The sequence below is a fragment of the Pseudorasbora parva genome, chromosome 20, assembly GCF_024679245.1.
Source record: "Pseudorasbora parva isolate DD20220531a chromosome 20, ASM2467924v1, whole genome shotgun sequence".
NCBI lineage: Eukaryota > Metazoa > Chordata > Actinopteri > Cypriniformes > Gobionidae > Pseudorasbora > Pseudorasbora parva.
Window position 1 is genome coordinate 13,637,466 of NC_090191.1, and position 144,179 is coordinate 13,781,644.

The 144,179-nt window shown below is 38.1% G+C and overlaps 5 protein-coding genes, 1 long non-coding RNA gene and 1 pseudogene across 9 annotated transcripts; 3 read left to right on the forward strand and 4 right to left on the reverse strand.

Annotated features, from left to right (window-relative positions):
- Positions 1–3,173: 3,173 nt before the first annotated feature.
- On the reverse strand, positions 3,174–39,951 carry LOC137049706 (zinc finger protein 501-like). Of its 2 annotated transcripts, XM_067428327.1 has the most exons (4): positions 39,704–39,951; positions 38,986–39,310; positions 27,672–28,833; positions 3,174–6,072 (listed from the first exon to the last, which is right to left on the reverse strand). In XM_067428327.1, exons 2-4 carry the CDS (start codon positions 39,242–39,244, stop codon positions 5,328–5,330), a joined length of 2,166 nt encoding a protein of 721 aa, XP_067284428.1. In that variant the 5' UTR covers positions 39,245–39,310; positions 39,704–39,951; the 3' UTR covers positions 3,174–5,327. The 2 variants fall into 2 exon arrangements, with proteins under 2 accessions (XP_067284428.1, XP_067284427.1); XM_067428326.1 differs by lacking the exons at positions 27,672–28,833; positions 38,986–39,310; positions 39,704–39,951 and adding exons at positions 9,871–10,098; positions 10,796–10,856 and having other exon boundaries at positions 3,174–6,214.
- A 173-nt stretch (positions 39,952–40,124) lies between these two features.
- Positions 40,125–53,232, forward strand: LOC137049681 (uncharacterized). The gene is made up of 9 exons (XM_067428287.1): positions 40,125–40,245; positions 44,285–45,086; positions 47,422–48,078; positions 48,155–48,625; positions 48,705–48,874; positions 48,965–49,219; positions 49,312–49,587; positions 49,674–49,741; positions 53,010–53,232. Exons 2-9 carry the CDS (start codon positions 44,333–44,335, stop codon positions 53,098–53,100), a joined length of 2,742 nt encoding a protein of 913 aa, XP_067284388.1. The 5' UTR covers positions 40,125–40,245; positions 44,285–44,332; the 3' UTR covers positions 53,101–53,232.
- Positions 53,233–53,310: 78 nt separating this feature from the next.
- On the forward strand, positions 53,311–64,481 carry LOC137049699 (uncharacterized). Of its 2 annotated transcripts, XM_067428313.1 has the most exons (6): positions 53,311–54,488; positions 57,828–58,016; positions 59,824–60,129; positions 60,246–60,566; positions 61,109–61,396; positions 61,487–64,481. In XM_067428313.1, the coding sequence occupies exons 2-6, from the start codon at positions 57,914–57,916 to the stop codon at positions 61,633–61,635; spliced, it is 1,167 nt and encodes a 388-aa protein (XP_067284414.1). In that variant the 5' UTR covers positions 53,311–54,488; positions 57,828–57,913; the 3' UTR covers positions 61,636–64,481. The 2 variants fall into 2 exon arrangements, with proteins under 2 accessions (XP_067284414.1, XP_067284415.1); XM_067428314.1 differs by lacking the exon at positions 53,311–54,488 and having other exon boundaries at positions 57,884–59,230.
- Positions 64,482–68,963: 4,482 nt separating this feature from the next.
- Positions 68,964–94,247, reverse strand: LOC137049079 (zinc finger protein 585A-like). Its single transcript, XM_067427467.1, is given in 6 exon segments — positions 68,964–70,840; positions 76,839–76,950; positions 77,182–77,204; positions 86,810–88,150; positions 92,734–92,889; positions 94,197–94,247. Coding segments are annotated over 5 exon segments (2,652 nt in total). The 5' UTR covers positions 92,825–92,889; positions 94,197–94,247; the 3' UTR covers positions 68,964–69,755.
- An 11,230-nt stretch (positions 94,248–105,477) lies between these two features.
- Positions 105,478–106,539, reverse strand: LOC137049722 (uncharacterized). The gene is made up of 3 exons (XR_010899687.1): positions 106,404–106,539; positions 105,868–105,943; positions 105,478–105,651 (listed from the first exon to the last, which is right to left on the reverse strand). It is a non-coding gene; the product is annotated as an uncharacterized lncRNA (long non-coding RNA).
- A 17,347-nt stretch (positions 106,540–123,886) lies between these two features.
- Positions 123,887–127,990, forward strand: LOC137049701 (gastrula zinc finger protein XlCGF57.1-like). Of its 2 annotated transcripts, XM_067428319.1 has the most exons (3): positions 123,887–123,927; positions 125,004–125,156; positions 126,804–127,990. In XM_067428319.1, the coding sequence occupies exons 2-3, from the start codon at positions 125,075–125,077 to the stop codon at positions 127,724–127,726; spliced, it is 1,005 nt and encodes a 334-aa protein (XP_067284420.1). In that variant the 5' UTR covers positions 123,887–123,927; positions 125,004–125,074; the 3' UTR covers positions 127,727–127,990. The 2 variants fall into 2 exon arrangements, with proteins under 2 accessions (XP_067284420.1, XP_067284419.1); XM_067428318.1 differs by lacking the exon at positions 123,887–123,927 and having other exon boundaries at positions 124,469–125,156.
- A 3,107-nt stretch (positions 127,991–131,097) lies between these two features.
- The window catches only part of LOC137049685 (zinc finger protein 569-like), a 13,808-nt pseudogene continuing 726 nt past the window's right edge, over positions 131,098–144,179 (reverse strand).

A 144,179-nucleotide genomic window follows, 5' to 3' on the forward strand; every position in this document is an offset into this window, starting at 1 on the left:
CTGAGTACAGTAATATGACGTATGTACACAAACTGGCTATTATCTTTGCCTCAGTCAGCCAGGTTCCAACAGAAAAGGTCTCTGCCAATCCCAGTCGGCAGCGGAGCAGGTCATTTGTCTAGAAGCTGCAGGATACCCACAAGACCCCGCAGCAGGTGTGCAAGCTATTCTATCTTTCCTTACTAGGCCATCATCCCACCATTAATAGTCTAGTTCTCTCAGTCATGGGCAAAGCAATAACAACTGCTCTAGCTCCACCCAACGACATGAGAGGGAGATACGAGCCTGCCAACAAGCTGGACTTGCAACCATTGATTGACCACATTGAATCCTTCCACCCGTCAGTCAGCCACTACCAGAGGGAGCATGCACCATTCCGGCGCTATCTCCCAAGTGACATCACGGTCAAACTCATGTTTGCCGACTTCATTGAAAAAGGTAACCGCCACACCTTTTTTCCCACGCTTTGAACCTCACAGCTTAAACAATGACGCAGCTAATATATGGATTTTTCCCACTTTCAATTTTTTCTCCCCCCAAAAATTAAAAAAAATATTGTGACGTGCTCACTTTTTTTTGGTGGCATGAAGCTTTTATTAGACCAATGAAATTGCAGAACGGGGTCAAACAACTTTTTTATTTTTTACTGTTTAGATTATATTGAGCGCGCTCAAACTTCCCATCATTCTGATTACGGTAGTCATTTTGTCACCCTCATAATGGCAGAAAAGCATATGATGCATCGTTGAAGTTGAAGGCGATTGATCTGGCTGTTGAAAAAGGAAATGAGCTGCTGCACAGGAGCTTGGTCTTAATGAGTCAATGATAAGACTTTGGAAACAGTAGCGTGATGGCCAACAGCAGATGGCCCGAACTAGAAAATGAGCTGGAAAACTGGGTCAACACAGTGGTTTTTGGATATTTTAGTCTTACATATTGTGCCTTAAATGTACCAGAATGATATGTTTGCTGATAAGTAAGATAGTTAGTATCATTGAGCTTACGTATCAAACACAGGTAATAAAAAGAACGTGTATAATTAAGCCTGTTAGAATGTCTTTATGTTTGTTTTTCAGATCACCAAAAAGCTGGATGGTGGCAATGGGGACAGCTGCATGGATGACCAACTTTGGAAATGAGCTCGGCCAGGTTCTGAGCAGTGTTCTGACAACAGTTGAAGGCGCTTGACTGGAGAAGCTCTGCCAGGGCGAAACTTCTGAATGTTAAATTGGAGTATGTCCTCTAGATTTTTATATTGTGTCAACAGCATAGTAGTAGAATCCTGGGTACTAATGGGATTTGGCTTGCTTTCATGGAATTTACTACCAGCTACTTGTCATAATATTTTATTTTACTGTTCTATAAGTAATTAAATGTGTATGTTCTCAGTTTAAAATAATTGCTGACTTAATCTCTGCCTTTTCATTCTTAGGATGGAGATGCAATGCCATGCACACATAAATGTACATGTTAGAGGGGGCCTCGAGGTGGAACATGAACTGGTCAAACGCAGCTTTATCTGTGGAGGGGAGCCAAAGGGATCTTGACTGTGCTTTAGTGCCAGAATTCACCCCTCCAGGAAAACCCACTGGTAAGATATCTCTCAAGGAAATGCTGAGCATTGGATTATTCCTTTCTCTGTCTTGTGTTTGTGTGTCCTCTCCCTATTAACAATGTGTTAAAAAATTATTGCAGCGGAGCGGATTGCAGTGAAATACTTGTTGGCCCATACCAATAAAGGTGACCACACCACAGTGACATGACTGAAGTCCCCTCGGAGAAGCCCAAAGATGACAATGATTTTGACCCTCCAGTAGTTGTTGTGGAAGCATTGTTGTTGTGTCATGTGGGGGATACTGGACCCAAATCCCCTGATGAGGAGGTCAGTGAGGAATTGGAGGATGCAAGTCCTAGCACATCCGGCCAGGTAATGTTGCTATCCTGTGCTATCTTTTACTTTAAAAATATATATATATATCTGCTGAAGTGCAAAAAACTCACTGTCAACCATATGTAAAGCTAAAATATATATATCTACAATGTAAAATATTTACTATAACACTATACAGTATAATCATTGGACTGTGGTTGGCTTTTTTTCTTTAATTTTCAGAGTATACGGTGTGATTCTAGAGGTGTCTTGGGCTGGGAGGCAGTTGATGCCCTGGCAGCGTACCTGGTTGGCCTAAACTGAACAATCACTGCCTTGTCATCATAAGATGAGGCCAACATAGTCCAGATGTACAAGGATCTGCATGCCATGGACAAGGTGCCCTCAAAATATAGTCAGAGTAGACTGGGTAAACCCAGCTTGATCTGCCGGCAATTTGATTTTGCCCTGCAACTCAGTCTGGAAACCTGTACATTAATACATTAAACCTGGCAGAGTACCTCGTCAGTGCATTCTTATTGACAGATTATACATTTTATTTCTAGCTAAGTATTTGGTTTCAACTAACTTGTATAATCTTATGACACATGAAAAAACAAAATACACATAAAGCAGTTTGAATGTTGACTTATATGTTGCCAAGATGCTATTTGATAGGCTAGTTTATTCTCTTGACCATGGTTAATGTATTTAAACAGGTTTTTAACCCAGTTTTGTTTGAACTATTGCTATTTGCAATTGAACCATAAAAACAAGAAACAATAAATATATTTTGTTAGTTTCATTTTAAAATGACCAGTGGTGAAGGAACTAAATTTGTTAAATATACTTTACATTTGTACATGTAGACCTACTTTAGTAAAAAGTAAAATGCAATAAAACTAAAATGCAACATAAAACATAGTGCAGCAGTAATATTAATGCCAAACCTCAATTTATTCTCAATTTCTCTTTTCCTTCTTTCCCTAAATTAGACCAGACACCTGTACTGCGATTAACCTGAATGTCCCACTGCTCGACAGTGTACAGAGAATATCCCATCCAGCAGTACCATCAGGGTCTCCCCAATCAGCTGAATGAGTGTGCACACCCCCCCACCCCCACCCATTTTATGTATCATTATTTAAATTTTTCTGTTGTTGTAAATAGTTAAAAATATATATATATATATATATATATATATATATATATATATATATGTATAAATGGAAATTTGCACGCCAAAAGTGTTTATAAATTACTACCATAAAAAAGTAAAGTTTCCATGTTTTCCAAATTTTCAGTTTCCATGTTTGTTTATTTCCAAATGAACCAACTTATATATAAAAAAAACACTGTACAGAAATTGCTTCGCTTCATTTACAACAAACTTAAATTCCAAATATAAATAAATATCACTTAATTTGCATTTAAAAAATAAAATTTGCACACAAATAACTGAAAACAAATATATCCAAAAATGTACATTTTTCATTCATTTTCTCAAAAAGAGAAAAGAGTCTGTCCATTCTCTCCCTGCTGCCTTGTGCCCTCCTTGCCTCAGTTTCCCTTTGAAACATCATATCCCCCCTCATTAGCTCAATGAGCTCATCCTCATTGCTTTTTTTTCAGGCTGGGGCCTCATCTCGGATAGCCACTGCTGAACTTGGCCCTGGATGGTCATCAGGGATGGAGGCAATTAGGACAGGGGGATTGTTGGAAGGCCTCTGTCCCAGTAACTCATCCAGGAGGACAAACCACGGCCAAGTTGTAGCAGTGGATTTCCCGCTCACCCCCTCACCTGTCCCAGGACACTTGCAATCCTAAGGCAGAGCATAGACCATGTCTGTTGTTAACAACAACAATACATTTCAGCAAATGTGTCAATTGACTTGCTTACTTTTTTTTTTTTTTTTGGCCTGCAAGTGAGTGTCCTTCCCCGACTGGTCCATTTTCTCCAAATTCTCCGAAACTCCTAAAATCTCCTTTTGCTTGTCTATAGGCCTAAATGTTTTCTAATGAAATGGATGCTGATTTGGTTGTATGTGTGAGTGCGATTGCCCCTGTAGTTGTTGTCAGTGCACTGCACAGGTGCACGAAGCTGTTAAGTACATTAAATCCTGAAAAAGCGCCGACAGCAAGAAGAATATCACGTAGTGATCCGGGAGCTGCGTCTGGATGGTTCACGGAGCAGTAATGAACGCAATTAGCTAGCGTCTGCAGTAGGATATTTGCATACGGCGATCTGATTGGATGACGCCTGCGCTGCCGCTTGAAAAGTTGAGATTTCTGCCGCTTGCAACGCGAGTGAAGCGCCGCAACGGAACCCACAATTCAATTCGGCAACGGATGATGTCAACCATTCAAAGTAAATGGGCAGCGTTAACGCCTACGCCCCGTGTGAATGCGGCGTCACACAAACACACACACGCACAAGCCTCACTGCAGATTCGGACAAATGAGCATGATCAAAACTTCTGCGATTGCGCAATGTCTTCCCCGCTTGAGTTGAATCTTCATGAAAAATCTTCATGAAAAAGTTCAACCATGCATTCATAATAGAATCCGAAGGATGCTTTTGTAGCTACTGTGTTCTCCCACAACCAGGCACAGCGCAATATCTTGCTATCTACTGCATGTTTATTTTCAGTAGCGCGATCTGTTTAGCTCCACGAGTTGGTGGGCGGGGCTACAGAATCAGGCATACTACTTCTGTTGAGGCATCGCTTCACACGCTGACGTCACGACTTGACACATTCTGAGATCGAGTGTTTGCTGGGCCTGGTGTCAAGTAAGGAGATGGAGTCAGAGGACTCCCATCACAGTATAGGGATAAGAATTGACAAAAAATGTGTACCTTAACAATGCAATGTAAGTCGCTTTGGATAAAAGCGTCTGCCAAATATGTAAATGTAGCTCACTCATGCTGCCAAAATTTGATCATTTCACATATCACAGAGTCCAATCCTGAGCTCATTCCACAAAGTGAAGTTCTTAAATCTGTTCCAGAGACTTAAATCCCTGAGTCTGTTCCAGTGATTGAAATCTCAAAGTCCGTTTCGGTGAAAGAAATAAAAGAGTCCGTTCAGGTGAGAGACATTCCCAAGTCCATTCCAGAGAGTGAAGTTCCCAGAGTCCGTTTCGGTAAGAGGTTTCTGAGTCCGTTCCAGTAAGAGAAATTTCAGAGTCTGTCACAGTGGAACCAGGGCTCCATCCACCCAGAGAGTGTTGCACTGTCCCTAATGGGTCTGGCATTGTGTCTGGACCCCATACACATTGGCTCCAGCCCCTAGCTCCGCTCCGCTCCTGCTCATTAGTCCACTTCAGTTCACATGCCCATAGCTCCTCCTAAGAACCTCCAAACCTCCCTGAACTGCCGGCGTCTCCCTGGATCCTGTATTGCCGGGGTCGCTGGAGGCTTCCTAGCGATTCGATTCCACACTGATGTCACACATTTCTATCTTGAGTGAATCTTCATGTGGCAAATAAGGCTGACTTTTTGTCTGAAGCTTTTTCCACACTGATCACATGTGTACGGCTTCTCACCAGTGTGAGTTCTTATGTGGGAATTAAGGGTTATTTTTTGTCTGAAACTCCTTCCACATTGAGGACATATGAAAGGCTTTTCTCTGGTGTGAACTCTCATGTGGACTTTAAGGGTGTATTTTTGATTGAAACTCTTTCCACACTGTTGGCAGGTGAAAAGGTTCTCTCCAGTGTGAATTCTCATGTGGGCTTGAAGGCTGAATTTTTGATTGAAACGTTTTTCACACTGTTGGCAGGTGAAAGGGTTCTTTGCAGCATGACCTCTCATATGTCTTTTAAGGTTTTCTTTTTGAGTGAAACTCTTTTCACACTGTTGGCAGGTAAAAGGCTTCTCTCCAGTGTGAACTCTCATGTGGACTGTAAGGTTTCCTTTCTGAATGAAAGATTTTCCACACTCTTGGCAGGTGAAAAGATTCTCTCCAGTGTGAATTCTCATGTGGACTTTGAGGCTGTATTTTTGAATGAAACTTTTCCCACACTGTTGGCAGGTGAAAGGGTCCTCTACAGTATGAAGTCTCATATGTCTTGTAAGGTTACTTTTTTCAGTGAAACTCTTTCCACACTGTTGACAGGTGAAAGGCTTTTCTCCAGTGTGAACTCTCATGTGGGATTTAAGGTGACTATGTTGACTGAAACTCTTTCCACACTCTTGGCAGGTGAAATTACTCCTAGCTTCTGTCTTTTGTGATGAAGTATTTTCAGTCTGTGAGCAACTAAAAGATTCATCTTTTTTCTCATAATGATCTTTCTCTTCCTTTTCATTCAGTTCTTGACTCTCCCCTTTTAGCACCATCAAGTCTAAGGTGAAAAAACAAACAAAAACAAATTATTTTAAGTTTAATAGCACAAAACAACAGGCATCAAAACATTTAGACACGTAAAGCATTAACAACAACATATTTGTGTCATTTTACAGGAAACCCTTTGAAGTTACATAAAACACTGCTAAAAGTTATATACATTTTGTTTATACAATAAACAAAATTTAAAAGTGCCCATTTTGTTTTTTATATTTTATGTTCATTATAGCACAAACAACATATACTATAAAATGTATACATTTCAGGAGGTTTTTATGAAATTTTAGCGTTTTCAGTAAAATGACACTGGGGTATTGCATTTATATGGGAAGACTTTAGATTTTGCTAGGCGGAAATTATATTAAAAAAAGGTAATATTCCTCCCTTCAGAACTATTTGCATAAATCTTAGATACATGATAGACAGAAAAAATCTCCAGTATTTTCTGCCATATATTGGAAACAGCCCAAACTGTCTGCAGGGTGCTAGAGCACACAGGGCCTGAGTTATACACTTTTAAAAATTAATTTATAACCAAAAAAATGAAAAGCTACTTTTTTGGGGGGAGATTATTACAGCTCACATAGGGGTAAATTGTGGGGGTCAGGACCCCAGGATTCCTCCATCTGAGGATTAAACATCAGATAAAGTGATTTGATTTTTCTTTAATACAGGTGATATTAGCAATATATTGGCAATGACAAAAACATTTTGATACCGATGTATTTTTCCATAAATCCGTTATTTTAGTGATTATTTACCTACTACAATTAACACGGCGATAAGCCCATGTGTGAACTGATTTTAGGCGAATGTAGATTTACCACTGGGTTTTTCTCAATGCTATGTGGAAGAAGAAATATAATTTAATAATAATATTACCGCGTGGTGAACCTATGATAACTCATATTTAGACAACTATTGCTTTCTGTTTTTGGCCTGATAAAATAATAGAGATTCATGATTATTGTTCAGAAAAATGCCACACATATTCTTACAAGTATAATTTTGGCTGAATTATTGGTGTCCCTTTTAAAAAGGTATTTTTTGTTTACTGTCCTCAACAACTGTTAGATGAAATTTACAGCCTTGAGGTCAGACAACATATACTTGAATTTGAATCACTTTTAACAGTGTTTTATGTAACTTCAAAGGATTTCCTGTAAAATAACACCAAAAATAAATAAACTCAATAAACCCGACCCAACATACTCTTGTGTAATCGACGTCCTTAATAAACTTGTCTCTTGCGTGATACCCAGAAATTTAGAATATTCCTATCTAATATGATTTCTGACCTGTAAGGTTGCCAGAATAATAATCATACACTGTTTGATAATAGGCCAGAGGAGAACTGGCACCCCGACTGAGTCTGGTTTCTCCCAAGGTTTATTTTTCTCCATAATGCCCTGATGGAGTTTTGGTTCCTTGCCACTGTCGCCTTTGGCTTGGCTTGCTCAGTTTGGGACACTAAAATTATTATCTAAGTTATTCAACTAAATATACAAATAAAATTAATATATTAGGTCTTATTTAATTCTATAAACTATAATATTGATCTGCAAACATTGCCGCTCGCTATATGATAAGTTAAAATAAGCTGATAACATCACTGTTTTCTCCAGAACGACTGTACAGCCAAATCTAATTGAGTTGCAATATTGTCCTGTTTAACACTGTGAAGCTGCTTTGAAACGATCGTCATTTTAAACATTTAAAACATTTCTGTGTAAAACAGATGCCAAAAGGATGCATATCTCCAGAAAGCAGACAGTCTAAGCTTTCAAATCGTACTACATATGAGGACTGAGCTCCTCATGTCACAGACATTTAAAATGTAAAGTATATACTTGATGACGTCATTCCGGACCCTGATCAGGGTCCTTGGAGTTTAAGAGGTTAATAAGGAAAAATCAATATTTAAAATAATTATTTATGCAGTAAAGACTGTGAAGTGTTTGATAATTGAATTTCTGTATATTTCCTAACTGTTAGATGAAATGTCTTTGTTGTTTATTTATGTTGTCTCTACATTAATTCGGAGATTAACTGTAAATTATCACAATATAAAAATACCTGGACACTCTTCACAGACTGCAATGATGCATTTCCATAATATACATTAGTTTACATTAACATTTTAATTTAGCAAAGAATTTCATATACCTGGAATAATGTTTTTTTTTTTGTTTAAATAAAAAATATCACTAACTTGCACTCATCTGACTGCCATTAATCTCTCTCTCTCTCTCTCTCTGTATATATATATATATATATAGGGACAGGCTCCAGAAATGAGCAGAATCTCATTGAGTCCCATGTTAAAATGGCCATCTTTACAGCAGAAAAAAAAACATGTTTACAGCCTGGTACAAATTGTGGTTTTGATCTATATGGCTAATTTTGCCCTTTGTGAAAACTATGAGGGGGTGAATTGTTTTTTTAGAACTCATTCGTTTACATTATATAAAGCCTTATATTTTTTGCATAATTGAGGGCATGGTCACTTTATGTGACAGGTAGATTGTCTTTTGTCTGCTAGTCATCACGTCACCTCTTTGCCCATTGTCAATTATAAGGGAGTGACGCGCAATGGTCAGCTCGACCCTTCTTTATGCTTCAAAACTGCTTTTCAGAATCCTATGGGTTGTGTCACGGACACTACATCCATATTTTTTTTACAGTCTATGGGGTAAAAATTGTGTTGCGTATTTATGTTTACAAAGTGAAAATTATTATAATTAGCTTTCTGTTGTTTTTTTTTAGCAGCCTGTCAAATTAACTAACAATATTTGATGGTGGTTTATCTGAAGGTAAAGTCATAATTCATGAGCTCCATTTATTAGATATTTAATATTTATTTACTATACTAGTATACTTGTTCATGTTTTATTGTGGCACATTAACACTACCATGATTTTTGACTGTGCTATTAGTGTTCTTTTATTTATTTAAACGTACAGCTCTGACCTATAGACAACAAATGTAAAGTTTATTACTCACATATCATGATTTGTAAATGTTTTAGTTAAATGCTGTTGCATAATTAAGTGACAGAAATTGATTTTTCATTATATGTAATTAAAAAGTAGTTGTTTAATGTTACACAAATAATCATTTTGTTTAGGCTGCTTCCATATTTTTCAGCCTTGAATACGTGGCTTGTCTTAATAACTTTGAAAGAGCAGCTGGAATGCTGGAAGTTAGTTATTTTAGTCTACAAAGTTGTAAAAATTGATTTTTTATTTTATTTTTTACAAAAAAGCACCACTTCACTTTAAAAGGCCTTTGTATTAACCCCCCAGAGCCATGTGGATCAGTTATATGATGGATATACACACTTTTATTCACTTTTATTCACTTCATAAACAAGGCAACAATTGACCCCCAAGCCCCATTATAAAAGCTTGGATTAGCCAGGACTTTTTAATATAACTCTGATATTCATCTGAATATAAGATATAACTCTTTATTCATCTGAAAGAAGAATGTCATATACACCTAGGATGACTTGAGGCTGAGTAAATCATGAGCTAATTTTCATTTTTGGGTGAACTAACCCCTTAATATCTTCCAAAAATCATTAATTTCTGTGGAGATGGACATTTTAATAAGGATCAAATGACGGAGTTCAACTTTGAGAATGAAACCAACCTGTTTGTGTCTCAGGATCTTCTTGTTTTACACTGACTGGTTTTTCAATCTTCATGTCTTCACTCTCCTCTTTGATAATCTTTATTTGCGTCTCAGTCTCTTCTTGTTTCACTCTGAATGTTTTATCAAACTTCATTACTTCACTCTCGTCTTTAATCAATGCCATCTTTATAATCGCGTGTCATGTCTCAGTCACTTCATCAGGAGTTTTTTCAGTGTTTGGACAATCTGTCATGTAAAAGAAAATAATAATTAACAGAAAGAAAAATAAATCCAAAATAAATCTCTGGGTGCGTCTCAATTAGTTTTAGTTTAGCATCAGTGCACTGGTAAGAGTAAGTCAGAATTATTGACCTAATAGTAAAAAAAAATAGAAGCAATAGAGCAATAGAAGTTAATAAAAGAACGCAAATTCTACATAGACTTCATGTTTATTATTTAAATTTGCCACTATTTGGATTCTAGATTACGTTTAATATATTACACTTTAATCAGAAAGTTTACTGGTTGGTAAAAGGTTTATGTTTTTGTGTTCTCGTTGTAACTTACATTGTTTTGACCAGCATGTGTCGTCAGCGCGCGGTGATTCGACACTGATTTAAAACACTTTTTTAAAAACAGTCTATGGATTTGACACAGTGAATAATTTTGCGTAATAATTGACTCCCATTGAATTTCAAAAAGCTCAGTTTCTTTTATCACCACTTGTCAGTGAGAATTAAATAATAAACTGAATCATATGCCGAGTGAAATGAGACGCACCTTTTGTTTCTCACATATGAATGCGCTTTTATCACGAAAAATTAAGTTCATAAATGTTTTACAAATCATAACAATGTTTCATTCAATATTTACAATAATTGTTAACCCGTTCTTGTTAAACTATGAACTAGATGAACGGGTTGCAGTTAGTTTAAATACAAACCCTTCTCCAGCCGAATCACAGACGCAAGAGCGCGGCGCAGCTTTATGACGTCGCACCAGTCCTGCAAAATAAAAGCCCCGTTCGTTAAAATCGGGTATGCGCATTGAAATTCACATACAAGTGATAAAAGAAATCAAGCAGCATTCAGAGTTGATTTATGGGTTGACAATCAAATTAACTCTATATTAGGGCAAAAGCCACACACACACACACACACACACACACACACACACACACAATGCAACAATCAAGATGTAACATTTTGCAAATAGTCTCGACTACTTATTTATAATGAAGATAAATTAAGTAGATAATTAATGAAGAGTAATGATATGTGGTCTTATGTTTGTCGCTGGTGATTCATTGTGTCACTGTTTCAAAGTTTTAAGTCTATATAATTCTATTAATTCTGCTAAACTCAAGAGTTCAGAATTAAATGATTGCATCATTACTTGTTATTACTTGTAGGTATGTTATGTATTTTCCATTCAATTTGTTTATTATATTTGGTTAATGAAATGGCTTAAATGTTTTGTATTTTACGAATTGCAAGATTGGCTCAGAAAAGTTTGCCTATGATTAGCTAAGCTGTCACAATTCAGTCAGCTGGATAGATCAGGTAATGCTAACTGTTAAATTGATGTGTAAATTTACAGTCATTTTGCCAAACGGGTGCAATTTCCACTTTGCAATTTTCAAAATGTTCATTAAGAACAAACAGTGGCCTCCTTGTTTGTCCTGAAAAAACAACTTCATTTAAAAAATACACATTTTACACATTTATTAGTCCACAGAAAAAGAACATAATTCAACATTAATTCAAAATGACCCTGTGACGGGGTGGTTCATTGTGACAGGGTGGTATGGACAAAAGTTTCTCTGATCTGCTGGTTTTAAACTTTTAAAACTGGGGGAGCGGAGACATGGGCATTGAAGGTCTAATCGAAAACTTAAGTCATGCTCCGAAAAACAAACTGAAAAAGAGCATGATGACAGTGACCGGGAGAGTCGCATCCACATACCCCTTTGGATTTCCATGTGCCGTAATGTCACAGGCTGTGGTGCTTGAATGATTTCGAACACATCATCAAAGAGATACCACAGGAAGTCATCTCTTGGATGCCAGAAGAACCTGTTGACACCAACATGGTGCATGCATTTTTTCAGGGCATGCGTTTCATCTGTATCCATGATGATCCCAGGATAAAGGTCATTGTCATATTTAAGCACACACCACTTTCCAATGAGATCTCCACTTTGGCAAAAAAGGCAGGTCCAAGGCACTCACACTGTTAACAATTTTCTTGTATTTTTACAGTACATTGCTGGCAGCACGGTTGCCAGCAAGTTACTGTATTTTGATTTACAGTAACTGTACTTATCAGAGATTTTAACTGTCCACCGTCCAAACAGAGCCCTCCGGTCGGCTGACCAGATGAGGCTAGTTGTTCCGAGGTCCCGGTGCAAGCAGTGGGGCGATCGTTCATTTGCTTTTGCTGCTCCTAAACTTTGGAACACTTTACCAGTAGACCTGCGTGTTCTTACAGACCTGGCCCTATTCAAGTCCAGGTTAAAAACGCATTTATTTAAACTGGCTTTTAACACACAGTAGCACTGTGGCACTTTGAATTTTATTTTTGAATTTTATTTTTGTATTTTGTGTAACTGTTCCTTTGGTTATTGCTTCATGTATTAATATGTTATTTATTGTAGATGTTTTTCTGTTCTAAATGTAAAGCACCTTGGTCCTCCTTTTGGTTGTTGGAAGGTGCTATACAAATAAAGTTTGATTTGATTTGATTTGATTTGTACTGTAATTCAATTTACAATATGCAGAAATATTACTGTAAATTTACAAAACAGTATTTTACTGTATTTTGCCTTGCTTATGCTGTAATTATATGGTATTGTACTGTAATATCTATATTGATACATTACTGCTAAATATTACTTTATTTTTCAAAATAAAGACTACTACTAAAATTATATTAGAATTATATAATAAATGTAGTTATTACAGTATATACATCTATGAAGCAATATAACAATATGCTACTTCAGAATACCTGCTAATCAAAAGACAATCTAAACAATGTTCTTGTCAAAAAAATATTGTTTTTATTCAGTCAAACTATTAAAACCATTTTTTTTTTTAAAACCATTGCATGTTAAGTTCATCAGCAATTGACAGGTATGGCTGTTAAAGGGATAGTTAACCTAAAAAAAATTAAATTCTGTCATCATTTACTTTTTCTTCAAGTTGTTTCAAACCTGTGTAAGTTTCTTTGATCCGTTGAACACAAAATAAGATATTTTGTAGACTGTTGGTAACCAGACAGTTGAAGTAGCAATTGATTTCCATAGTAGGAAAAAAAAACTATGGAAGTCAATGGGTGCCGCCAACTGTCTGGTTACCAACAGTCTACAAAATATCTTATTTTGTGTTCAACAGATCAAAGAAACTTACACAGGTTTGAAACAACTTGAAGAAAAAGTAAATGATGACAGAATTTTAATTTTTGGGTCAGCTATCCCTTTAAGTGTGCACAAATGTAAATTAAACAAAAACATACAAGAAAAGAGAACTTGAGGATTGGGTTGGGTAAAAGAATGACAGGTGAGCAACAACAACTAAAAACCCAACAAAAACAACAAACGTCCCACTAACAGTGGTTGGTGGGTGTAGGCTTCAATTTGAAGTTTTCCATTCAAACTATTGACATGTGGGTTGATGGCCGTCACCTTCCTCTGCACCATCCTCTTGGTCCTCTTGCTGACTCCGTGGCAGTAGAATTCATCTGTCTGGCATTTCCATCTTCAGGGTTGATTCAGGAACCTGTTAGCAACAATATACCAGTCAATAAATATGATTTACAAAATTACTCCCATCCTCCAACTTTAAATTCTTACTAAACTGTTGCACACCTGATTTAATTACAATACATAAGTGAAATGCAGAAAGAAATGAACTTGCCTCTGAACAACCTCTAGTCAAGAGAGCATTTCCCTCAATGGATGCTGTCATGATTGAATGTCCTGAAAATGAAAGAATGCAATGTTAATTAACTACAATCTTTTATTCTGAAAATAACCTTATCTTAACAAAGTCCATAAATGTCATCACTCCATTCTTAAATGGTACAATTTACATATTACTATTTGTACACATTCATTGAGTGTATGTATGTGCAGTGAATAAAATGTTGTCTGTGAATGAAAATACGTATGTTAATACAGCTGTGTGTGTGTGTGTATGTGTGTGTGTGTGGCTGTAAAACCATCTTTGAGTGTGTATGAGTATGTTTGTCTGAGGATGTACATTACATTACATTTATGTGTAATGATGTACGAGTGTGTGTGTATGTTTGAATGAGACTGTTTGCGTGTATGTGAGTGTGTAGCAGTACAAACATCTGTAAGTGAGTATGTACAGTATATGTGTATGTGTGAGTGAGTGGGTGTATGAGTGTGTATGTGTGAGTGTATATGAGTGTGTAGCTGTACACATATCTGTGTCTTTCCACCGTTTTAACAATCACCGGCTCTGGTTTGGGCGAAATAAACCAGGCAATCCACCGAGTTATATTTGAAAACACTGGGACAACAACCAGTGGAGAAATACACATCTAAGTTAACTCTGTAACAGTGTTTTTGCACTAAAGCGTAAAATCCTGAAACCTAATTATAAAATTAAAAATTAACTTACCAAACGTTCTGATATCCACCCGACTGAGACATCCGTGAGTGAGCTGCTGCCAGAAGTTGTGTTCTGACGTCAGTCAAGGGGCGCACTTTCGCTGTTTACAGCAGTCCTGTATTATTGCCTGGCATATTACAGCCAAGTTACAGCTAAGTTACAGCAACACTAAAATATACTGTAAAATGTTCCCGCTCAAACAAAATTACCCAGAATGCAATACAAATTACAGTATTTGACTGTATTATAAAAATGCAGTATTGTACTGTTTTACAGTAATGTGCTGCTAAATCTACAGCGACATTTAACAGTGGATCCTGAATGGATGTTATCTAATCCGTTTAGAGCTATCTGGGTGTCTCTCTGAAATGAAGTGATCTCCTGGTAGTGACGTCAAAAATAATAATGTCCGTATCTGACTCAGAGTTTTTCAAATGCTACGTCAGTTGTGATTTTAAATAAAGTGTGCACCGTATCAGCGGGAGATTTACGGCTCATATTATCGCTCATCAGTTCCAGATGCAGTGTTTTGACTGAACCTCTTCTACTTCTGCTGCATGAGAAGAGAACACATCTTTACAATTTTCTGGGTCTTAAAAGAGTCTGCGTTTGTGATAAATGTCCTTATTTCATGCAAAACGCTAGCTTGCTCTGTCTGGATGCGTTTAAATTTGCTCTAAGTTTGCATTTTTTGTCAACTATCACATATGCACACTTCAATAAAAAACTACCTGTCCTGATCGGTTTATGCTTACGACGTTTATGACCTTACTCCGATAAAAGAAAACGGGTTACCGTGTTTACATGACCATGTTCATTGTCGGCTTATTAGGCATAATCGGCTTAAGAACGTGCATGTAAACACACTCAGTGACTAACGCACACATTCACACTATCACACAGAGCCATTGAAAGCACTAAAACACTTACCTCTGCCTCAAAATAACTGGGTAACTTTACTTTTGCTGTGAATAAACTAAAAGAGAAGCTCAAAAAAAGATGGATTAAAATGGACATCCCAATCGAATTTGGCACAAACTTTTCAAATCAATCATTGAACAAATTGAGCTCACACCAGCAGAGATCAGCCAGCCTCAGGACACACACTCACTTGCACACTCTGCCCACACTAATTATGAACACAGAAAAAGGACAAGTACATCATCCATTGGACAAACACCATTCAAAACCAACACTAAACTCTAATGTTATTTAGCACAAAATCTATTTTACACTGTAGCAAACTACCTGAGCTCAGTGAGTGATGTGAGACAACGTACAGACTCAGCGAGCACAGTCTGGCCAGTGCAGACAGACGCAAAAGCGGCACTTTCTCACAGAATGCCTAAAATACCAAGATATTAGAGACGACTACTACTCCAAAATGAATTACATATTTCCCAATTTAACACCTGTAATCCAACCCAAAAACTCAGTTTCATTCTTGGGGAAAAAGCCAAATGCACAAATCTAGCTGCAAGATTAGTAGCCTCTTGCCTTCTTCTGAGGGACGACCAGATTTATATAATGTTCGATCTCTAGATCAGCAGTTGTTAAATGATTTCTATATTTATAATCTTTTTTATTATTATATTTATTCATTATTTATTTTATTATTGTTGTTGTTTTTAGTTGCTATATTTAGCCATATAAATTGTGCATGTATAATAGTAATATAATTAGTTATTTTTATATAGTTCAACTTGCAGTTGAGCTCTAGATAAATGACAGAAAAATGAGAAGGAAAAGTGAAGAAAAGACCGGAAACACCGTTTGCTGAACAAGATTACAGTTTCGTGACCAACCTGCTCTTCTACACTGAACACAGCCGTTTATGCCACACTGCTTTCTGTAAACATTTCACCTTTACCAAGAAAACAGGCATCTGTAAAGGCAGACAGATCTTAGCATTTGAAGATGCTGTAAAAAAATAACACGATTTTGAACACTGAACTTATATCAAAATGACACTGTCATGGTCCAGGGATCAGAGTCTGCTCTCAAAGTCTTCATTGAGGATTTTGATCAAATGCAGGCACTGTCTGATGAAGATTACAATGAGGATATGAACACAGATGCCTCTCCTGGAAGATCAGTCCAAAAGATGAAATTACTTCAGCAACTGTAATTCCATCTCCAATGTCAAGAATGAAATACATTTTTCCACTCCTGGAGGTAGAAGTAGTGGAGCTAAAATAATTTACACTGTCCCACTTGAAAGACAACAACATGAAACACAGACACTTTTACGTTTGAGGATACCTAACTAAAGCTAATGCAAGATGGATACATGTAATCCATCCTGCAATAAAAGGTTACAATGTTGTTTTTGATTAAATAGATAGTGAAATCATGTTGAGGTGATTCAGTAATATGATAATTTTGGAGGATGTAGTTTGTGCTGCTCCTATTATGTACTGACAGTTTTCTTTAGTGTCTTTTATTAAGCTAAATAACAGAAACACCTCTGTAATATACAATCAAGTTCAGCATCACTACAAAGTACATTCTTCAAAATATTAATAATAGTGAATCACCTCTTCCATAAAACAGTTCATGAAGGCAAGTGTATACTCAAATTGTATGACTAACTTTATGTCATTCTTATTTAGAGGGACTTCTTGCCATAATGGACCAGATTCCTCGTTCAAAAATTGGCACAGACATGGAACTTAAGTCTACTTGTGTAAAAAATGAATTTGTTTTTCATGTTTATTTTTTTATGTATATTATTTTGCACCAAAGTTTCAGCATTCTTCAGTGATTGTGTTATCACTCATGTTTACAGAGGAGCTTACAAAGACTTCCACCATCAGCTCTGTTTCTGTTCAGTTTTCTGTGTTGGTTGATTGTTTGTAGTATTCTATATTTTTAATTGTTATTCTTTTTTTTTCTTTTTTCCCCCTTTGTTGCACTTTGTGATTCGGAATGAAAACTTCGTTAAAAATAAAGTCTATTATTATTATTATTATAATTATTATTATTATTATGTTTAAATGTAAGCAATTGCAATGTTTTAAATAAAGAGTTTCATATTTAATAATATGTGTGTCTGTTTGGATTAAATGTAAGAATTGTGTCAGATACAAAAAATAAATAAAAAATATTCTAATTCAGTAAGAATTAATAATTGAATAGGATTAGGATTAATGTACTATTAACCAAGGTTTACAGTAATGGTACTGTATTACACAATTACAGTAACATGTAGTTACTGTAAACTGAAATGTGGTTATTGTACTGTAAATCTCAAATACAGTAACTTACTGGCAACAGTGTTGCCAGTAAGTTACTGTAAAATCTCTCTTAAATGTCTAACAGTGCACAAAAACTCCCAACACCCCTCAGCAACAAAGATTGTCCATCCTTTTAAATTTCAAACTAATTTGTGATACCCTTAACGAAATATTGATAATCATGATCATTTACTCACCTCTATGCCATTCTTTTGTCTGAGGAACATAAAATAAGGCATTCTGGAGAGTCTTTGAATGATTTTGTTTTCATTCATTTAAAGCTCTTTTATTATCTGTCTTTAAGATCCACGTAGGAGACAACATTTGGATCAGAAAAGAGGTGTGGAAGAAAATTAATTCTACTACAAAGGATTCTCTCTATATCAAGGAGATGGCTGTGGCACTGTGGGGTACAAAAACATTAAAAAGAAGAAGTGTGTCAGGAAAGGAATGTCCCACAAATAAACATTCTGCAAAGCCTCCCCTAACACCCCCCGAACTTCAAATTTTGAGAAGTAATCTTATTTTTTCTATTTATTCATTCATGTACTGTAAGATGGTTTTACATCAGTTGAAAGTTTTAATGTTTGCAAAACTGTTAATGTTCAGATATCCTTATTCATTTATTAATTTTTACTTGCTCATTGGTCAATAAAATATATAGAACATAATTAAACCTTCTAATGTATATTTAATTTAAATGGGGAAAAATAAAAAAATCACTTTACATCAACTTTTTAGCTTTATATTAGCAGCAAGGAACAAATGTCAGGCATGTTTCTAAATGACTGCAGGCTACTAAAAGAAAAATATGCAACAAAGATGCTATCATTTGTTTTACTAGTTGAAAAGTGACAAATTAATAATCTAAACGATTTTTCTTTTAAGTCTGCTTCAGTGACTGGCTCAAACAAAGGGTACCTGAAAAAGGAGAAGGAGAAGCAAGTAGGGTATTGCATATCAAAAAATACAGGACATCATAAAAAAAGAAAGGAAACATGAAAATGTATAATATGTACAATTCTGTTGTTGTTCACATCTATAATTACAATTGTTGATATACATGTGTTTTAAGGGGCTGCAAGATCAAATAAAAAACATTAGTTTGAATGGTTGCATGTGCTCCTGACGATTATTTAAAGTATACATACTTGCAATATTTGTCTCAACACCCAGTGGCAAGAAAAACAGAGAAGACACCATGTTAATAATCAATCAGTCATACAGACAGACAGACTGTCAATTAGATTAAACAGTGATGCTTGCCTACTGCCTACTTTCTGTACCATTTTTTTAAAGGACTATTCTTGATTTTGCCAACACTAACCAGCTAAAACAAATGTTCAAAATCCCCTCTAAAAACGTCCTGAAAAACCGGCTATGACCAAGCTGGGAGACCAGCTAAAACCAGCTATGACCAGGCTGTAAGACCAGCTAAAACCAGCTATGACCAGGCTGGGAGACCAGCTAAAAACAGCTATGACCAGGCTGGGAGACTAGCTATGACCATCTTAGAATGGTTTTAGCTGGATTTATCAACAGGGTATCGCGTAATGATTTAATTTCTATAGGCCATATAAAAAAATAAATAATAAAAAAACAGAGTAGGCAAGAGAAGCCTATATGACCCGTTCATGTTCAAATTCAGAGGAACAGTTCATGTTCAGAAGAAACATTTATGTTGAAGAACTGTTGATAATAAAGATTGAGAAGATTGGATCAGTTGTGCTCTTGTTTTTTTTCTTTTTTGTGGAATACCCAGCCTGACCCAGAATCTACCTCCAGCGGCCCCCATGTAATTTGAGTTTGAGACCCCTGCTATAAAGCCTGGTCAAGTCCGTCACTTATGGCTAATGCTGCCTTCATGTGCTATTGGAATTTTTGTACATACAAGTTTCCTAGGTAAAAATTGCACATGAACGACCTCCATTATACCTCCATATAATGAATGTGATAAGCTCGCAATCACAAATTCAGAAATGGAATTTATCAAATTTCTGATAGCATGTGAAGGTGGCATTAGTCATGTTTTGTTGCATTTCTGAGCGTTCTCCCCGGTTTCATGTCTCTTCCTTCTTTGGATATCTTGCAGATCACAGACTGTAAAAAAATATGGACAATGCGACTTCATCCGTTTCCACTGACCAAAGTCGAAGCTTCCAGACTTTGACCGCACGGTGCTGACATCTTGGGACCTGCGCAGTAGTGATTTCAGGACCGGAGTCTGCACAGTAGAGAGCAGGAAGTACAGTCGCAATATCAAAAGTCTGCCCACACTCTCACAGATGCAGAACAATTATGTTGGTGTGAAATGAACAGTTATAGAAATGTAGAAATTAAAGCTAAAGCTCCAATCTGCTCCCAAAATTTCAGAAAAAGTAATTTAGTGTCTCAGTGACAACTTCACTCAGGAAACCCGTCGATCTCTATCCTGACAAGCCAGACCCACATCAAGATGTTTGGTCTGGAAACTCACCATTGACGGCTAAATCCGAGGGGCGGGATAAACGGTTGTCTTTCAAACTCCCTCTGCACGCGATAGGATAGCGCTACAACCAAACAGAGCAACGAAGGTTAAGCAGAGCTTGTTGATTAAACATTCGCTGTATCCGGTCGGCAAAACTCCGAACACATCTTTCCTTTTATAAGAATGACTTCAGTGCAGTTCTTTGTTCTTTTCTCAGAGAAAAGCTTAACTCCAAATCTTCCAGAGTCACGGTCAAAGCTGATTCGAAAGACCGCGGTTCGCCAGTTTCTGCGTTTCCTAGAAGCACGCAAACGCAACTCGGCCGTCGTCATTATGGCCCCGCCCACCGACTCTTTACACAATGTGATTGGCCCGGCAAGAGTTAGGCGATTACAGCTCAGAAGGGTATTGAGAGTTGCTAGACGACACTCGCGGGCAGATTAGATTTGCTGCCGCTAGGGTGCGTCTAGATTTCTAGGCTAGTCGATCTCAGCTGCAGGCCTGATTTGGATCCTCAACCTTTGCGTCTCGGAGCGTCCGGGAGCAGTACGTAATACTAGCCAAATCATTAAATCTTGGTTTTATGGTCCGGTAACTTCACTGAGATCTGGTCTGAAGCACTGATCACTCCCATATTAAAAAAGGTGATTGATTCGACCCCAATAATTACCATGGCATCTGTGTGAGCAGTGCTTTAGGGAAACTGTTCTGCAGTCTCATAAACAGCCGCATTGTCTCCCACATCACCACACGCAACATATTTAAAAAAAAAAACACTAATTCGTTTTCTACAAAAACACTGCATATCTGACCACATTTATTCTCCTCACACTCTAATTAACAAAAACATCAAGAACAAAGGAAGATATTTGCATGTTTTGTAGACTTTAAAAAAGCTTTCGACTCAATTTGGTATGATGGTTTACTGTACAAACTCCTACAAATTGGCACCGGCGGAAAAAACGTTTGATATTGTACAATCCATTTACACCAACAGTAAATATGGAGCCAGATCAGCCTCAATAATAATACATTTACAAAACAAAATTCATAAATGCACAGCACAATTCACATTATCTCTTCGAACAATTAAAAAAATGTTTACTCTAATACTTAAATGTATTCCAAACTTGTGTGACTTTGCTAGAACTTCGCTAGAGTTAATGCTCCTTATTCACCATTCATTTTCTTTGGTTCAAAAAAGTAAATGGTGAATAAGGATTCAAAATATTATTATGCTTAAAGGGGTGGTTACATGCAATTTCACTTTTTAAACTTTAGTTAGTGTGTAATGTTGCTGCTTGAGCATAAAAAGTATCTGCAAAGTTACAGCGCTAAAAGTTCAATGCAAACGGAGATATTGTCTTTTAAAGTTATGGCAGTTTGTTGCCTACAAAAAGTCTGGTTTGGACTACAACGAGCTTCTTCCTGGGTTGGTGACATCATAAACCCTTCCTAGTCTCCGCAGATGTGACTTCTGTCCGTAATGGTAAGGGGTGTGGCGTTTCCGGACAACCTGTGCTTGGCATGAAACTACATTTGGCCATCTAACCAATCTAAGACCATTGCTTTTTCGGAGGCATGAGGCAAAGGACAGTGGAGACAGCGGTGTGGAATAAAGGTCAAATATAAGAAAAATATGGTTTTTAAATTTTAAAAAAAGTATTAAGACGTGTTATACTGTGCCCCATAAACACAACCAAGCCTAGAAAAAAACACGGAACCACCCCTTTAATATCTCTATCTGAGGTTAACATTAAAGGTCCCATGGCATGACATTTTTATTTTATGAGGTTTTCAACATTAATATGAGTCCCATAGCCTGAATTTTGTCCCCAAGTGGCTAAAATTTTTGATAGGTGTCAACCGAGTGCTGGCCGTCTTGATGCATCACTGAATCAAGCCAGTGACTAAAACCATCAACTTCATGTCATTTCTGTTAGTATCATGAAACAAATGTGTTATTTAAATTATTAAACTACAGAGAGCGATCAAAGAACACTCTTTATAATGTTCGGATCGGTCAATGACACGTATATCTGCAGTGCACACTTGCCCAAACTGCCGTTTGAATGACGCTGCTCTAGTAATTATGCTCAACAGAAGCTCTTTTTGTATTCATGTCGTGTGTTTGCTGTTAGCTGCGGTGAAAGCATTTAAGAAATAACGTTGCAAAGTTCACTGGTGTTTATTCAGAGCTCTCAGATACAAACAAAATAAACTCGCACTCTCAACAACTCCGTACAATAACACTTTCTCAGCAATCTTTCCCCAGCTCCGTCTCTCGACTGACAGTGCTGCTGCTGCTCGCGCCTCACTAAACCACGCCCCCTCCGCATGTAATCTAATTTCAAATGAAAAGTGGTCAGCCAATCATAACAGTGGGTGTTTTCACTGAAGACTCACAGCAGACACGCCCCTTGAAACAGAGCATTCCAGCCAGAGGGCTAATATCCAAGGGGGTAATCTAGCACTCGGAAAGCGTTCCACCCATATGGTCGGCCATTGCTAACCAAGCCATCACCTGCTGTTAGCATCCCATTGACTCCCATTCATTTTTGAGTCACTTTGACAGTGAACAACTTTACATTTGAGGCGTTTAAAGACTCCATTTGTCCATTGTTTATTTATAAAGAAACACGACAATGCACAAAAGGCTTCATTACCTTGTATCTTACACTATCGCCCCATAGAAGCTGTTTTTGTAAAAATAGGCTAACGATTGCGTCATAACCAACTGTCTCTGTCGCACAGTTGAGAAATTACCCTTTAGACAGGAGGAGACACTCAGAAACAATCTTTTACTGTCTATGAGGCAGTCGGGGGGACGTGGAGACATAAAGTCTGATAAAGTCAAGGGAGAAGAACGGGGAGAAGCCGATAGTGAACCAAAAGCAATGGGAGAAAATATTTAAACTGAAATAGCTGAACATGAAGGATCAGAGAGCCTGAATACTGCACCAGAATTACGCCAGAATCCAGGAGTCACTGCAAAAGATCAGTAATGACACAAAAACAATGTCTTACTACACCGGATGAAGCCAGGATTCTGTATATGAAGATGGACAAGCAATGTATAGACAATGCTATTTTAATGTTTTAAAGTGATGTGTTAACTGATGTTCATTCAATCCTAATCATGTGTGTGTCTGTGTGTGTAGAGAGAGAGAGAGAGAGAAAGAGATGAAGATTATATATTAAATTAACTAATAATATCTTACACATTTGTCAACAGAAAAAAAGGGTGATGGGGAGGGTTACAATTTATCTTGCATCTTCTCCTTATTGAACTGACTACTCAATAAAAATAATTGTTCACAAAAAGAAAAAAAGTGTGAAAGACCCTCAAATTGACCGTGCTGTTGCCTAAGCAAGAAGATTGTGAGTGCCTTTTCACATTCTTGGAAAATAAAAGAGTTGAAAAAAGAGTATAAACTTTTTTTGCAAAGTTTTGTTTTATATGCATGAAACATGAAATAGACAATGTTAGAAGTTAAAATGGCCTGTAAAATGTCAATGCAGGACTCAATTAATTTTGATATTCCAAGTCAGTCAAAAGCAATTAAAATAATTCATGCATAAAGAAAAAAAACATCTCAGTTAAACCACAATGAAACTCTGGAAATGTACTACGTGTAGCACCCATCTCGACTGCTTCTCTTTTTTTTACATTGTGAATGATTGACTGCCTTTTAAGAGTGTCTATCTTTTAAGCACTAAACTTTTACAAAGATTTGTTAATGCCCTGCACACTATCACCATATCATCCAGCATGGCTACTTTGCAGATGTTAGAATTTTGAAATTCTTCCACCTACCAATGACTCTTTCCATGAGTAGGCTCACATTTGACAGTCTTCTTGATGTGCCAACTTCAAGTAGCAGAGAGTGGTTTCATCTTTTGGCTCAAGTAGGCTTTAAAGAATACTGATTTTGATGTTATTTCTTTCAGAAACGCGGCTACTCCGAACTGGTGCTAAAAATTAAATTGTTCCTGCTGGTGTTACCCCAACTAGCTATTTAACTGTATTGTGATGCCTATAACTTGACTATGTCTATGCTCAAGCAGTAAGATTATTAGTCTGTGACTAGAATTCTTATAGTACACCGACATTGCCTACATTTCCTTTTAAAACATTTCAGCATTTATTTGAGAACAACCTTCCTAGTTGGCCATTTGATGATTGATTTTAAAGGGATACTCCACCGCTTTTTCATATTGAACTATGTTATTCCCTTAAATAAGACGAGTTGATACGTACCTCTCTTGTCTCAGTGCATGCACTTAATCGCTCTGGCGAGCGGTGACATTTTGATAGCCCTTAGCTTAGCCTACTAAGCCCAGTTCATTCATTAGGTACCAAACATATACAGTTACACTAGCCTAAATACAGTTACACTAGCCTAGAAATCTAGACGCACCCTAGCGGCAGCAAATCTAATCTGCCCGCGAGTGTCGTCTAGCAACTCTCAATACCCTTCTGAGCTGTATTCGCCAAACTCTTGCCGGGCCAATCACATCGTGTATAGTCGGTGGGCGGGGCCATAATGACGACGGCCGAGTTGCGTTTGCGTGCTTATTGCGTCCCCCTATTGACAGAAAAGAGAGGGGGAGGGGGATATTTGAGGTTTTTTATAATATTTGAAAGTCAGGAGTGACTTTTTACTGCGCCGAGTCGAAGTACTCTCAAAAGTACTATTCCGCCATACATTATAGATCTCCTTTTTAACACGTTTAGAAAAGCGCAACATTTTATTTTGTTTCACCATACTTGGTGTAACTGTATTTAAATAGGGGAGAGGAGAGAGGTATGTATCAGCTCGTCTTAGTTAAGGCAATAACAGTTTAATATGAAAAAGTGGTAGAGTATCCCTTTAATGTCTGAGCCATTAGGGAAACAGTTTCTTAAAATATTGGTGATAACAGTATCTGTTACATTAGCCATAAAGGCAATGTCCTTATTGCTGATAGGGGTCAGAACAGTAAAGAGAAAATGAACTGTTGAGATTTGTTTCTGATGAAGCTGAAAGAAAACCTCCTGCTTCCCAGTGCCTCCTTCAGTTGCTCATTTTCCCCTTCGAGTGCATTGCATTTAGCTGGTCAATCTGGACTTTGAGTTCACTGTAGATGGCTTGAGGGATCATGGCATCTTCTTTATCTGAAAGAGAGAATATAGCACGTATGATGAGAAATTGTAATACATTTACTAAAAAAGGATTCACCATACTACAAGCCCAGAGCAAAATTGATCAATTAAATATACAGAAGTGGATAAATATTAGACCAGTGGACTTGCACCTACAGGAATAATAATTAGCAGAGTATGATTCCCATGTTATTGAAAGCATCAGATTACACACATCCTATTTAGAAGATTTTGTGATTAGGAGGAATATCTCTCTCTCTCTCTCTCTCTCTCTCTCTCTCTCACTCTCTCTCTCTCTCTCACACACACACTCTCTCACTCTCTCACACACACACACACACACACACACACACACACACACACACACACACACACACACACACACACACACACACACACACACACACACACACACACACACACACACACACGTCACTATCAAATAAGATAAACCTGATCTATATGTGACCCTGCATTAACACAATGTGAGCATTCCTAGGCTAACAAGCATGTGTGAAACGCTTACTAGTACAAAGCTACTCTTGACAGTCTGGAGGTTTGGAGTCTGTTGTTGGCTCCACAGGTGAGAGAGCTTGATGTGTCAGCCAGAGAAAACTTGCTGATAGATTCAGCCCCCTTTCTCTTCTTATTGAACCTATAACCAAAACAAATAACGACCAAGAAATATTACTTAAGATATACAACCACCATTGGTAAGGTAAAATGAAGCAAATCAAGGGAGGATGTTACCTGTCCAATTTTTTTGGAGCTTCTTTAAACTGACTCTGGCTTGAATAAGTGAACAATGAGAGAACAAAGTCTGGACTTTCTGTATCCCTGGATGCCTCCCGTTAGACATTCTCTTTTGTTATGTTGAAATGCCAAGGACATTATTGTTGTCCCAAGGTTAATGACATTGTGACATTGACTCCGAATTGGTCCATAATGTCACAAGAGTTAATTAATGAAGTTGTGTGAACAAAACAGGGTATCCATGTAGAACCGAGCACATGGGCGCTTTTGGTCAGACCTGCAATAATTTGACTACGGCAGTTATGGCTTGACGGTTAGAGTCGGGCTTGCAACCCAAAGGTTGCAGGTTGAAGTCTCAATGCCGGCAGGAAATTACTGAGGTGCCCATGAGCAAAGCAGCTGACCCCAATTGCTTCCCTGGCCCCACAGAAAATTTGGTTACCCAGTGCTTCGGTTATGTGTGTACTTGGATGGGTGAAATGCAGAGCACAAATTCTGAGTATTAGACACCATACTTGGCTACACATCATACATGCCTGTTCATTGCTATTAAAATCAACATATGCCACATTATTTTATGTGAATATGGTTACTATGATTATGAGCTTAATTACATTAGTTTGATTGAAGTATTGCATTTACACGAGGTAAGGCAATATTGCCAAATTCCCTGTATAATTGCATTACGAGGGTGCATGTAAACATACTCACTAACAATGAGCAATACATTTGTTACAGTATTTACCAATTTTTAACACTGGTCAATACTAATAAAAGGTAACACTTTATTGTACCGTGCCCTCACTACACGTGATACATATAGTGACTATAGTAAATTATAAAACTATAAATGTATAATTACATGCAACTAACCCTAAACCAAACACTCATCCTAACCCTATAGTAAGAACACGTAATTATTATTACTCAGTACTTAAATATATAATAATTACATTGTAACACAGACAACTTAAAATAAAGTGTAACCAAATACTATTCTAAGCTATTCAATGTCATTTTAGGTGTATTAGTAAATGTTTAAATTACTGAAAATAATTGACAAGTTCAGATTCTATGTGGTTTGAGCATGTGTTTTTTTACTAATTTAAAAAAAAGAGCTCAGTCACATGAGCAAAACATTTGGGTCACATTTACCTGCAGTCTTAACGTTGCCTGTGATGGCAAAATATTTTTATATTATACCGACTGCAATTAAATCGCCTGTGAAGGTGATTTTTGAAATTGCTCTTTTTTTTCTGCAATTTCTTCCCAAAATGACATTGCAAATTATATTTGAGGTCTACTCGATTTGAGAAACCCTTCTCACACTGAAGACACATGTAAGACCTCTCTCCAGTGCAAGCTCTTAAGTGCATATTAAGGCTTCCTTTAACCATGAAACTCTTTCCATACTGATGACACATAAAAGGTTTTTCTCCAGCGTGAATTTTTACATGATACTTTGGGTGATTCCTATCTGTGAAATTCCTTCCACACTGATTCACTCTTTTGAGTGAATCATCATATGCGAATTAAGGGTTGCTTTTTGTCTGAAACTCTTTCCACATTGAGGGCATATGAAAGGCTTCTCTCCAGTGTGAACTCTCATGTGGACTTTAAGGTTTTCTTTTTGAATGAAAATTTTTCCACACTGTTGGCAGGTGAAAAGGTTCTCTCCATTGTGAATTCTCATGTGGACTTTAAGGCTGTATTTTTGAGTGAAACGTTTTCCACACTGTTGGCAGGTGAAAGGGTCTTCTACAGTGTGAACTCTCATATGTCTTTTAAGGTTTTCTTTTTCAGTGAAACTTTTTCCACACTGTTGGCAGGTGAAAGGCTTCTCTCCAGTGTGAATTCTCATGTGGACTTTAAGGGTGTATTTTTGAAAGAAACTTTTTCCACACTGTTGGCAGGTGAAAGGTTTCTCTCCAGTGTGAACTCTCATGTGGGCTTTGAGGCTGTATTTCAGAGTGAAACGTTTTCCACACTGTTGGCAGGTGAAAGGGTCCTCTGCAGTGTGAACTCGCATATGTCTTCTAAGGTTTCCTTTTTCAGTGAAACTTTTTCCACATTGAGGGCATGTGAAAGACTTCTCTCCAGTGTGAATTCTCATGTGGACTTTAAGGTTTTCTTTTTGAATGAATTTTTTTCCACACTGTTGGCAGGTGAAAAGGTTCTCTCCAGTGTGAATTTTCATGTGGGCTTTAAGGCTGTTTTTTTGAGTGAAATTTTTTCCACACTGACCGCAGGTGAAACGGTCCTTTACAGCGTGAACTCTCATATGTCTTTTAAGATTTTCATTTTTAGTGAAACTTTTCCCACAATTTTGGCAGGTGAAAGGCTTTTCTCCAGTGTGAATTCTCATGTGGACGCCAAGACTGTATTTTTGAAAGAAACTCTTTCCACACTTTTGGCAGCTGAAAGGCTTTTCTCCAGTGTGAATTCTCATGTGGGCTTTAAGGCTGTATTTTTGAGTGAACGTTTTTTCACACTGTTGGCAGGTGAAAGGGTCCTCTACAATGTGAATTTTCATGTGGACCTTAAGGAGTCCGTGTTGATTGAAACTCCTTCCACATTCCTGGCAGGTGAAAGGTTTTCCATCTGGCTTTTTTGATTTAGTATTTTCAGTCAACTCAGAGCAACTAAAAGATTTTTCTCCAGTTATGAATTTATGGTGATTCTCATTCTGATCTTTCTCTTCATTCAGTTTTTGATCCCCCTCTTTCAGCAGCATCAGGTCTAAGGTGAGAAAAAAACAAAGAAAAAAACATACAAATTAACATCTGTTTAATAGCACAGAGAAACAGGCATAAAAAAAAACATTTAGACATGTAAAGCATTAACACCAACATAAAGCATTCAAACTAAGATGTATGCTAAATCCTATGCCAACTAAGATACAGAAAGAGGTGTTACCTGAAATCTTAGAACTTCTCGATATTTTCAACTCTTTAGAACATCCCAAAACCTTTCAAGCAGTTAAAAAACCCTTCTCTCTCTCTCTCTCTCTCAAAAGCGGTGTATTGTGTGCCCTGTGTATTCTGTAGTTAACCAACATTAACTTCTTGAGCAATTTGAGCAACCTTGTTTTGATCAGCCCACACGGGTCAGCCTTTACTCCCTATGTGCATCAATGAGCCATGGCCCACTTTTGATAGATACTGACCACCGCAGACCAAGAACACCCCACAAACATGGCAGTTTTGGAGATGCTCTGACTCAGTCGTCTAGCCATCACAATTTGGCCCTTGTCGAACTCACTCATATTTTTTCTCACAGCTCCAACTCAAACTACTAATCATCTGCCTCAGCCTTAAAGGTCCCGTTCTTCGCGATTCCATCTTTCAAACTTTAGTTAGTGTGTAATGTTGCTGTTAGAGCATAAATAATACCTGTAAAATTATAAAGCTCAAAGTTCAATGCCAAGCAAGATATTTTTATTTAACAGAAGTTCCCTTTCAAAGCCTACAGCAAACGGCCGGTTTGGACTCACCCCTGCACTTCCTTCAGGAATGACGTCACTAGAACAGTTTGTTGACTAACCCTCCGCCCACAAGAACGTGTAAAATAGGGGGCGTGGTCTTGTTGCTCTCCCACGTGGAGATGAGCGCGCATTCAGCGCTTGCATCTCCCCGTTATGGTAAGAGGCCGAACCTTTCCGGGCAAAGTGTGCTAAGCTGCGGTCCAATCACAACACGGGAAACGCTAGCCCAATCAGAACTCGCTACGTATTTCTGAAGGAGGGACTTCATAGAACAAGGAAATCATCAGGCCGTTTTTAGGACAGAGAAAACAGAGCTGTACAGATAAGTAAATTGTGTAAAAAACAGGGCCGGCGTTTGCTATAGGCGAGCTAGGCGGTTGCCTAGGGCGACAATTGTGTTAGGGGCGCGAGCGCGCTCTAGTGCCGCCCATTACTACCCATTAAGCATAGAATCGGAACAAGCAAAATACAACATAATGTTCATTAAACATGATCATCATAGGGCGCCCCCTCAGCCACACGTTTAATTACTTATCAACCTGATTATTAGATTGAATTGATGGTGATTATTGATTATTAGTTCAGGCGTTAGGTCAGGCAAGTGCTCATCTTGCGCGTTCATCAAAAATGAGGCGTCTAAACCCCGCGGATGCACAGGGACGGAAAAAGAGAAAAAAAGAAAGGAATTTTGAAAGAAAGCCCAGTATAGAGGTTAGTCTTTTCATCTCAGCCAATAAGTTGTCAAACAAAATAAAATTACTTAGTATCAATCTTATCAACTAATATTTATTTTATAAATATTATTAATATTGTCACTAAGCTATCACTTGCTAGTTTTCTACATAATTACTATAAGTATTGCAAACATAACTTCACTGACAATAATCTACAATAACCTACATGGATGTCATTTAAATATCAAAAGTCCAGTTCGTTATGAATATGGATAACGTATGCATGTTATTTATGAAAAGTACAAACGCTCTCTACGTGGGCGTCGGAAGGAAATAAATACGGCCCCTCGTTTTTTTTTTTTTTTTTTACTGGAGCAGCCTAATGAAAGATGCCATATTATTTACATTAAACACAAATATGCTGTGTTCACCTAATTCTTTACAGTGGCTGTAGTGTAGTGGTAAGACGCACGGCATCAAGATTTGATGCAGATCGATCAGTGGTTCGATCCTGCCTTTTGCCACACTCGCTCTATTCCCTTTCCCATCACATATCAAAATGGAAAGGCATATATTTTTAATAAAAAGTGAGAAAATGTTTGAAAAGTGGAAATAAAGCGTCGAACGTGTTTAATAATAAGTGCTTCTCGGTTAGGGGTAGGCCTAGGAAAACAGACGAATTAGAGACGATAAAAGTGAGTGGAGTGGGGTGGGGAGGGGTGGGGGGCGCAAAACTCCATCTCGCCTAGGGCAACCAAAGAGCTAGAGCCGGCCCTGGTAAAAAATACTGTGGTTTTTTTTACACATGAAACATGAACTCATGTTATATTGCACACGGGACCTTTAAACGAAGGTTACATTCATTATAAAATATAAAGTCTTTAGTTAGTATTACTAGTAGTCTTTGGGGACACCACATCAGTTTTAAAATGTACATCTAAATATGAATAATAACCCCACAGGAAAATCTGGGCTAGAAATGGTATTTAATATATAGTGAGGAATGAGACAGAGACACATAGCGATGTGTGGGAAGATGACCCCTGGAAAAAAAATAGTGGAATGACACAGGGCTGTCACTAAATTTATAGTGAAAGATTTATTGCCCTTCACTACGGTGGTCAAGTAGGTTCAGGTAGGCAATAGAGAAGTTAGCATACCATTACCATTAACTGTGTAGGCAATTGAAAAGTTAACATACTATTTAAAGCTACACTGTGTTATTTTTTCCCCCATCTAGCGGTGAAAAGGTATATGACCATCCAGTGAATATTAGTTTCTGTTCCTCTCAATTCTGATTTAGTTTTAACTCCTACAGTGGCCGATTTAGTCCAAGATTAACATGGCAATCCCCCTCTTCACATTCGACACGGTGCCATCGAGTGTTAAAACGCGAAAGGCGAAGCTTGAATTTATAGGTATGTCCCTCTTTGGCTAATGTACTTTCAAGATGGAGGGGCAACATGGCGACCAGCATTCGAACCCCTCACCCGTATGTATTTTTAATGGCATAATATAAACTTACGAGAATACTTTTTTGCTTGAAAGAAGTAAATACACATTAATGAGCACATATATTTTTGAAAGAACTAAGTGTTTTTAGCCAAGAATAAACTAAAGAAGTTACACGGTGTAGCTTTAACTCTTTCACCTGCCAGTGTTGTTGATCATTTTCACAAGTGTCATGGCCCCATAATATTTGATTGTATGAATATCTGAACATATTCATTCATCAATATATCAAAATAAGTAAACTCATTTTTTGCCTCATGCATTATTTTTTATATCAAGACTTGAATGTGGGTAAGTATAATAAAAAAAGCGACATTGAAAAAAAAATCTGAAAAAAAAATCACGTTTTTGTCAAAGACTATGTCTGGATGGGATTCAGAACGATGATCAAAACAAAAAAGGAGTAACATTAGATCGAGTCCACCAACACCAAAGCTTTACAGTCCTATAGCTCGTCCTAGGTGGACATTTCATTCAGTAACATTAGACAGTTTTGATTGTATGCTGTTTATTAAAGATGATCGTCTTATTTTTCATATATCTGGTTACATATGAGATCGCTTGTTTCTGCTGCTGCTTCTCCTGTAGTTTGATCTGTACTCTTTCAGAAGATGTATAGTAACTAGGGATGTAAAAAATTTAAATCAGTGTGACTGTTTTATTTCAGTCGAATCAAATCGTTACACCCCTAATAATAACTGTCCACATACTTTATCCTGGAGATAGTTGATTGTTGCACTACCAAGGACTGAACTGCTTTAAGCCTAGTTCAGACTGCACGATTTTCGAACTTGTCATGTCACTGCTCTATTCACACCGCATGACTATCAGGGGTACCATTCAGTCACTGCTGTGTTCACACTGCACGATGGATCGACGACAGATGAGTTCACACTGCATAACTATACAGGAGGAACAATCGCCGACAACTCTCTCTCTCTCCAATGTGCAAACTAAGTTTTCCAACAACACGTGCGTCAGACCAGAGTTCTTACGCGACACTTGGAATTGTTATTAAAAATGATTAACTGCACAAAGTTAGTTTCAAATTGTCTGTACGCTGATTTGTGGAGAAAAAGAACAAAGATTATGGTAGAGGAAATTGTTGGAGAGACAGAGGGAGCAAGCATTGTGTTCTGCAAAGAGAGTTTGAGGTAAATAAATAATTTTGCAATGTGCTGCTGCTTCGGCTGGAAGTGCAAATGTTTGGGCTTTGTTTCTGTTTAAAAGAATTGTAAATGTATCTATTAAAATTAGGGATGCACCGAATCCAGATTTTTGAGGTTCGGCAGAATACCGAATCCACTGGTTAAGATTCTGCCGAATCCGAAACCGAATACCGAATCCAACTCCCATCCTAAGTCCATTATCACAGTAAACACATTAATGACACAAACAACGTCCACAGCAGTGTATTTTTAATTTAATTTAATTTAATTTAAAAAAAGGCAACATTATGCCAGGATGACTGTCCCGTATTGCTGTCTATAGATTCCTTCATGAAAAAAACGGATCACCGCTTCTTTTACGTCCTTACGTAATGACGTCATTTCTATCGTACCAGCGGATGAAAATACATTCAAACACATTCATGTAAAGTATTTGTAATTAAAACTTAGTAAAGTAATAATTATTATTGTAATCATCGTCATCTTGGATACGTTTGTTAATTCATGTTTTGCAAAAGCACTCAATACAGCCACTGTCGTGCAAACACTTTTTTTGTACAATCTGTTTTACACAGATTAAATAAACTTACATTGACATAACATAAACTTACACAAATCCTTGGTTCACCCGTGCTCATATATTATCAGCATCCGTTTTCCGAGAGAAACAGCAGCCGTCCCACTCCGAGAGAAACAGTTCTGTTCAAGACGACGCTATCACGCATGCAGTATCTCAGCTCACCGGTTCTCACAGCAAAACATGTCTCAGTTCAGTGAACGGTTGGAGTTACAACATATACTTCAAGATATTAGTTTATTTCTAGTCTGAGGGACTGTCACTCATGTCAGAAAGTGAGTAACTATAGTAACTTGTGAGATCAGCGCTGATTTGAGACGCAAACAGTTTAGAACGATTCAGTCCGATTTGGTGAACTGGTTCGACCGGATCACTAAAAAGATCCGGTTAAAAAGAATGATTCGTTCGCGAACCGGACATACTGTTTAGGGTTTCATGCCACCACGAGATAAATCGGCATTGCAAATGAAACATATAGCTCGCATTGAATTGCCTTCTTGTGACTGAAAGTACTGCCAAACAACATTTTCTGTTCACAAGTTCCATTTTCACTCTCTCACAGCCTACTGCATTCGAACGGTCCACCTAAACACGTTGCTATAATCAATCGCGGCATCATGTTCGACCAGTATCGCGTAGTGCAAGCGGGTTCGGTTCGGTGGAAAAAAATTCTAAGATTCGGCAGAAACCGAACCCAGTCAAAAAGCCCAATATTCGGCCGAATCCGAATCCGAACCCAGATCTTGGATTCGGTGCATCCCTAATTAAAATAATGATATTCTGCTCTATAACCCCTCCCTAAACTTCCCGCTGCTGTGTATCTCACTCTCTCATCAGTCGGTCATTGCCGATGTAATTTTCAGTCAGAACTCATTTCACACAGCAGGAGTTATAATCGCAAACAGGTCCAGATATTTAGCATGCCAAATATCTCACAGGCGTCGGCGACTCTCTCTGATTGCGTCTTTGATCATTCAAACTGTGTGATTGTCACTCGCGTGCACGAGCACCGATTTGCCTATGATTTCAGGCATTTGTCCGTGACTTCGTAAAACCTGTCAGCGAGTCAAAATCTGGGCTAAAATCGGGCAGTGTGAACTAGGCTTTAGGAAAAGCTTGTTTAATGCTGAGCTAATCAAAATGGCCACAGCTGATCACAGTTGAAAGTCAATTGGCTTTGTGTGCTATTGAGAAGGTGATTAACTACACATGATTGAGTTCACAAGTCATTTTTAGGAGGGGGGGGGGGGAATTCTTTTTCCAACTTAGTGATTCTATTTTTTTATTTGTAATTTTTTTTTCTGACAAGTTGGTATTATATATTTGGAACTCATAGTTCCTCCTGGTTTGAAGATTTGTTGAACAATACCCTGCCTTACAAGCTGCCTTCTTGGATGCAATTTCAGCTTTGCATTCAGCTTTCAGAAACAAAGAGTCTTTGCACAAGAGGAACTCTTTGCACAAAAGGACATTAGAATGTTAATCTTGAGTACCTATATAGTAGTACTGTCTCCTTCATATCTCAGGAGTCTTTGGTTTTAACATATTTATAAAAGACAGATACAGCATCCAGTGGCCAGAGATATACAGAATTGCGAAAGTATTAGTATAAAGTATAAAGTAAAGTATCTTTTTCACCGCATGTTCTACCAGATGATGGGGCGCTAAAAAATAAAAAAATAGAAAAGGTGCTGAAGCAAATCCCAGCCAGAAGACAAGTCCTAGTTGAAGAACAAGAACATGGCCACCTCACCGTAACCTAGCAGGATGTTTCAGCTCAGAAAGAATGTTTAGCACAGCTGGTAATGGCTTGTTACCCAAGATAGAAACTCCTGCCTTAAGCCCCACAAGGTAAACATGTTGGTGTTCCTTTCTCGGAATCTGCCTGAAAATTAAAAATGTATCCGATTTGTCTTGTTCTATATCTTGAACTCTACACCTTTTCTGTTAACAAAGGTATATTTGTTTTATTTAGGCTATATTTTTGATATTCCGATTCCAATGTCTAAATAGTCTTAAGTATTAAATGTTCTTTAAAATTGTGTGCTTTCAATATTATGCTATTATATGGTCATATTCTCATTATATAGTAAATGGAATAAAACGACAGAAATTAATTTTAGACTGAACATTGTGTTCTTGTGTATTTGTGAAACAGGCATGGGCGTAGATTACGCGGGGGACGCGGGGGACGTGTCCCCCTCACTTTTAATAAAATGTATTTTCGTCCCCCGCACTTTTACTGGGTCTCACCGATCCTAGTCGACCCGCTCCGAGCGGGATTCGATCCGGCGTTACCCTGCGCGGCGACGGCCAAATTAACAGGGACACTAAAAACAGCCTTCTCTAACCTCGGTTGATAGCGCGCTTCTTGAGGTCACGGGCAAGTGTATTTACATAGAAACCAATGTGAATACATCAAGATTTAAACTCAGAGACAAAAAATAATCTATGCATGACCTGTAATTTTTTTCGAATCCTAATATGAGGAGGGCGCTCACATAGAAAGTCCAATAGTGGATTCGTAATACCCAGTCACGCTGCTGAAGGAAAACAATCGTTATGAGAGATGAAACGTGACGACGACAATCAGACGATTGCGACAATATGTTTTATGTGTGTTTTTCAAGTCATCTCGATGTAGGCTATTTATTGACAATAAAGTAGGCTATCATGTGATTAATGTTTAGTATATTCTGCTCACCAAGGCTGCATTTATGTAATGAAAAATAGTTTAAAAAGTAATATTATTACAAATTAAAACAGCTTTTTTCCTATGTGAAAATATAGTAATTTATTCCTGTGATCAAAGCTGTATTTATCATCATTACTCCAGTCTTCAGTGTCACATGATCCTTCACTAATCATTCTCATATGAGGATTTCATAATCAAGAAACATTTATGATTATTATCTGTGTTGAAAACAGTTGTGCAGCTTAAAAATGTTGTGGAAACCATGATAGCCTACATGTTATTTTTCAGGATTCTATAGAATTTTTGAATATAATTTTTTGAATAGAAAGTTCAATGGACAGCATTTATTTGCATTTATTAAATCAATTATTATCTAATTTGTAATATTAAAAATATCACTTGTGATCAATTTAATGCATGTCTGATCAATAAAAGTATTAATTTCGCTCTTTTTTTAATTTTACCACAAATGTTTAGATGGTTTCCACAAAAATTAAGCATCACCATGAGCAGCACAACTGATAATAATCATAAATGTGTGTTGATCATCAGATCCTCATATGGGAATGATTAGTGAAGGATCATGTCACACTGAAGACTGGAGTAATGATGATAAATTCAGCTTTGATCACAGGAATAAATTACACTTTACTATATCTTCACATAGAGAACAGCATGGTTTACATTAGAATACTTTTTTTTTTTTTTTACATTGCATAAAATCTGTAGAGTCTTAATGCAGAAGTGTTTGTAGTATATAAACCAATCATAAAATTGGCATAAAAAATAGGAGAATAATATTATAGATATTAATTAATGGTTATTGTTCAGCAGTGTATTTGATATCTTGCCCAATTAAAAGCAAGAGATGCGATAAATTATATTGGTCCAAAAAAAAAATGTCATTACGACATTTCTGTCCCCCTCACTTCTGAAAAGATGGCTACGCCCCTGGAAACAGGTTAACACCAAGCGGCAACCTCCCACGATCTCTCTTGAAGCCAATACGGAAGTAATGTAAACTGCAATTCCTCAACTGGCCACTAGAGCTCCAGAAGGGAGCAGAATCTTATTGAGCCTCATGTTAAAATGCCCAACTTAACAGCAGAAAAAAAAAACATGTTTACAGCCTGGTACAAATTGTGGTTTTAGGTAATACGGCTAATTTTGACCTTTATGAAAACTGTGAGGGGGGGTGATTTTTTTTATTATAAATCATTCGTTTACGTTATATAAAGCCTTAAAGTTCTGCATAATTAAGGGCGTGGTTATTTTGGGTGACAGGCAGATAGCCATTTATCTGCTGTCTTTCCGCTTGTTAAGTAGTGACGTAAGGAATGCCGTTTCTGGGTCCAACCTCAACTCGTTTCACTTGAGAATGCCATTGACGCCTGTTTATGAGCGCTATTTTTCATATTAAACATCAAACATTTAAAAAAGTTAAACATTTTAAATACTTACAGTCTAGTCTACACAACATTCTCTATGGTCACAGCGTTACAGATATTAATATTTTAACAATTTATAACAGATGAATCACTGTCTGACCATCTGGAATTTTGGTATGGAGAAAAAGGTTATTATTATAACTTTTTGTAGTATTACAACACATTGTGTGTGTATATTAGCACCGTTTGTAGTTTTTCTTGAGTTTTAAGATGGAACGTTTGGACCCGGAAGCGCTGCCGCATGACGTCAGCCTTAACAACCGGATAGTCATTGCGTTACCTAAGCTCCGCCCACATCCCGCCTTGTTGCCCAAATTTTCTGCTATCCGGGAGTGACACGCGATGACTCGCTCGCAAAATGGCAATGCCAGCTCGCCCCTACTTTAAGCTTCGGAACGGCTTATTGGAATCCCATGGATGACGTCATGGACACTACATCCATATTTTTTTAGTCTATGGTTAACACAAGCAGATTTTTGCATCATGTTAAATTAACAATATTGAATGTGGTTATCTGAAGGTAAAGATATAAGTGATAATGAAAAAGTAGCCAAGAATAAATGGAGTTCATGTTTTATTTGTGGCACATTAATGCTACATTTAAAAAAATAAATAATGTGTCAAATTTGACTGCTAGTAGTGCTACAAAATGTATATGTTTTTCAAATTAACAGTACAGCTCTGACTTATAGACAGCCAATCTAAAGTTAATCACTTGCATATGGTTTGTAATTTTTTTTGTTAGATACTGATGTATAATTAACTGAGAGAAAATAATGTTTTCATTACATTGAAGTCAAAGTAGCTGTTTGTTACTCAAATAATCATTTGTTAAGGCTGCTTCATTTTTTCAGACTTGAATGTGTGGCATACATAATTGCCAAGTCCGCATAAAACATGCGACTTTAGGCTTCTTTTTTTGGCAAGTCACGTTAAAAAAAAACTTGAGGTATTGTTGGTTGTGGTTTTTTGAGCTCTTTTTAAAAAATGTGGTTGTTAGGAAAATATGATAAGCAACTTTGTTTCTTTACATTTATGGTTGCTGGTTTGCACAATACATTGACTGACAGTCTTCTCACAGCTAATAGCCATTCAATATAATGATAAAAGTGCTGTAGCAATTCGTCCTCATACATCCCGCCTAATATGTGTGCAAAAACTCAGACTATGGCGTACCTTAATTGGGCTTCACTTCAATGAAGAGGTGCGAAGGTCTTACGGGTTAAGAACGACATGAGGGTCAGTAATTATAGACAGAATTTTCATTTTTGGGGGAACTAACCCTATAATAAAGATCAAATGACTGAGTTCAGCTTTAAGAATGAAACAAACCTGTTTGTTCCTCAACTTCTTCATGTTTCAGACTGAATACTTCTTCAATTTTAAGGTCTCCACTCTCCTCTTTATTAAAATCCATCTTTGTTTGTTCCTCAGTTTCTTCAGGTTTCAGACTGAATACTTCTTCGATTCTAAGGTCTCCACTCTCCTCTTTATTAAAATCCATCTTTGTTTGTTCCTCAGATTCTTCATGCTTCACTCTGAATGTTCCTTCAATCTTCATGTCTTCACTCTCCTCTTTAATAAATGCCATCTTTATAATACTGTCACGTGGATCTCAGGCTTCACCAGGAGTTTTTCTGTGTTTGGACACTCTGTCCTGTTTAAGATGAGAATAATTAACAGAAAGAAAGAAATCCACATTAACCTGTCTGTGAGACTGTGTGTGTGTGTGTGTGTATGTGAGAGAGAGAGAGAGAGAGAGAGAGAGAGAGAGAGAGAGAGAGAGAGAGAGAGAGAGAGAGAGAGAGAGAGAGAGAGAGAGAGAGAGAGAGAGAGAGAGAGAGAGAGAATTACTGACTAACAATAGTGCTACTGAACATAAATCACCCAATTAGCCAAAAACAAAAGCATTAATAAAATAACATACATAATACAGCCACTTATTCGGACATTTGAATGATTTGTAAATTACACTGTTTTTGAGCGCTTTGAACAACTACCATTTTTTCAGAAACAACTGGTTTAATAATAATCACAATTTACTACTTACCAGTAACCAAAATCATGTTTACTATAAACTGATTCACGTTATAGAGAGCGATAAGAGACGCAACTTTTCTGTTACTCGTGTGTGGATGCGCTTTACTCACATGAAATAAAGTTATTCATGTTAGATAAAGTATCACAATATTACATGCAATATTAATACGCCACTTTACATCGTGTAAAAACTATAGAATTACCAGAACGGGTTACACTGACTGAAACACTTTAAATGCAACAACAACAAAAACAACACACAGACCTTTCTTCAGCCGACGCAAGAGGTGCGGCGCAGCATTATGACGTTAAATCAACAGACCAAAATAACAGTACTGATCACACGCTGCTGTCTGAAATCACACAAGTTAAGAAAGCGCAATAATAAAATAGTCTACGTCAGAGACATTTTCCGTTTGCACTTGTATGATTTTAGACAGTGTGTGAAATTTACTTTTATTTTGGTCTGGATATGACGTCATAAGGCTGCCCGCACTCATGTGTCTGTTGTGATTCTGCTGAAGAATGGACAACTCTACAGCTGTTTAATAGGTAACGTTATACGTTTTTATGTAAAATGCCGTTCTATTCTTTTTTCTGTATTTATCAATGACATGAATGGTTAGTTGTGCTTGTAATGTACAATATGTTTTCTTAAAAACATATGTTATACTTCGTATATATAGGCAATTCTACAGTTTTTTTTACACACGATGTAAAATGGCTTAATTATTATTGAATTTAACATTGTAATACTAGTGATGGGCAGACCGAGGCTTCATGAAACACTGAAACATTTGAAGCAAATGTGCCGTATTGCGTCGTAGTTTATTAGAAACAACCTCTCTCCATGGTGACCACTGCTTGTCAGAACAACAAACCCAGGACAAACATGTATAACACACCTTTTACAAATCTACTGCAAAACACACCTTTTACAAATCTACTGCAAATGTTTTATTGAAAGTAAAAAAAATTCAAATGCAATGAACTAAACATCTAACAAAATGTGTCTGTATATTCTTTTTTCAATTGTCAGGGTTTTTGTTATTGGTCCATGAACGTCAGATAAACTGGCCAATACAAGACTAAAGTATTACTTTTAATTATAATAATGTCTACACATGTATAAAACTGATCAGAAATCAGGTCAAACCCACAGACACTTGTTTTATGGTTCTCAGTCCTCTTGATTAATGGTTCACAGAGATCATTGCCCCTAATGGTGACATTCGAAACGTTTGGAAACAGTGATGACACAACGAATACTCATTTACTGAGACCACATGATTTTGAAAGTTTTATAAATGCTCTGAATCAATTGATTCGAAACAGAAGATTCGTAAAGCTTCATGAAGCACAGTTTTAAAATGGCTATCACTATGTAATACTTTATCTAACGGTAATAACTTTATTTTGTGTGAGTTAAGCGCGTCCACACACGAGTAATAGAAAAGGTGTCTCGTTTCGCTCTCTATTACGTGAATCAGTTTATTGTGAAACAGTTTAAACTTGAAAATTTGCGTTAATTATTCAAATGGTTGTTTCTAAAAATTATTTAGTGATCAAAGCACTCGTTTCAGCGCATGTGCTGGTCAAACTGTGAATCTACAAACAACTAATTATGAAGTGTCTGTATAGTTTGGGTTCTTTTATTAAGTTGTAGTGCTAGATTTGAGTGTTTTTGTCTTATCATTTAAGTCCATTAACTCTCACTCTGACTGACTCCCTTACCAGTGACCGATACCGAACTAGAGCTGATTGAGACACAGATATTTAGGCCACATCCACACGAAGCCAGAGCTTTCCCTATCCGATCGCAAGGAATATCTGCGAAAACCACTGAAACCGACTCAAAACGATGTAGTATACATGCCAGGCCAGTATGTGGCACTGTAATTCTGACACAGAAAAACATTAAAAACAGAGAATAAAAGTTGTTGCTAGAAGGGGTACAGCAACGGTCGGAAGTGAGGCAAAGGGTGCTTCCCAATTCTTATTTGTGCATCCTCGTTTCCTTTCCTCGCGCCTTAGCTCCACCCCTTCAGGATGCGAGGGAAGGACCCAAGGAAAAGACGTAAGGACGGAGGAATTGAATCAAGTGAAATTATATATATCCTTGCTCCCTTTAACGTCACTTCAAAGCGGCGTCAATTAATGCTGACTACACCGCTGTATTTAATCGGGATACTTGAACATTAGAGAGAACTATATTGTGAGCTTCAGCCTCCACCAAATACCACATTTCTTCATATTTTAATCAATATTACCAAAAACAAATTCCAGTTATTAACTGCTTTTTATTCCTTGTATAGTATTAGTTTCTATTTGTTTCTATATTTGTTTCTTTAATTTTCTTGTGCTTTGATATAATTCTGCAACTGTCTGTTGTTGTTATTTGACAAACAGTTGTGTCTTGTACATGTAAACATAATAGTTATAATAAAGAATAAACTGTGGCACCATATGAAGGGGGAGGATAATTAATGCTTGCGTCACGTTCAGTCGATAAAACACTTCCGCATAGGATCCACCTGTGTATCCTCGCTCATGACTCATGACATAGGAAGCCTCCTCACTCCTCCATCCTTGCCTCCTTGCTGTGCAATTAGAGAATTGAGATGTCCTACAAGATGGCTGAGCTCCATTGGTTTCTGGGTCATAGGATGGAGGAATGAGGATGGATATTGAGATGCACCCATTATCTCACGATAAAATAACAATAAATTAATTTGCTACTAACCAGATTGTGTTTTATTAAAGGGTTAGTTCACCCAAAAATGACATTGATGTCATTAATGATTCACCCTTATGTCGTTCCACACCCGCAAGACCTCCGTTCATCTTTGGATCACAGTTTAAGATATTTTATATTTAGTCTGAGGAAAATATCCAAGTGTATGCACACTTTACTGTCCATGTCCAGAAAGGGAATAAAAACATCATCAAAGTAGTCCATATGTGATATCAGTTAGTTAATTAGAATCTCTTGAAGCATCGAAAATATATTTTTGGTCCAAAAATGACAAAAACTACGACATTATTCAGCATCGTCTTCTCTTCCTTGTTTGTGTTCAATCCTCAAATAAAGATTAAAACCGTTTGAATCTTTATTTGAGGATTCCACATATAGGGCCCTATCTTGCACCCAGCGCAATTGACTTTGTACACCGACGCATGTGTCATTCCTATTGTGCACCCGCGCAAAGCGCGCTTTTCCCTCCACAGAAGCACGTTGCTAAACTAGTGAATGAACTTGTGCTCCCTGGGCGGTTCATATAATATATATATATATATATATATTAAGGACATCTGACAAATTGGTTTGTCCGTCAAGAACCAGGGAAAAAAATCGACTGAAAAAATAAAAAACTGTTTAACCGACGCTATTTTGGGTGGGTTTCTCCCATCCCCATACAACACAACTTCTCTGTCTTTCACTCCCTTACGAAAGGAAAATATATTTACCAATATATTAGTTGAAATATATTTTAATATATTGTAAATATATGGAATAATATATTGATGGTATTATAAAATATATTATATATTCATGTAATATATTGCAAAATATACAAATGATTGCCGCTTTCAATATATTGCAATATATTGAAAGATATAAATATTAATTCCCATATATGTTAATATATTTCCTAATGTATTGCATGAAATTTTCCAATATACTGCAATATATTTTTGTTTCATAAGGGCTGCTCTTACAAGAACATCAGTCACGTCGGCTGTGAACCGCTCCTGGCGTGCGCCTGGTAAATACGCCATAATAATAGCAATCCATAATGGAACTTGCGCACCTGCTTTTAAAGGGAATTTTGGATGCCGCTCTGATTGGTTTATTCACGTTACGCCCAAACCACACCTATGAATAATGAAGCTACTTCAGACCAACCCATTTTAGATTTGCGCCGGGCGCAAGAGCCATTTATCCCGCTGGGAAAATAGCAACAGCGCCGAGACCCGCCCACAAAGATACTTGCGCTCCGCGCTTTGACACTTGCGTTTCAGATCATTAAAATAGGGCCCATAGTGGGGACTATAGGTACTATAGGTACTATAGGACCGTATAGTGTGTTTACACTTAGATACGCTCTTGGACTAAATATAAAATATCTTAAACTGTGTTCTGAAGATGAATGGGCGGGTGTGGAACGAAATTAGGGTGAATCATTAATGACATCAATTTAATGTTTGGGTGAACTAACCCTTTAACGCCTACACCTACCCCAACCCTAAAGCTACCCTTACAATAATGCATATACGGTAATTAAATTATGCAATATATTGTTCTGCGCATGCCCAGTGGCTGAAGCTCTATCCCTTCTATTCTTTAATATGCGGGACATGGTGTGATGACCATTTCGCAAAATATATGGATTGGCTGTACATGAAACCGCAAGTATGTCAGTTTCAGATTTAAAACACCAGATTCATCTGGATGAAACGCTGATACGATAAAAATGTTTCATGTATACAGCTGAACGCATCTCCTTGAGGACAGAGCCTTAGTCTGGGTTTATTTTTCTTTCTGTTAATTATTCTTATCTTAAACATGTTAAACTGTTTAACCACACAGAAAAACTCCTGATGAAGCAACAGAGATCCACGTGACACTATTATAAAGATGGCGATTATTAAAGACGAGAGTGAAGACATGATGATTGAAGAAACATTCAGTGTGAAACAAGTAGATACTGAGACACAAATAAAAATGGTGTTTATTGAAGAGACTGAAGATGTGAGGATTGAAGAAACATTAAGAGTGAAAGATGAAGACACCGAGACACAAATAAAGATGGTGTTTATTAAAGAAGGGATTGAAGAAACATTCAGTGTGAAACAAGAAGATCCTGAGGAACAAACAAAGATGGCGTTTATTGAAGAGACTGAAGATGTGAGGATTGAAGAAACATTCCGAGTGAAACATGAAGACCCTGAGACACAAACAAAGATGGTGTTGATTAAAGTGGGGAGTGAAGACTTGAGGATTGAAGAAACATTCAGTGTGAAACAAGAAGATCCTGAGGAACAGACAGCGGTGGCGTTTATTGAAGAGACTGAAGATGTGAGGATTGAAGAAACATTCAGAGTGAAACATGAAGACCCTGAGACACAAACAAAGATGGTGTTGATTAAAGTGGGGAGTGAAGACTTGAGGATTGAAGAAACATTCAGTGTGAAACAAGAAGATCCTGAGGAACAGACAAAGGTGGCGTTTATTAAAGAGAGTGAAGACATGAGGATTAAAGAAACATTCAGTGTGATGCAAGAAAATACTGAGACACAAATAAATATGGTGTGTATTAAAGAAACGAGTGAAGACATGAGGATACAAGAAAAATCCAGAGTGAAACAAGATGATACTGGGATACAAACAGGTTGGTTTCATTCTCACAGCTGATTACACATCTTCTGAAAGATTACCCCATTAGTCCCATTATCACGACTGAATGGTTTAATAGCTCTTGAATGAATGATAGAGTGATCAGATACTAGGCCCTATGACCTTGTTCAGTTTCAGTTTCTCTGGCCAGCCAGTTAAATTTCAGTTTATTTTGCACCAATCCTGGGTTTTAGGTACCATGAAAGTGGCTTGGCTTTTAGCAGTGTTCATCTCCATAGTAACTTACACTCAAAGGCAAACCTGCTCTGGGGTAGGTTATTGCAGGTAAGAGATCTCAAACTGAACTTAAACCAATCAGCTGTGAGCAAAGGGTCACATCTATATGCAATAAAGTCACTCCCCCTGTATCTGCACCAAAATTAAAGTTCACTACATAGCAAATGTTTTTTAAAGACTAAAGCATCTGGCTTTTATCAATTGTTATTTATAATAATATTTTTTAATGATTTAGATATACTTTATGTAATTATACACATGCATTATTTTAGTTAATAATCATTAATAGGCACTATGCTAAAATTAATATAAATAGCCTATGTAAGTCATACAAATAAGCGTTAAAATCAATAAATAAAGCTATAAAAATGACTACATGGAGCTTAAATGTTCAATTCTCTCTATCTATATTAAAGGTGCACTGTGGTATTTTTTCAGTATTTTTTTCAGTAGATTTCTTACAATATCCCAAATGTTTCCAACTATTTGTAAATTGTGAGAAAATTGCTATTTTAACCAAGGAGCAGAGACCTCTGAGGGAGTTGCCTGTCAATTCTGTCATATCTGTGTTACCCTTGGTTTCCGGTTTTATTCTGCAGAATTGTTTTACTCTTAGCTTTGTGAACAATGTCACAGCAGCCGCTGAGCGAATGCACAGTAACGTCATAACATAATTTTAAACACACTTAAATGTATCTAATATGCTAAACAGAGCTGCGTTACCTCCTACTCATAACTGGAAAAGCAGAAATGGCTCTGGCAATTATGTTCCTTCATAATAAAAGTCCCGCTCCTCGCGAGCCGTGTATTTGCGTAACAATCGCTCCAGCGGCCTTGCTCAGCTCCTTCAACAGTCAGTCCTGCTCTGCTTTATACTACAGTAATGTTAATAATTGCATCCATGAACATGATTTCTGCCTCGATTCTTTTCCACTGGCTGTGAGGTGAAAACCACAAGTCCCAAGATTCTGCACTCAAACTTGCCGTCATCAAACTACACCTTTGTTTTAAATAGGCGCCCTCTGGCGGATGGAAAAGTTACATAGTGTGGTATGTAACCAACCACAGTTTAAACTAACTTCATAACTTTTACTTACACTGACGCAAGGTTTTTCTTTAAGTTGTGCTTTTTCATAGATCGCTCTTTTCTTCTTGCTGTCAATTTGTTCAAATTATTCATATTTTTCAGTCATGTAATATTCTGCAGAAGAGGGACGTGAATCTCGCTGCTTCTGTGAGTTCCACTGATCCACAGCGTGTGATTGCCTGAGTTGACAGAGAAAGTTTATGATCAGCATCATGGGACAAACAAAGCCTGAATAGATTGGTTTGGTTTTGTCAACTTGAAACTAATTCTGTAACCCTGAGTTTGTTAAACTACCATCATGGTATAGGCCCCAGGTTTCAAAGGGGACAAGCACATGTTTGTATTTTTTACTGAATATTTGTTTGGATTGTTTGTAAAGCCCTTCACGAACGCTGAGGAATTTGGCTCTTTAGTATGTTGTTTTCGAGGGCCCCACAAACAAGCATTCGAGGCGACTAGGTCAAAAGCTCCCTCGAGTCCAAATTAGGACCCGTACACGGGCACATTATTTAAAGGGAAAGTGGGATATCTAGAAAAATGGGGTCAAAAGTCAGGTCGATTAGAGGGCACAATTGGTCTCTCGTCAGGGGACCCTGTAGCAGGCAGGAAGGTTTTGGTGCCCATGCTACCTTGTTTATGGGTCAGAGGGTAAAGGGACTGTGTCCTCTCGAAACTGCCATGCCATTAAATGGCGCATGGGACGTCCCCTTATACGGAGATGGAAGTTCCTGAAGAAAGTGCCCCTCTTGTACCCAAAAATCACTCAAAGGTTCTGAGAATATAAGAGTCAAAGAGGGCTGATGGAGACATTTGGGGTAGAGACTCAAAAATTGAAATGACTGGAAAAAAAGGTGGTTAACTTTTTGATCTATTATACTTCTGGATCAAAAAGATTGCACATTGTTCCTATAAAGGGCATAAATGATTCCCTGACACACATTTTGTCTTTATCATTTTTATTTGATTTTTGTGTTGTTCCTCTATTCTGTTGTCATGGGTCCTGAAGACTGCCCACTGTGCCTTCGTGGGTACCATCAGCTTAGCCAGCATTTGAGATTGACCCACAAGGTCATCAACAGACAGGAGCGCAAGCTGCTGCTTGCTATTTCCTCGGGGAGGGTCGACGTCCGCAAGAGCACCTGCCCTGTGCCTGCCTGCGGCAAGTCCAGCTCCCGTATAGACCGCCACCTAAAGGACCATACGGAATTAACGAGGGCAGCCCAGCAAGAGACCATGAAAGCCTTGAAGAGAAAGAAGATTATTGATAACCTTGCAGATCTGCGTGCAAGCAACCCGGCCGTGCCTATGGCCTCGACCCTGGATCTGGAGGAGGCTCAAGATCTGATGGATGAACCCCGACCTCTGGAGGAGAAGGAGGAAGAGGGGACCTGCGACAATCCCCGCTGCCAGCAGGCCCACAAACAGCTCCAGGATCAGGTGGTGAACCTCAACAGGCAGGTGGACATGCTGAGCCGTTCTCTCAGATATGTTACCCGCCGCTACCAACTGTTGAGGAGGAGATCACGGTCCAAGAAACTGGAAGAGGAGGATGGCAAGCTCCATGTCGGGCCTTCAGGGGAACTAGCCAGCCAGGGCCCCCAGGACCAGCCCCCCACCCACCAGCTGGAGGAACACCCTTTCCCAGACCATGTTACAGCTTTAAGTAAGTACCACGCTCTGTCCTTTATTACTCTGTGCCCTCGCCCTGATTGACCCAATTGTGTGTTTTCTTTTGACAGATGTCCTCCTGGAGGAGTACAGGGGCCAACAGGAGGGTGCCAACCCCACTCCAAAGCTCAAAAACAAAATTGGCTTGAAGGTTTTACGTATCCGCCATTTCATTGCGTACATGGCGGTGGGGAGGTCAGACCTGGCTAGTCTGACCTTCCTCAACCAACCCATCCGGATGCGGTCCTGGTTCAACTCGTTGACACAGGCTATAATCAGCAAGCCAACCATCCACCACTACCTAAAAAACGTCGCCCAGTTCCTTGATTACATGGCCGAGACCCCACCACCCACTTGTCACCTCTCAAAAGTGGTTCTGGTGGGCATCAGGAGGCAGGCCAAGATTATGTTAAAATTACTTCAGAGGAAGGTAGTGGTGCAAAAGGTGGCTTTCAACCCGGCCAAGGAAGGCCGCCTCATTCCAAAGGCAGTGTTAAAAGAGTGCCGCTCCACTGCCAAGCAGAGGATTCCAGAGATTCTGGGTAAGTTTTCACTTCACCTCACCTTTCAAACTGGCATTCCAAAGCTCCCCCCCTAATGCTTGTCCCTTTCTTTGTGCAGCTCGCCTCAGGAATTCAGGGGACAAGAAGGACCAGTGGTCATTTTACGGACACCTCACCGCATACCTGGCCTGCATCTATGGTCATCGCAGTGGGGTGTTCCAGAACATGACCATAAAGGAGGTGGAGGAAGCCCAGCACACCACAACGGAGGGCAACTATGTTATCAACGCGAGTGATTTTATTCCTCTTTCTATCTCTGCACAGTTCTCTTTTAGAACTCTCACCAAATTCTTATGCTACATGTCACTGTTTGCACAGATTTCATCTCATATGACCAACCAGGCATTCGGGGCAGCCCAGCTTTTCTTGGATGCTGAGGAGTATGAGTGGCTGCAGGATTTTTTATCCATGAGGTCCACCTTGGTGGGTGGGAACAATGCCTACTACTTTTTTTTTACATCCAAGCCAAGCTCCAGCAAAAATTTGAACCAATATTTCCAAGAGGCATGGGCTGGCATGGGCTTGCCTGGGACGCCCACGTTCACTGATGTCAGGACCTCCATTGCCACCCATGTAAGCATTCCTGTGCATGTTTCTGCTGTGAGTTTCTGAACTATAGGTGTTTGTTTCTAACTCTTCGCCTATGCTTTCTTCAATCCATACAGGCAAAGAACACCCACAGTCCCGAAAACTGGTATAAAGTGGTACAATTCATGTGTCAGGATACCTCCACAGCTGACCGATTTTATGTGTTGAACTTAAATGCAAAGCAGGCAGCAGAACACCGCCACCTGTTTGAGTCAGCTGTAGAGGGTGAGAAAACCACAGTATTAAAAAAAGTGGAGACTTGGAGGCCCCCCACCAAGCGGGCAGCCAGTCCATCACCCTCTGCAACCCCCCCACAAACGAAAGAAGGCCTGCTGTCAAAGGAGTCTGCTTCAGTAAGTCCATCTTCTCATGGGTTGGTTTAACCGTTTGTGATGAGGAGGTGTTTTTTCTGACTACTTGCTTTTCTCGTTCTTTCCAGGAGGAACCAAGCCCAGCGAAGCGCCAACTCTTCAGCCTCAAAAAGATAAACCTCACACCGATAAACAGGTAAAAGTTGTGTTGTGTGTAACTTTACCCATAAGCAACAGTAATAGATCAGGGGCCATATTCACAAAACATCTTAAGGCTAAAATTAGCTCCTAACTTGCCGATTTAGGAGAAACTCTTAAAAATAATGGGCGTGTCAGTCCTAATTTTAGGACTCAGACTAAGAGGACTTGTCAGGACTGCAACCACAACTGCAAGGATATCACTTAATTGCCGGGGCATTGTCTGATTTAAGGTCATTAACTTAAAATGCAATCAATAACTTCTTTGTGATGTGATTTCTTTTGTTACTGTGCTGCCGGGTTCAAAATCAATGCAGCATCGTCTCTAAAATGCCCCAATTTAGAAATTTAGTTTATATAACATAGAATTAAATTATAATATAATTTAAGCAATATCACAAGAGCAAGAGAGCTGTTTTCATTAATATAAGCATGATGGCAAATTATAATGATTCATACAAACGTTCATTAAACAAGAAGTTAATATACATTTTTAATATTACATTTTAAACTTTCTTTGCTAATTCAGCAATGTTTCGTTTTTAAATGAATCAGCAGCTTTGAACATATCCGTTGAATAAAGGATTATGTGACTGTTAAATAATGTTAATGTTTTAATGTTAACCTCTTAACTGTCACCGCCCCACTGGCTGGACGCATGGCGTTCTTTTTTTGATCGTCTTTTTGTATCATATATTTGAGTAATTATTATGAATTGGGTATCATTCGAAAGCTTACAAACTCAAAACTCATCCTGTGAAAACAGTTTTGCAATCAGATGTTGCGTTACCATGGAAACGGTACTCTAAATTCTTCTAGCAAGCTCCTCCCCTAGTGGGCGGTGTGAAGTCAATTTAAACTACCATAACTTTTTCATTATTTTATATTTTTAAATGCTTTCATATGCTGATTGTCGTCTTTAAATCAAGAACAAATTAAATCTATATTCCAAAGCATTCTTGAATTACAGCCCTGTGTTTGGATAGTGCATTTTCATGACTATTCTCAAATGGGGGGGTGACAGTAATCTGAACATTATTTATGCAGGTGTAATTATACCAATTCAGATGCAAGTTCTGTGCCATTAATTTTATTTTCAGTGATTTGATCGGAAACTGTGCTATTGTGTCTTACTATTCTAATTGTATTTATTCATTAAATATAAACAATTTCTCTTAAAATAAGAGACCAGTAGGTATGGATCTTTTAGATAAATTTAAGGAGTGCTGGTCTGGTCTTGGTCTTGACTCGGTCTCGCCCTGTCTTGGTCTGAACCCCACAAAGTCTTTGTCTCGGTGCATGCTGGTCTTGGTCTCGGTTTAGGTGGTCTTGACTAAAGAAACACTAGAATCCGCTATCAGAGAAAATATTTAGGCTACAAAATAACATGTAAAATAAATAGATTAGTTTGTTAGGCCCATCTGTAAGATTATGCAGCAGCTATGTCAAGTTTACAGATGCTTACATTATCACACTACAATACAAGATTACTTGAAATTACAGATGGTCATCAAAGATTACCCTAAGATCTCTGTATGATCTCTACCGTGGGATGGTCTGGTTAAAATGAAAAGTAAGGTGGTAGCATCAGCATAGACATTATAGGAAGAAATAAAGGGGTTATATGTAGAATAAAAATAACTTGTTATCAGCGACAAGTGGCCATTTAGTTAACTGCAGCCGAAACGTATTGCTCATGTACACACTCCTTAGTGGCGCGAGTGATCTTCGGCCAAAACAGTGACTGAAAGTTAAGTCCTGCGTGATTGTGGTGTTTTATTTTTTAAATGTTTTACAAGCTAAATATAATCTCCGCAGTCTCTGCACCAATTATATGCAATATGTTTATGCATATTAATTTAAAGGTGCAGTATGTAAGTTTTTGATTGTACTAAAGCATAAAAATACCGTAATATGGCTGCAGATATTTAGGAAATATGCTGAGTTCACATCCTCTTTTCTCAGAAAAACAATGCTACAGCCAGTTAATCTACTTTGAAATGTGTGTTCCGGAATGTCTGTTTTTGTTTTGGTCTGTGTGATTACACGTTGCCAGTTTACCCAATAGTATTTCAACACCTTGGGTTGCCATTTGGCGAAAAACAAGCCTGCAGCACACCTCTCAGAAACTGAAGCCTCCACACCTCGATCGCCCCCCGGTGACCGGTCCCAGTATAGCCGCACCTCTGTGTTTTTTAATGGACGCGAGGCAAACTAAACAATGAAATTGCACTTAAAATATTTTTCCCCAAAGTTAGTTTATGTCCCTGTAGGCAGTTATCATCACAATGATTTAATTTCAAGTGTTCATTTTTTAAATAAGTGAACTTTTATTTAACTTTTATTATTGCTTTAGCTTTAATTTCTACATTTCCATAACTGTTGATAGTGTGGGCAGGCTTTTGATATCGTCGTTGTACTTCCTGCTCTCTACTGCACAACTCCGCTCCCGAAATCACTAGTGCGCAGACTCCGGTCTAAAGATTTCAGCGCCTTGCAGGCCGTCTGAAAGCTTTCGGGATATGCTTGGACTCGAAGCGGTATTAGAAATTATGTGGATTTAGTGTGGGTTGTCCTTTGCTGTTTTGCACACTTCCTGTCACATGAACATGCTTTCAGGTGGCCAAGAGCGCAAGTGTGGGTGTTGGACAGGCCCAATATTTGACCCTTCAGTGCTGGAATGTTGGCTTTAGCTAGATAGCCAGCTTTATCAATAGCTAGTTCAATTTAGTGGAAGATAACAGTAACCGTTAGAAAAATAGATGGCACGTTATAATTAAGATACTGTTGTCACACTCAGGGGCAAGGCCAGAAATTTTATGACGGGTGGAGCTTTATATAACAGGGTGGGCAAATAATATAGAGTAAGAAAACAGAACGCAGCACAGTTTCAAGTTCAAAGTTACAAAAGAGCAAATAAGAAATAACCTACATGAATTAATTAAGGTCAATTTTCAACTATATTACCGATCTTGACACTATATGATAATTGAACTGAGCTGGATAACGTCACCTTTTTCTCCAGAGTGGCTGTACAGCCAAATCAAATTCTGTTGTATTATTTTCCTGTTAACACTCTGAAGCTGCTTTGAAAAATCGTCATTGTAAAAAGTGCTATATAAATAAAGGGGACTTAACTACATATGGCCTGACATTGCACGTGTCACCCCGGCGGTGCAGGCAGAGTGTGAGAGCAAGGTGTCAAGACAGTGGAATCAAAATGTAAATCTAGCTATTCTAAATATGTTCTTGCTCAATTTCTACAGCGAATTGCCGCAGGAGGAGCGGGACAAAGTCCTGAAAATTGTAGTCACACGTCTGCCAGGGGTTTTTCGGGATATTATGGATTACCGGTGACTGACAACAGGAGCGCATGTACAAAACAGAGGAGAGCCTGCATGGTGCAAATGCCTGAACTGCCGACTTGTACCAACAGGGGCCAGTTGCATAAACAGCCATTATGTTAAGATATATATATATATATATATATATATATATATATATATATATATATATATATATATATATATGTGTGTAACTCTTAGTCAAGGGACTCTTTCTTTTTTTGTATCAAATTAGGCAAATGTATGATTTTTGGTGGTATAAATAAATTCATTCTGAGTCATTGAGTCATTCATTCAAATGATTAATTCAAAACGCTGAATCATTCAGTAAAAAACACCGCGCTGAGTGTTGCTTTCCTTTGGAACTATTTTCGTTGATGAAATCATTGGTGAAATGGAACAAAAAAAGTAGTTTGAGTTTAAAATTTAAGTAACTTAATATTAAATTAGGCTACACAATTCACTATTGCAATGTATTTGCAATTATAATAATGTTCTGCAAAACAGCTCCCTAACTAACACGACTTGTTATTAACAATATCATAAAATATAATTAAATAATAATTAAAAACAACAACTCAGTTTTACCCCAGTATGTTTCTTCTGTGAGTTTATATTGTTGCTAATTTGATTTCTCCACGAATGTCCCTGACAAAGAGACAGCTAGGCATCGCAAACCTCAACGTGACTTTGTTAGAAAAGATACACTCCATTATGTCAATCGCTGCTTACACTGAATGTAATAATTAAAATTATTCTGAATCATTCTCTCGTTTCGTCCGGTCGAGAAAGTAAATCCCTCTTTCATTTGTGTCATTGTCAATAAAAAAATTACAAAAGCAAAAAATAAACAAGCAGTCAAGTCTTCAAGTCTTACTGTGTTTTACATTTATTCAAAATAACAATTTTAAACAACGTTATACAATCACCTAAAGGATTATTAGGAACACGTGGAATTTAAACAACACCCAATTGGCACTAAGGGGCCTAAAGTGTGCCAAGAAAACATCCCCCACACCATTACACCAACAAGGCATGATGGATCCATGTTCTCATTCTGTTTACGTCAAATTCTGACTCTACCATCTGAAAGTATCAACAGAAATTGAGACTCATCAGACCAGGCAACATTTTTGGGCGGTTTTTGAAACCCTGGAGTATATTTGAATGATCGTGCTTCCCTCCCTCATATCCCCCTGAGACAAGAGAATTATGCTTTTTATTTCTGGAAAAAAATATTTTGAGGATTTTTTGGCCAGAGGCTAAAGAATACAGCCAGCAGAGGGAGCTATTTCCACATGTTTTCAACCCGCACATGGGCGGTGGGAGATGGGAGATCGCACTCACAGCTCAGCTCGCAGCTGCAGGCATTCATGTAAACGGAGCGGCCGGCGGAGCAAAGTGAGTGTTTCAACTTCTCAAATTAATTTCTATGAAAGTTAAGCTTCCAAAGGCATGGATTAAAAACGTGCCAGACTGAACACGTGCAGTGAATGTATGTCACAGTCATGCTTACCTCAGCTCTCATCAAGGTTAAAGTAATCGGACTCCTGAAGCATTTGTGCCGTGACTCGCTCAGCGGCTCAATCACTTTATATAAAACAGACAAGTTCAGTTTCTAATTGTAGTGCCTGTTCTCTAACTGAATTGATTTTATGAAAATGAACAGAATGGCCTTGTAGGGAAGCGAAGCAGTGCATTCTGGGAATTGTTGTCTTTCATCCCCATGAGACAAAAATACATTTTCTGTCTTTTCTTAGTCTAGAAGGCACCAAATTCAAAAATAATTCCAAATTTCTACTACATTAATGACCCAGTTTAAATACTCATTTAAGTATCTTCATTTTCATCCAAGGCTGTGTCTGGAAGTCAGTTATAGTTGTTGTGCTTCTACTCATCTCTTCTCTTTTTTCTGTTCTTGCTGTTCCTCTAAAATTGACACTTCTAGAATTCCCAGCACAAACTTCACATTTGATATTTTCATTAAAATCATTCTTTCTTCTTAGCTTTTGTTATCCTATTTGTTTGTCATATTTTGTTATCATATTTGTTATTCTACATTTGGGTTTTCTGTTATATCTTATGTTGTTTAAAGGGGGGGGTGAAACACTCAGTCAGTGTCATGTCAATCTTGAGTACCTATAGAGTAGCGCATCCTACATATCTCCGAAAAGTCTTTATTTTTTTTATAATTATATAAGAAAGATGCGCTGTTCCGAGTCTTTCCAAAAAAAGCCGAGCGGGTGGGGGCGTATCGTGTGAGCGGAGCCAGAGTCCTGCAACGGGTCGGGTAGGCCTACCCGCGGTATATCCGCGGGTACCCGCATAAAAGTGGCTAAAACGGGTGGATTATGACATTTATAAAATTCACGGGCGGGGATGCGGGCGGATAATTAACTCTGTGCGGGCGGGTAGTAGCGCGGATGGGCGGATGAAAAATATGTGCAATATTTCTGTGGCAAAGTGAACGCGAGAGCGAGAGAGAGAGACCAGGGCGTGATTGTGAATGAGCGTCACCTGCGAGCCACACCGGTCTCGAGTTCTCTGAGGGAGCTCGGAAGCATAAGGACGAGAGACCACCAGACCTGGATTTGACGTTGAGTTGTGTTTATGTTTTATTATGCGTGTGCGCATGGGAGATGTCCATGAAGGGCTACTCACGTTACTTTCGTTTTGTTTGGTTAAAGTCTTTTAAATGTTCGCTGGTTCCCGCCTCCTTCTTCCCCCATCCAACATATTGTAGGCTATTACAATTTCTATGTCCAAATTACCATTACACATACACGCAACAATGATATACCATTTGACCCATCACGTCACCACCACTGCGACATTGAAACTTGATGCCTCTCGTAGCGCACAAGGAGCGAGCGTTGCAGGAGTAGCAATGGTGAGGCGAGTAGCTATATGAAATTGTTGACAATGAGTCTAAAGGCACTTTTGCCTGTTTCATTAGCCCATTCATGACGCTGTTTATGTTGAGAGAGGTGTAGCATGAAAAAATAAAGCATTTTAATTTGAATGTTTTAGCGTGTGTGATTTATCGCGGGCACGGGTCGGGTAACGGGCCAAATATTAACGGGTCTGGGCGGGTACGGATTTAATTTTGAAATTTTCACGGGTCACGGGTCGGATCTGGTGCTAAACCTTGCGGGTACGGGCGGGGGCGGGTCTCCAAAAATGGACCCGTGCAGGACTCTGAGCGGAGCTAAATAATGACGTGTGCGCGCCGCTGTTATTGTGTTGAGTGCGTCGTAAAGCTGTGTCATCCCTAACAGCGGGAAAAAACTTTATTCAAAATAAAAATATGGCTTTTAATCAGATACAGCCATACATCTATCATCCGGAATCAGACCCAGAGGCTGAAGTTGAACAGGAGCAGCAGCAAAAACGACTAGAGCAGGACGTCTCTATGTGGTACAAGTTATACACTAACTATATAATATGCTTAGCGGCTTGTGTTATTTACATATTTATACTTGAATTATATCGTCGTATTTTTGTCTTTGAAGGTGTACATGTGGGAAGTGCAAGTTGTGCACGTGTGTATATGTGTGTGTGTATGTGTGTGTGTGTGTTTACGCGTGGTTTGTGTAGACAATTGTAGTAAGCGGACTGGTTTTGCATGGCAGGCTAGTGTTTACATAGAAAGACACGGAATAGTAGCGCATTTGAATGAAGAAGCGTGCTTATTTAGTTCAACATATTTCCCCACTCTTTGTGTATTGTTGTTTGGAGTGCTTTTACAATACACAAACATAAAGTTACACATATAGTGGCGAGCTAAACAAATGTACACGCACTACACATCGCATGCTCCATTGATCAATTAACTATACGTGATCATGTTTGGGCTACTTGATGGGCATAGGCAAAAACACAGACATTTGAAGCAGTCTTTCTCACCGCCTGCGGTTCTAACGTTGGGACCTTTATCGTTGGGACTGCTCCATCCTTCAGCATTAGGCGATCGGAAAATCCGGCGTCGAGCTGGGCCTTGTTTATGAAATAGTCGGCACCGAAATGCAGTGAACAGACATACGGTCTGAGAACATACATAACGCGGGGTTTTTTGGCAATCTGCACAGGACTGTCTTGGTCTGGTAACCAAAAACGCACTTTTTTGGTGACATTGTTAATTTCTTGAAGTCACATCACCTGTGCAGCGCAGCCTACGAGCCCCGCTTTGATGGGCGTAGCCTGTTGCTTTTGCACTCTCCCTCTCTCTCTCACGCTCTTCCGGTAGAATTGTCCGTACGGCCCATACAAGGAAATTCCGACCTATTAACGTCAAGTGGACCCATGATCGAAAAAAACTTGACGAAACTTATGACTAACCGGAAGTAGTATTTTTGACAAAGAAATACTCCCATCAAACGTCCACCTTAACTTTTGAAACTTTGTCTATGTTTAGTATGGGATTCCAAGTCTTTAACAGTGTAAAAAGATCAGTATGCATGAAACAGCATTTCACCCCCCCTTTAATACATGTTTATCAGATTATTTTAGAGTCATGTGTGCCACCATGGTGTTTTGTATTTGTGTGCTTGTGGTGAACTTTAAATCATCAAGTGGTTTTTGATTTTGGCACCTTAGGGTGGGTATCTGTATATCAGGGAAAGTTTACATGACAACGATGTACTGAAAAACAGTTCACATGAATCTTTGGAAATTACTAAAATGGCTGTATTATGTATGCCAGCCCAGTAGTTTTTACATTTACATTTATTCTTTTTTCAGACCCTTATCCAAAGCAACTTACAAATGAGGAATACAGAAGGCGATTCGTCATGATTGCGGATGTGGAGCAGTTTTATGATGTATAGATGCACTTCAAAAGCAACACAACCATTCACTGCCATTATAAAGCTTGGAAGCTTTCCGATTTTATTCGTCTGAAAGAAGTACATAATAAGCCCTATTCAGATGGTAATTGTTTCTCACATGGTAGTCCGTAAAAATTAATTTGCATGCCACCTCAGAGATGAGACTTGTGCATTCGGATGATGATTTATTCACGGTGGATCCTATATCTTGCGGGAACGTGCTGTTCACGTTGTCAATAACATGATTGTATGCTGTAAAAAAAAATGTCATGCTTGGTATAACAAGAATAAATGCATATTTAATTTAATAATACGAAAATAATTACCTAATTACTATTTAATTATTGTAAAATAGGAAGATATATAGATGCACATTACAGTTAAAGTGGTGTTCTGTCTTGTATTTTATCTCAAAATAAAGGATGTAATTTTATTCTACATGGAAATGAGTGGAAATAAGTGAATACAGCCTCTTATTTACATGAGGTAAACATAATTCCACTTGGTTATTTTAACATATACAATTGCTGCCGTATGTTATGCTGCCTTCACGTGCTATCAGAAGTTTACTACTTCCCACTTCAGAAGTCGTGATTATGAGCTTGTTGTGTTCAGGTGCTTTGTTGTCAGAAAGTATGTTGTCATACTTTTGTGCGTCTTTGGAAAATGTTATTTTAACATTATAGCCATTTCAGTCATTTCCTGGTCCCAGAAAATCATAGAATCACTGGCAAAAATAGCAACACAACACGAATGCATATTGTTTATAATCACATTGATCACAATAAAGGCATAATGTAAACAAGATAAGTCTGCTTAAAGACTAAAATGGCAATAGTTTTCAGCCATACATGATCCTATTGTATGGCTACTTTTACCACACTATCTAGATAGTCAGCTTGCTCACTATTCTGGAAAGATAGTTAACTAGATGCGATTTTCGATGTGTTTAAAATACACAATATGCTTCAAATGATTATTAATTTATGTAAATATGTACTACTTTAACGACAAAACAATGAAATTGTTGTGGGGAAAAGGATATAAAGAGTGAATTTTGAAGTGGTATACATTCTTGAAAACTCAGAGATGTGGATTCGGATGGCAATTCAATTATCACACGACCTTGGTGTTTGTCAAAAAACAGTAGGTAATTCAGACAGGGATTTTTACACGGGTGGTGGGAGAAAAACACTGACATTCTGGATTCGGCCGGCAATAAAATCACAGACTAGGCCCTGTCAGTGATGAAAATATCTACGACCCCATGAGAAACAATTACCGTCCAAATAGGGCTTATTTACAGATGACTTGAGGGTGAGTAAATCATGGGCTATTTTTCATTTTTGGGTGAAGCATCCTTTTGATTCTCTTATCCGACACAATCAAATCTTGTTCATGAACTTATTTCTTTCCCACGGAGCTGATTATTTGAACCAAATGTGTAAGATAAGAGACTGCAAAATTTGCAGAGCAGGGGTTTTTATAGGAAGTTAGCTGTGAAGTTTAGTTTAGATACCGTGAAATGGGGTGAGAAAGTCACATCCATCAACACCGAGATATTTTACAACACCAGCGCACGTATCGTTAACAAAATGTTGCTCATGGTTTGGTTGTGTTTGGGCCCGTGGTGTCTGGTTGGTGAGTTTTAAATGTTTTTTTTTTATTTTTATTATTATTTTTTATTTTACCGATTTGCTCAAGGAAAGTGTTTTCTTTGTATGTTGTGTGGAGCTCAAATGAACTTCAGTTTAGTGAATGAGTGAATTTATTCAAAATCACCACAAAGATACAATTATTAATCCACACTACATTCCTTTGCTGTTGTTTTATTTATTTCAAATGTAGACTTCAATCCATTTATTTTAGTAAAACACTGTAAAGACTCTTTCTGTTTGTTTGTTTTTCAGGCGTTGAGATGAAGCCAGTGTCAGTGACGGAGGGAGACTCTGTCACTTTACACACTGATCGAGAAATGAGGAATAACGACCGGATTGTGTGGAGGTTTGGACCTGAAAACACTTTAATAGCTGAAATCAATGTAGCGGACAGCAGTGTGACTGTAAATGATGATTATGATGGGAGATTCCGAGGCAGAATGAAGGTTGATCATCAAACTGGATGTCTGACCATCACAAACACCAGAATTGAGCATGCTGGGCGTTACGAACTACAGATCAACCGCATGAAGAGGTTTTTCATTGTCACTGTCGATGGTGAGTTAAATACCAGTTTCATTCTTTTATTTTCTTGAATGTTGTATTTGTTCACCATCATAAAGGTATTTGAATGTTTTGATCTGTGACAAACGCTGTTTCTGTTTGTTTTTCAGGTGTATTTGGTGATGAAGAGGAGATAGAGTCACTGTCAGTGATAGAGGGAGACTCCATCAAATTACAGACTGATAGTGTAATGGGGAATAATAGTGATCTTATTATGTGGCATTTTGGAAACTATTTATTAGCTCAAATCAATAAAACGGCCGGCAGCATTATTCTATATGATGATGTTCTTGATAAGAGATTCAAAGACAGGCTGCAAGTGGATCATCAAAGTGGATCTCTGAACATCAAACACACCAGAACTGAACACACTGGATTTTTTCAACTGCTGACCAACCGTATGAGGAAGGTTTTCATTCTCAGAGTCTATTGTGAGTTTAATAATAAGTCAATTTTACCTTACAGCTTTAAAGTGGATCTAAAAAAGTATATTCTAATGTAAATGTAAAATAACATCCTCAAGGATCCCTAACATTAAAACGCCTAATTGATTTCCAGGTTATATATAATTCTGTTTTTTATGCTCTCTTGGTTTCTCTGAATGTTTCTGCAGGTCTTAATTTGACCTTCCACAATTGAAGGCCTTAACATGTCTTAAATTGTATCAGAAAATCTTAAATTCAATATCCGGGCATTAAATTAAAGCCCTATGATTTCAAGAAAACATGGACAGAATTGCAGAATCCATTCATAAAAATAGAATGTAATCTATAGAATGTAACGGAATTTGTCAAATTTTGGAAGACTAAATCAAAAGTAGGTCAGTGTACTTAAAAGGATAGTTCACCCAAAAAAACAAATTGTCAAAATTTACTCACCCTAATGTCGTTCCAAACCCATAAGATTTTCATTCATCATATAAATGAAGTGTCACTAAAACAACTCATTGTTTTATCTTTATTCTTTTTTCTAGCTCCTCTGCCTGTTCCTGTCATCTTCTGTTACTGTCCATCATCATCAACATCCGTGTCCAGACATGTGCTGCTGTGTTCAGTTTTGAACGTGAGTCATGGGACTCTCTCCTGGTACAAAGGAAACAGTTTACACTCCAGCATCGATGTGTCTGATTTCAGCATCAGTCTCTCTCTGCCTCTGGAGGTGGAATATCAGGATAAAAACACCTACAGATGTGTGCTGAACAATTCATTCATTGAGCAGACTCAACATCTGGACATCAGTCAAATCTGTCACACATGTTCAGGTACGCAAGCACTGATATTAGTGATGTTAGCAGTGATGCTACCATATTTTCACAGAGCTGATCTCAGTTTTTTATGCTTTTACTCTCTAGACTCTCTCCGAGGTTGTGATGCTGTTGAAGCTGTAATCCGATTGGTTTGCACTGCTCTGGTGGGTGTGGCTGCTGCAGCTGCTATTGTAGTGCTGGTTTATGACATCAGATCCAGAAGAGCTGAACAGGATTTCCACATCAGAACCTAAATTGTAATGCAGTTTCAAATTTTTTCGTCAAATTTTTCATTTTTTCATTTATGGATTTTCATCTTTTGAATGGGTTTATACTGATGGTTCTCAACAAGAATAATACTTTTACGACTGCGTTTTTTTGTTTGTTTTTTCGGCAAAAATGTGCATTTGCTGCCTTTACTGTTAAGATAGAGCTGGATAAATTGAGAACCACAATTTTTTTTGTTTCAAATAGAGATCACGATTCTGAACAATTTTTTTATAACGTAATTTACTAGAGTTTCTAACAAAATACTAACTAGACTGCTGCAGTCTATTTAATTTTTTTTTACATTAATCTGAATTATTATTTTTTAAAAACTGAATGAACGATTGAATGATTCAGTGACTCATAATACTTCACTACTGAATGAAGCGTTTTTGACCAAATTTGTTGAATGAATGATTCAATGACAAATACATTTTCTAATAGTCACTTGTCATCACCTACGGGTGTAACAATGTAATTGATACAATCATTATTTGAAGCGCCAAGTTAATTTCATAAGGTGATTTGCTCTATTTGAATCACTACCGTAGACATCAGTGTTTTTATCCGAACTATAAACTTTTACCCCAGTACTTCTGTGATAAAAATAATATTAGTAGTAATACTGTGTTGTTGAAAAGCAGTGTTTAGGTTTAATAAACAGACGCATCGCCGTTTAGGAATGAGATCGCAATGGGTGTTTGAATCGAGTTTGCAATCTTTTAATGATTAATCGTGCAGCTCTACCATTAAGTGGTGCTATAACTATAGACTTACTTAAAAAGTTAGAACGTTAACATGTCAGAGCTCATTCACTCATATTTAAGACAGCTGCGCTCAGCCGTTGGGCTTGTTCAGGACTGTGGTAGTAGATAAATTCAAGTAATTATGAACCAGTCTTCCCATAGCCACTCCTTTGTTATCTTGGCTGTGTGCTTTGGCTTGTTGTCCTGTTGGAAGAGGCTTCTTTCACCCCAGTCTGAGGTCCAGAGCATTCTTGGAGCAGGTTTTCCTCAAGGATGTCTCTTTACGTTGCTGATTTCATTTTTCCTCTCGATCCTGACTAGTATCCCAGTTCCTGTTGGTGAAAAACATTCCCACAGCATGATGCTGCCCCCACCATGCTTCACTGGTTGTTCAATATTTGTTTCATCAGACCAGAGAATTTAGTTTCTCGTGGTGGAGTGTCCTTCAGGTGCCTTTTGGCAAACTCCCTGCGGCCTTTTACTGAGAAGCGGTTTCCGTCTGGCCACTCTACCATAGAGGCCTGATTGGTGGAGTGCTGCAGAGATGTTTGTTCTTCTAGAAGGTTCCCCTCTATCCACAGAGAAACAATGGAGCTCTGTCAGAGTGACCTTCGGGTATATAGGCACTTCTCTGACAAAGGCCCTCCTCCCCCGATTGCTCAGTTTGGCCAAGTGGATATCTCTAGGAAGAGTCCTGGTGGTTCCAAACTTCTTCCATTTACCAATGATGGAGGCCACTGTGCTCTTTTGGACCTTCAATGGTGCAGAAATGTTCCTGGACTCTTCCCCAGTTCTGTGCCTCTATAAAATCCTGTCCCAGAGATCTAAAGACAATTTATTGGACTTCATGGCTTGGTTTTTGCTCTGACATGCACTGTTAACTGTGGGACCTTATATAGACAGGTGTGTGCCTTTCCAAATCATGTCAATCAACTGAGTTTACCACAGGTGGACTCCAATCAAGTTGTAGAAACATCTCAAGGATGATCAGTGGAAACGGGATGCATCTGATATCAAGTTTGAGTGGCATGGAGAAGTGCTCACTACAGGGCTCTACATAACGCCCATTTTGGGCGCATTTACGCCTAAACATTACTGCGTGCGACTGTGAAAAAATATTTAGGCGCACCGGTGCGAGTGACCCGATCTATTCTCATGAATGGATGTGTAATACAATCGTAATAAAAACTACAACACGGAGTGAATCAACACTGAGAAACTGATAGGCTACGTTTCCTACTTCAATCAACTGCTTTTCATGCCTTCAGTCAGCAGAAGAAGTGCAAAAACGTGTGCGACGGACTACACTTCAAACAACGATTGTTTACAAAGTGAAACGTGTGTGACGACGCAGCCATGCGCACTTTACCAGACGCCTCGCGCTGTTGATTTACAGCCAAATCAAAATGAACTGGAAATACCACATTTGGATTATCATAAACAAGCTCAGAAATTAGCGGATGCTTGGGGCATAAATGCCATCAAACAATAATGTATTAATAATACATTTAAAAAGCCCTTGAGTTAATCTTTATCACACATGCTGTTTAAAAAAAAACTAAATGTATATAATGAGCAAGTACACCATGAAGATTTTTTCCAAACCGGGTTTTTGTCTTATTCTAAATCACTGTACACACAAAATAAGTTATTCCCGCTGCGGATTAGCACAATATCTGCGTGACTCGTATTTTTTTACGGTCTATGGACTCACCACAAACAGAGAGAAGTAGAGCCGGCTGCAATGTTCTTCCGCGAGGGGCATGCGGTTCTGTTTATGAAGCGCCAGAGCGCCAAAAGTTACGGCTTGCTATAGCTCCGAGTATTGGCATGATTGCATGTGTGATACTGATCTCGTACAAAAATCTAATAGACAAGTTGATATTGAGTAACAATGTTTTAGCCACAACACTGTCTATTTGTGAAAATCAAAGCCACACCAGAACTGATTCGCATCTCCAAGCGATTCGATTCAAATGAATCTGTGTTTTGAACTATTGACTGAATGACTTGCCGCCACCTACTGGCGGTTTTATTTTCATATTTATACTTTGCATTGGCTTTTTATTTAAAATATTAATCTTTTAAAGTTTAATTTGTACATATTTCTAAATTCAAAAACATGTAAAACATTCATACAACATTAACCCATGCATTAATGCATTAAATGCATAGGTGTTTGATTGTATGAAGTCTAGTTCTGCTATTATTGTGTGTGTGTGTGTGTGTGTGTGTGTGTGTGTGTGTGTGTGTGTGTGTGTGTATTAGTGCTGTACTCTCAGAAGTTAATGATAATATGTCAGAATAATGTTGAATTTAAGAAATTGACAGATGATGCATACATTTAATAAGATTAGAAAACATTGCTCTTATAATGGTAAAAATGACCCGTGACATTAAAGGACAAATATCGTCCTGTAATGGGAAAGTTATAATTGGAATGTGTTTGATGGATTAGAATGTGCTCCTAAATTTTTGACTGTGCTCCTATTTTTTTTAATTAGGAGCACAAGTGCTCCTCAAGAAAAAAGTTAGCGAAGAGCCCTGCACTAAAGCCTAGTTCACACTGCCCGACTTTTGCCCCGATTTTGAGTCGCCGACAGGTTTTGTGAAATTGCCGACAAATGCCCGAGATCACAGGCAATTCAAAACTCCTGCTGTGTGAACAGCGTTCTGACTGAAAATTACACCGACAGCCAATGAGAGAGTGAGATACAGGGCAGCAGGAGGTTCAGGGAGGAGTTATAGAGCAGAGTTTCAGTATTTTAATAGATACATTTACAATTCTATCAAACAGAAACAAAGGCCAACCATTTGCACATCCAGCCAGAGCAGCAGCACATTACAAAATTGTTTATTTACCTCAAACTGTCTTTGCAGAACACAATCCTGGCTCCCTCTGTCTCTCCAATAATTTCTTCCGCCATAATCTTTTTTCTTTTTCTCCACCAATCAGCGCACATTACTATTTAAAGCAAATTTTGTGGAGTTTATCATTTTTAATAACAATTCCAAGTCTGGCGCGAGAACTCCGGTCTGACGCACGTGATCTCGCGTTGTTTACTTAACGCACGTGTTTGGGAAACGTAGTTTGCGCACAGGAGAGAGAGAGTTGTCTGCGATTCTTCCTCTTGTTCAGTCATGCAGTGTGAACTCCTCTGTCGTCAAACCATCGGTCAGTGTGAACACAGCAGTGACTGAATGATACCCCAGATAGTCATGCAGTGTGAAAAGAGCAGTGACCCGACGAATTTAAAAATCGTGCCGTCTGAACTAGGCTTAACACAGGTTAAGACAGATTTATGAACAATATTTGAGAAAAAAATTTTTTTTGTGTACATAGAAAAAGTCTTAGATCTTGAGTTCAGCTTATGAAAAACGTTTATCAAAGAATAAACAAACTTAGTCTTCATGTATAACAATTAGTCTTCATGTATTTCTAAAACCTATGTAAACGTTTCTCTTTCTGAGTTTGGTTTGAGGCGGGTGAAATGCAACTTTACGCACAACTGCCAGCCTGCTTTGGGTGACAAACCACAGTGGTTGAGCTGGCTCTGTGGTAACGTAGCGTGGTTAAGAAGTTTTGGAAAAGAGAAATTGAAATTGCGTAAATGCAGCACAGTTAATACGTTTCTGGAAGATAAATGGAAACTGTGTGGGTGATTAATCAGAGCGTGGACTGATATAGTCCAGCTCTTCCCTGGACAATTTTAGGTGAAAGATCGATCTGCTGGAGATGTCCAAAAAAAAAAATTAGGCGCGCCGAAAGAAATCCACAGAGAAAGAGAAAACCAGTATGGGGAAGTTCAAGAGCAGGTGCAGAAATAAATTAAATACCAGAGACAAACAAATTATTCTGAATTATTTTACCAGATGAGAAGTTTATCTATGCATCATCTTTTACTTGTAATTCCTTTTATAACTGTTTTAATTGTCCTTGCTCTTATTTTGTGATTATTTTAAATCCCCTTTTCTGTGTAAAGCATTTTGTATTTTCATAGTGTATGAAATGTATTATGAATAAACATGCTTTATGTCCTTATAGTGTCCATTTTCTTCTTTCCCTCAGCTTGTGAAAAATAAACAACTGGAGATGATGCAGTAATGTGTAATACATGCCAGTGATTGTTTTCATTATATTTGTTTAGAACATGATGCCTATACTTATAAACAGGGCCTATGTACATTTTCTTACACACAGCATTGATGCTACAGAGGTTGAAAATTTTGTAGCAGAGTTCAATACAATTGTAGCACAAATATAAAATAATAAAACTATTACAACAAACTTCAGCACATCTGTTGTACTGAAGTATACAAAGTGCAGGGGTGGGGGAATCACAGTCTCATGCCCTTTAAATGAAGGGATTATGTTTTAAGTCAGTAAATGCAACTATAATTATTAACTGTGATTTAATAAAAAATTAACTGTTTTTAAATAATCGTTACTTAAGGGATAGTTCACCCAAAAATGAAAATTAGCCCATGATTTACTCACCCTCAAGTCATCCTAGGTGTATATTCTTCTTTCAGATAAAAGAGTTATATTAACAAAACTCCTGGCTAATCCAAGCTTTGTAATGGCAGTGAATGTTGCTCTGTTTCTGAAGTTCATAAAAGTGTATTTATGCATCATATATCTGCTCCACATGTATCCAGTAGGTTAATCAAGGCTTTCTGAAGCAAATTGATGGGTTTGTGTATGGAAAAATATCAATACTTAAAACTTTATAAAGTAAATTATCTAGCTACCGGCCGATCACCTATTAACCCCCCAGAGCCGTGTGGAATTTGATAGATAGATGCATTTTATGGACTTCAAAAACAGACACATTCACTGCCATTATAAAGCTTGACAGAGCCAGACATTTTTTAACATAACTCTTGATTTTATTCCTCTGAAAGAAGAACGTCATATACACCATGATGATTTGAGGGTGAACAATTTTGGGAGAAACTAACCCTTTAAGATTTCTTAAAAATAGTGTTAAATATTCTCGTCTCTTTCTTGTGAGCTTAGTGTATTGTCCCACCCCTAGAGATTATGGTTAACTTGTAGAACCGTCGATTATCAAAAAGTTAAAACAAAGTAGCAATAAAATGTATTTTATTTAGTGAAAAGATATACAAAAGTAATATCACACAAAACTAAATACTACTATAAGGAAGACTAAACTACCTAGATAAAAAATAATCAGCAATCAAGACCAACTACTTCAAACTTAAATGGAATCAATGCCAAGCAGATGAATAAGTTATATTGGGTAAAGCAATAAACAGGTAACTATCAGTCTGGAGAAGTCATGTTTGGTCTCAAGATGATGATATGAATATTAAATATTATAAACTGAGATAGCGTGTATAATGATTCTATATGTCATAAGCTGACCCTAGATAAACAGCCTCTATACAAATAGCAAATATATAAACAAGTTGAGATGGAAAAGCCATCTCTAAACTAAATGCTAAACGCCACCTCCGTCAAAAACGAGAGGTGTGTGTATGAGCCGGCTTTCTATTGCAGAGCTGTTTTGTCCATCATTACAGTGGCAATGCCAGGTTTCGCGAGTAGGAAGTAAACAACAGTGTTTCTTTAGCTGCTGTAAAACTCTTGACAGAAACGACGTGGAAGCGATCACAGCTCCCCATACTGTGTGGATCAGTTTCTTCATTGTTACATTTTGAATGCTGCTGTCATCATTTGGAATGTTTTCAGTTGCATCTTTAGTGATTTTGCAACTGTTAACTATGTCTTGTCCAAAGAGAGAGGTTTTTACAACAACAAAAAAAGCATATGGACATAGCTGGTTTTGCAGCAAGAGCCATTTCAATAGCTGACCAATAGCTTTTTCATTTCCATTAACGTGAAATTAGTGAACTTAAACATTGGAGCCTTGTAATCAAAAATAATAATAATACAAATAAAAAATAAAAAAATAAAAATAAAAAAATATATATGTATATATATTGGGTTTTTGCATCCGAATTCTTCTTATTTTCATTGCAGGTGGTCGGGCGATCAGTCCAGTGATGAGTGATGTCTTCCACTGGGGGCCCTATCTTGCACCCAGCGCAATTGACTTTGTACACCGACGCATGTGTCATTCCCATTTTGCACCTGCGCAAAGCGCGCTTTTCCCTCCACAGAAGCACGTCGCTAAACTAGTGAATGAACTTGCGCTCCCTGGGCGGTTCAGCGCAAACAATCCCTGGTGCTATTTTGCTGTTCCATTAAAAAATTGCGCCACTGGCGTGTTGCGCGTTGTTCATTATGCTATTTTAAGGGCGCATGCTTGACCATAATGTATAGCGTGCACAACGCGCATACACTTTGCTCATGTAATCTACACAGATGCAACAGTTATTTTTGCAAATCATAAATTGTTACACTAAAAAAATAAAACGAGATGACGGAAAGTATTGTGGTGTGCCATGAAGATGTGAAAAAATAGGCATATACTAGCTTACAAGTTATTAAGGCTAATTGTAGTAATTAAGGATCAGACCTGTTTGCCCAATAGTTGCAAGACATATATGTATATAAGGACATCTGTCTTTCACTGCATCAGTCTCCTCGGCTGTGAACCGCTCCTGGTGTGCGCCTGGTAAATACGCCATAATAATAGTAATCCATAATGGAACTTGCGCACCTGCTTTTAAAGGGAATGTTGGATGACGCTCTGATTGGTTTATTCACTTTACGCCCAAACCACACCTATGAATAATGAAGCTACTTCAGACCAACCCATTTTAGATTTGTGCCGGACGCAAGAGCTATTTATTCCGCCGGGAAAAACGCAACAGCGCCGAGACCCGCCCACAAAGTTACTTGCGCTTCGCGCTTTGACACTTGCGTTTCAGATCATTAAAATACGGCCCTGGTTATTCTTGTTGTTTACAGTGGGAGAAGGGATTGCTTTCCAACAGTATTGTTCAGCAAGTGCTTTTGGTTTTTAGGTCCTTGTGTGATCCAGAAAACTCTAGTATGTTGTATGCAGGATCCTTAGCAGACTGATAGATGCAACTGTAGTACAGGTCAGGCATTGATTGCTTAGTTTGAAGAACTCTTTGTGCGATCGTGCAAGCTGGAAGATACAGGCTTAGAAGTTTCCCTTGCGAAAGTATAACCTTGTTTGTTCCGTTGTCCCTTTTCTTGTCAGATCAGAAAATGAGAACAAAGGTGTGTCCACCTGCGATACTCTTATCTCTGTTAACTCATTTGCATCGTCCCAAGTAAATAATGTCTTTATAACTTTAGATATGCATTATTTTACTTCCAGACATCTTTAACATTTCTTAAGGCAGTGTTCTGAATCCATACGGTCCAAACTGTTGTGAACTGCCATCTTGTCTGCTGTTTACTACACTCCAGGGTAGATGTGAATGTGATTTAAGTTGCTCCTCTTTAACTTCTGGTCACACTAAGACCTCAGTTTCTTTCAAGAATGGGTTAGCAAATGACGTTTCAAGTCTCTTTTATACGTGAAACTGGCGTCACACTGAAGACAATTGAAAGGCTTCTCTCCAGTGTGAAGTCTCGTGTGAGCTTTAAGATTTCCTTTTTGTGAGAAGCTCTTCCCACACACTTTGCAGGTGTAGGGCGTCCCTTCAATGTGACTTTTTTTGTGAAGGCGGAGGCTGTTTTTATGATTGAAACTCTTATCACATAGATCACATTTAAAACACTCTCCTGAGTGAAGCGTCATGTGAGATTTAAGGCTTATTTTACGCGTGAAACTCTTTCCACACTGACCACACGCGAACGGCTTCTCTCCTGTGTGACTGTTCACGTGATACCTAAGATTTAGTTCTGTCGTGAAGCTCCTTTCACACTGATCACATTTGAACGGCTTCTCTCCAGTATGAGTTCTCATGTGGGATTGAAGGGTGTTTTTATGTGTAAAACTCTGTCCACAATGAGTGCACTTGTAAGGCTTCTCTCCAGTGTGAATTCTCATGTGGACTTTGAGGTTTCCTTTTTGATTGAAACTGCTTCCACACTGTTGGCAGGTGAAAGGATTCTCTACATTGTGAATATGCATGTGGACTACAAGGTTTTGTTTTTTAGTGAAACGTTTCCCACACAGTTTGCAGATGTAAGGGATCTCTCCAGTGTGGAGCCTTATGTGGGTATTAAGGTTTGGTTTTTGGCTGAAACACTTTCCACACTGTTGGCAGGTGAAAGGCTTCTCTCCAGTGTGAACTCTCATGTGGACTTCAAGGTTTTGTCTGATACTGAAAGTTTTTTCACAGTGTTCGCAGGCGAACTGGCTGTTGGATGCGGTCTTCTGTTTTTTTTTTTCCTTATTCGAGTTTTTCTTTTTAGTCTTTGTGGATTTTTCTACAGTTATGCAATCGTGATGTTTCTCATGCTGATTTTTCTTGTACCAACTTTTGTCTTCCACTTTACTCAGTTCTTCACTCTCCTCTTTTAGTGCCATCAGGTCTAAGAAAGAAAAAAAATACCAGTTTAAATACACAAAGCAGCAACCATAAAAATGGGTATCTGAAAGAGGTGATTCCTGTAATCTCAGAACCTCATCTCAATAATTGTCAACTCTTTGTTTTCCTAACTTTCAAACTTTTACGGTGTTAATTAACAAACCCCTTATTAAATACAGCTTGACCATAAGAGAACTGGTTACTTTTCTGATCTCTGACTGATCTCATGAAATGGCGTATGTATGACACGCCAATTCGTATGCCATTTTGGGGTGCTATCAAGATGCATAATCGATTTTAGCGTGTTTATCAACGCCGTTTCATTCTACCCCCCTACCCCTAAACCTACCAATCACACACACAGCCCCTAAACCTACCCATCACACACACACAGCCGCTAAACCTACCCATTACAAGAAACATTCTGCATTTTTACATTTTCAAAAACACATAATTTTGTATGTTTATAAATCCATTTACCTTGTGGACACACACATATTCAGACACATTTTGAACACGTAACTCAAACCCTTCCCTAAACCTACCCATTTGTGTATTATAAAAAACAGGATATAACAGGCAGATACAACTGCAGGCACAATTTATTCAGAAAGTACAAATATTCCAAGTGTTCCGAGGCCAAACAATTGATTTGTGTGAAGAAAATCCCCAAAAGCGTTCAGTAACGTTGAGTCCATCTGCCAAAGATTAATAATAAATTTCAAATACTGCCGACAGAAGAAACGTCAGGTCAGGTTTGACAGCATTGGCTGTCGTGTGTCTCGTGACCAATTGCGTCATTACGTCACCTTTGATTGTAAAATGCCATTGGCTCTCGTGTGTCTCGTGACCGATCGCGTCATTCTAATTGTCGTCTCGTGTATCATTTAAATCAGAAATATTAACCAGTGTGTGTGTGTGTTCTGTTCATGAAGGGGCGCGATCATCATTTCAACGACTAAAACATTAAAGGACAACTCCGGTGAGAAATGAACCTAGGGGTAATTAACTGATGGTTACAGAGTAGATCGTTCTCTGGGATGCGTTTTCATGGAAAACGAATGTAAAGAGTTTTATCTTTAAAAACAGATTAGCTTCTAACACTAGTCTATGGGGCACAGAGTAGTGAAATTAAATCGCTAGTTAATACCACTAACAAGGCTAAAAATAGCCTCACACTAACACAGCAGCATAATGAGGGTCCCTACATGCAAACCGAAGCATTGAGAACTTTGTAAGAGTACAAACAGTTTAATAAGAAGACACTTTTTAAACATAGTGCATTACGCGTTCACGGACAGGCGCCATCTTGGAAAACAGTCTCGACTCATCGAGCGACGAGAGCTCTGCTAAGTGATGAACTGTGAGTTGGAATCTCATATGGTTCGTTGTTTCCGGAAGAAAACACTGAACACAACAGAGAAAATAAATAAATAAAACTAAAAATGTCCATGTTATTACATTTCACAAACTTAATTCCTATCGACCAGCTCACTTAGAACAGCGCTCGTAGATTGATTCATCGAGACTGTTTTTCGAGATGGTGCCTGTCCGTGAACGCGTAAGGCACTATGTTTACAACGTATCTTCTTATTAAACTGTTTGTACTCTTACAAAGTTCTCTATGCTTCGGTTTGCATGTAGGGACCCTCATTATGCTACCGTGTTAGTGTGAGGCTATTTTGAGCCTTGTTAGTGGTATTAACTAGCGATTTAATTTTACCACCCTGTGTCTACCCTGTGCCCCATAGACTAGTGTTGTAAGCTAATCTGTTTTTAGAGATAAAACTCTTTACATCCGATTTTCAAGAAAACGCATCCCAGAGAACGATCTACTCGGTAACCATCTGTTAATTACCCCTAGGTTCATTTCTCACCGGAGTTGTCCTTTAATATCAACTCTGTTCTTCACATGACGATATCGTCTGACTTCAGAAGACTTGAGATGCAACATGAGTTAATACTTTTATACTGTTTTTTGGTCCGTTTTTGCAATAAATACATGTGACTGTACATTTATTTGCCTGTTACGTGTTTTATATTGTTGAGAGTGGGTAGGTTTAGGGTAGGAGTTAGTTGCTCCAAAATATAAAATTAGGCTATAAATATTAATTCTGTGAGATTAGGTTGGCAGACTCACTCGGCGTAGACATATACGCGGATAGCTCAAAATGCCATTAGAAAGTGGCGTGTATGTTTACGCAAAGTCATGATGTCATGTTGTTTTCAAAGGCACCACTTGATGAAAATCCAGGACTTTTTTTCCTGTACCAGGTTTTTTTATATTATTTTTAACAACTTGATACAATTTTTTTTTCTTAATTTAACTTCATTATCTTCATACTTTGTAAAATATAAATATAATACAAACAGCAAATAATACAGACTAAAGATAGAATATAAAACTAAGGAATTCAAATATAGAGGTATAATTCAGTAAGGATTTAAAGGACTGGTTCCGTGACGTTTTTCTAGGCTTGGTTGTGTTTATGGGGCGCAGTATAACATGTCTTGATGCTTCTTCTTTTTTTTTTTGAATGCCCGTAAAAACGTATTTATCTTTCTTGTATTTGACCTTTATTCCACACCGCTGTCTCCACTGTACTTTGAACGGCTCATTTGCTTCCTGCCTCTATGAAGCCCATCCCTCCGAAAAACGCAATGGTCTTAGATTGGTTAGATGGTCAAATGTAGTTTCATCTTATTTTTATTGGCTGAAGTGCCAAGGCACAGGTTGCCCGGAAACGCAACGCCCCACATCTGCGGTGTAAATAATGTCATCAATATTGCCATACCAATTTGAGCTGAATCAGACCCAGATACCGGGAATGAAGGTCATACAGAACCTCTGCACACAAGGCTTTTAATGGACGTTAGTGAATGGTAAGTATTTTAAGTATTTTTGTAGTGTCACTGTCACTACTGTTAGTTATCTTTTTTTATTACACGGCTCTGTGAAATACTTGATTCTGATTGGTCAATCGCGCATTTCAGCGGTATGTTATTTCCAATTAACACCTGCTCATACGGGTACTACGAGTTATCTTGACTGGTACTACTTCAATGCTTAACGCTGGCGCCATCTTGTGGCTTAAACAGCCGTGGATTACAATGGAAGACTTCAAGGCAGGTTTCCTTTATAACGTTTTTAATATAGATATTTTTCTTACACAAACGCATCGATTCGAATCAGAAGGCTCTATTAACCCATCGGAGTCGTGTGGAGCACGTTATTTGACGGACAGCTGCATTTTTTATGGACTTCAAACTACAACAACTGCTTGGATTAACGTTAGCCTGGACTTTTTAAATATAACTCCGACTGTATTTGTCTGAAAGAAGAATGTCATATTCACCTACGATAACTTGAGGGTGAGTAAATCATAGGCTTGGTTTCATTTTTGGGTGAACTAACCCTTTCAGCATTCATTTTCAACATTTAACAAGGGCATATGGCAAATCTTCAGCAATAGATAAAGGCATAAAGCAGGTTGGAACTGTTTTCCTTCGCGGAAGCTTTAAGTAAGAGCTAATAAAATATTTAATCTCGAGACAATATTTTGTACATTATCCCTTACTTATATTCTGGTTAAAGTTTTATTGTACCTGAATACATGACTGAGTAGTAGGTATTGTTTTATCTGTAGCATGAACAACTTGTTTATATATTTTATATAAATAAACAATGTTAATGGGTGTGATTACATTTATAAGTTTGTTGGTGTTTGTAGCGTTTTTTGGAGAAGTATGAAACAATGTAGTTAACTGCCTAGCGTAGCCAAACCGTGTTGGACTTGATGCAACCAAAACACACACAAACTACACATTTAAAAAATCCAGTATTGAACTCGTGAAGATTCTTGAAGCTGTCCTCCATGAAATGTGCAGCACAGATGGGATGTCTGCAACACTCTAGCCTGCTACAACAGCTTTCTCTTCCGTAATGACTGCGACGCAACCTCGCCCACTTTGTTGCATATTTGCGGGGGCAGTGTTAATATTAATAGCAAGAGTTTATGATGTCACCAACCCAGGAAGAAGCTTGTTGTAGTCCAGACCGGCCGCTTTTGTAGGCAATAAAGTGCAATCACTTTAAAAGACAATATCTCTGTTTGCATTGAACTTTCAGCGCTGTAACTCTGCAGATACTGTTTATGCTCAAGCAGCAACATTACATACTAAGTAAAGTTAAAAAAGTGAAATCACATGCAACCACCCCTTTAAGCCCGTTCATAGCACTGAAACTATGCTTTTTAAAATGACAACATTCTCTTGAATTGTTTTTTAGAATTGTCTTGGCATTATTGAACAAGCTCTAGCAGGTTTTATCCTGTCTATCTGACTGCCACAACTTTGCTTGTGTAATAGGGATGTCCGGTTCACGAACAGATCGTTCTTTTTAGCCGGATCTTTATAGTGAACCGGTCGAACCAGTTCACCAAATCGGACTGAATCGTTCTAAATGGTTCGCGTCTCAAATCAGCGCTGATCCCACAAGTTACTATAGTTACTCACTTTTTGACATGACATGAGAGTCTCTCCGACTAGAAACATCACTGGTGTTTAGTGTCAGATATTACATTAATACTGTAATAACTTCAGATACCCATCCTGATCACTGGTGTTTCGTGTCAGATATTACATTAATACTGTAATAACATCAGATACCCATCCTGATCACTGGTGTTAAGTGTCAGATATTACATTAATACTGTAATAACTTCAGATACCCATCCTGATCACTGGTGTTTAGTGTCAGATATTACATTAATACTGTAATAACTTCAGATACCCATCCTGATCACTGGTGTTTAGTGTCAGATATTACATTAATACTGTAATAACTTCAGATACCCATCCTGATCACTGGTGTTTCGTGTCAGATATTACATTAATACTGTAATAACTTCAGATACCCATCCTGATCACTGGTGTTTCGTGTCAGATATTACATTCATACTGTAATAACTTCATATACCTGTCCTGATCACTGGTGTTTCGTGTCAGATAATACATTCATTCTGTAATAACTTAAGATATCTGTCCACAATCGGTGGGACTTTTGTGTCATATTACATTCATTATGTAATAATGTAATATCTGACACGAAACACCAGTGATCAGGACAGGTATATGAAGTTGTTACAATATGAATGTATTCTGACACTAAACACCCGCGATCGCGGACAGGCATCTGAAATTATTACAGTATGTATATAATATGACAATATGATGTTTTGTAATTGGCCATCTCTTTATAAGTTGTTATTTAGTTTTTTTTGCACACAAAAAAATATTCTTGTCGCTTTATAAAATTATTGTAGAGCCACTGTACCATCAGTTATTTTAACAAAAATATCTTCATTTGTGTTCCGAAGATGAACAAAGGTCTTACGGGTGTCGAACGATCTGAGGGTAAGTAATTAATGACCGAATTTTTATTTGTGGGTGAACTAACCCTTTAAGCATTCACAAGTAATCAATTGTACACTGGCTCTGCTTTTGACCAAGATATTCAGCGGACCAAAACCCCTGAGCCCGTATTGAAGCTAAGAATTTTCTCAGAAATATCCATGTATTTCCACTTTTCTAACATTTTCTTAATTTTTATTTAAAATAAATGACTTTTTCCAGACTTTTTAGGGGATGGGGAAAGAGAGTAGAGTGAGTTCGGCAAAAGGCGGAATTCGAACCTCGGGTCGATTTGTGTCGAAACTTAATTCCATGTGTCTTACCCCTACACTATTGCTGTACACATTTTCTGAGAGAGGACTCAACCACATTTAATAACAAACATGGAAGTATAATCTTCTCAGGTGCATTTTAATGCAGCATTAGTATTTGTCTCCACATGTGGTGAGCCACTACATGTCAAATAAAACCACTTTAATTAGGAAACTCATTTGAATATGACATTTTTCAAATGTGTCATTCATTTCTGTAGAGATGGACATTTTAATAAGGATCAAATGACTGAGTTCAGCTTTGAGAATGAAACCAACCTGTTTGTTCCTCGGTATCCTCTTGTTTCACACGGAATGTTTCTTCAATCGTCATGTCTTCAGTTTCTTCTTTAATAACTGCCATCTTTTTAATAGTTGTCATGTGTTTGTCCTGTGAGAATTAACAAAAAGAAAGAAAAAAATTACAAACTAAATCTCTGGGTGTATTTCAATCGTCTTTAGTTCAGTAGTCTAGTCTGCAAACTGTCGAAATTAAGTCAGAGTGAGAGTTAATGGACTTAAATGGCCATATTAGCAACAAACCATGGTTTGTAAAAGTTGTCATTACAAATGTTTGTGTTGTCATTGCATTTACACTGTTTTAACCAGCAAGAGTAGTCACCGAATCATTATGCGACTTTGAAGTTTTAAAAAGTTAAGTTCCTCTATCACTACAAGCCAGTAAACGAATTCGTTTTTACAATAAACTGATTCACAACAAAAGCGAAACGAGCCGCATCGTTTCAGTTAATCGTTTGCGGATGCGCTGTACTTTTAAAAATAACGTTAATTAACGTTAAATATAGTATTTTAATGTTGCATTATATAATAAGTCATTTATTTTCTATAGCTTGTTAAAACCATAAAATTGATTGGATGGCTTGTATCGATTTAAACAGCTTAAACGCTTATAAACAAACCCTTGTTCAGACGAATCCCAAGTCAACAGACGCAGGAAAGCGGCGCAGCCATGTGACGTCACCCCGCAACACCAAAATAAAAGCCCTGTTCACGCACTGCTGTTTAAAATCACAAAACTCTGTACAATAATCTATCTCACACACATGAGATTATATATCTATATCTTATCTAAATGGAAAAACTGCAATGTGTGTTAATTTAGGCCATATTCACATTTTATGTATTAAAATGTAAATAGTGACAAATGTTATTTACGAGTTAAAAATAATGTGTTGAAAAGGAAGTTCATATAATATTTCAAAGCTAAATTTCAGTATTGGATGTTTTTTTTTCTCTCTTTGTTTATTAAAATGTAAACCTATACAGTTCATTTAGTCTAAAAATACCTGGGTAATATGTCTAAAAATGATGCTCTTTTATGAATCAGTAGAATTTCATATATATATATATATAATTCATTCAATACAAAAAAAGGTATCGCTAAGATAGTTAAAATTGAGCATTTCACAGCTAGTTTTTTAATAAAAGATACTAAGTCAAGTCTCAGATGTCAAGAGTCTTTTGTTGCTGTTGCTGCCTACTGTAGCAGGAATAATTATTTTGGTCCGGAGAGCCATGCCCTGCGGTGATTTCTCAAAGTGTGTTGATTCAAATGTTTGATGGCACACGGCACTTGTGGGTCTTTTGGAGTGCACATTTTCCATTACTTTGCCTGGAGCATGTGTTGCTTAACTGATGCATGCAGCATCATTGTTGGGCTTTTCTGTGTCATCTCAGGGAAGAGCAAGCGTGTACATGGCATACACATTGAACCTTATCAATTTCTATTTTTTAAATCACTTGAATGATTGTTTTAGGCTGCATTAACTAGGTCATCCAGAACCAAGAACACTTCCCAGAACACCTGATGTATTCGTTACAGCATAAGAAGTATGACATCTACGCGAATGTTAGTCAGTCTGTTTATCCCGAGGTTTACTGCAGTCAGCCAGATCCAGGCCTTATCCAAATTCATGGTGGACCTGCGCCTGGACATGATCAAAGCATCCCTGAAATGTCTGCAGAGGTTGTGTCGATTAAACTCCCTCCAGTAAATGCTGCATTGACATGACATCCTCATTAAACCCGTTTTCAGCGTGACGACTCCAATCTCTCAAATAATCTTATGAATATCTTTCGATCTAATATGACTTCTGACCTGTAATGTTGCCAGAATCATAACCATACACTGTTGTTTGTCGGCCAGAGGAGAACTGGTATCCCGATTGAGCCTGGTGTCTCCCAAGGTTTTATTTTCCATTCTGGCCCTGAAGGAGTGGTTCCTTGCCCCCGTCACCTTTGGCTTTTGGTTTGCTCAGTTAGGCACACTTAGATTTCAACTATATTACTGATCTGCCCACATTGAAACTATATGATAATTGAAATTAGCTGGATGACATCACTGTTTTCTCCAGAGTGGCTCTACAGCTGAATCAAATTCTGTTCACATTATTTTCCTGTTAACATTGTGAAGCTGCTTCAAAACAATCAGCATTGTACAAAGCACTATATAAATAAAGGTGACCTGATACATACTTATGAGATTAAGGCTGCATTTACACTGCAGGTCTTGATGCACAATTCCGATTTGGTGATTATATCCGATTTTTTTGACGACCCGCTTATATCATCTTTTCAAAAGCGACCCGTATCCGATATTTACATTTACACTGTACACTGGCAAAACAGCCCAAGACGCTCTTAACCGTTGAAACGAAGTAAAAGCGCAATATGCGATGGACGCAGACAAAATTATTGCACAATGATTGCGCAATGTTTTGCTGTCTGCGCTGTTCCACACGGTTCCACACATCTTTAAAGGTTGGCAAAACATTTCTCTCTTAAGGCGGAGAAAAAGAGGAGAGCCCTTGACAGGTTTGACAGGTTTTCACAACAAAACCCGTCCAATTGCAACTCAAAACTGTGTTAAAGTAGCCCAATTCTGCATGAAAACCACGGACTTGGCAACACTGGCAGTTTGTGTCCACCTGAGTTGACGTCATTCGCCGCCGTCCTTTTTTCAATGACGTACGACTCACATTTACTGGGGGATATCCGATTTGACCGCTTACATGGAAGACGCTAATGCACGCATCCGAAACATATCGGATTTATTACCACATATGAGTGAGGCCTGAATCTGATCTGAGGATATCATAACACGTTCACATGTCATACTCGATCTGTGCCACATGAAAGGAAAAAATCGGAATTGGGTCACTTGAACCATGCAGTGTAAATGGGGCCTAAGAGGCATTTTGTGTGTGTGTGTGTGTGTGTGTGTGTGTGTGTGTGATGTTTTTTGTTTTGTTTTTTTGTGTGGATATTTAATTCAAATAGATTAAAAAAAAAAAAACATTTTTATAAGTTTGATTTTGGTGCCTGGCCGGGCTGGAGGCGGAGCCCTAACTTCTCAGATATTGTGTGTACTTCATCACAGTGTGTAATTTTTATCTTGCTTTTTGTTTTGTTTAAATCATGATCTCCAACAAGTCTCCTGTGTCTCCAGAGTTCCCACCTAGCCTCCCTCTTCTTCCAAAATCAACCAGTTCCTCTGCCCCACCACCATTGGGCCCTTTAGCCCCTCAATGATTCCTCTTACACATCTCCATTGTGTGGATTTGCCTTGGGCCTTCTGGTCCCTAGCTCTGCCCAATAAGGAGACTCACCTGGCTCACCCTGCCATCAAACCAGTCACTCCACATTGGCCCGTTAGCCTGCCGGCTTTGCCTTGGTTCCTCTGTCAATCAGCTCCACCTGGGACCATCGTCCTTATGGCTACACCGGGATCCCTTGTCACTTTGGTGTCACCTTGGATAGATGTTGCTCTGCCTGCACTCAGACTTACAGGCCTTCAGCTACTCTTCGTCCCTCCACCCCATCGCCTTGATCATCAGTCACCCTGGCTCCACCTCGGATACTTGTCACTGCAGCTGTGTTTCATCCTCTAGGACCATTCTCGGTTTCAGTGACTTTCCATCTTCACCGTGGGCCCCATCAACACCATGGCTCCTCCCTAACTTGACTCCTCTGTGGGCCTTTGTCCTTGTTGATGTTGCCTGCTCCACGTCCTCCTCCAGAGCCTCCACTCTCCTCAAGTTGAACAATGCGTCAATTTTACACGGACCGCAAGCTTCTACTAAAATCCCTCCCTCAGGTAAAAAAATAAATAAAAATGCAATAGGAGTGAGTGTGTGTATCCAGAAATGGGATGATAGTTGCATTCTTTCATATGCTACACAATATGTTGTAGTCCAAAGATTCTTTATGTTTGTAATGTGAATAAATACATAGATCTATTGTGAATGTGTGAGCTCTTAATGGTCTTGTGGTAGAATTTTTAAGCGGCCAGAGGTTCAGGGTTCTAATCCACCATTGTATCGTTTATATATATATATTTTTCTCATTAAAACCAAAGATGTTAATTAGTGATTATATATCAAGAGCAGGGAGCATTTCATTTAGTGATTTCAACAGAATTAATATAGTCTGTGCACGAGCCACCGCAAATGAAAAGGGCCACGAGCACTCGGCACGATTTCAAAAAAGCATTCCAGCACCAGATCACCTCTTATTGAACTCTGCTAGTCAACTAGAGATAAATTAGATGTAGGATGCATTAGATACAACAACTCAAGCTAAACGAAAAGTCACTACCTATTGCTTTGTGTGTGAGTGTGATCTCTTATTATTGGACAACGCTTGCCTAATATCCTCCCTATCAAAACCTACAGATGATTGTCCAATATTCCTTTTGCCACCACAACCAAGCACTTAATTTACAGTTCTAACAAAAGACCAGATAGAATGCTACAATTTCATGATGGTCTCAAAGTCTGAAGCAGAGGCACTAGAGAAAGAAATGTGTGACTCATTTTACTTCATCCTCTTCCTAGAGAGTACACTCCAGGAAAGCAGACTTCAATCAGATTGCCACAAGCATGCTGAGAAAGAAGAAGACACTACAAACCAAAGCAATGAAGAGCAGCACGAAGCTTGAGCCAGTTGCTGCAGCCAAATACACAGAAATTACAGAATAAATTATTCTAAACTTAGACAGGAGACTCAAGGGAAAGAAATAAATTAAGTAAAAGAAAGAGTAGTGAGTGAGACAAGAGTATAGATGGCTTGAAAGAAGCTGTTAACCCAGTTTCTCTGATCTGTTTCTGACTCTGTCTGATCATCTATTCATCTCGTCTAATTCTTTGTTTATGTCCTGAAACTTTTAAACTTAAATGTCTGCCCAGCCTCCTTGAGAGATTCTGACCAATTAGGTATCATCTTTGGCTCAAATTGTCAACCCATCTTGAAGTGATAATCTTTACAGAAGTACACACTTAAACACCAGTGTATAAATCATCTTGCGATGAACTACATTTCAAAGAGAATACATTACTTTGAGAGGCCTCAGTTGTTTGCTTTGATAGATACTACATGTGGATGATTTTGAAATATGCAATCCTTTTGGTACATCAAAGAGAAAACAAAAAGGTGTGGAGAAACATTGTGAAGTTTTTTGGATTCTAGGTAGCTTACCCAGATATTGTCACTCATCTTTGTCATCAATTTATAGAGTGGTGCAGGTATGACATCATACCTCATACCAAAATGCAGAAGCGAGTTAGCATTTTAGCACTTCCAGTTCCCTAGTCCCGATTGGGTTTTTTGAATGAGGTTTTGTTTAAATGGCTGAAATAAGGTCTGTGATGAACACAAACTCAAGACACTTTCACGTTTTATTCTACGATATAAAATACAGCAATGTATAGAGGTTTATTTAGACATAAGTGGCCATTTACAGAGATTTAGCTGCTTGTTCCCTGGAATTTGTAGAGATTTGTAGAGATTAGAGCACAAGAAGGTACGAGGATTTACCGGTGAGCAAGTTAACTTTTCCGTCCGTGTATGGGGGTTTATTTAATTGGTGAACGGACTGAAAAACGGTTGCACACAAAGTGGTCTGTTTTTAGGCTTAACTACAACTGGAGACATATAGATTCACACATTAATAACGACGACCTTAGCGGGGTGTGGGCGTAGTCGTAGCCGTGAGGAATCATGTAGCCGCTCATCAATAACGCAAGGTGCCAAATGTTCCAAGGTTTACTCCCAAAAGAGCACCTGGAGTATATTGCTTCAACCCCCCAAAAAAAAAAAGTCTACTTGATATTTCCTTTTAAACAAAATGCAGTGAGAAATGTGGAGAAGGGTAGGAAATGCACATGGACGGATATGAATGAAGGAATGAAAAAGTGAAGAAATGAAAAAGTACATAGGTCTGCTTCTCTACTTGGGTGTAATAGATCTGCCAAAAGTGAGGGACTTCTGGAGGAAGAAAACTGTTTCATGTCACTTTCCAGCTATTGTGATGTCTAGAGATCGCTCCACTCTTGGACATTATGAAGAACAGGTGCATGTCTGTTTACCAACCTAAACAGCACATTTATTTTGATGAAAGGATGGTTGCCACTAATGCCAGTATATCATCGCTCAAGCAATAAATGAAGGCCAAGCCCACTAAGTGGGGCATACAATTTTTTTGTGATGGCTGATGTCAAAGGCTACACAGCTAAACTTAATTAGCCAACACAACCTAAGAGTTTTGTCATTTAAAGAGATGCCTACTTCAGCTACTTATTAACTGAAAATAATACAGATTTAACAAATTATTTATCATTCAAACAATGAATGCAACATACTTACATTAGAGGCTTTTTAATTCTATTCTAAACGTATTCAGCAAGCACATTTAATGCACGGATATGTTTTTAAATTTTATGTTTTTCATCCATTGCTCTGGTTATCAGTCACCTCAATTTCATGAGTGACTGTGGTGGTTGGGCCAAGAACAAGCAGAAGAGAATGATAGTGAGCAGAAAAGAGGTTTATTTCCTCCAACAATAGCATAAAAAACTAAACAAAAAAGAACAAAAATAATAATATACGAGGGAAAGAAAGTCATATCCAAACAAAAGGCCATATAAAAACCAAAGATAACTGACATGTATTGAAACTGATAAAAAAAAAAATACACAGGCCTACAATAATACATATACCGTAAAAAACAAAAAACAAGCAGTCAACAACCTATGATGTTGATACGGCAGAACAGCCTTGACTAAAGGCCCACACACACTCACCTAAAGGATTATTAGAAACACCTGTTCAATCTCTCATTAATGCAATTATCTAATCAACCAATCACATGGCAGTTGCTTCAAGGCATTTAGGAGTGTGGTTCTGGTTGAGACAATCTCCTGAACTCCAAACTGGATGCCAGAATGGGAAAGAAATGTGATTTAAGAAATTTTGAGCGTGGCATGGTTGTTAGTAGTGATGGGCAGACCGAGGCTTCGTGAAGCACTGAAACAGTTGAAGCAAATGTGCCGAAGCTTCGAAACAACACCCGACACCCTTCTACATGACGCCATCTAGTGGACACTTGCGTGTATTTATCTGATTTAAATTTTTGGCTAAAAAGTTACAGAATCGATTTCAAGTCACTGAATCGTTTCGGACCATATTGTTCTAAACGAACCAATATCGTCCTTACATCGTATCGACAACCTCAAATCGTGATACGAATCGAATCGTTGTTAAAACGAATCGTTACACCCCTACTTGACAGTGATCTACTACTGTATGTAAAAAACAAAACAAAAAACACGTTTTAACATCTGTCTGACAGCTACTTGGTTTTGTAACCTGTAGCCTAATCATTGTAAATAACTTTAGTCTTTTGTATTTGTTTATTTGTCATGAAAAATTAAGATTATTAAAAGAAATAAAGCCACAATGTGTCATTTGTTACATAACATTTTTATTCAAAAATATGAATTGCTCTGCTGGTGAAGGACTTAGTCAATATATATATATATATATATATATATATATATATATATATATATATATATATATATATATATATATATATATATAATTTCTCCAGCCTTTGAAAAAATTCTCTCACAAGGTGGGACACTTGTTGCTGGCATGCACAAATATTTTTTAGCAAGTACATACAAATGAGGGAAATTACTGAACATTAAGTCTCATCTCATTTTATGTGGTGTTTCCAAATGGAGCCAAGCCTGAATATAACTAACCAAAGTGCACTATAAATCTCACTTATATCAAAACATGTATCTTCTCTCACAAAACCCATGAGGTGAAGATGGATTAACTTTAAACTGTGGGGAATGAGGTTCATTCAGATGTGTGACTGTGTGGTTTGTTCCCGCCCCTTTTAATCAAAGCAGTTTCAGCACCTGATGAAACACCTCGGTGCTTCGTTTAGCTGTAGTCACGTGACATGGGTGTGTCGAATCACAGCTCAGAGCAGTGTTTCGACACATCTGCGCTTCGGGATCTCGACACAGCGTCGAAACGTCAGGTTCGCGTCAGCCATCCCTAGTTGTTAGTGCCAGACGGGCCGGTTAGAGTATTTCACAATCTGCTCAAGTTACTGGGATGTTCACGCACCACCATTTCTAGGGTTTACAAAGAATGGTGTGAAAAGGGATAAACATCCAGTATGTGGCAGTCCTGTGGGCGAAAATGCCTTGTTGATGCTAGAGGTCAGATGAGAACCGGCCGACTGATTCAATCTGAAAGAAGAACAATTTCGACTGAAATAACCACTCGTTACATCCGAGGGATGCAGCAAAGCATTCGTGACGCCACAACATGCACAACCTTGAGGCGGATGAGCTACAACAGCAGAAGACCCCACTGGGTAACACTCATCTCCATTACAAATAGGAAAAAGAAAATTAGACAGTTGAAGACTGGAAAAATGTTGCCTGGTCTGATGAGTCTCGATTTCTGTTGAGACATTTAGATGGTAGAGTCAGAATTTGGAGTAAACGGAATGAGAACATGGATCCATCATCCTTTTTTACCACTGTGCAGGCTGGTGGTGGTGGTATAATGGTGTGGGGGATGTTTTCTTGGCACACTTTAGGCCCCTTAGTGCCAATTGGGCATCGTTTAAATGCCACAGCCTACCTGAGCATTGTTTATGACCACCATGTACCCAGTGTTGGGCAGTAGCGAGCTACTAGCTAACTACATTTTTCAGAAGCTTGTCGGTAGCTCAGTTACTTTTAAAACAGTGTAGCTTTTCCAGTAGCTAACTACATTATACAGCAAGTAGCGGAGTAGCGCGACCAAAAGCTACATTCCGTTTGGGTTCTGAATCTGACGACCGACGAGAACGAGCCTGTATAAGGAGCCTGTAGCTGAGCGGTGTGACGGACGCTCAGCTCAATAATCCGCTTTATGAAGACGCGCTTCACTCCTGAGCTGCTCAACGGTAAAACAACATTGTAAATAAACCAAAACTCAGCAGGCTACTTGCCTCACAGACATGAGATATATCATGTGTAGGCTATAGAAAGCTTGAAAGGTACACTTTTAAACTAAATCATTTCAAACGAAAAAATAAATAGGCAAGTAAAGCGTCTGCACCGTTCACGCGAGCAGCTCATGATACTCACAGCGGTTCTGTTCATAATGCTGCGCTCCATCACTGCATGTGCTGTGAGTTTAACCTGCATTTAGACTAATCCTTACTAGGGTGACCACCCGTCCCGCTTTGCGTGTACAGTAGGCTACAGCATTTTCACCCCTTGTCCCACACGTCACATATTGAGAAAATGTCCCACATTTTCATCAGTCTGTTAGTTTTTAATTATCATATTAATAAATGCATCTGTTCAGAAAACTACTGGATAATTCGGTAAATTGGTTATATTATTAATAATATAATATAAATGAATATAAAACTGTCAATTAACTAATTTCATGTTGATTTATATTTTATTTGTTAATTATTTATTTTGTTGGGTTTTAGTTGGACTTGGTCAGAACTCTTTCAAAAATAGTTTATCTGCATGATGCCTGCTAGCCTTTGGGCTCAGGGATGTTGAATTTAAAGCACATGTAAAATAAAGACATGTTATGTTACATTGTGATGTAATGGTGTTTTCTGTTATCATCTGAAAGGCAGAATACAAATGTTTTTATTAACTTAGTAATCGTCCCACATTTGGTTTGTTTGATGATGGTAAACCTAATCCTGACTCCTAAATATTTAATTTAAGTTGCATAGATTTTACTCTTGCACTGATGTTACATTTTTAGCCATGTTGCACTTTGACAGTCAATCTGATGGCTACTAAATACTTTCAAAATGCCATGGAGTTATATTTATGCAATACGCTGATTTCAAAGTATTGTACTGAATCAAAAATACGAATGACAACTCTATAAAATGGAAGTTATAGGACGTGAAGGTAGCTTGGATCTCACACAGGCACATATTTTCTGGTGCCATTTTAAATTGCGGAGCCATTTAAAACGCTTTCGACAATAAGAACAAGAATAGGGTCTCACATCTGCATGGCTTTTCATATGTATCTTTAAGTGTGATGGTGAAAGAAAAAAAATTCTACACTGTTCACAATTAAATCGCCTTCCTCCAGATGTATTATGCAGGTCATTTCTTGAAATGCTCCATTTTGTAAACCTCCTGCCATATTGAAATTTCTTTCTAGAATGAGTTTGTAAATGAGATTTCAGGTCTCTTTGATATGTGAATCTCTTCTCACACTGAAGACACTTATAAGGCTTCTCTCCCGTGTGAAGCCTCATGTGAACCTCAAGGTTTCCTTTAATCGTAAAACACTTTCCACACTGAGGGCAGGTGTAAGGCTTCTCTCCAGTGTGAACTCTCATATGAATCTTAAGGTTTCCTTTAAGGGTGAAACTCTTTCCACAGTGATCGCACATGAAAGGCTTCTCACCGATGTGAATTTTTACATGATTCTCAAGATGTTTCCTCTCTGTGAAACTCCTTCCACACTGATGACATTTAAAACAGTTCTCTCTTGAGTGAACCTTCATGTGCTCATTTAGAATTACTGTAAATCTGAAACTCTTTCCACACTGACTGCATACAAATGGCTTTTCTCCAGTGTGAATTCTCATGTGGGCAGTAAGGGTTGGTCTATGTGTAAAACTCTTTCCGCATTGAGGGCATGTGAAAGGCTTCTCTCCAGTGTGAATTCTCCTGTGGGCAATAAGGGTTGGTTTATGTTTAAAACTCTTTCCACATTGAGGGCAAGTGAAAGGCTTCTCTCCAGTGTGACTTCTCATGTGGCTTTTAAGGCTCCCTTTTTGAGTGAAACTCTTTCCACACTGTTGGCAGGTGAATGGGTTCTCTCCAGTGTGAATTCTCATGTGGACTTTAAGACTTCCTTTTTGAGTGTAACTTTTTCCACACTCTTGGCAGGTGAATTGACTCTCTCTAGTGTGAATTTTCATGTGGAATTTCAGGTTTCCTTTTTGAGTAAAACTTTTTCCACACTGTTGGCAGCTGAAAGGCTTCTCTCCGGTGTGAACTCTAATGTGGCTTTTAAGGCTTTCATTTTGAGTGAAGGTCTTTCCACATTGTTGGCAAGTGAAATTGCTTCTAGCTCCTGACTTTTGAGCTTTTTTTCGTGACAAAGTCTTTTCTGTCTGTGAGCAACTAAAAGATTTTTCTCCAGTTGTGAAATCATGTTTCTCATACTGAAATGTATCTTCCTTTTCATTTGGTTCTTGATTCTCTTCTTCCAGCGCCATCAGGTCTAAGGTGAAAAAAGACAAATAACCACCGTTTAATGACATACAGCAACAAACATAATATTTAGAGATGTAAAACATTAAAAAACTATATATGATAGATTATATTTGCACTAAGGCCAAGTCCATGCAAAAATGGGTATTTTATATATACTGAGGTTTATATAAGGAAAACACAAAATATGTTATGAAGTGCTGTCAAGAGCATGCCAAACCAACAGGTGGCAATGCATCCCTAATCATAAAGCCAAGTTGACCAATCGGAAGCTTGTAAAAAAATGTTATTGCCGGTTCCAGTTCTGACACAACAAGCCAAAATCTCCTGTTTCACTATCAACACGGCAATACTGTAACCGAAGTTTCTAAAAATGTTCACCCTGGCAGGAGTTTTCCAAAAAGATTGGTTTCAGTGTCTGGATACTGCATTTGCATGTGGACGAATGGTCAAACCACAAAGAAAAAGCTGCGGTTTTGAAAACACCAGTGTTCGTGTGGACAGAACCTAAGATACTCCAGGGTTCCTACGCAGTTTGTAAAATTATGGATAAAAGAAAGGAGAGTAATGAGAAAATATTAGCATTTCCAGACTATTGCCCCATTTAGTTTTCTATAATAGAAAATTAATTTAATGAAAATAAATTTGCCACAACACAAGTGCGTTTTCATGGCAGCTGTTTAGTGATTCTTTAGTGTTGTCAAACACGGCTGAATGATTTCAAGGTGCACTTTTTCATTATGCAAATGCAAAGTTTTGGGTTTCTTCTCACGATATTCTTAGCACAGAGCCTCTTAAAGGAGCTTGACGAAACATACAGAATTTAGTATGCACACAAGAAACAATTATATAGGGCAATGCACACTGAGCCACCGATTACGCACCATAAGCCCATTTTGCTGTGTGTTTCTTGGCTGCCACACGCTGGTATGTGTTAAAGCAGATATAAGGCCTTGAAATATGATGTACTGCCCTAACGAAAAACACTTTTTTTTACACTTTTTTTATAGACCCTTGAAGGCAAACAGGACAATGGACACAGCCATATTGTGCCATAATGCCCATTTTGTGTCATGGTTTCTCCACCGCCACAGAGGATGTTAAATTGCACATTTGGCCTTGATATTAGAGGTACTACTCTAAGGAAAACCTAATTTTGAGCAAATAAACCTCTATTGATTATGTGCACTCGTGTGCATGCAAAAGTCTGTTTATTTTTTGCAAGGCTGAGAGTTACAATATTATATTAATTTAAGTGACCCTTGATCACAAAACCAGTCATAAGTCGCACGGGTATTTATGTGGCAATAGTCAACAATACAGTGTCTGGGTCGAAATTATTGATTTTTCTTTTATGCCAAAAATCATTAGGATATTAAGTAAAGATCATGTTCCATTAAGATATTTCCTACCATAAATATATAAAAAATGTGGTTATTATTAGTAATATTTGTTGCTAAGGACTTCATTTGGACAACTTTAAAGTCAGTAGTGTAATTAGATTATTGTACAAATTACTCTCTCCAAAAAGTATTTAATTACTGATTACTTTCTAAATCCTGTATCAACCTCGATTAGTTAAAGCTGCAGTCCGTAACTTTTTGCACTCTAATGGTTAATAAACAGAACTGCATGTATCTTGCGGAAGAACATTGCAGCCGGAGCTACTTCTCTCTGTTTATGGCGGATCACGCAGGGACTGTGCTCCTCCGCAGCGGTACCTACCAGTCTGGCCTGAAATAGTCCCAATATAAATACTTATTATAAGTGTACCATAATGATTCAGGGTAAGACAAAAACACAGTTTGTACATTCTCATTATGTATTTTTTGTAAATCTTGAACACAAAAAAGTTACGGACAGCAGCTTTAAATGATTCGAGGATAGACATGAAATGGCTTTTAATTCATAACTTAATAAATTATTCTTATTAACTGACCCAAGTATTACAAATGTGAGGATACGTAAAAACATGCATTTTAAAGTTCATAACTTTACATTTTTATATTAATTCCAATATTGTATTATTATATATAATTGTTCTACAGTCTATATATAGTTTAATTACATCAGAAGTAACTGTAATTAAATTACTGAAAAATTAAAGAGTAATCCCATACTTTATTTTTTCAAGGAAAAGTAATTAAATTACAGTAATTAGCTACTTTCTTATTCTAGTTCGTAGATAAGGAAAGAAGGAGGCAGGAACCGGTGAACATTCAACAATTTTATTTACATAAATAAACACAAAATGAAAGTAAAAGCCACATAATAAAACATTAACAAAACCATAACAAAATCCAGGCCTAGTCCTCTCTCGTCCTTCACTGGTGTCGCTCGTCCTTATATGCCTCCGACTCCGAGCTCCCTCATTAGAGGATTCGAGACTGATGTGACTCATAGGTGATGCTCAATCACGCACTGGTCTCCTCTCGGTCCTCCCACGTCGCTCGTCTACCTCGCCACATACCCCCTTTGCCCCTCACAGGCCTCACCCGAGATTATCCTCTTAAAGCGTTAGTGAGAGGCGAAATGTAATCCAATGCTTGCAAATGGCTCCACCCCTAGCTTGTGACTTCAAAGGTTATTGGCCAGTCATTTTTACTGTCGCAAAACAATCAGGCTTCAGTAGGAGGAGGATACCCCATAGCATAGGTCTTCAGCCCTGCTGGGGACCCACTGTCCTGTAATGTTTCAACCTGCTTCAGCACACTGCCCTTTTTTTTAAAAACGTGCTCCTGAAGAGCTTGATTAGGGTCCCCAAGAGCAGGGATGAAGACCTCTGCCCCATAGCATTAATGCAATGTCAAGAGACTATCTCACAAAGGTGCCACACTGTAAAAAAGGCAACTTACTAAAAGTTCTCCAAATGAACAAAACTTGCAAAATAGTTTTCATTGAAGTAGGTGGCGGTGTGCTGCCTTCAATTCAGTCTTTCTGCAGAATCACTGGTATGTATTAATCAGTTTTATCTGCATGTTATTTGTCGTATATGATGTATATTGTGCTCTTCCCAGACGAAAGGCCTGATCTAATTTATCATTGGGTGCGTTTATTATCTAGTTTTATTTTATTTTTAATGTAGACCTGTATTAAAGTCGTCATGAACTGGCTTTTTTTCTTCTGTTTTGTACTGTTGTCTGAGGTCAACTAATGACGTTTGTGTGGTTTTTACATTCAAAACATCATAACTAAGTAATAGGCTATTTTCTACACTGGTTTTGAGGCTCTCTCCTGAACGTTGTTTTTTTTATGGGTGACGCACTGAAGACTTATAAGTAAACGTCCACGGCTAGGATTGGATAAGATTTGCATATTTAATATATTAATTTAATTTAATATATTTACAGCACACCCATCAAAACCCAGCGTTTTGGAGAAAGCCTCAAAACCAGTGTAGAAAATAGCCTATTACATATGAGCTATGATGTTTTTTAACGTAAAAACGACACAAACATCATTAGTGGACCTCAGACAACAGTATACAAAAATTTAAAAAAAGCCAGTTCATGACACCTTTAAAAAAAAAATTGTAATTTAAGTATTTTTAGATATTTGGACTGGAAAAAAGTCAAAAATATTAATTAAGAAAATGATTTTTTTTTCTGCACAATATTGAATCTGTCCCCCCTGCTTAAAAGGTTTAGTTTAACCACAATCAGCACAAAACCCAGTCATTTACTCACCCTTAAGTTATTCCAAACCTGCATAAATGTCTTTCTTCTGCTGAATATAAAAGAACTCCGCAGTATTTTATGGCTACCGTCAGCTGTTTGGTAACCAGCATTCTTTAAAAATCTTATTTTGTGTTCAACTTAAAGGCTGATTTATACCTAGCCTATATGCTGTGGGCTATGCGTTGATTTCCATTTATACTTCTGTGACCTGGTCCGCGTTGACATGCAGTTACGCATGCATGTGTATTCCTGAGGCAGGGATTCAAGCAGACCAATCACAGCGCTTGCAGTCTGCATAGAACTGACACGTTTAATTTTTGGAGAGGTGCATCAGGGTTCATTGTAGGCTACAGCCTACGATGTAGCTACGGCGTACCCTCCATGCAAATTGGGCTTAAGGGTAAATAATGATAACTGACTTTTCATGTTTAGGTGAAGCAAATCTTAAGGCTATTGTCTGTAAACATGTATTGGTATGTACCATACGTTGAGTTAACAAATGAAAATGCAAGACTTAGTACTATATAATGTCATTGTTGTGCATCGGAAATAAAACCTTTAAAATAAAAATATGACAAGGTCTGTCTTTTATTTAATTAGACTTTTTAAATAATATATAATAAAACAATCTAGGCCTTGTGTTCCGCCAACAACAAATACTTTGTTCTGTAATTCATTATGTAAACATGGCTATTCGTGTTGTGACAACTTGAGTTGGGTGGACTTCAGTCAGTTTGTGTAGTTAACTCAAAAATGTGCTTACGATAAGTTGCCTTATTATTTTAACTTTTTTTGTGTGTGTGCAGCACACCTTCATTTATTTAGGACATTCATGACACTTAAAAATATCCTTCATTTCTGTGGACATTTTAATAAGGATCAAATGACCGAGTTCAGCTTTGAGGATGAAACCAACCTGTCTGTTCCTCAGTTTCTTCTTGTTTCACCCTGAATGTTTCTTCTCCTTCAATCTTCATTTCTTCACTTTCCTCTTTAATAAATGCCATCTTTATAATAGTGTCACGTGGATCTGAGTCTCTTCATCTGGAGTTTTTCTCTGCGTTTGAAAAATCTGTCATGTTTAAAATGAGAATAATTAACAGAAAGAAAAATAAATTTACAGTCAATTTTTGTGTACATCTCAATCAGCTCCCAAGTTTAGTAGTCAGCAAACTGGCAAGAGAGAGTCAGCCAAAATTAAAAAAAGTAAAAGTTGACATGAAGTCCTAATCCTATCGAAACGTAGACGTCCATTTAGATAGGGACGCCCTGAATTTAGTAATTATTTTGTTCTCTGCTTTATTGTTCTTTTTTTATTTCTTATGCACGACACTATTTTCATAATTTGAATACTGAAGGAGAATGGTCGGAAACTAGGTATTTTAGTCTATACAGTTTTAAATATAGATATTTTTCTTATACAAATGCACCAATTCACTTCATAAGGCCTTCATTAACACCCCAGAGCCGTGTGGAACAGCTATGGATAGATACGCTTTTATGTACTACAAAAACGAAACAATTCACTGCCATTATAAAGCTTGGAAGGGACTGTTTTTTATATAACTTTGATTTTATTCATCTGAAAGAAGAATGTCATATAAACCCAGGATGACTTGAGGGCGAGTAAATCATGGGCTAATTTTCACTTTCGGAACAAACCCAAAATGGAGAATGGGACGTTACTGTGGCAGCAATATTATATGTACTATAATTATACTTAAAATAAAGCAAGCAGATTTGTTTTCTTCATGTAGATAAAAGGCTGCATTAATAATAATATATATATATATATAGCAGATGTGCAACAATTACCGTCTGAATAGGGCTTATGTTTAGATGTCATGTTTAAGTTAAATGATCAGCCAAAACAACACAAAATTAGCACTAGAAAAGTATTAAAGAACACAAATTATACACACTTTACGTTTAGTCATTTATGCTTTACATTGGCTATTTGTAGGTTACACTTTCCTGAAAACATTTCTAAGTGGTTTGTGAAAGTTCCCGTTGCAGATATCCGCAGGTCTCGTCAGGTGATTCGAGCGCTTTGAATCACTGAATCGTTTTACGAAGCGAATGATTCAATTCTCACGGCGTCACGAAAAGCTCAGTTTCTCCATCACTACTCGCAGTCGCCAGTGGCAAAATTCGTGTGTAAACGGGTAACAAACTGGTTCACGATATAGGGAGCGAAATCCACCTTTTCTGTAATTTGTATTTGGATGAGCTTTACAAAATAAATAACGTTAATAATTGTTAAATAAACCCGTTATATTCTATAATACATAATTTACTTTGCATCGCGTGTGAAATGTGTATGTACATAATTTACAGTTTGAATTGATTCAAACACACTGAATGCTTTAAAACACTAACCTTTCTTCAGCAGAATCACAACAGACAGCAGAGCGACGCGTTCGTATGACGTCATATTGCATGAGCAAAATAAAAGACCTGTTTAAACGCTACTGTTTAAAATCACAAGTGTGTGTGTGTGGAATTGAATTACATCCCACACAGAAATCTGACATGTGGCCATATGTATGTGGTATGTGTGCTACATAGCCCAATAGTTTATATTAGGGAGAGGAAAGACATTTTTTTCAGAAAAATGTAATTTAAACAAAATAAAGATTTGGACAGACATATTTTTGCTTTGGTCAATAACTGACAATTGTGGTCTATCAATACCAGGTGGTATTTTGTAAAAATGTAAAACGACTCTAGTATAATTTCACTTTGAACACAAGTTGCACCTGTCATTTGGGATGAAAGTAACACTCGGGTGGGTCAAAAGTAACAATACAAGCAAGATGTTTTTGTGTTACTCTTGTTTTGACTTTGTTCATATATAACTGCAAACATATTTTGTCCTTTATTTTCGCAAAAAAATAATAATATATATATTCTTATTGTCTGTCCCTTGTCACCAAATGAATGATTTTAAAACATACAGTATGACACACAAAGAAAGGTAATGAAAAGTAATAATGAACAAAAATAAACAAGAAATTAAAATAATTTATAAGATGTGCCTGAGGCCCTGTCCAAAATGACACCGTACACCCTCACGTCTTCCTCTGAGTCCGCACTTACACAATGTAATGCAGCTTTGACTGCCGGGTAGAAGTCCTCTGCGTAGCTCGCAAACATGTAACATGTGAATGTCTTTAATAAATAATGGTTTTTGCCTCTTACACGTAGATCTACACTAAGGTATCGTAGATCAAATTGTGGCAATGAATAGAGTAGGCTATTTCAGAATCACTTTATCATGATACCATCGATATGATGGACAAAATTGTATTGAAGTTACGAATAGCCTACACCATGTCCTATGCAATTATTCTTGCCTTACTAAAGGCTGTGAAGTGTCCTCCTTTTTGGTTTTATGGAAATGGCCACCCTAACTGGCACACGTTTGTGAATACCTATCTGTGTGACACACTTGTGTGCACAGACAGCCCCTTCAGACAGTGCTTGAATGGACAAAAACAGACAATTATGCTAAAATGCCGGTTTTGTTGCGTACCCACACAAGCACAGTGAAATTAGTTTGTTTTCAACAACATGTGTAGTCTAGAACTTGATTGTAAATACTGAGGCCCTCACTCTCTCTTTCATTTTGTCACATGTTCTCATCAACATCACATCTGATGTATTCTTTGGCAATGCCAATCCTGGCAGTCTTCAGGAGAAAGGTCTCCACACCCCAGATTTACTTGGTCATGTGGATGGTGGTTATAAACCTTCCACCTCCATGGGATTATGAAGGGGGAGTAGGGAGGCAGGAATAATACTGACATCCTGGGATGTGCAGTGAACAGCAAACCATCATTAGACAGTGCTGCACACATTGTGCTGTTAGCTCCTTTCTGGCCTGGAACATCTACGGTTGCTCTCTGTCCAATCACATTTCTTTTCCTACATTGTCTTTTTGCCAGGTTGAATCTAGCTTCATCCACAGAGATAAAAGTATGTGGAGTTTGGCTGGCTTCCTTCTCCATTCCCCTCTAAATTTGACAATTTTACATAATTTACATTATGCATAACTGTTTACATAATTTTACATGATTTACATTATGCATAACTGTGCATGTATCCTGCTTGGTTACTAAATAGACATCTTTTCCTGGTACCAGAGTTTTCACATGTTCACTGTTTCTCTCAAAGGGTACACTGTACAATTGCTTCATCCCTGTTTCTCTAGGACTCTGGAAATGGTCATTGTCATAAAGTTGGAGTTTTTATTTCTCAAACCGGTTGATGCATATTCGTTCAAGGTGTGAAATCTGACTTAATTTAAAATTCCTAATATCCACCTTTCTACAACTCTGCAACACTTTCACATAAAATATGGCTATAAAAAACAATGGAACAAGTTTGTTGCATGTACTTTGCAATAATTGAATCTTAGATTTCATGGCTATATAATGACATTTATGAAACTTTAATATGCATGTTTATTTTCATATATCTCAATAAATTAGTCTACAAGAAGTTCAGCAGCAAGTGCACATCATTGGTTTTTGTTTAAAAAGATCAACATGTTAACATGTTCCAGGGTTAGTCTTGTGTGAAGTCTGTTGACCATCAGGCCAGCTGTTGAGAACACATGTTCTGATGGGACAGATGTTCCCGGTGTGCATAAATACCCTTTTGCCAGCTGAGACAATCTGGAAAACCTGGTGGCATTCATTTTCCCCCTTTCATCTGCTGTATGTGTTTTGGCGCGTAACTCGCGTCTCAAACTATGCACATTGATAATGACCACTTAATCAATCATCGATAAGGTTTATCGATTAAAAGGATTATCGACAATTAATCGATCGCCGATTAATCTCTGACATGCCTACTTAAAACATAATTAAATATTTTTAATGGCATAATTGTCTGTAAAACTGCATTCTTCTATCTTAAAAATATATCTAAATTACGGCACATGCTTTCAATGCAAAATTAGTACATGCGTTCATGACCTCAAGATTATATTATTGTAATGCTGTACTGGGTGGTTGCCCTGCTGGCTTAACCAACAAACTCCAGCTAGTCCAAAACACAGCAGCTCGAGTTCTTACTAGAACCAGGAAGTATGACCATATTAGTCTGGTTCTGTCGACACTGCACTGGCTCCCTATTAAACATTTTATACACTGTAAAAAAAAAAGGAAATATTCCGGCAGCTGGGGCGCCAGGAAAAAACTGTAAAATAACAGAAAATAACCAACACGTAAAAAACGGAAATATTCCGGCAGCTGGGGCGCCAAAAAAAGCTGTAAAATAACAGAAAATAACCAACACTATAAATAAATAAAATTACATTAATTTTCCATAGTTCAAAATGACAGTTTTATCTGTCATTTATATGAGAGTTTCTTTATTTAAAAAAGAAAATTATGTAAAAAAGGATTACAAATTGTGGAAAATTATGTAAAAACCATGAAATTACCAATTAGATTGAACACTGCTACAACTCAAATAACCACCCTAGAGTGCAAAAGATTGTTTTTGTAGTTTTTATTTAAAAAATTGAATTTTAAAATAGTTTTAAAATAGTAATGTGATCACAATATAGTTTGTTCATAATGGCCACAATATACCTATATAAAAAGTTATATCATAACTGCAAAAATATAAAAAAACAAAGCAGCATAACAATAATAAAATTAGTTCATGACTTCAACACTAACAATATAACAATTAGTTCATAACTACAACAATACAAAAAAATTTATAATAACTGCAACAATGTAAGATATTGTACAATAGCAATTTGTTATACACACACACACACACTGTTGATCTGTAATTTACAGCTTTGTCCCCGTTATGATGAAATCACAGGACCGGATACCAGTTGCCATGTCAAAAAGCTCTTTTATTGTCATATGTATCAGGCATAGGAGAGAAACTTGTTTCCCTGTTTCCGTTTTCTCTGTTTCTCTGGGGCAGTGCATTTACAGTGAGCATTATATACCACTGACAAAAGGATTTACAATTCCTTACAAGGTAGCAAAACTTGCATCCTATGGTTAAAATAGAATGTATACTTCATGCATACACATGTGTTCCATCAGTCAATGATACGTCACTAATGCCACGTGTTACATGTATGCATTCCTGTATGGGCAAAATTATCTCTTCCTCCCCTGTGTCTGCCATATGATTCCAATGTATGTTCATGCAGTATATACATAACTCTCTCATGCATTTAAACTTCACAAACACATTATACATCCATTTATGAATAAAATAATATTAAAATAATAAAATATCCATTTATGAATGAAATAATATTAAAATAATAAAATAATATTAAAATAATAAATTTCCAGTCTACAGTCCCCCCTTTGGAACTACCGACCGTCAGTTCCACACCATCATCACCACCTAATAGAGTGATAGTGAGGAGAGAAAAGGCAAACCAAAAACAAAGGACATACAAGGACAGAAGAATAGAAACATAAGGAATTGGGAATAAAACTAAACAAAACAAAATTAAACTACCCCACCCGTGATATGTTCCCGCATTCTATGTGTGTGATTATGTCTATGTGCATGTATTTAAAATGAACCCCAGTCATCTAAAGGAAAGTAAAAACTAATGAATCTTCACCAGTGCCTGGACTCGTTCGGGCCCTGAACTCCTCCAGTTCCTGGTCAAAATAACAAACAAACATAAATGTTGATGTTAAAAAATCCTATCCCTTGGGGTTGTGAATCAGTAAACAGGCGTTGATTGTTTATAGGGTTGTGTTCTGTAAGTGGTGCAGTGTATAAAATATAATAACTTGCAACCATCTCTAATCAATGTCAATGGAATTGATTCCTGAAATGGAAGCAGAAGAATCATTAATATCACTCCTTGTTACCCAGTCTTTAAAAGTAATGGATGAACATTGCTCAGTTTCAGGCCATAAGCTATCGCTATCATTTTGTTCATTCACTAGACAAGGTTTAACTTGTGACCAATGATACCATCTGTCTGTTCCTACACCCTTCCCTTTAAGGCACACACTTGTATCTGTTGTTAGAAGTATCTCATATGGTCCTTCCCACCTAGGCTCTAAACCTTTCCTAGCAATTCTTTTGACCATAACAAAACTGCCTAACTCAGGAATGTGTTGAATGTCAGTAGTGGTGTGTTTTTCATCCCACTGCTGCTGAGCTTCTCGCACTTTCTGAGTGTTTTCTTTGGTAGCTTTGTCCAGCATAGTGAGATATCGTCGTAACTTTTCTTGGAACAAAGTTGAATCTCCTCCTGTTCCTGCGGGAGGCGGAGCATCAGGAGGTAGAATCATTGCTCTCCCAGTCATTAATTCAAAAGGGGTTAGTCCTGTTACTCTGTTTGGAGTTGCTCTTAAGTTCCACAAAATAGCAGGTAACAATTTATGCCAACCTTGGCCAGTCTGCATAATGGCTTTGGTCAGAGACGTCTTTAACGAGCGATTCGTTCGTTCTACGAACCCCGAAGATTCTGGACGATAGGGAATGTGAAACTTTTGTTTAATCCCCATTAATTTCATTGCTTCCTTCATCAATTTTCCAGTGAAGTGAGTTCCATTGTCAGAATCTATTTCATATGGAAGACCCCAGCGAGGAAAAACTTCTTCCACCATTACTCGTGCTGCAGCTTCAGCAGTGCAAGTTCTTGTTGAGAATGCTTCCACCCATCTAGTAAATCGATCTATGATTACAAGAATGTACCGGTACCCTCCACTGGGTGACAATGGTCCTGTAAAATCAATTTGAAGATTTGTCCATGGCCCCGTTGGTCTGGGTGCATGTGACATCCTCACCTTTACAGTTTTTCCCACATTGGCTTTTATGCAGATCAAACATCTCCTACAGTAATCATCAATGTCTCTCATCATTCGAGGCCACCACCATGTCTCGCTGATTTGAGCTTTCATTGCTTTTGCTCCAGCATGCACCTTCCCGTGATACAGCTGCATTAGCTCTTTCCTTGTACCAATAGGCATTACTACTTGTCCTGTTGGAATTCTCCAAATACCTTGATCATCTTCCTTTGCTCCTGCCTTTTCCCATTGTTCTTTCTCTTTTTCTGTCTCTGTGTGATATGACAGAAGATGGAAGTCAGGATTATCTTTTCTGTTTTCTTGTACCAAGGTAACAGGAGTAGGGGCAAGCAAAGCTGCTCCTTTGGCTGCTGCATCTGCTGCCATGTTTCCTTGACTTTCTTTAGACTTGTCAGATTGGTGTGATTTTACCTTTATCACGGCTGCTTCTCTTGGCAGCTGGCATGCTGCAATCAAGCGACGAATTATAGAAGCATGTTGTATTTCACTCCCACTATTAGTGATGAGTCCACGTCGTTTCCATAGGACAAGGTAGTCATGGACCACTCCGAAAGCATAACGACTATCTGTATAGATGTTGACTCGGTCTCCTTCTGATAGTTCAAGAGCTTCTGTAAGCGCCATCAGTTCAGCTACTTGTGCTGAAAATTGTCCCGGAAGAGCTCCTTTCTTCACAACAGTTCCATCAGCCTTAACCACTGCCCATCCAGTGTGTCGTTTTCCATCAATGTAGTAACTGGATCCATCGACCCATAACTCTTTGTCTGGATTTTCAAGCGGGATTGGATTAACTGGTCCAAGGCTTTCATCTTCTACTTGTTTCTCACACTCGTGTGGTATTCCCTCATGTGGTTCCAACATCATTGTTGCGGGGTTGAGAGAAGTGTCTCTGATGATTTCCACTCTCAAGTCCTTGTTCAACAAAGTTGCTTCCCATTTTGCTCTTCTTGCATCAGTGATTGTTTTGATGTTTGTGTTGTTCAACAGCGTTACTATACTGTGTGGAGTGTGCAATGTGATGGTTTGTGCACCTATAAGATTTTCCACAGCATTCACTGCCCACGTGGCACCATCAAGAGCTTGTATACATCGTGGTTGACCTATCATGGTGACAGGAATCTTTGTAGAAAAGTATCCGACTGGTTTGTACCGATCACCTGGTTTTTGACACAGCACTGCTGAATAGGTCTCATCTCCCACCCTGGTCCACAAATGAAATGGCAAACGACCATCAGGAAGTCCCAAGGCTGGGGCTGAAATCAGTTTCTCTTTCATAGAAGTAAACGCTTCCTCAGCTTCTGATGTCCATTCTATCGGTTCCACTCCAGGCTTCCCCCCTTTATACAGATCAATGAGAGGACTAGTGATGCTAGCAAAATCAGGTATATACTGTCGACAATAGTTGAAGAGTCCCATCACCTTTCGTATTCCTGTCACTGTCAGAGGTCTCGGAAGTTGCTGCAATGCCTCTACACGCTCTGTTGTCATCCTCCTTCCCTCGACAGATATTTCTTGGCCTAAATAGATAACTTTGGATTGAGCCAGCTGGGCTTTGTCGGGGTTGACTTTAAATCCTCCTTTCCTTAGAGCTTGCAGAGTAATATTTAGAGCAAATATATGGCTGTTTTCATCTGGGCTTGCAATCAACAAGTCATCAACATATTGGAGGCAAACACTTCCTGAACTCTCAATTTCAGCTTTTCGCTCCGTTAAGAATTGGTCCAGTGCTCTATGAAATACAACTGGAGATAAATTAAGGCCTTGTGGAAGTCTTGTCCAAACATACTGGGATGCCCCCACAGTGAAGGCCAATTTTTCCTGAGATCTTTCATCAATGGGTATAGACCAGAAAGCTGATAGCACATCTAATACCGTGAAGATTCCTGCATTCCCTGGAATGTCATTCAAAATGGTAGCAGGGTTAGCCACAATAGGATGTGGTTTTGGCGTAACACTATTAAGTCTTGTATAATCGATGGTTAATCTCCATGAATTGTCTGATTTCCTGACCGGCCAGACAGGGCTGTTGGTAGTAGAAGTTGTTCGTCGAACAATTCCTTCAGCTTCCAAGTCTGCCACAATCTCTGCCACAGCTTGTCTTGCTTCTGGTCGAATTGGGTACTGTTTATGAGGGGCATGTATCTGTCCCTCAATAACAACAGGGTCAATGTTTGCTTTACCACAGTCCAATTTGTGTTTAGCCCAAACATCTGGATATAAGCTACACAGAAGTCCCCACACGCCTTCTTTCCCCCAGTTTCTGATAATTGGTTTTGCTATACCAACAGAACTTATATTACATGTGCGATCTTCATGTGGTATTATTCCAGCTGCTGTAGCTAATTGGCGACTGTCAGTAAATATGATCATGTTTAACAATGGTAAAATGTCCATACCTATAAGGCTTCCTTGTGAATTCGGTCCCACCCAGAAAGGTGTCCATAAGACTTCATCTTCATGTATCTGCAGAGGAACTGGTATACTTTTGTGAAGTTTCATGATATCTCCTCCAACTCCTTCAACTTCTATGGTTTCATGGGTTGTAGGTAGGTTCAAATCAGTTATGGAGAGGGAAGCTCCTGTATCAATTAAACAGTCACATTGATGGCCCCCTATCAAAGCTGAAATAAAAAGGCGATTGTCTCTTTTCTTACTCTTACAGGGGGCCGCTGATTCCTATTGCGGACTCATAATTCCCTTGATGAGCTGACAAACTTGTGCTTCAGTCCATGTTTTTCCTTGAGGGGGCTTATCATTGGTTTTCACCCTGACCTGTCTAAACGATGGGCCTTTACCTTCTGCTCCACCTCCTTTAGACCAACAGTCTGTTATGATGTGACCAGGCTTTCCACAATTACTGCAAACCTTTAACATCCTATCCGCATTGTTGTTGTTGGATTGAACGAATGCCACCCCTCTTCGATTTGGCTTGTTTCCCTCATCCTTGTTTGATCTGATAGCCATCTCCAGACGACCAGCCCATTGCATAATTTGGTCAAATGTTTCTCCTGGGTTAACTCCAAGTAATAATGCTTGTTGGTATTTTGTGCTTAAACCATCCACAAGTGTGTCAGTAAACTGTACATCATCTATATCTGGTTCTTTCTTAGCACAAAGTGCCCATCTTTCATAAGCATTCCATTTACGCAATGCATATTCATCTGGCGATTCATCATCTTTTTGTTTAATCAATGTTACTGATGTAAAAGGTATCTTACCACTGCCCAGGATCTCTTGGATTTCTTTTCGGAACACATCTAAGGCTTGCCAAAGACCCAGGGGTCGTCCCTGGCCATCAACCCACAAGTCTATCCATTGGGCTGTTGTGATTGACGATGGTAGGCGTTCCCATCTGTCTCTTGGGATTTTAGCTTTTACAATGGTGTGTATGTCTTTCAGTGACATTTGATGTGCTTCAACCAAGGAATCTAATTCTCTCCAAAACTCTGTGTTTGGATCTTGTCTCTTCAAAGGAGGCAAAGCTGTGAGAATTGCTTGACGCTCTCCTGGTGTGAATGGTCTTTCTTCTGTCATCATTTCAGATTTTAATTCTTCATTTTTAATAATAGGTGAAGAAAATTCAGGACTGACCTTATCAATTGTGATCATGTCATCTCTTGTGTCATCACCCCAATCAGAAGCAGGTGCTGGTGTACAACGCAACATGTCTCTGTTTGGATGGGCTGATTTGGATCTGGTTATTACTGGAGCGGCCTGTGCAGATGCAACAAATATTTTGTCAACTGGCCCTTCATTTGGCTTACAATAACTTTTACATTGCCCAGGCAAAGCTGGATAAATTGGGTTGTATGGAGGAGGCATTACAGTTTTTGCTGAGTTTACTTGTGCTTGCAAAAACTTACTTTCAGCCTTGGCTATTATATTTGTCCAATCTGGATCAAATGAATCATCAAGGATTGTGTTATCTTTTTCTGAACATGTAATGGACATTATTTTATTCAACTTGTTATATGCTTCAATCTGGGGCTTCATTGCTTCAACAAGTGGAACTGGACTCCCATCCGCACTGCAACAAATTCCACCTTGTTTCACAATCCAGTGAGCTGCTAGGATTGGAAAGGCTTTAAGTTTGACAATGTCTTTTTGGATGGTGAACCATCTAAACTGTTCATCCAAAGAAGCATCAACATCCAGTCCTTTCTTCAAGAACTTGGCTTGTTTTTTATTTTTCTTCTCCAGGTACCAAGCAGATATTGTTCTGCTATTAAAGCCACTCTCTGCCATCTCGCAGATGATCTGTGTCTCTGTGCTCTCAGCAGCAGGGCTATATATATATATAACTATGTGTGTGTGTGTGTGTGTGTGTGTGACAGCTGAAGGGAAGGGTCCTGCCCTACCCTCTTTCTCTCTCTCCCTTCCTAGATGACAACTCAGAAAACAAAGAAAGAAGAGAAAGAAAACAAAAGTTAAATCCTAAATATTCTTACAAATTCCAAATTTTCTCTTTTCTTTCAGTTGAAGTCAGATCAGTCTCCTCCCCAAACATTTGAACAGCTTTAGTCAAAATCAGAAGGCCCACGATCCTAGCTACTATTAGACAGGTACCTTTTACTTTAGCGTGTTTAAATGTTCTAGGGTTCTCAAACAGTACTACTTTTAGCACAGACCCTTAACTTTAAACCGCTCTTATTTCACAGCAAGTTGCACTTTCCCCGCGCTTCTTCTAAGTGCGGCTCTGGTGTGTGGACATGTTTTAGAGTTTATTCTGCCACCTTTTACTGCAGACTCGCCACATTCCACCACCTCATAGTCACAACAAGCTAATTGCTTAACCGTTTTACGGATTATTCTCCCGAAAATTTGACAAGACAGTCTTTTGCACAAAAGATCTACTTTTACCCAGCTTCATTCAAATATTTGGAGACCCACTGATCAGAACAACTTATTAAATCACATCAAATTAATTACTTAAAATTTGGCTATGCCTGACACACATTTATTGGCAACACAACTGGTATTTTAAAATTGCACAGTTCTTTTTAAGCAGTTTCAGTCACTGTCTCAACACTATATATATATCATCATCCAGGTAGACTTAGCATTTTTATTTTATTTTATTTATTTTTTTAAGCAAAAGAAAATGTCTTACCTGATGAATTGATTGAGACAAATGTCTGAAATGCAGATCCTGTTCGCGTGACGCCAAATGTTGATCTGTAATTTACAGCTTTGTCCCCGTTATGATGAAATCACAGGACCGGATACCAGTTGCCATGTCAAAAAGCTCTTTTATTGTCATATGTATCAGGCATAGGAGAGAAACTTGTTTCCCTGTTTCCGTTTTCTCTGTTTCTCTGGGGCAGTGCATTTACAGTGAGCATTATATACCACTGACAAAAGGATTTACAATTCCTTACAAGGTAGCAAAACTTGCATCCTATGGTTAAAATAGAATGTATACTTCATGCATACACATGTGTTCCATCAGTCAATGATACGTCACTAATGCCACGTGTTACATGTATGCATTCCTGTATGGGCAAAATTATCTCTTCCTCCCCTGTGTCTGCCATATGATTCCAATGTATGTTCATGCAGTATATACATAACTCTCTCATGCATTTAAACTTCACAAACACATTATACATCCATTTATGAATAAAATAATATTAAAATAATAAAATATCCATTTATGAATGAAATAATATTAAAATAATAAAATAATATTAAAATAATAAATTTCCAGTCTACACACACACATATATATATATGGCGAAAAAGAGGATTTGTCTCATCAACAGATGAGTCATGAAAATAAAATAATTAAATCACGAAAACAAAGTCTGTAACACTCAAGAATTTCATAAAGAGAGATTTGACACGCTTACGAAAGTTTTTACTCCATCCATTCATAATCCACAATTTTGCTTATCAATTAAAAGAAGAACCTTTAGACTGACTCCCAGTTAGTCCGTTTAGACTGACTTTTCTTGACGTGTTCTTCTATCTCGACTTTTGATCCCATCTCGGGGTTTATCTTGAAAAGGCATCTGTGAGAGAAAAAAGAAACCTCAGTAATAAATCATTGAGTGTATGTGAGGATGCGCGCGTGAGTGTATGTGAGGATGCGCGCGTGAGTGTAAGTAAGGATGCGGAGCCTTCAAATTCTTTACATATAAATGCAATGGATGTATATTGTATAAATTAATACAATAAATGTATTATGACATCATAATTTCCCAAAAATTACTACACCATGTACTCACCAGAAAGGGACATTTTATCAAGAATGCCACAGGCTGTATTTGAGTTGCTTGAAGGGCTATCAGACATCACTTTGACCTTAATAAAGCACATAATACAAGAATCATGTTTAGTAATATATTTGGCAAGAGTAATAAACATCCGGTAAAATCATATAAACATAGAATTGATTTCTTAATTGATTGCTTATTTTCTTATTAAGGGTTAGTTAATACAAAAATTCTGTCATTAATTATTCCTGAACACAAAGGAAAATATTTTGAAGAATGTTTGTAACCAAGCAGATCCATGCAGCCATAGTATTTTTTCAGAGACTCGCAATGTGATGCAGATGATTGATGAAGATGACTGCCTACGGTAAACATGCGCTGTAATTTCTGAAGCATGACATGCAACATGCATATAAGTTAGGTAATGTGCCTCATTTCTGTGTAGTGCTGATGTTAACGTTACATAACCTTTTTGGGTTTTCACTGAAACACTACAACTATTACAACTGTAATCTGCAAACATATTTACATGGTGCAACAATGATCACCTTTCTTCCTGATCTTGACTCTGGCAGCTCTCACAACTTATCTACAGGGAGAGACAAAAACAAGCATGTAACGTTAAGTGTTTGGGACATGTCGACGAAATAGCGAGCTTTTTTCCGTTGATGGCTGTTTGGCAAATAAGTTTTTCCTCAGGTGAAAAACAGCATTTTTGAGCTTAGACGACCCCTACAACTGACTACTTGTATATAGTCGGCTGTAGGCATCGTCTAAGCTCAAAAATGCCGTTTTTCACCTGAGGGATAACTTTTATTGCCAAACAGCCATCGACGGAAAAAAAAAAAAAAAAAAAAAAAAAAAAAAAAAAAAAAAAAAAAAAAATTGCCCTATTTCGTCGACGGCATTTTTGAGCTTTTAGACGACGGAAACAAAGCATTTGGTAACAAAATGCAACAGAAAGCCTAAAACTAGGCTTGTAAGTTAAGATACAATCCAGCTAAAAGAAGGAAAAAACTAACGTTACACAGTACCATCACCTGAAGCCTTAACATTATAAAGTTTAACATTAATTACGTTAACGGGCTACCCAAGTTTAATATAAACACAGTCAACACGATTCAAAGCGGTAAAACATTTTAAAAAAATTAAAATACATGCATTTCACCTGTTTATTTGCGCCTCATATCATCCAAGATTGACGGGCCACGGCAAAGGTGAAGTGAATCCTGTCGCACGCGCAGTTGCCCCACTGTGTGCTTAGAAGGGAATGTATCCTTGCGCCAAGGCGGGAATTCCTTCGTTTCGAATATTTTAAATCTTTATGGCTGTCATTTAAATATCATCGTACTTAAATCAATTCAATCAATCAACTTCAATCAACTGTATTTATTAACCTTCAACCACAACACTGCAACTACATACATACTTAAATGAGTACTAAACTGAACATATTATGGTCAAATACGCCTTTTTGGCACCAAACATTTCCAATTATTCTAAAAAGAAATAGGGCGTATCTGCTGATCAATGCAGAAATTACTGGTCAAAACATTGGTTAAAAACACTCTAACTTCATAACTTTTCATTTTATTTAAAATACTGTAAACATAGTCATTTCATTTCATCATTTCAAACTGTTTAACATTTAATTTTGATCTCTTGTTTATTACACATTTCCATTTTAGTTCACTTATCTGTTCACTCACTGCCCACTGTCAGAGTGTTAAAGAACTCTGCATAACAGTGAGGAATACTGCCATTGGTGCACAGGGTGAGTAGGTCTTTTTTCTTTAAGGCACTGATCCCTGGAGGACTTTCATACATTGAGCTGGGGTGTGTGGTTCTGGTGCCTCTTGTTGCCTGTTGTGCCACCGTCAGTTTTCGGAAGGTTGGGGCGGTGAAATCATACTTGAAGAAGATCGTTTTTGGTTCATCTTTTGTGTAGCGGAACCATTTGATCTTCTGCCAATGAACTGATTGTCCCTCCTCATCTTTTGTTCTGTTTTTGAGTATGTGGTTGGAGAAGGACTTGAAGTCCAGAAAGTCCTTGTGTCCAAGTTCATGGACACTGTATGGATCTTTCTTTCTTGCCATTCTCACAAGTGTGTAGTAGCCATCAGGGGAGTAAATAGAAACCTTTCTTCTTGCAGTTTCCACTGCAGCATGTACACTATCACACTCCATCTGGCTGTGACCAGACTCCATCTATTTATGATCAATAGTGGAGAGGGGCAATGAGCTGACAGCACGCAGGCACATCGTGCTAAAGGCAGCATTTCTATTCTGTCCCCCACAAGTATCTGAATAAAGAACTGCATGTTTAACATGTGGACTAAGTTCTTTAAGTTACTTGTAAACACATGTGCTAATCTCTGAAGATCCACGGCCACCTTCCCACTGTGGGATTACAAATATATAAATTGTTATATCAAGGTTCCAATGTAATAGTACACTAACAGTTTGTTGTGTACATAATGCTTTACAGTTTGGAGGTACAGACTGACTACATTCTAGGGAGATCAAGCTAATCAGTCTTTTGTCTTTATGCACTTCCTGATCTATAAGCAACATTGTCAGTGATCACATTTGCATCTATTCGTCTGATTGGTACTGTTATGCTGATAGGATTTGGATTGGTGGTCTGATTGGCACTGTTATGCTGATAGGATTAGGACTGGTGACATGGAAATGTATGGGGTGTGTCCCTTTTACCTGGGCGGCATGTGCATTCCTTTGTTTAGATTGTCTCCTCCTCTACTGTGTAAATCCCTCCCCCTGAAATGTGGATAAATTACAATGTATACTGTTAGAATTAAGATATACCCAAGCTCTCCTGGTCTTCACTTCTGAGTTTCCAACAGTTTTGGTGCCGTGACCCGGATAGAGATCCTCACCTGAATCCAGCTCAACAAAGATTCTGACTTCGTTCCACCTGAATCCAGCTCAACAAAGATTCTGACCACGTTCCAGACTGAATCCAGCTCAGCAAAGATTCTGACTTCGTTCCAGACTGAATCCAGCTCAACAAAGATTCTGACTTTGTTCCAGACTGAATCCAGCTGAATTGTTCTGTACAACCAAGGGTTGGTGAGTCACTCTATCCAAAAGAACCATTAAGACCAGTACAAATTTGTTATCCTCTGCACAGCCAGAGAAGAGTTATCAGACAGCTGTAGGGTTTGATTAACTAAGTTATCCTCTAAAAAATGTGTTTTAGAGATGAAAGTTATCCTCTGTTTTCCAGGCAGGGAAGGTTAGCGTCACAAGCTAATAGTTTGTAAGCCTCTGTTTCGGCAGGGAAGAATAGTTTATAAGCCTCTGTTTCAAGCAGGGAAGAATTGTTTTGCCTCTGTTTCTCAGGCAGGGAAGAATTGGTTTGCCTCTGTTCCAGACAGGGAAGAATTAGCATCACCAGCTAATAGTTGTTCAGCCTCTGTTTTTCAGCAGGGAAGATTAGCATTGCAGGCTAATATTTGTGTTGTCCTCTGTTTTACCAAGGAAGGTTAACAGTAGTGTATCTATGTTAACAAGTATACCCTCTGTTAACTAGAGTTTTAGTGTTTTGATTGTGTGGTTACAAAGAAACATGTTTAGAAAGAATGCTAGACTGTTCTCCACAATTGAAAAAGGTGGTCTTGCGACGCCTTTGTGGTCAGATAGTGAATTTAAGTCATTGTTAGGAGAGCACATGGACTCAATTGTGACTGAGTCAGTCAGATTGTATTTGACAAAGAAATATAAGATCCATCCAGACAAGACTTGGTCAATTGATGAATGTAAAAAAGTTTTAGGAGCATGTATTCGCAAGAACAATGTGAAAGGCATTATTTGTTGTCACAGAGAATTTGGTTTAGCGCTAGCTGGACAACAGTCTCAGCGTATCTCAGAGCTAGAGAAACAGAACAAAGAGTTCAGTGCTAGGGTAGCATCTTTGACAAAGAAATTGAACCGCAACAAAGCTGCAGAGAAAACTGATGTGAATGAAGTTAGTCAGACTGATAACACTTATCCTGACTTACAAACTTTGTTTGAAACAGATGTAGCTATCCAAACAGTAACTGATGTGCCTGTCGATTCAGTGAAGGTATGTGGTGCAAGGAAAAGATCTGGGATTGAAAGTGTTCCTCATAACTCTGTTGAACAAGTACAAACTGTAGCTAAAGGACTAGCACCTAAAGACATAGAAAGATTATCCCAGAGCTTAGCCTCAGCACGCACACATTTTTCTGAATTTAGAAGGACATTGTTATGCAAAATGCGTCTCTACGACATGTCGTTAACAGAAGTCACACAGCTGATGTCACAAATTCTAACTGAATCTGAATTCAACAGTTTTGAGTCTGCTGTTACTTCTGAACTACGACATGTCAGTAAAGGCGATATGAGAGAAGGTGTTTTGAAAATTCTAAAGAATATCATGGGACCCAAAGTAGACTGGTCCAAAATCACTAACTGTGTGCAAAGGAAAGAAGAAACTGTCAGCGAATACACTGAAAGATTTTGTCAGTCAGCTGTAACTTTCAGTGGAATAGTTGATGATTCTGAATGTGTTTTAGATGACCAGGGAGCTTTTGTTCGCGTCTGGTCAGATGGTCTTTTAGCCGAGTACAGAAAAGCATTGCCATTCCTAGATCTAACTTGGTCTAACAATACTCTCAGAAGTAACCTAGAAAGGTAAGCTACATGGGAAAGAGATGCGGATGTTAAGGCAAAAGTAAGAGTAGCAGCAGCTACGTTTAGCACAAGAAATCAAGACAACAGATGGCCTAAGAGAGAAGGCAAATGTAACTACTGTGAAAAATCAGGTCACTGGGAGAAAGAGTGTAGGAAGAAGTTGCAAGATAGTAAAAGAAATGCTATGCATAATTCTGTTCCTTCTCAGCCAGCCTACAATCCTGAAGTAGTTCCGCCAGGGTACACTGAAACTTTAGGACAGCTTGCTCAGGCTCTTCTAAAAGCACAAAAAGAACAGGCAAAAAACTAATTGTTGGGGCTGTGAGTAGCTACCTTTCCCCTGTAATCCGTCACAATGACAATAACATTTTTGTGAAAGGTAGCAAACAAGAGAAAGAGATTGACTTTTTGCTTGATACAGGTGCAGAAATTACAGTTATTCCTACAAAATTGGCTGAAGGTTTAAACATTGATCCAGCCCTTCAGGCTTCATCAGGAATGGTGTTAGGACAGACTGTAAACGTAAGATGCCCTCATGCAGTGTCCGCACTAATGAATCAAGCAAAAGTCACCTCTGTCACCTCTTCTCGTTGGGGAAATTGGTTAACAACCCTCACAGCCCCGAACATTGTTTTACAGCGTGCACCTGTCACGAACCCATCCTCATGTATGATGTCTGCAATGACTGAAGTTTTGTTAGAGGATGAAGGAGAAATGACTCACGATTGTGTTACGCTCACATACGCAGCTACAAGTGAAATAGCAGAAACTCCCATTGAGAATGCAGAATTGGAGTTGTTTGTTGATGGTTCAATCATTGATAACCCCACAAAGGCAGCACAGAGTGCCAGAGAGAGGGTTGAATCGTGTTGGCAGACGCCACCAGAAGGTGGACACACGATCATCCAAGATCAGTGGGTGATGATAAAGTCATTCAGAAACAAGTGGCAAGTACCACATCAAGTGATGTTGATAACAGCAGCTGCAGTGTTGTGTCAGGGAAGGAAAGCTTTGACGCATGTGTCACACTGTAAAGTTCCTCCACCGACAGGGATAGGCTAGGACACACGGACCAGTGAGGAGCCCAGGAAAGAACCGAATGCAACAGGCATCGGGGGCCAATCCTGCGGTGAAGATTCCCTCATAGGCCTTCCCCTACCCACTAGTCCATCCTTACCTCACTGTTCTTTAGGTGTCGCAGGAATTAAGACATAGGGAAAGAAGGAACAACAATAGCAGACTCAGATTGAACAGAGGAAACAACCCCAATGTTTGCAGTCTTTTAGAACAAATACTGCTCTGCTGTCTTTTGTTTTCTTTCTTACTCTGTGCAGATACCACTTGATGGCTGTCCCCAGATCGATACGCACCGACTTCCTCACCTGCGTATGAAGCCACAACCTCTAGAGGACAACTAGACCCACTACCGAGCCAATTGTCATGAAAAAAAAAAACACACAACACAGAGAATCACCTACGGGAACTTCAGTCATCTGTCAACATGATCAAGATTGCCTTGCTACTAATCATCATGGACATCGCACAAAGTGTAGACTCCAGAAACAACATATTCTTAGAGCTTATGAATATGTCAAGAAATGCCATGTTTGCTGGAAAGATGTCTGCATGCCACACCCACCTTCCGAAGAAGCAAGAATCCCATGGCTGGCATATGATGGGAGGAACTTCTGGTCTACAACATCCACCCAGCCAATTCAATGGCAGGTGCACCCTGGTTTCTACATAATTCAGCTCCAACCACAAACCAGGAAGATGGCTGCATTCAAGGACTCGCTTATGCACAAACATGGTGGTCAAGTACTCTTGAACAAAATCCAACAAGACATTCTTGATCTTTCAGCAAAATTACATGACTGAAGATAATTCTTCATGGTTCGGAAACCTGTAAGGTCAACAAATGACTCCCAAGGACTGTTCCAACCACAAAAGAACATTACCCGTAAGAACTACACGGACCCTAGTGGCATGTTAGTTTCTGTGTCAGCATGTCATTCGTCACTACAGACAATCAACACAGAGCAAGTGATATGTGCCTGTAACTTTTTCAAGTTACATGAATAGAAGATGGGGCTTATGCTAACAAACATAAGCTAAAGAATGTACTTATGAAGGTATAAATTTGTATTATGTGAGAGTTATTAGAACTCTCAAAGGGGGGACTGTGGGATTACAAATATATAAATTGTTATATCAAGGTTCCAATGTAATAGTACACTAACAGTTTGTTGTGTACATAATGCTTTACAGTTTGGAGGTACAGACTGACTACATTCTAGGGAGATCAAGCTAATCAGTCTTTTGTCTTTATGCACTTCCTGATCTATAAGCAACATTGTCAGTGATCACATTTGCATCTATTCGTCTGATTGGTACTGTTATGCTGATAGGATTTGGATTGGTGGTCTGATTGGCACTGTTATGCTGATAGGATTAGGACTGGTGACATGGAAATGTATGGGGTGTGTCCCTTTTACCTGGGCGGCATGTGCATTCCTTTGTTTAGATTGTCTCCTCCTCTACTGTGTAAATCCCTCCCCCTGAAATGTGGATAAATTACAATGTATACTGTTAGAATTAGACTTGGACGACTGCAGCCACTGACGGCACATGTGTTTCTCAATAAAGAGGAACGCCTGCCCGAAAGATATACCCAAGCTCTCCTGGTCTTCACTTCTGAGTTTCCAACACCCCTCATGCCACATGTAACACTTGACATCTTTACTGTCTAGTTCATACACAGTGAGGTTGTACGTACTTAGCTTGCGTGAGTAGAACAGGCTACTTACATTGCTCCAGGGAGTGGTCAACACTTGTTCCAGATCAAAAGTGACAGCCTTGTCTGACTCATGCTCTTTTGCTTTCTTTTTATCATTTTCTTTTTGTTCTCTGGCCTGGGTCTTTCTTAACTGGTGGGCATCACTCTCATCCTTGTGATTTGTCTTCTAAACGTTGGTACCACTCACAGTATTCACATGCATCTTTCTTTGGAGTGTGAAAGGCAAGATTGAACTCATTGTCAAACACTGTTCTATAAAGACTTAGTTTTTCTGGTATAATCTTCCACTCCTGTTCGCATTTCTCAAAATTCAAAGATTTTTTCCCTCACTTCTTCAGTGAAGTTTTCATTGCATTTGTAGCGACAGGAGGCACAGTTCTTCTCCCTTATCCTTCTTCTTGGGACCTGAATGCCATGTGAATTCATGTAGCTTTGGCCAGAATTTCTTAACCTCTTGTGTTTGTTCTTTTTCCAGTTGTCAACATTTCTCTGTCTTTTTCTCCCTCTTTGTGTGTTGGCATCCTCCTCCTGTCCATTGTTTGCCTCTCCCTCCTGAACAACTTCAAGCACAATAACTGTCTCACTCCCTAGAGCTTCTTCTGTCTCTGTGTGTCCCTCATCAATTGCATGATCTCTCGCCCTGTCTTTCTCTCTCCCTCCATCTTGTGCTGTTTCCATGTGTGCGTCTCTCTCTCCACTCTCCTCATCTCATGTTGTATCCCTAAATGATTAAACATTAATATTTACCATTATCCTATATGAACTGAATGATTAAGGGTTAAATTAAGTTAGGTCATTTTCTAGTTAAATTAGGTAAACTTTTAAAAAACGTATTATTATTTAATTAGTTTAATTAGTAAAATTCTAGTTAAATTAGTTCAACTTTTTGTTTGTTAAATTAGGTTAGGTAACTAACTCACTTTCTCCATCATGTGCTGTCTCCATGTGTCCCTCAAGACGATCTCTCTCCCTCACCTCATGCGGCTCTGTCCCTTTATGACAGTATATTAATATCCTACACGAATTCCCTGAATCTAGTAGTTCAGGGTTAGAGTTAAGTTAATTGTGAATGTACAAAAGAATATTCTATGCCAGAATATTAGGCTACTTTAAATCACAATTAGCTAGATTAGACCAAGACTAATTACTATGCTTAGTATTAGCATGCTAGGCTAGGCTAACAAGGCTTGACTATCAATGCATGTGTCTTACCTCCAACACTCCAGTGAGGAACAACATGCAAAAACATCTCTTCATCTTCCACTTCTTTACAAGATTCATCCGTTTGCTTTATAATATTCATCAACATTTTTTTCTGCCTCAGACAGTTCCATGTGTGCAGCATACATGTCAGCCATTTTAGCTAGTGCTGTTTAGGGGCACCACCCACTTATGTAGCCTTGCTCTGCCCTCCTACGTACTTCCGCTCAATTTTCATTTTCCTTCAGTACTACGTCTGGACTGCTGTGTAGTCTTAGGTTGTCTCCGAACAAATTTTTACCGGTCCAATCAGCAAACAGAGGGAGTGGCTGAGAACGATGACGTTGATGTCGAGCGCTAGTTTGAGATGTAGTTCAGTAATGGCGGCGGAGAAAGATGCAAATGAAACCATTCATTGCATTGTGGCACCGCTGCCGAATATCCAGAAGTTAAAGCCGGAGCAATAACAGTCTTTGCTGGGGTTTGTTGGTGGCCATGATGTTGTGGCCCTCAAACAGGGTAAATTCGGGAAAAGTTTGATTTTCTAGATCACTTCGTTAGTGATGAAGGAGTTGGCTGAAGCTATTCGGACGGTAACTGTTTCTCGTGGGGTCGGAAGGTATTGCCATTATTTAAGTTACAGGGACTGGTCAGTTATTTTATTGCCGTCCGTCTCTCACCACCCGCGGAAAAATCCCCGGCCGGGTTACCTACTGCTTTTGACAAACGCAAGGTCGTGTTGATGAAATAGCTGTCCGAATCCACATCTCTGAGTTTTCAACAATATATCACTTCAAAATTTACTGTTTGTAGTCATTTTTGAACACTGCAGGGCATCGTATACGGTTGCTTTGCTGTTATTAGGATGCATTTATAGACTTGTATTTCCTTAAAATGCTGGCAAGTATTTACAAGTGCAATATATTTCATCACTGCTCAAACAAATTAAAATAAAAGCACTTAAACATTTGAAATGGTCCGTTATTTATAAAAGCATTTATTATCATACCAAGCATATGACATTTTATTTACAGCATACAATGATGTTACGGACCACGTGAGCGCCGCGTTCCCGATCACAATCCGAATGCACGAGTTTTAGGTTTTATCCTATAGTTTTATTACTGAGGTGGCATGCACATGTGCACTTTTATTTTGTCGGATTTCCATGAGTGAAACAGGCGAAGGGCACATGACATACGTCACGACCAAACGTTAGCGATTGGTTATGGCAGATCCAGAGTGGCTCAGGGCAGATCCAATTGTTTTAAACCTCAACAGGGTTCCGCCTTCGCGGAAATAAACCCTTGTCAATGGAGAGTGGCCAGACTCTATGTACAAATGAAATGTATGAGAGTCTGGTAAAACCAGGCTACCACTTATGCCCTTCTGGCTCTGAAAAATACTGTAGGCTCTTGTGTTGTTCAGTGCCAGAAGGGCGTAAGTGAACTTGCGCCCTTATGGCTCCAAACAATGTGTAGGCAATACATGTATTTTTTAGAGCCAGAAGGGCATAAGTGGACATACGCCCCTCTGGCTCCAAGCAATGTTCACACTTTTGTGTTAGGTCTTTGTTGTTTTGTTGCTTTATTCAATACAGGTTGATTTCTGATGGGTCTTTTTGGCACAAAAAGGCCAAATGAGTGCCACTGATGAGTGCCTTTTTGGCCAGCAGTATGTGACGAATAGGAGCCAGATTGGGTCACAACAGGCGATTAATTTTATGCTACAAATGCAGATTTGCGCCGCATAGACTGTTACAATCATTACAATTACAATCACCATACATTTTTGTGGTGCAGAAACGCTTATCTGAATCTCTACCACGACTTAATTACAGGAGTTACAGGACTGCATATTTGCTGTAGGCTTAAAACATGCCTTCACTTAGGTGAGATAGTTTATCATTGTCGATGGTATTTCTATTTACAATGGCTAATAGTGAGCCTACTACTTTGCCTTTTGTAAACTTGGGCTGAATTGCCTCCACACCATTAAATAGGACTGCCGTTGGGTCATTTTCCCCTGACGTCCAGATGCTGACGTTGAGGGTACCCCCTATAGCCTGACAAGCCAGACCCACATCAAGATGTTTGGTCTGGAAACTCACCATAGACAGGGCTCAATCCGAGGGGTGGGATAAACGGTTGTCTTTCAAACTCCCTCTGCACGCGATAGGATAGCGCTACACCAACCGGAGCAACGACGGTGAAGGGGAGCTCGCTGACTGATTAAACATTCGCCGTATCCGGTCGGCTAAACTCCGAACACATCTTCCCTTTTTAAGAATGACTTCAGTGCCGCTCTTTGTTCTTTTCTCAGAGGAAAGCTTAACTCCAAGTCTTCCGGAGGCGCGGGCAGAGCTGATTCGAAAAACCGCCGCCGTTCGCCAGTTTCTGTGTTGACTAGAAGACTGTTACTAGAAGCACGCAAACGCAACTCGGCCGTCGTCATTATGGCCCCGCCCCGCTGACTCTATAGCCTACACAATGTGATTGGGCCGTCCAGATTCTGAGGAATACAGCTCAGATAGGAATTGAGTGTTGCTAGACCACACTTGCGGGCAAATTAAATTTGCTGCCGCTAGGGTGCGTCTAGATTTCTAGGCTATACCCTCTATGCATCATCGTTGGAATTTGACGGAAGGGTTTTTTTAATATATTTTTTTAATTGCACTTCAAATAAACAAAGTCAATGTACAGTGAGAACTGCAAAACATACAAATAGAAAAAGTCAGCCAGGGGGAGGCTGACATCCAGGCGGCAGTATATGTGACGTGTCACAACAGAATTTTTTTTTTTTTTTTTTTTTTTTTTTTTTAGAGGAGTTACAGTTACAGGGCTGCCTATTTTATAATTGTAGATATTATTTAAATTTAAAATGGCTAGTAGTGAACCTATTTATTTATCTATATACAAAATATAACTAATGTACGCGCAACAGCTGTCCGACTTCACCCACTCGTTTTCATTCGCTCCTTCAAGTGATCTATATTAGTGGTTACATAGTGAATAAACCATTGCTATGGGTACACAGGACAGTCCTAGAATTCTGTATTTTATGTAGTTGTTATAAATTAAATAGCCTACTGCAGAAAAGTATATTATGACAATCCCGTGTTTCCAAAGCAGTAAAACGATTAATGTATGGCTCCTCTGTTTTCACATAAAATATAATGGTGCTTATATAAAGTATATTTTCTGTTTTAACATTGCATTGTAATACAAATATACTATGTAATATTATACATTATATTATACATTAATAAAAGTACTATATCAAATATATGTATAATATTATATGTAAATTGATGCTTATATGTACCCTCTCTCCTTTATTTTTCATTATGATCGATTTTTGCCGCAATTTTGTGTAATGCGTCATTATGTGCGATGATCCCAGAAAACCATTGCCCAGCGCGATTCCACGGTAAGTACAACAGTCAAATATGCAAGAGAAGTACATTTCAGAATGCCGAAATTACAATTCAGGCCCTGCCCAAGCTTCCAGGTCCGTCAGCAGGCCAACCGCAAAACCTGCAATGCTTGTTTCGCCATGTTGCCGAGCAAGCGGATATTAAAAACTGCACACATTAATGATGACTGGGTACAGAAGGTCATCAGAAACAAAAATGCATTGCGGGTGGTGGCCTCTGCCCAAATACCTGTAAGTAAAAATGCTCATGCTACAATAATTGAGTGGTAATCAATATTAAGCCCAAAGTACATACAATATTTACATTAACATGCACATCCTATCTGTCTGTCCTAAGGGGATCCTTTCCATCAGAAAAAATATAATCTCTTCCCCTCTCGAAAAACAGCTAAAGTTTTTATTTGAACATTTAGTGTCCCCAACTGAGCAAGCCAAGCCAAAGGTAAAATTATTCTTTACATAAAACTACATAAATTATTCTTTTTAACCGACCAAAGTAAATTCAAATGTGAGAAAGATACATAAAAACATGAATTTTAAAGTTAGACTTTAAATTTTAATATTCCACTATTGTGTTTTATAGAGTTGTATTTGGTATTTAGTTCAATTACACCAGAAGTAACTGTAATTAAATTACTTTTTTTTTCAAGGGAAAAGTAATTAAATTACAGTAACTAATTATTTAGTAACTAGTTACACCCAACACTGACCAGGCGTCAAATGCATGCATGGATGTTAAAGTTGGCGCATCTAAACCTATTCCCAATAGATTCTCAGGCTCCGCTGCATATGAAGCCTCTACCAACCAGGAAAAAACAAAGTTATTTTGCCATGCACCCCATCTGTAAATTTGTGGGGGGGTGGGGCGGGGGGTGTAATCAATCCACAATATAAAACAAGTCAGGCAAGTGCTCATCTCTTGCCCATTTAACAAGTGCGCACTTACATATAATTTTTTGGAGAGTGAGTTTATATGCATATGTGGCCTACGCCTACGCCTGAACCAATAATCACCATCAATTCATCTAATAATCAGGTTGATAAATAATTAAATGTTTGGCTGAGGAGGTGCTCTATGATGATCATGTTTAATAAACATTATGTTGTATTTCACTGGTTCCGATTCTATGCTTAATGGGAAGTAATGGACGACACTAGAGGGTGCTCATGCCCCCAACACAATTGTCGCCCTAGGCAACCACCTAGCACTCCGGCCCTGGTGGGATCCATCAGCCTACCAGGCTGCTTTTGAAGGGGCACCAGGTATCAATAAAACACATTTACCTGGTGCCTTTTGAGAGAAACAATGACTGGGTGAAATAACTGAGGGTTGAGTATTTTCAGGTACAGTACTATATACACTGTTAGACATTTCTGTAATTTCTACAATTATTTACTATATTTCACCCAGTATAATACTGTAAATTCTCTTTACACAGGGTCCCCGAGGAGTCTTAAAAAGTCTTCCATTTCAACATCAAAATGTAAAGTCTTAATTTTCCTACATCCATGTAACGCTACCTCATTGAAATGCTCCCCCGTCTCGCACCGTGCGTTTGTAGTTCTTTCTTTCGCTAGTTCAACTATTGTTCGCTCTATTACAACTACAAATTAGACAAGCATGCATCTTATATTGCAGCCAATCAGCTTTCGTGACGAGCTTCTTTCTGATTGTAATCCACAGACGCATAAAACAGATTTTATTCTTCATCTGACGGTTCATCCAGTTCCGCGATCGTGAACGCGAAGGCGAATCTCTCACCATCTTGCATAATGACCAAATAAAAGTATAATACACCCGATTGCACTAAAAAGAGTTAATAACAGTGATGTAAACGCCAAACTCCGATGTCAGACTGCGTGTTTGCTGCCTGTCAGCGCTCGCGCATTGAATGTATTTCTAGTCTCATTAGCCTACTCTTGAACGATCAAAAACACACATTATGCATATGTCTATATCCTGACTTAAGTAAAAAAGTTTGAGACGTGTCAGTAAGTACTGGATCTGCGCATTAGTAAGTTCTCAAAGTGAAAGCAAACAAATATAGCTTAACAACACAAACGAGAAAACCAGGACTTACACTTAAAGCACTGTTTGTAGATATGCATCTTTATGTTAAATGTATTTGTCATATTGTCATTTGTTTATAAGTATATATTTTATTACTGACCGTTTACTTGATTACGTAATTACTTGAAAACGTTTCACTTTTTGCTGTGGTTTACTGTTAAGATGTTGGTCATATTTCCCACCCCAAGCTATCGTATTATTGCAATATTTATCAGAGAGCTAAATTATCGGGCAATATGCGTGAAAATTATGTAATTTATTGCTTTTATTACAATTTTCCCACCGGTTAATTAACGTGTGACAGCACCGGTAATACCAGTATCACCGACTGGGCTTTTAAATCACTAATTCTATCTAACCAAAAGTAACATGCACACAGCCGCTCAGGTATTAACAACCGAGTAATTAATAGCGGAGTAAAGCGAGTGCTTTCAGTAAATTCCCATGAAAATAAAGCTTCCTTTTGCATGAACTGAAAACATGACAGTTCGTCCGTAAATGCATGCTCTGTGAGGCCGTGAATGGATGACAGTTCGTCTGTAAATGCGCGCTCTGTGAGGCCGTGCATATTTTAGTTTTGGTTTTGAATTAGCACCAATTCGGGGGTCTGTTGCTTGAATTGTGGGTCCATTAGCCTATTATTAATGAAAAACACAACAACACAGTACAATGACAAACTCACTTAAATAGGCGCTTTTACGTTAAGTTTTGAAACCAAATCTTTCGTGATCATCTTGTCTGTTAGCTCTTTGCTTTCGTAATAAATGCTGTATTTGTGCTGTGACTCATTCGGAGTGCACTCATTCACTGCTTTAGTAAGCGGACATGTTCAGTTTTTATTTGTATTGACTGTTCTCTAATTGAACTAAATTACTTTATTACACAAGAAGGATTTTTTATTGGTTATCGGTATCGGCCACGAGAAGAACTTAATTACCCGTAATCATATCGGAATCGACCACAAGAAGGACTTATTTATTGGTATCGGCCACGAGAAGAACTTAATTATCAGTAATCGGCATCGGCCACGAGAAGAACTTAATTATCAGTAATCGGCATCGGCCACGAGAAGAACTTAATTATCAGTAATCGTATCGGAATCGACCACGAAAAGGACTTAATTATTGCTATTGGTATCGGCCATGAGAAGGACTTAATTTTTTAGTAATCACATCGGAATCGACCACAAGAAGGATTTATTTATTGGTATCGGCCACGAGAAGAACTTAATTATCAGTAATCGCCATCGGCCACGAGAAGAACTTAATTATCAGTAAATGTATCGGAATCGACCATGAAAAGGACTTAATTATTGCTATTGGTGTCGGCCATGAGAAGGACTTAATTATAGGTATCGGCCACGAGAAGGACTTAATTTTCAGTAATCATATCGGAATCGACCACAAGAAGGACTTATTTATTGGTATCGGCCACAAGGAGGACTTAATTATCAGTAATCGTATCGGAATCGACCACGAGAAGGGCTTAATTATTGGTATCGGCTACAAGGAGGACTCAATTATCGGTTATCGGAATCGGCCACGAGAAAAACTTAATTATCAGTATCAGTTGAAATGTTTCATATCGTGCATCCCTACTATATACAAATAAAGTATCTATTTATCATGGTTTACTGCACCTTGTCTCCAGTGTTGCCAACTTGGCGATTTTGTCGCTATATTTAGCGGCTTTTCAGACCCCTCTAGCGACTTATTTTAAAAAAAAAGCGACTAGCGACAAATCTAGCGACTTTTTGGACAAACTTCAGCTACTTTAGTTTACAAATGTCGCCAGTACTGTCCTGCGAGCGCGAGGTCTTTTTTCCCCTCTGCCGTCACGCACACCTCTCTCTGCGTCTTCCCTGTTCAGTGAATGGCTGAGGGGAGCTGCACGCGCCTACAGACAGCAGCTGACAGACGTGAATGAGCGAGCTACACATGAGCACACAAGGTTGCCATCGATTTCTCACTTAATGTTATCTGCTTATTTTGTTTTATATTTGAATAAATTAGTTATGATGAGTTCCATCTCTTGTGCTTATCACTTATATTACTCACTATCACAGAGCTTTAGTTCATGCAGTTTCTCAATTCAGATTTTACACATATAATTTTTTTTTGTAATTCACTATATCATATATTGTATGACAAAAAGGTATAGGAAATGAAAACATTTATTGGACAGTCGGCTGTATTATATTATTGTAAAATATAATAAATGAGCACGGATTAGGAGAGAAAAAACGTCAGGCAGACTGAACGCAAGGACGGCGTGATGACGTCACTAATATGCTAATTAACGTATGACGTCATCTAGCGACATTTAGCGATTTTTTGGGCAGGCTTTAGCTACTTTCCTTGGAAAATAGTTGGCAACACTGCTTGTCTCTCTTGTTTGCACACTACTTAAAGTAAATAGCAGAAAGACAACTTTTCTCAGTTCTATTTAATATCTTATTAGTAAGATTTAACTATTAACAATAGCAATTGTTTCCAATATCCAATTTCTTGTATGTTGAAAAAATTGTATGTTGCAGTCCCCACATGGTGAGCTCAAACCGTCCGGTTTGATCTGCCACGTTCTCTTTTCAATGAAAGTGTAATTTTGAAGGACATTGTGCCCTTCGCTTTTAAACTCGACTGCTCATGACATGTTCATCTGCCGGAAAAAAAAGTCTTGTGAAATTCCCTATAGACTTAAATTGTCATAGTCAGAGGTACAACTAAGTAGATAAAGTAAAAACAACCCGATCACACATAAATGCGTATAAATAGTACGAGTATGCAATGTCGTGGAATGTATACGCCAAAACTCATTTTGGCGTGCATATGATACGCTGTTTTTCGCGTGCATATGATACGCACTTTATGGCGTATATATGACACGCGCTTGGGTAGGTTTAGGGTGGTGGGGTGGGGGGTTCGTATGTATAATACGCCATATTATTGTAAACAAGTTACTTGCAAAGACTTCTACATGGGATCAAAGTTACAAGGTAAACATATGATAACCTTAACTGTTAGTGTTTCAATCGTACTAACTTTCTGATACTCCAATTCCATTTCAAAAACGTGTGAAAGTCACCTTCAGCTGGGAGGTGAAGATGTCGGTGTTGTAGGAGTAGTCAACGGAAGGCAAACGAGATTTGACTTGTGTATGTACAAGATGGTTTTTAACTCCAAATTCATGTTGTGATGTTTGCAAGACCCCATCAGTTAACGGTACAGCACATCTGAAATATAATAATACATAAGACAATTATTGTTTTGTTTTTTATCTCTTCAAAAGCTAAATGTTCAAAAGCTTGAAAACCATAAGTTTTGTAATGTTGAAAGAATTCCCTCAAAGTATGGTCTCTGTTGTTGATTCAGGTCTTTCTTTGAAGAACTTGCAATTTCTACATAAGTTGATATAAATAGATTGCAAGTCTAATTTAGCAAGTACTTCATTAAAAGAGGTTTAGATTTTACAGTAATGCACCAACATAAAGAATATATCTGAATAGTTAAAATAAATAAATATAAAAGACCACATTCATTTCAATGGAAATCACAGCTGATAAGCATTGAATCCACAGTGCACAGAAAACTGAGCCAGTTAAAGTAGTATTTAAATAGTCATATTAATTAACACACCTGATTTTTATGATTCAATGATTTGGAGGGGTGTCTCAATACTTTTGGCAATATACTATGCTGCGTCCGAAAACCTGCACAGCTGACTCGTTGCCTTGCAAGGCAGCGTTTTCTGCATGAAGGCACCTCACAAAACTGATTTCAGACAGACTTCTAAGGCAGTGCAACAGTTTAATGATCTACAGCAAAATAGAGAGATCTTTGGTGAGAAGTAAACAAATATTGAATGTGTATTGTATGTGAATGTGACAACTAAGGTAAGGTAATCTGAATTTTAAGCACCTAAAGCTGCAAATGCAAGGAATAACCTTCCAATACCGCAGTCAGTGTGCAATGTGTTGCCAAGTAAAGGAAAAAGGGGAGAAGGAAAAAAAGATTGTATTATTTATTTCATCAAAGATCTGTGAAATACTCACTTTGTATTTACTAATATTATTTTCATATTGAATGACATATATATTTTGACTGATTCCTGGAAGCTCTTATATTTATATTTAAATGTTATACCTCTTTTCAGGTAATTTAGATTAATGAATTGTATATATTTTAATATGAAAAAAACAAACTTGTGTTCACTTCAATATTGATATTTGTATTAGTATAAACACATACCCAAATTTTAAATAAATGTTTGCATTGGGATATAAATGCTTCTTGCACCTAATTAGTTTTAAATTTTCCCATCACAACATGGACAACAATAATTTAAATGTCACCAAAAATTAAAATCTCAATTCCACTTATACTCCTTATAGGACTTTTATTTTAGACTGGATATAAGACGTCACAAGAGGGCGCCGCGCTCCTGCCTCTGTTATGATTGGGAAACATTTTGTCATTTTGAACGTTTTAATGTATTTATATCAATGAAAGCCATACAGACAATTTTATAGTTTTTGCAAGCGATGTAAAATTGAGGAAATATTATCAAGTAACATTTTAATGATTTATCTAATGTGAACGCGCATCCATACACGAGTAACAGAAAATATGCGTATCATTTCGCTCCCTAGATCGTGGATCAGTTGATCATAAACACGATGAGTAGTGATGAGAGAAACGGACCTTTTAACCTCCCCGAGTCAATTGAATCAAAATGAATCACTGATTCGAATGACGCGACTGGCCAAAACTGTGCAAGGAGAACGTAATGACAACTTCAACAAACCAATTTGTATTAAAGTCTTTTGAATCTACAAGTCAGTAAAAACCACATATAAATCCTAAATATTAATTGTCTGTATAGTTTGTTATTTTATTAAGTTAATTTTTTCCAAACAAAGAAAATCTGAGACATATTGTGAATATATTGTCACTATGGCGTTTATTAAAGAGGAGAATGAAGACGAGAAGATTGAAGAAACATTCAGTGTGAAACATAAAGATACTGAGACACAAACAAAGATGGTGATTATTAAAGAAGAGAGTGAAGACATGAAGATTGAACAAACATTCAGAGTGAAACAAGATACTGAGGAACAAACAGGTTGGTTTTATTCTCAAAGCTGAACTCAGTCATTTGATGTATATTAATGTCCATCTCTACAGAAATTTTAATTAAAAAATTTATGAATTTTTGGAGATTGTCATTAGTGTATAACATTAAAAACAATTAAACAAAGAAGACCATTTATTTTGTATCACTTAATTATGCAATATTAGCAAAACATGTACAGTAACTAAAATCCAGAGGGTCAAAATGGTTTTGAAAAAAAAAAACATTACCATATTAGGGCTGAACAGTGTGACATATATGTTGCACAGCTACAAAAAAAACAACTGTGCGCTTTTTAAATACATTTACCACAGTATCATGCGTGCGATACAGTTTATCATGTGAGATCGACCTAGTTTGAGTGAAGGTTATCTAGGGCCCCACGATTGACTGAAATTAAACCAAAATCACAATTTGATTTAGAGAGATTATGAAATTGCTAAGGCTACAATTTTTAAATAAAAAAATTCAGGGTTGTCCAGGGTTGCATTTCCCAAAAGCTTTGTTAGCCAACTATGGTTTCCGTTGTTATCAACATAGTTCAACTAGTCTGTGTTTCCCGAAACCATCGTTCCAACAAACATGCAAACAGCATGGTTGCAACGACAGATCTCAACCTGTGGTTAGAAGCATAGTTTCTTGTTTGCATGACATGTGGACTAAAGTCATTATCTTGAGCAAAATAAGCAAGCTGATATTTAGTACAATCTATATCTTTTATTAAGAATACATACAAATGCCATTTTATGTATTTTCGTTTGTCAAGAGATTCAAAGCACTTTTTTTAAGAGTGCGCAATGTGCTTGTGCAGACGTGTTTTAAGAACGAGCGTATGATTGAATCTTGAAATAAAGCAAAATAACTGAGAAAAATAAGAAGTAGTCCTCAGATGCTATTATAGTAGTCCCCTATAATTTATAGTACAAAATCTAGCATGAATTTGATCTCAAAATAATTGCAGCTATTACTCCACCACCTGCGTAAAATCATTAACCAACATATTAATGATTAATGACTAGTTGGACAACAGATTTGTGAAAATACGGTTTCGGGAAACAGTCGTAACCAGCTAGTTGATTTCTTAAACGATGAATGTAGGTCGTTGTACAGGAAACGCACCCCATGGCAGATCGATCAGTTCACAGTTAGTAACAAAATTACCTCATACAATGAGGTAACAAAAATACAGTGAACGAGCGAGCATTTAGGTGAGTACATTTAAAAAAGGTTTTAAAAATGCCCCCCATAAGAATCACCCCCTATTTTTCAAACTAAAATTCAGGCCCTGATGAACGTGATGGATTGTGACATGGTAAAAGGTTGCATTTGCAGTGAGGATGATCAAGGTAATGTAAAGCTTTTTAAAATTGGCAAATGGCAGCCTAATATCCCAACTATTCAATGCAGTGGTCTGTGTTGTCAAAAGATCTAATACTACAATTCTACAAGTGAGATGCAGCTGCGATCAGATGCCAAAAGCAGGCAACTTTATTAAGCACAGCTTGTGTTATGATGTGGCTTTAAATTAAGCCTTAAAGCTGAAAATCTTTGAACATTTAAAAGGAAACTTTTGCTAATATGAACGGGAATCCCTGTATTAAACTCAGGTTAACTTGTATTTCTCTATTTTTGCCTTAGATCTGATGCAGCTGCAAGAAGCAAGTGAAGTACTAAATGAAATGGAAGAGAATGATCAGTTTGAGAAACATTGTGATTTCACAACCGGAGAAAAATATCGTTGCTCACAGATCAAAAAAGCCTCCTCGCGAAAAAGACGTAAAAATACAGGATCTAAAAGTCATTCCACCTGCCCTCAGTGTGGAAAGAGTTTTGATCAACATGGATACCTTAAAATCCACATGAGAATTCACACTGGAGAGAAGCCGTACTCCTGCCAACAGTGTGGGAAAAGTTTCACTCAAAAAGGAAGCCTTGTAATTCACATGAAAATTCACACTGGAGAGAAGCCTTACACTTGCAAACTGTGTGGGAAAAGTTTCACTCAAAATGGAAGCCTTGTAATCCACATGAAAATTCACACTGGAGAGAACCCTTTCGCCTGCCAACATTGTGGCAAAAAATTCCTTCGAAAAGGATGTCTTAAAAGCCACATAAGACTTCACACTGGAGAGAAGCCTTACACCTGCAAACTGTGCGAAAAGAGTTTTACACACAGACAAACCCTTGATTCCCACATGAGAATTCACACTGGAGAGTGCTTATACACCTGCAGACTGTGTGAGAAAAGCTTCTCACGAAAAGACAGTCTTAAGAATCACATGAGAATTCACACTGGAGAAAAGCCGTTTGTATGCGCTCAGTGTGGAAATAGTTTCAAACGTAAAGAAACGCTTAATTCCCACAAGAGAACTCACACCGGAGAGAAGCCTTACACCTGCAAACTGTGTGAGAAGGGCTTCACGCAAAAAGGAAATCTTACGACCCACATGAGAAGTCACACTGGAGAGAAGCCGTTTGTGTGTAGTCAATGTGGAAAAAGTTTCAGAATTAAAGTAAACCTTAATTTACACATGAGGATCCACTCCAGAGAACTGTTGTAAATGTCATTAGTGTGGAAGTGGACGTTTCATAAAACTTGGAAGAATATGTATATGTGTGGAATTAAGGCTATGTTCATACTGCAACTGAATGTTGGCTAAATCTGATCATCCAGTTTTGTGAATATGTATTTCATGTGCATTGTTATATTATTTTTATAAATAGCCTATTTATTTTCTTTCTCTTTTCTATAATCAATTTTCAGTTGTGTGGCTGCATTTCTCTGTTCTGTATATTTCCCCCTCAAAATCAAAATTGTGGTTTTGCTATGAAATGCCACAATAGAGTCTCTCACAAACTCAAACTTTAATGTTTTAGTAAATGTTGAAATTAATATGAACAAAAATTAATAAATGCTGTAGAAGTGCAGTTCATTATTAGTTCATGTTAACAAATGTAGTTAACTAATACTACACTAATACTAATACTATAAGGAAACAATATTAGTGTTACCGTAACAATGATTAAGTTTACATGTGATTATTTCTAATAATCAGTAAGTTCTTAATCGCAGTAAGATGTTTACATGACACAAGCAGAACACTTCAATCCAGTTTACATGCAATTTTCATTATTCAGATTATTTGCTAATAAGTTTGGTTATATCACATTATTGTTTTAGGGCCCTTTCACACCTACCTTGTTTGGTCTGGATTTTCACACTTTTCAGTTTGGCCCGAATCAAAATGACAGGTGTGAAACCTCCACCAAACCACGGTCTGGACCAAGCAGATGAAATTTGCTCAGACGAAAAGAGGTAGTCCCGGACCGAATTGAACAAAGGTTCGGTTTGTTTCGGCACCTTGTGTTTTTGAAGAAGCACCCTGAGCACATGAGCCAAAAAAAAAAGTTTGTATATATATATATATATATATATATATATATATATATATATATATATATACAGCCGTGACAGATTGAAACTGACTGAAACTGATGACAATTAGTTCCTAAGCAAAATGGAGGAGGTTGATTAATTGTTCATTGCGGTAGCTGGTTTCCCGATCATTTACAACGTGTCCATGTTTGCATACAGGGATACAAATAAAAAATATGACCCGTGAACCAATGTGTCTGAAATTGTTGGAGTTTCTGGTAAGTTGTTGATGTGCATTTACGTTATATATTTAATGAAAATAAGTGGGAATTGCAAGCTGTCTTTAGCGCCACTTTAGCCCACAAAAATGTACATTTTAATATGAATATCATGTAACTTAGTTTAAGTTTACTTGTACATTCATGTAATTTTGTATCTTATTAATCTCATAAAGGATTCATTTATTGATTTAAATAATGCGCTAGCAAAGAGCTTCAGTGTAGTTACCAGTGTTAATTCAGCTCAAACAGCACTAATAATAACTATGATTGGGACTCTCATATTACATAGCACTAATGAGAACACTATTGTAATAACTTGTGAATTCATTGTGTCTGGTTAATGTTTTAAGTATATATATACAGTCAAAAGCACATCTATGCCATTTGGGCATAGTATGCAAACAAGCTATTCTGAAATGTTGGTACTGAGGTGTTTATATTGAATATGTGTTTTCTATTGTCTTTTCACTAGTGGATGAGTGCAAAAAGCGGTGGAAGTCTCTTAGAGACACCTACCGCAAAGAGAGGAAGAAGGAAGCAGAGAGAAAGAGGAGTGGAGCAGGGCAAGCAGTGTCCGGCCAGTGGGGTCATGGACTTCCTCAGCCCCTTCCTAGATGATTGATTTACTGCCAGTAATATGGTAGAGGGGGTTGGGGGAGCCCTGACCCAAGAGTACAGAGATAAAGCCATGGCTGGACCATTGAGCCAGTGCCACACCAGCAGTCAGGGTGAGGCAGGACCATCGAGCCAGTCCGGTGTTCAGGGAGAGACAGGGAACTCGTTTGATGAAAGGATGCTGATAGTTTTGGAGCACTCCTCAGGAGGACAATGAGCGCTTTTTTTAAAGCCTCCTGGAGGACTTCAGGACACTATTATTTAGGACCAGGCAGGACTTAAAATTCCAAATACACAAAATAGTGTATGAGGCTAAATTTCTAGAGGCTAGACACACTGAACACTGAGGAGAGAGTAATGGGGTGCAGAACATTTTAGTTCATATTCATGGTGCCTCAAAATAGCACTGTTGTGTTGTCGCACTTGATATTATATTTATAGAAATCATGCTTTTTGTGATTAATTGGAGGCTCTTAAAAGAGCCGTTGAAAGCCATGGCTTATGCCACAGGTTGCCAAGGGAAAGCCCCCTCTGTGGAGAAATATGCCATGAATTTCTCCCGGACACGGATGGCCTCACATGTGGCATTGTTGCTGCCCACTCGGGTGACCTCCTGTAGGCCAGCAGCTTCGCCGTCTCCTGCCGATGGTATGGGTGTCCTGGTGATGCTCATGGACCTCCTCAGGAAGTTGTGCAGGACACAGGTAGCCTTCACACAGCCGTCCACATTGGCAGGGCTGAACTCTATGACTCCTCTGTACATAAGCCACTGAGCTGTGAGAATACCAAAGGTATTCTCAATCAGCTTTGCCCGTGACAACCTGTTATTGAAAACTCTGAGCCTGCTGGGAAGATCCTGTCCAGGGAACGGCCGCATGAGGTCTCGGTGGAGTGGAAAGGCCTTATCAGCCACAAAAACGTGTGGCTGTGGTCCCAAATGCTCTGCACCTGGTAAAAGATAGGGGTGTAACGATTCATCTACTACATCGATGTATCAATAATGGGAAATAACTCATTTGATTTAAGCACGTCAGACTTTATATGGATGTTTTTTCTTAGCACTTTTAATGATAAAGGTGTTAAACGTTACTCAGTCTGCCTATATGTGACGTCAGCCGCACGCGCCAGCAGCCGCGCAAAGTAAACAAAACATAGCGTGGACTGGATTTGTCATGACAGCAGATGGCAGAGCAGAAGCCAACGAGCAAGAAATTATCAAGCCACCATATTGCGGTCCAGTGTGTGAAAAACACTTTAGTAAAGACGAAGATGTTCTTAATAAGTCACTCGCTGTTTGTAGTAGTAGCAGGTTCAGCCACTGCTCATTCAACCTGAAGAAATGTTGGTTGCACTTTATTTTTGATATTAATATTATATTTGTATTATTTTATGTTGAAAAATAACAGCAAAAGTAGCAGGTAAACCTACTGTTAATTAAACCTGAAGAGATGTTAGTTGCACTTTATTTTTGATATTAATATTGTAATATTTTTATGTTGGAAAAACAAGCAGAAGTAGCAGTAATATGTTGGTTGCACTTACTGTACTTTTATTAAAAATTAGAGCAGAAAAGGTAACTTCCTGTTAATTCAACCTAAACTGTTGGTTGTACTTTATTTAAATAAAATGTGAACACATTTGCCATTAATTGTTTATTTGTTTGTTTATATCCATAATTAATTGATATCTGATTCCCTTAAAAGAAACAACAGGAATCTAGGAAACTTCATCTGCACGTATTTATTTCAGTCACACTTATTAAAATTTTTGGCTAAAAAGTTACTGAATCGATTTCAAGTCACTGAATCGTTTTGGATCGTATCGTTCTAAATGAACCAATATTGTCCTTGAATCGAATCGGCAACCTCAAATCGTGATACGAATCGAATCGTTGTTAAAACGAATCGTTACACCCCTAGTAAAAGAGCATCCTGTGCATCACCCATACAATCAATACACCACTTAATAGAATAAAAAAAAAGATTAAAACTGCTATCAGTATTGGTTTTGGAAATTAACAATAAGATAATAACAATGCTATAATTACATAATCACCCTTAAGTGCAAAATTGTATTCATTTCCAAAAATGACCTTGAAACTAGTGATGGATATCACAACTGCAACAAAATGCCAATAAAGTTTGTTCAAGACTCCAACAATATAACAATATGAAAATGAGATCACAACTGCTACGATATACCAATATAAAAATTAGATCATAACTGACATGCTGATTTTTTTAATGAAGTTTGAGCCGCTGTCTGTTGTGGTTCTTACCACTTCCCCCCTTATTCTGTACTGACAATGAACATCATCAAGAGTACCTGCCAGGACATTAAAAGTGTTTGACCATTTCAGTCTCTAGTAAGCAAGTTCAGTGGATCTCCCCAAGCTTTCCTCACCTATCCAGTGAGCTGTGACCTTAGCTCCAGTGAGGTCCAGTGTAATTTTGCTAATATGCAGTCCAACAATCAGTATTGGTGGTGGAGCTGACTTTACAGAGGTGCGACATCATAGTCTTCTGCAACTTATTGGCAGCTCGCTTAATTCTTGTCAGGAAATGCCCTCGCATAATGGATTCGGTGTAAGCAAAAGTTCTTTAAAAATCAGGTTGTTCAATCAAAGAAAATGGATGAAGACCCTCACAAATGAAGTTAATCCTGAGCTTGTCGACCTTTGTGTTAAAAAAGTGGACGCAAACAAATGTTTGCAACAGGCAATTTTTGCTTGCTTGGTTTTCTGGTGGTTCCAGGATTTGCTTCTATGTTGCCACAAAATTTATGTTCTTACTGTCAGCCCAAATCCGATTATTGTGTATCCGATTGGAATCTGATCTGAAAATCTGAAAATGATTGTTCATACTGTGTATCGCAACTGTTCAGATCCGATATATGTTTTCATGCAGCTTTCGTTTTCCTGACTATCTGCATTGGTTTATATGGCGATGACGTTGTGTTGGTAGGCATAAACCACAAACAGCAGCAACAACAACCGCAACAGAGGGGTTTGCAATACAGATGTCTTATTTACAACGAGACATTGTGCAGCTGCTGTGTGCATCTGAGTTTTCTGAGGCAGCGGCAGAACATTAGGAGGCTGGTATGAGCCGCTTTATTCCGCACTGTGGTCTCCACCGGTTTCAAAACATGTTTGAGTTATATTGTCATTTTCTGCTCGTCCGGCACGTTGCAACAACAACAACCTTTTTTCTGCAGCATCTTTCAGCATGTTTCCCATAACAACGTCTGATGATCTACGTTTTACATGGCGTGAAAGTCACAAACCATGCGAAATATGTTCAGAGCAGTCAGACTGAAACGCATTTCCAGAAATGCGCACCCACGCATGTAGCTCGAAACATATTTGTAATAAATGGCATTTAATGTGATTTTGTGTTTGCAGTTCACACTACAGGTTCATTCACATGTCTTTGGTCCGTGTTGCGTTCATATATCATTCGAACCGCACCAGTTTGTTTGAAAGCGGACCGAGACCCATCTTTTTAGCAGTCTCTGTCCTCTTGTTTGGGGCGCACTGGAGGCTGACAACAGTTTTGATGTGATACACTATTTTTCATGCTCCTCTGTGCATTGGTGCACATCTCCAATCTGACATTCCAGTCATAAATATGCTGATGTCAGTTGTCTCCACCCTATTGACAGAAATGAGAGAGTGAGGGGGAGATGTAAGGGAGGTTGTTTCAGCCGGGACTTTTTACTACGCCAAGTCGAAGTACTCTCAGAACTGCTATTTCGCCATACAATATAGTTGTCCTTTTTAATCCGCTTAGAAAAGCGCCACGTTTTATTATCTCACCATACTTGATCGTTCAACTATTAGTGTAACTGTATTTAAATAGGGAAAACGTGGAGGTGTTTGGTCGCTTCTAACTTGATCTCCCGAGAGAGAAAAAAAATCGGATGCGCAAAATTCGCACCCTTTACGCTCGCCTTTTTGGCCGTTTTACATCGCAAGCTTGAATGGCGCGTATTTTTTTTCCGCCGCCCATGTTAATCAATTGCTGCGTCCCAATTCACCTACTTATACTTATACCTAAAAGTATGTACTCTTTTTGTGAAGAAAAAGTATATACTTTTGAGTGTGTAGCAGAAAAGTATGCAAGCTTCGGGACATACTACTTCGCCATCTTTAACGGACTCTGTCGCTTAGTTACGGGCATCCCGTCACCGTTTAACTGCCCTGTCAATAATCGTCAGATTCGTCACAGTTCAAATCCTTCACATTCAGATTAATCTCCTACCGTATGGGAGAGAAATTTAGCCGCACGTTAATCTGCCAATTGTTGGTCTTTAATGCAGAGACTCTCCTCATGTGTTTGCAGTTTAAATATAATGATGCATTTAAAAGTTAATGGCCAAATGTGTCATTATAAAAGTTCACAATGCTGCTGCAGGTGAAATATAATGTGGACAACACTGAATAAATATATTTTTGTCAGGTTAAATACTGATAGTTGGTCACTCAAACCCCTTTATCTAAACTTCTCTACTTAACCGTCGGACTCACACATCCGCTATGTTTGTAGTTTTTAACACTTTTTATCCACGTTTGTAGTTCTAATCGAATACTCGTCCAATTCGCAATGGGTTGTGGGCAATATCAGGCGTTAAAAGTGTGCGTCGATCTGTACTTCGAATTCTGACCGGAAATAGTAAACCATCCGGGTATGTTTGGAATACTCTTTTTAACATACTACGATTTGGGACATACTAAATCTATTTTCGAGTACTATTTAGTATGGATAGTATGCGAATTGGGACGCAGTGAATGAGTGCATTCACACCGGGAGCAGGAGCAGCGCGTTAGCAGATGTGAAGCGGGGGTTTCTGCGGCGAGCCTATTTTTGCTGCGCGCTGCTGACGCTCAAATAAAGTGAAAGCACTTTTAATAAATAAAATAAATATGATTTCACACAAAAAGTGCTTAAAATGCACACAAGAAGCGCATGTAGTGTAGTTTAACAATAACTGGAGTATGTCAGAAAAGAAAACGAAGAATAAAAAATATCTGTAGAAGATTTACCCACTTGCTTTAATTATTCAGTTTGAGTGAAATTATGGTTATGATTATAAAAAACATAGTAAACGAGCCAGAAAATATGATAAACTTTCTTTTAGTTTAGTACGTAACACTCAGACAGGTAGGCCTATACATTAGGGGTGTAACGATTCGTTTTAACAATGATTCGATTCGACTAAAATAAAACAGTCACACTAATTTAAATTTTTGGCTAAAAAGTTACTGAATCGATTTCAAGTCACTGAATCGTTTCGGATCATATCATTCTAAATGAACCAATATTGTCCTTAACTCATATCGACAACCTCAAATAGTGATACGAATCAAATCGTTGTTAAAACGAATCGTTACACCCCTACTATATGTAGGCTCTAGCAGTCACGGTGTAAAGTGAAAGCGCACTTTTGATGGACAAAATAAATATATCACACAAAAAGCGCTCAAAATGCACACAAGAAGCATGTGTGGTGTGTTTTAACAATAACTGGAGTATGTCATTAAAGAAAACAAAGATTAAAAAATATCTGTAGAAGATTTACCTTTAAACTTGTTTTAATTATTCAGTTGGGTGAAAGTATGGTTATGATAAAAAGTAAAGTAACCTAGCCAGAAAATATAAACTTTCTTTTAGTTTAGTATGTCATACTCAAGACAGCTATAGGCTCTAGCATTGTGGCTCGCTGCTGTGACGCTGTACAAATGCTTCCAGTGTGAATACTATCGCGCAGCTGCAGTGACGGTGTAGTTACACTCAGGCGCGCTCACGCTTGCGGTGTGAAATAGCTGTTAATATTATTTTGTTCGGCATGTAGAGATGCTGTTTTCAAGTTGTTTTTTTTCACCTTGAGCTCATTGTCTTTGGAAAAAAAGTTTGAGAACCAATGAACTACTATCAAAGCAGATGGTCAGGTGCAGCCACAAGAGTTCACATGTACTTGACAAAAAAAAAAAAGTCTCAGTCTCAATTTATAAAAGAGGTGAAGAATGCAAATAGTAATGAAAGATGGACAATCTGGCCCACATTTAGCTGTGGTGTGAACGTAGCCTTAGTTTCACACATATACGTATTTTCCGATGCCATTTTAAATGGCAGAGCCATTTAAATCTCCTTCCACAGAAAGAACAAAAATAGCGTCTCACGTCTGCATGGCTTTTCAGGTGTATCTGCAAGTGTGATGGCAAAATAAACGTTTTATTACACTGATCACAATTAAATCGCCTTTTTCCAGAGTGAATGCGCAAGTGATTTTTGAAAGTGCTCCTATTTGTAACCCTCTTGCCACATTCCGAGCCCTGCGATTTCTTTCTAGAATGAGTTTGCAAATGACGTTTCAAGTCTCTTCGATATGTGAAACTCTTCTCACACTGAGCACAAGTAAAAGGCTTCTCTCCAGTGTGAAGTCTCATGTGAACGTTAAGGCTTACTTTCTGATTGAAACTCTTTCCACAGTGAGAGCACGTGAAAGGCTTCTCTCCAGTGTGAACTCTCATGTGAGTCTTAAGGTTTCCTTTAAACTTGAAACTCTTTCCACACTGATGGCACATGAATGTCTCCTCTCCGGAGTGAATTTTTATGTGATGGTTAAGGCTTTTCTTGTCTGGGAAACTCTGTCCACACTGATGACATTTAAAATATTCCTCTCCAGAGTGAAACTTCATCATGTGGAAATGAACGGCTCGCTTGCGTGTGAAACGTTTCCCACACTCAACACACATAAATGGTTTCTCTCCTGTGTGTGATTTTATGTGAATCTTAAGGTTTCCATTTTGTGAGAAGCTCTTCCCGCACTGTTTGCAGGTGTAAGGGCTCTCTCCAGTGTGACATCTCATGTGGGCCTTTAAGGTTGTTTTATATGAGAAGTTCTTCCCACACAGTTTGCAGGTAAAAGGGCTCTCTCCAGTGTGACTTCTCATGTGTGAATCAAGGGTTGATTTATGTCTGAAACTCTTTCCACACTGATCACATGGGAACGGCTTCTCTCCCGTGTGAATTCTCATGTGAGTCTGGAGGCTTCCTTTAACCCTGAAGCTCTTCCCACAGTGTTTGCAGGTGAAAGGTCTTTCTCCAGTGTGACTTCTCGTGTGCAAATCAAGTTGTGCTTTATATGTGAAATTTTTGCCGCACTCTTTGCATGTGTAAGGCTTACTTTCAGTGTGAAGTTTCGTGTCAGGCTTACTTTCAATGTGAAGCGTCACATGCCTCTTGAGGCTATCTTTACTACTGAAGCTCTTTCCACAGTGATTACATGTCAAAATGTTCTCTCCTGAATGAATCCTCATGTGCGTTTTAAGGGTTACATTACTTTTGAAAAGCTTTCCACACTGATCACATGGCAAGAGCTGCTCTCCTGAGTGAATCCTCATGTGCCTTTTAAGGGTTATTTTACGTTTGAAAAGCTTTCCACACTGATCACACGTAAATGGCTTTTCTTCAGTGTGACTTGGCATGTGGGAATTAAGGTGTCCTTTATGAATGAAACTTTTTCCACATTGCTTGCAGGTGAAAGGCTTTTCTCCTGTGTGAATTCTCATGTGGACTTCAAGGTTATGTTTTTGATTAAAACTCTTTCCACACTGACAGCAGGTGAAGGTACTGTTAAATTATCTCTTTGTTGCTTTTTTTCGTGAGGAAGTAATTTCAGTTTGTATGGATTTTTTTCTAGTTGTGACATGCTTCTCGTATTGATCTTTCTCTTCTATTTCATTCAATTCTTGACTCTCCTCTTTCAGTGGCATCAGGTCTAAAGCAAAAAAGAAGACAAATAAAAGTTACATTTACAAACTAATAATACCAAAGAAAAAGATTATAATTGATAATGAAAAATCACCAATAAATGTTATTGTTAATTAATCATATCTGTATGCAGTACGTAGATAAAAACACCATTTATGTCACTTTACAGTAGCAAATTGTATCGATTCTGGCAAATGATTGTAGAGGATGTCTTCATTGATCCTTCACTTGATTACACATAGGATGGATATTTTGGAAATTATAGATTATGTGAATGTAAGTAATGTAAGCATATTGCCTAATGTGAAACTGTGTAATATGTATTTTATAGTACTATAGGGTAGTTGACGTGACATGGCTTTTTCACTGTCACAGAAGATAAAACATAATTTATTCCACATTTTCATAATTTAGAATACTGTAAAAGGTTAAACATTTTCTTGGTTTACATGAATTTGTTGTTTTAATACCCAAGTTATTGTTAGTTTTTTTAGAACTTTGAGCCAAATCTCAAAATTGTCCTATGGTGTGACGGTAGACAACATTATTTCATAAATATGACATTTTATAAATAAAGAAAATCATGTTTAAAAATCTTAATGAACACTCCTGGCATAATTGTGCAAGTGTCTATTTCACGAAGTGGCCATCACTTTTCATATACATACATTTCTAAAAGTGTAGGAATTTCATAAAGTTTGTCACAGAAAAAAATGTCCTTTGGTGTTATGCAAAAACCTGATTTTAATTTGGGCAATATCATGGACAACTACATTTAATTGAAAGACCCCACTCAAGGTCATGTGACTGAAGACCCCTATGAAAGCCATGAGAATTGCACATGGTAAGTATTTCTCTCAGAATTGTTTAAATATTTAACTATGTTTTAAGATCACTGAAGTTGTTAAGTTTTTTTGTCCTTTGGTGTGACACCCCTAAATTAAATTTTTTAATTTAAATTTGTATTTTTAACAGCAGGACTATGTAATATTATGCAAATATATCATGCTTATTGCTAATGACAGTTCAGCTAGTATTAGCATTGTTATTATCTGCCACAAAAGCTCAAATGTCCTATGGTGTGACAGGAAATGTCCTTTGGTGTGACACTTTGGCTTGTCACACCATAGGACACAGATGTCACACAATAGGACAAGACCTCCTTAAGAAGCTATTAAAGCAAATAGATAAAGTTTGTTTAGATACTTTTCATTCTTTTTTTTACCAGTTTTGATGATTTTAAATTCAATAATGACTTACATCTTAATATTTATTGTCGTTTTTTGGAGACTACATAAAATGTTCTGAAGTGTTACTAAAACAACTATAATGCATAATGTAACAACTATAAACAAATATAAAGTACATAAATACAGAGCTACTACATATAATGCTACTTAACTTTTTTTTTTTAGAACAGAAAGAACTAAGGGAGAGATGAGTGCAAAAGAGAGGACCAGACAGTATAGGGAGAGAATTAAAAAGGAGCCACAGAGAAAGGAGGCAATCCTAAGAGAACGACGGAGAAAGTAAATCAAACTGAAATGTTGCCATATACATCTTAAAATAATTCAGGGATTTTACTAAGTGACTGAATGACAGCTTATTATTCAGTATCAGAATAGTCCTGTGTGAGGTTCAGGTTCAACAATAGTTACATGATAAGCTTGTTATTACAGAATAATAATCTATATTGTGTTTTATAAGAAATTGACAAGTAAGTGGTTACATTTGTAGGGAAAACACAGTAGGTCATGAGTTCATAATTGAGTATACATTACATTAATTTCTCTGTTGATCAATTCATCAATATTCTATCATTATTTTAAACAGATATCATGAAAAGAAGACTCTCGGGGAATTGGATACATTCAACATTAAAGTCACTTGTCACAAATTAATGTCACTGTTACTGTTTAACTGATGAATTTTGCAGTTTGACAATGTCACAGTATTATTTTGAAATGTTATGAATTTCTCAAAGATACTATATGCATCAATGTTTCCTTATTGATGCATAAGTATCAAAGTTACTTTTGGTGTGCTATGTTTTGCACAGTTTATATTGTTGACAAATAAAAACAAATGTCCTCCTTTGTAATTGTTACAATAAACACTACATATTCTTACTGTTTTTATGCAATAACTTTCTTTGTCCTTTGGTGTGACGTTTTGTCCTATGGTGTGACAAACATAAAACAACAGAAAAATATAATTATTTAAAATATCTTTTAAAAAAGGAGTCAAGTTTGGCATTAGGGGAGTTACAATAATATCTCCTCTTAGATAGGAACAAATTTCAAACAGTTTTGTAAGGTTGGCGAAAAAGTATTATTGACATTCGTAGGGAAAAGTTTGTCAACTTCATCTATTCATGATGAAAATGATTCTAATTAGTACTTTCATGTAAAATAAATATCACTTTAAGAAAATAATGTTTTAATAATTTGAACAAATCTGTCTCAAGTATTTATTTTGTTATTTAATATAATTTCTTAGTACTTTTTAAATGTCACACCATAGGACACATTTACAGTACTGTTGAGTGAAAAAGTGACAAAAATATGTGAAGTCATTGACAAAAGGAGTGACCAGTACTTTTTTCTGAAACTACAGTTTTCATACTCCACAAATATATGTATTTTTTCTTAAAAAGTTATGTTTTCCAAAAAAAGTACTTTTTCTTGGTCATTTGTCAACTACCTGGTTTATTTAGAACTATAATGAGCGCCGTGACCGTGCGCTGCCGCGTGATGAAGGCGTGTCGTGCCTCTTTTAAATAGCGTAAAAATGAATAAATGATGAATAATTATGTGGCGGCCGGTATTGATTAGGTGACGGTCCGCCACAAATTAGTCTATGTGTGGGAAACACTGTTTGGCCTCTGTTTAAAGTAGGCCTATTCCCATACTTTTGATATTCGTGGTCTAAGGTTTTGTGATAGAATGGAGAAATTTCTCCATTCCCAGGAGCAGAAGCCAACATTACGCGAGATGAATGTGTGACGCGACGCGCCGACGCATGTCACGAACGTCGACGTATTTCCGTAGTCGACGTCATCGATGACGTTGACGCGTCGTTGCAGCACTAGTTTGAAACAATGATTATGTGGACTGAAAACATTACATCAGGTTTTGAAAGAATGACTAGCTGCGTTACAAGTGTGATCAGTTTGGATTTTTCTACTAAGAGTTTTGAAAATGTACACCTTACTTGTGAAAATTGTACCAAAGCAAATAAAAAAAACTGTAACTGTTGATTTCGTAAAGTCCTGACAGCAGAGACCATGGAGATCCACTTTTGCGACCGAAGCGTATGTTGTGACGCTTCTTGTCATTTCTGCGTTCAAATCGGTTCAAATGCAGCACTGCCTTTCCGGAATGTTGTGCTGAAGCGGTGAAGTCGCTTGATGTCACCCATAGGAATAAAGTGGAGCGCGGTGCGCAGCGCGACAGACGTGTTGCACGGACGACTGGATTTGCTGCACCTGAGAGCAGTGTGGGCGGCGTGGATCTAGTCACAAATGTGCGCGCACCTTTCCGGGAGAAGAGCCCGTACGGCCCAAACAAGGGCCTTCCGCTCTATCGACATCAAGCTGATGTATACCCAAAAAAAACTCTCCGAAACTTGTGAGAAACCGGAAGGAGTATTTTTGATACAGAAATACTCCATCAAACGTCCAACTTAGTTTTTGAAACTTTGTCTATGTTTAGGATGGGAATCCAAGTCTTTAACAGTGTAAAAAGCTCAGTATGCATGAAACAGCATCCCCCCCCCTTTAAACCCTGCGGCTCCTAATGATACATTGATGTCGTAAAACATGAAACGATCGGTTTCTGCGAGACATCGAACAGTATTTGTTATTATTTTTAACTCATAGCAGGCGAATCTCATCTAGTGATCCCAACGCTCATACTTCTGCCAAATAAGGTCAAAACCCGTCGCGATGAGATTCGCCTACTGAGGTAAAAAAATTATAACAAATACAGTTCGGTTTCTCGCAGAAACTGATCGTTTTGTGTTTTAAGACATCAATGTATCATCACGAGCCGCAGGGTTTAATATGGATTCGTATGTATGTGTTTTTTACTCTCATAGTGGCTCTCATAGAAAAAAACCCATTGACATGCATTATTCGCGCAACAGTTGGATTTAAAAATCTTCATTTGTGTTCTACTGAAAAAACAAAGACACCTACATCTTGGATGCCCTGGGGGTAAGCAGATCAACATCAAATTTTCATTTTTGCTCGTCATTCTTTAGCTTCGCCCACACGATACGCCTCCAGTCGCTCGTTTTTTTCCGGAAATACTTGGTACAACCTATATATATAATTTTTTTTTTTTAAAGTATAATAAAACTAAAGACTTTTCGGAGATATGAAGGATGCAATACTACACTATAGGTACTCAAGATTGAGTGTCCCCCCCCCCCTTTAATATGGATTAGTATGTATGTGTTTTTTACTCTCATGTTTTTTTATATATATATATATATATATATATATATTAGAAGTTCTAATTACACACTAATGTTCACGATTTTTCATGCACTTTATGATGCAATCATCTATAAGATAAAATGGTAATTGTTTAAATAGAGAAATATTTCCAGGCCATAAGACGATTATTCAAAAATAACTGGTGTGATTATTGTAAATAAGAAATATACTCAGTGTTTGGATTGCATTATAATGTGGGTAGTAATTAAGGGTGTAACGATTCGTTTTTAACAACGATTCGATTCGACTGAAATAAAACAGTCACACTGATTTAAATTTTTGGCTAAAAAGTTACTGAATCGATTTCAAGTCACTGAATCGTTTCGGATCATATCGCTCTAAATGATCCAATATTGTCCTTAAATCATATCGACAACCTCAAATCATGACATGAATCGAATCGTTGGTAAAACGAATCGTTACACCCGTAGCAGTAATATAATGCAAAAATAGCGATATTTAACAAATGTCTTACATGGAAGTAGGATCTTCTCAAATAAAACAACTTTAATTAGGACTCTCATATGACATTGTTTAGAGATATCACTCATTTGATTTAATTTTAATAAAGATCAAATAAGTTCAGCTTTGAGAATGAAACCAACCTGTTAGCTCCTCAGTATCTTCTTGTTTCACACTGATTGTTTCTTCAATCCTTATGTCTTCACTCTCCTCTTTAATAATCGCCATCTTTGTTTGTTCCACATGATTTTCTTGTTTCACACTGAATGTTTTCTCAATCTTCATATCTTCACTCTCATCTTTAATAAACTCCATCTTTACAATAGGGTCACATGGATCTCAGTCACTTCACCAGGAGTTTTTCTGTGTGTTTGAACAATTTATCATGATTAAGAGAAGAATAATTAACAGAAAAAAAAAAAAAATTAAATTGCAATCTCTGGGTCCGTCTCAATCAGCTCCCTAGTTCAGTATCATATTCATAAAGCGTTAATAATAAAGACAGATATGTAACATTTAGTTCCTTATGATTTCCATTTGGTATTTAATGATTAGTATTGGATGAATCCGTTTTAGGGTTGCTAAATGCAGAAAAAGAAATTAAGGGGCTATATTGGTTCTGGAAAATAAGGGACAATCAAACTACTCAAATACCCTTATTCTGTACCACTAGGGTTGGGGAGCGAGAACCGGTTACAAATTTCCAAGAACCAGGGGTTTAATTCAATAGATACACGCAGTTGATTCCATTTTAACGATTTCGATGTTTGCATTTTAATGTGAGTTAACCTCATACGTTTTAGTACACGAAACTGAACTTCACTTTCAGTGAAAAGTTCACTTTCACATATTTTTGCACTTGAACGGAAATACACAAACACAAATACACATGAAATATCCTCATCCACACAGTGGGTTATGTCTTAAGTGACCACAACAGTTGGGAAAGAAAACGCATGTGTAAAATATATTGATCCCTGCAGCTCTTAAAGTGTTAAAGAACGTAGGCAACCTAGAAACTCAAAATACAAAGTGTGAAAAACACTTGTTTTTGATCCATTAATGCATCTCTCACTTACTGTATGCAATCTCATTGTTAAAAGGACCAGTCAGAGGAAAATGCCTATCTCGTGAAGTAAGCAAGACGTCTTCTCGTAGGATAAAGACACGCAGTCTCATGAAAAGTTATAAGATATATTAAATGAGTCATAGCCATACAATAGTACGAGAAAACGTTACAGCCTATGATGTTGACAAGACAAATTTAAACCTGGGATGAAGACATTTCACACGCGACGCCAGAAGAACACCTGCATGTGAACTCCTCCTGCAGTGTTCAGGGTAACTGTTAGTGCTGCACCAACCCGCAGGGCCGCAAATTTTATGAAATTATTTGGCCTGCCCCACACCACTGTATATATTTTTACAACCCGCCCCGCACCAGTGACCATTAAATAGACATACGGGGTCCGCGGGTTACGAGACATCCCTGTTGCAGGATGAGTTTACGACAGTAGTTGAGGACATTATTTTTTCCCAACTGTAGGGGGACCTCGAGAGCAAAAGTTACCCAGTGCTGCTTTAAGCACACCCCGCCCACCCCGCCCTGCTTTAAGCACGCCCCGCCCTGCCAGTAAATTCTTAACCTATGGGAAACGCTGTAATGTATTTTTATTTATAAAGTTTAAGTGCATCTTAAAACATTTTTGCAATTGTATCTTTGCTCAGTTAATTTGTTCTTTAATTACCTAGTGTTTACTGGTCTTTTATAATGAGTGAAATGTACATTAGGTTTGGTTAATTGTTTTTGCTATGATATTTTTAAACCACAGGCAAAAGTTCCTTGTGTAAGTGTTCTTTAGTCTGTTGACTTTTGTTCTTGTGGTATTCAGCTACAGTTGAATTTTTTACTTTTACATTGATGCATTTAGTAGACGCTTTTATCCAAACCCAATTACGACTGAGGAGTATAGGAAGCTATCCGTCATAAGATGCGAAGAAACG

Coding starts and splice junctions, on each gene's coding strand:
- LOC137049699 (XM_067428313.1), top strand. CDS start 57,914: ATGCACTTCAAAAGCAACACAACCATTCACTGCCATTATAAAGCTTGG. Junction 58,017..59,823: donor TAATAAGCCCTATTCAGATG/GTAATTGTTTCT, acceptor TTTGTTTTTCAG/GCGTTGAGATGAAGCCAGTG. Junction 60,130..60,245: donor TTTCATTGTCACTGTCGATG/GTGAGTTAAATA, acceptor TTTGTTTTTCAG/GTGTATTTGGTGATGAAGAG.
- LOC137049701 (XM_067428318.1), top strand. CDS start 124,988: ATGGCGTTTATTAAAGAGGAGAATGAAGACGAGAAGATTGAAGAAACA. Junction 125,157..126,803: donor AGATACTGAGGAACAAACAG/GTTGGTTTTATT, acceptor TTTTTGCCTTAG/ATCTGATGCAGCTGCAAGAA.
- LOC137049681 (XM_067428287.1), top strand. CDS start 44,333: ATGGCGATTATTAAAGACGAGAGTGAAGACATGATGATTGAAGAAACA. Junction 48,079..48,154: donor AGACCATGTTACAGCTTTAA/GTAAGTACCACG, acceptor TTCTTTTGACAG/ATGTCCTCCTGGAGGAGTAC. Junction 49,588..49,673: donor TGTCAAAGGAGTCTGCTTCA/GTAAGTCCATCT, acceptor CGTTCTTTCCAG/GAGGAACCAAGCCCAGCGAA.
- LOC137049706 (XM_067428327.1), bottom strand. CDS start 39,244: ATGGCATTTATTAAAGAGGAGAGTGAAGACATGAAGATTGAAGGAACA. Junction 28,834..38,985: donor AGAAGTTGAGGAACAAACAG/GTTTGTTTCATT, acceptor TTCTCACCTTAG/ACCTGATGCTGCTGAAAGAG. Junction 6,073..27,671: donor ACTGGAGAGAAGCCTTTCAT/ATGCCCTCAATG, acceptor GAGTAATTTCAC/CTGCCAAGAGTGTGGAAAGA.